Below are 144,179 nucleotides of genomic sequence, written 5' to 3' on the forward strand. Positions count from 1 at the left end.
TTCAAATATATACATATATAAGAAAGGTCTGAACCACATCACATCAAATGCATCATTTCATAATTATATATTAATATGTATCACAAAAATAATTATATTTACAAACCGGTTTGAGTAGAATAACTCGATCTAAATAGAAATCTTTATTTACAAATTAAGGCTTCGTTTAGTTCTTAAACACATTTCAATTCATCTCAACTCATCATTACAATTTTTTCAAATTTTAATATAAAATATAATAAACAATTCAACTTTTTTAAATATCAAAATAATAATAATATTAAAAAATAATATTTTAATAATATTTTATTATCTCAACTCAATTCAGTTTAATATCTAAACGCAACTTAAGTCTTATCATGTGACTGTATATAAGGTCTTATATCACTGCAGGATATTACAGTTAAAAATAAGTGACATAACATTTTCATTCAAAAATTAAAGAAGTAAATTTATAATTTTAGTAGGGCTCGTATGATAAAATTCCATTGGTGCTTGGATGTTCCAAACTTCTTCAATGTGAACAGATCTGTTGAATGAAGAATACAAGATCTGCAGAAACATAAAGATAAAACACTAGTGATCATGATTGTTATATAAACAACTACTATTCTTGTGGGGGCTGGACACAGTGCTGTCAAAGATTCTTAAATAAAAATCTTGGTGTAATTAATAGAGCAATCCCACAATAATTAGTTAAAATCTCCCCCTGCCTAGTACATGAGTTGAAATTGTATTATGCTTGGCCCACAACCTGTAACTAAACTCCTTAGTTGCTTAATTTATTCTCAGTAAAGTTCTTTAAAAATAAAAAAATGATTTCCCATCATAAGTTCCCATGATGAAATGGCCATTCTATTCATCATTCATTGACTTGCATTTGATTTTTATTGCAATCCCTCTCATGCCCAACTCAAGCCATCTTGGTCTCAACAATAATTTGTCAATTTCTTTTTCTTTTTTGAGAAGAAACAATTTAAGGATAACAACAACACTGACAATAATAAAACCATTTAATTACACATCAGCATCTAGTAAGACTCTAGACTGAATAAAATCTGGACATTGAAACCACCATTGAACAGTGTCATCTACTAGACGAGCATACCTCGCAAGTAGATGAGCTGCTTTGTTGCCTTGTCTCCCATGCAACATGAAGTACATTAGATTCCTCAAAAAATAAAAGAATTCTTTGGATCTCAAATATTATGTTCCCCTGCCTAGAATAGTTTGGTTCCTTTTTCCTGATAGCTTCAATCACAGACAAATAATCCCATTCCAACAATAATCTAGAGAAACCCAAATGCAAGATCATTTGTAAACCCCTCAAAGTAGCCAAAGCCTCAATGTCATCCACGTCAAACAACCCAAAGTCTTTCTGACACAAAGCAAATAAAACACCCCTTTACCATTCCTTAAAGTAGCCCCCACACCCCATACTTAGAAGAATTGAACAAAGCACCATCAAAATTACGATTAACTGTACCTTGCACGGAGGTTTTCAAGAAAGGATGATATCCTTATGTACAATCAATTGATGCAATTTAATAGTTAGTGTATCCCTCAACAAATGTCAAATAATTATCAACCACTCCATACAACATACAATTAGAATTCCAAAATAACTTCAAATTCCTATATTTCCAAACACCCCAATAGACAATAATAAAACATGAAACTGAAGTTAAGTCAGACTGCATCAAAATCCCAACCAAATCATAATAATTACCCACAGTCTCCATAAAAGGTAACACAAAAGGACATCGTACAACCAACAATTTCTTCACTTCTAGACAACCCCAAAAAATATGACAGCAATCTCCCACTCACACTAAGCAAAGAGAACAAACTGCATTAGAAAGAACTCCCTTTTATAGAAAATTTAGTTTTATAGAAAATTTAGTTTTGTAGAAAGATTATCCTTACAAGCTCGCCACAAAAAATTCTTAACTTTATTCAAAAGATTTAAATTCCAGAATTGGTGCCAAAAGGATGAAGAACTTTGAAGATCAGAAGTACCTGCATCAACAGTAGAATCAAATAATGCCATAGTAAGCTGATATCCAAACTTTATTGAATATAAACCATTTTTAGTGCCTAACCATACAAACTTATCATCCCGACCCTTTGGCAATAAAGGAAGCTAAATAATAGCATTAGCAACTATAGGAGGGAATATAGATTGAATTAGTTCCACATCCCAAGAACTACTAGGCTGAATCACAAGCATGTTAACTTTCATATCATCATGAAGGTGGAAGAAACTCAGGCAACCAGAAAATTGAGAGCCATTTATCTTGAGTTATTCGAACATCATCACCCTTCTCTATCCTTCAAATACCCCCAGCTTGCAGAAGAGATTTAGCAGTACAAATACTCCTCCATAAATATAAGGGCTTACTACCCAAAAGTGAATGAAACAAATCTGTAGCTTTATAGATCCTAGACAACAAGGAATTAGGATTTTGAATCAATCGCCAACCTTGCTTCGCTAACAAAGCCAAATTAAACAACTCAAGGTTCTTAAAACCCATACCACCTCACATATTTGAATAACACATCTTTGATCAATTAAGCCAATGTATCTTCTGTTCAGATTGACATTGTTCCCACTAGAATTTAGCAAATAGTCCTTCTAAATCTTTGCAAAAAGATTTCGGTAATAAAAAATAACTCATCTCTGTGTGGTCCTGTCCTTTATCACAAAATCAGAGTCATCAAACTGAATGGTGAGTGGGAAATCAGATGTTAATTTGCTAATAGATAACTGATCTTTCTTAATGTCAGGAAGCACAAGGACATCCTTTAGAATGGGTTTAGAATGACTAATGCTAACATGTGCTTGTCTTACATGAGTAATAGGTAGAACTTCCCCCTCCCAACCACGACACCTTCAGAACCATGATAAGGTGTTATAGAATGGAGATTACTTGCAGTGTTGGTCATGTGATTTGTTGCACTTATATCTGGATGCCAAGTTGTTTCTTAAGGTCCATCTAGCTTAATAGTTGCAAAGTTTTGAGGAATATTGTTACCTATATAGAAGTGATTGAAACGATTAAAACACTTGATAACTATGTGATGTCTCTTGTTACAAATCTAACATATAGCATGTTCATCTTTTCGTGCAGAATGAGTATAAGGTTGGACAGAGTTGGAGGATTGACCACAAGGTTGAGAGTTGGAAGATTTAGAGCCAGAGTTGTTACCTTGAACAAAACCATGATCCTTTGAATTAAAAGATGTAGAGTTACATTTCTTGTTTTTGTTTCCCTTCTGCCCATAAAAGACCATAGGTGAAGATACTGGTGCATCCAATTTGTATCTCTCAGTGTAGCTTTCCAGTAATGTAACAATTTTAGATTAGGGATGATTGGGGGTCGAAGCATGGTGGCAGTAAAGACTTCATAGTCCTTGCCAAGGCCATTGAGAAGCTACCAGAACTTCTTGTGATTTGGGGCAGGCTTCCCAATGGCAACCAATTCATCACAAATAGTTTTGAACTTCGCAGGTACACACTAAGTGTATCAGTTCCACGATTAATGGAGGTTAGCCTTTGTTTAAGGGCAAGGTTACGATTTAAAGAGATACGTGTAAAAGCATGCACCAGTGCATGCCACACTTTAGCAGCAGTGGTAAGCCCATCTACAATGCCAAGAACAAGGTGGCTCTGTAAGCCATCCCTTGACCAAGCGATATGTTTTGAGCCATTTTAAAAGGGCTGGGTTTTGCTAGGGCTTAGAGTCACCATCAATAATGAACTGAGGTGGTAGTTGAGTTTCCCCAATCACAAATTCTTGAAGGTCATAGCTTCTAAGAATATTGTTCATCTGTTTCTTCCAAAGATGGAAGTTTGTGGAGGAAAGTTCCAGTGACACAAAATTAGCTATGTTTTGTGACACTGGATAGGGTAGTCATCGGTGGAGAGGGTAGATGATGGGGTGCTAGAAGACATGTTTAATTAGTTGCAAAAAGAAGATCTTTCTATCTTCCTAGCAGCTCTATTACCATAAAGAATTTCAGTGAGAAACCTATCTCACGGAATGAGTGGATAGGAGCATTTCCATTCAATATATATATATATATATATATATATATATATATATATCTATATATATATATATTGTTACATGGTATATCTATCCTTACAATAATTGATACAAGAATCACTAAACTAATGGTAGCTACCAAAAATAAAGCAACTAATTTAAACATGTACAACTAGACTTTTCAAAACTAGGCAAATTATCTATTGGTGAGGAGGAATATGTTGCAGAATCTCATCATTGATTGTTGCTAATTCTTCGATTGAGTTGTGATTGCATGATTCACGAGCTGGTATCATGGGAGCATTGCTGTCATCTAGCTATGTAATTTATACAAGTTATTTTGATCTAAAAATCTTGCCCCACGACTTTTAATAGTGTTTCTTTTAGGCAAACCTATCTTGTTTTGACAGAACAGAATGGAGGTGCAAACTATAATTTCAGGGAACATAGTTAAATCTTGTGCTTCTTTTGTTTGTTTTTGGTTCAATTCAATTTATTGAATAAATAAATGTTTTAGATTAATATGACTATGACTCCAAATTACCAACCTTAATCTCCTCACACACATGTTGAGCATTGATTGTGACCCTTAGATTGTCTTGTATGTTTAAATAGGCATTGACATGAGTTTTAGGTGATTGGAGTTTAAGGCATTCCAAAGAGCAATTTATCAGATGATTCACATAGAAAGTTATGTCTGCAGAAGCATATTAAATATAAAGACATAATCACCATAATAGGTGGAGGTGGACATACCAAGATGAAATACAAGTATAATTAGCACTGTACTTGATGATAAGAGTAGATGAATGCGGATGCCATCAAATAAATAAACTAATGAATCTCTCACTCCTATGGTCGAAATCAAATGCAACGGCAAGCAAATGACACCATCTATGTTTATAATAATAATAAAATGTTGCATCTTATTTTCTAGTTATAATTCAAGTTAGCTATATATTTATGATTTAATGCATTGGAAAAATTATTTGGCAATGTTACTTTAAGAATGATAGTGACCTATCAAAAAATTATTGCAAGGGCAAGGAGCTGAGCTAGCAGAGCTTTGTCTTATGTGGGCAGATTGCAATTAGTGAATTCTATTTATTATAGTGGGGGATGACTCGATAAAATATCAAATAAGAAAAATCTTGGCTCTCCAATTGGAGGAATAAGTGCATTGAAGAAAGAAAACATCTTAATAACTATTTCATTGTCCATCATATACTACTTACAATAACATAGTCCGCAAAATATTTCAAAATACTCTACAGCTATTACAAGTACTTCAATCCAACTCATGGTTTTCCTACACTTCTTCAGAATGGGCGCCAGTGGGAAGAATCTTGATCATTTCTTTTCTTCTCCTGTGGAATACAAGAAGTGAAAAGAACATTAAAGAACGTTCTTGAATCGGCAGAAAATCTTAAATACAAAAGAAGCATAAAAGGAACTTACTTGTCTTGGCAATTATCCAAATGTTCCACAAACTAAGCATTATTTCGAAATTTGTTGTCGCATGCACATGAGATCTTGAACTTCCTATGAACTTGTTTTGAATGGGATGACAAGTATTTTGCTTTCATGTATGATTTTGCGCAGTTGAAGCAATGAAAATTCATTTTTGAAAGTTTTTTTAGAATTGCTTTTGAGGATATTTGAAAAAGAGATAGTAAAAAGAGGTTCCCGTTGCTGATATCATATAGAAAACTTTGGCACCGAGCGATTAGTTGGAATGCTGAAGTTCACAAAACTGGAATAATGAAGCCGAGAAGTGGAGTAAACGGAGAGATGCATTGCACATATATATATATATATATATATATATATATATATATATATTTATATATATATATACAACCAGTAAACTTATCACGTGGTGTTTATCACATGCCATTTTTTAAAAAATAATAATAAGAAAAAAAAAACTAGTTTTCAAAGCCCGAAAGAAAAAAAATGCACCATCAGTAAATAGAGAGAAATGAGATGGTAATTGTTGAGTATCGAACTATCTAATGAGGTTTTTTGGACTTCAATTATTCCTATAATTTTGTGAAAAAATTTCATTACAATCTAGATTTTTTTAATATATATATATAATTGTAATTACTTTGATTGACAGAAAATTTTATTTGCAAGTTAATGGTACTATTGGCATGTAAAATTAAAAAACTCAAAATTAGAGATTTTTCTACTCTTCTTTTATGATCATTACCATGCAAGATCATTTATTGTAATTTTGGATTTCTTGCAAGATCCTCACAAAGTAACAACCTTTAAATCCAAAAGGAATGATTTAAAAGGAAAAAAAAAAAAAAAAAAAAGATGAGCTGACATTTTGCGGTCTAAAAGGAATAAGATGTGCAATTCATAGCAAATCCAATATCAAACATCTAAAGTTTTTGTCTTGCGAAAGAGATTTTTTTTCAAGATAGATTGTTGATTTGTTTGTAGGGATAAGTGTTGATCCCCTTGGTTTAGTGTTGTCCTAATTCTGCCGGTTGAACGAACATGATTGGTTGATGGAATCTGATCACCGACCACCCCTTATAGCCAAATTGGGCAGAACAAACTTAAGTTTGTCAATTTTTATTTGGTCGATCCATTGGACATAGTATAAGTCAGTAATTTTTGCACAACTGCCTTTATTAATACTTCTCTTCCTGTTTATGAAAGCAGTTGTTCCTTCCAATCTTGTAACTTGGTCCAGACCTTATCTTTTAAATCCTTAAAAGTATTATGCCGTTGTTTCACTGATGGGGCTGATGGAGAGGACGTTCAGTTTGTTTTGATGCAGTTGTCCAAATTTTTTTACTTTTACGTCAAGATAGATGATTCATTCTTTTTTTGAAACTTTAGTTGCAATATTTTGGAGATATGGTAGATGATCTTGTATGAAATAATGAAACGATATAGATCTATGAATATAAACATTTTTTAATTTTACATTTTTTTGTTATTTTAAGTGTTTAGACACTTTATATAGTATAGTTCAAATATTAAGTATATAGTCTATAATCTGTTTAAATTGTGTATTTTATTATAAATGTAAATATATGTTATTTTCATGAAAATAACAATTCATTCATAAGTTGTATGGTTCATATGAATGCATTTATTATTTAATGAATATTGTTGTTATGGAATGATTTTTTTATTATACTTACCTATTAATCATATATATATCTTAAGGTTTTCTAGTACATTAATTAAGAAGAAGCATGAATTATTTACTGCTTTGTTTTCATATAATTTGTTCATTTTAAATTAATATGCATTTATGTAATATTTTATATGGTTGTTGAAGAGAATGTATGTATTGTTAAATGGTTATATTATAATATAACTAATGTAAGGTTTTATTGAACAATTGGTTTATCTCGCCTGTATGTTCCATGAGATCAATGGTTGTAGAACTCATTATTTCTTTTGCTATTGATAAAAAAATAACGACTGCTATATGTCCGCTACCATCATCTACTTTCACACAAGCTCGGTAACTAAAATTAATAAAATGATTGTTATTGGTTAGTATGTTTCAATTATATTGTGAGAGTTTATAATTTAAAATTACAAACTAATATATTTACCGTGGTTGTGAAGTACTCATGTTCTTGCAATTATAGTACAAGAATTTCTCGTTGTGTTCATATCAAGTTCCTTTATTGCAGTTGACACATGACATGTAGTAAAAAATCTGATGTAAATCAATTATGAAAAATTTTGCTCTAACCCAAAATCTTGGTTTCTGCATTAAGAAGAAAAAAATAAATGTATAATATGGTTGTTAAAAGTAGATATTTATGAAATTCAATATTATTTGAACGTAGGAGTAAAAGAAATTTAAATATAAAACAAACAATTTGGGGTGGCAAGGATTTGAGAATGTTTGTAATATAAAAAAATCTTTGTTATTACTTGATGTTACCGCTTGAAGTTGATCTTGTTAATGTATTTAAATTCTTTACAATTATTTCTTCTAGTAACACATCATTTAGCGTCACCCTAAAAAGTTGGATCAACAATTAAAGCAACGGAATTATTATTGTGAAAATAATATGAATATTTGCTTAAAAAGTATGATATATGAGTTTTTATGTTTGACATGTATGGTAGTATATGATAACAAATCAAACAATCTATAATTCATATTGTATAGAGATCGTGAATGTAAGAAAATGTTTGAAAGAAATCATTTACTATGTGCTTAATGAAATCGTAGCAAGAAGAAGAAGATTAATGATGAATACACTTGTTGGTTTTTATTATAGAGAGAGACCTACATTATAAGTATGTATGAGAAAATATATAAGAGCTATTCTATGTTCAAGCGGATTTACGGACCAATCTATGTACTAATGTTGACATGGATTATTTTGTCTGATCTTAAATAAATAAATAAATAAAAAAGAGACCGCTTCATTAAAGTCTACCTTTCCACCTCAATATTGGTGTGCGTATTGGTGTGCAAATTCGCTTAGAACTAGATTTTTCCAATATATAAATATATGAGAGATAACTAATAAGAATATTACTATTAATGAGAAATACTATTATAAGAACCAACTTTTATCCGGGCTCTAAGAATTATTGGTTTGGTTCCAATAATGTTTGAAATTTGTTTACACTCATCGTGGACAAAGCAACGGCACATTGTTAAACATACAAGCTTGAGACTATAAATTTAAAAATAAAATCAACTTTCAATATCAAGAATATCATAAGACATTATGTAACAAAAACACTAAAAATCTCATAAACATAATTGGAGATGTATTCAAACATTTTATCAACAACATATATATCTTGAACTGTGTTCTTCCATGCATGCTGCTAACTTCCTTTGATGGTTTCATGTGAATTGAAATAGTTAAAATATCTAATTGATTAAGTTATTTTTTATTAGTTTATATGAAACTAAAAGCATGTAAAGAATATAAAATATTCATATAATGGTTACCTATCTCAGAATTAGTGTCCTTATAAGCATCTAGTTCATTGAAAGAGATAATATTATCTTCTGGAGGTTTTAGTGCTGCTTCATCATCTTCGATGTCTTCAATAATTGTTCTAGAATTTAGTATCCACAGATATTGATGTGTTTCGATTTTGGGCCTTGAATATAATGGTCTCGCGTATTCATTGCTTATGAAATAAGATCGATACACGTAGATCAACATCTCTATCAGAGATTTTTGTCTGCAGACAATTTCCCTACAAAAAAATAAATATGAAAAAATATTGATCTAAATTTAAATAATTAAATAATTAAATTGAATAATAAATACTTATATGATATATACTCCTTCACAATGAAATAAATTTAATTATTGCATTTGTTTGTGGAAAAAACCTTTTCATAGAAGAGAATTTATAGAAAATAATAAATATAATGTGTGTAATATCTGAGGGTCTATTAACATCAAATTTTGATATTTCGCCCATGAATTTTGTGATGTCCACTTCGGTGATTTGTCTGCAACTATCATCTTAATTTTTCAATTCTTTTTAGCCAGTGAATTTTGTGATATTTTTTCGATGAATTTTGTAATGTTCGCTTTGATTGATGTGCAAATGGTTCGGATTTTTAGTCTATTCACAAATGAGAAGAGAAAAAATGTTAGTTCATTTATTTTAAACTTTATGCTACTATTATAAGAAACAATACATTAAACAAATAATAACAACATTAAAACAAAATTAATTGATTAGACAAAAAAATTATTGAGTTGAGTTACTTCCATAAAATTATAATGAGTTTGTTAATGTCAACAACTCCCTATACAAAATGTTCTTTGTGTAGTTTTTTTCACAATCTCCAGTTGTTGTCAATCTTATAAGAACTTTCACTGAAGCAGCAGTTTTGGCTTTTGATAATGCAACATATAACTGCCCTAAAGAAAATACTAGTTGAGGCATATATATTCCAACATAATCTAATGTATGCCCTTGTGATTTATTTATTATTATTGCAAATGTTAATCTAATAGGAAATTGTATTCTTTTAAATGAAAATCCATTCTTTCATTTGTATCTGGTAAGAATGAAATTTTAGGTATAAAAACATTTTTCCCACTGTAATGACCAACTAAAATTTTTGCATCAAGGATATTATGACTAAAGTTTGCAACAAATCAACTGTGTTTCATTGCATAAACCTTCTAAAAGAGTTTCATTGCATAAACCTTCTAAAGGAGTTATATTTCTCCAATATTTTTGTAGTATAATCAAGAAATGAGCACGTGAGAGGCCCATTTTCTGATGCTCAATTGCATAGACACATGCTGCAACTTTACCAAAAATTTCTCATTTGAACAAGTCATCTTTTAGATCTTCTAATTTTGCCTTAAAGGTGCGTGCAATTAGATAAGGAAGATTTTGAACTTCTTCTTGTAGATTCAATTAATCTAATATCTCTTTCCAACTTGGATTGCACGTCATGGTTAAAATCTCCCACACATGATTTCTTTTACTAAGTGGCCTATTTTGCAAACAACAACAAGATTATGCATAGATGGATAAAAGAATACAAACCCAGTGCAAAGCCAACAATTTTCACTAGAGAAGAAATATCAGCTTTTTTTGTCCTTTGCAAATTGATTGAACTTTACATCAAGCTTATAAATCTTCAAGTATGATTCATAGATCTCTTCTCATTATCATAGAGATATATCAAAGATCATATTATCTTCCAATTTGATCATAACATCACATTGTGTTTTATGATTGTCATCTAACTTAAATAAAGCATATAACATCAAATACAATCAAATCACACCAAATTTTCTATTAAGAAACTATCTTGAGAAGTAGCTCATCTAATCATACATAACATGAGAAGTTGGCCCATAAATGAAATACTCATTTGTAACCAAAATAAAAATCCACGTAATAAATTCAAAGCTCTATGTCGATTGTGTTGGACTAAAATGATCTCTCTTGCAAAGTTTGTAGAATTACAAGTAAATCACTGAAATCAACATCGAAAGGTGTCTTTGTCATAGTTACATCATGCAGCTAATCTACCATAAAAATAACAGTCAAACTTATGAAACCACAGTATTTTTCAAGATTAACTTACCATAGTGTTGATCAAGATAAGACTTAGCGACATACTCCAATTTATATAATTTTGTCCCATTACGCAATTCTTGGTGACGTTCCATTTGTCTTCTATGATATATTTGAGGGAGAAAGGATTCATACTCCTTTTCATCGTAGGGTCTTTTAAGAATCTCCATAAGCCTCTTCCAAAACTGAAAATTGGTATAACTACCCGAACTTCCATTTGATGTCTTGGTGTCTAAATCGATCTTTTCATTTGAAAAGTGCAAACAACCAAAACAAGACAGATTTCAAAAGTTGTAGTATACAAACATTTTATAGACCATACCAGAAAATTGAACAAAAGGGCTTAAAGTTGCAAAAGGAAAGAAATATATACAATTGAATCCAATCTTGAAGATACAAATGGAGTGAAATATCCATCATAAAATGGATCTTTGTCTACAACAACTATTCCTGAATTATCTTATTAGAAGACTCTGCATCTCCCTCATATTTCAATGGTATGCCACTTCCCATCTTTTCGTTATATTCAATGCAAAAAAATCCACGTCCAAGGGTATTAAAGTTTTCTTCATGGGATTTCTAGAAGACTGTTTGTTAGTAATTTTCTTCCTTCTCAACCATCTTTCTAATCTCATGTCAAAATCCATGGAATGCTAAGTAGTAAACAGAAGGGAAAATAGTTCGGAGGGGAGATAAAGCTTGAGGAGAGAGATAGCGAGTGAGGGGAGAGAGAGAGCTTGAGGGGAGAAAGTGCTTCGGGGGAGAGAGAGAGAAAGAGCTGCTTATGGGAGACAAAGAGCTTGAGACTTGAGAGTCAGAGAGTGCTTGAGGAGAGAGGGAGCACTAGCTACTAAGGAGGGCTTCCATGTATTTGGAGGGGAGAGAGAGCTTAAGGAGAGAGAGGACCCTGAGAGCGGCTGAGCTTAAGGAGAGAGCACGAGAGCAACTACCGAGGGGTGGGAGGGAACATGAGACAAATACTTTTCATTCTCAATATTTATATATAATTGGTGCTTAGGGCAACCAAGTGACAAATATATATAATATAATATTATATATATATTTATATATAATATAATATTATATATATATTTATATATAATATTCAGGTTTGTTAATTTACAATCAAGAACTTTATATATACAATCAAAACAATAGCGAGCTAAATTAATTAAACCACTATGGTTATTATGTAAGCTAATTATTAAGCTAATTATTTAATTAATCAACAGTACTATGGAATGTTGTAGTTGTATATATAGATTCACTTGCTATGTTTGGGTAGTGAAGTGATCTGAGATCACTACACTACTATTCAATATTTTATAATTACTATTTCATTACTATGTAATATTTATCATTACTTTTCACTACTTTTTCACTCGTATTCATAGATAATCTGAGATCATCTCATTTGGGGTCGGTGCACAACCTCACACACAGGGTTAAGTGTGTTGGCCAGTCAGATCAATCAGTTAAATCAGATAAATCAGTCAGATCAGTCAGTTAATTCAGATAAATCAGTCATGCATAACATAAGCATTCGTATGAACAATCCTGAATTTAAACTCTCAGCATGAAAACTTTTATGAAAACCTTATGTTTATTATGTTTACATTGTGATGGATTTCTTGCTGAGTCTTCGACTCATTTTAATTTGTTTTCATGTTTTTAACCACCCAGGTGAGGATGGTGAATACGAGTAGGCAAACCAGGATTAGAAGGAGCAGTTGATTTAGTTTCAGACTTTCTAGAATAAAATTTACTTTTATGACATAAATTTATTCAGTTTATTCATTTAATATTTTTGGAATACATTTTATTAGATATTTTTCTACAAAGTAAATCCTAAAGTTCATTTATTAAATATGAGATCTCTTGCCGAGTTTATTTTATGAAAAACACGTAACACTCTTAGCCTATGGGAAGGGGGTGTTACATACAATCTTCTGGGTGTTCATCTTATTCACTAGTGAGTCAGCGTGTTGTAAATTCTCTCTCTCTCTCTCTCTGGCATGTTTTTTTTTGCAGGCTATAGGATGGAGTGGTTAATGGTTTGAGCTAGATTTTTAGTTCATTTTGGAGTTTGAGTTTCCATGTGGGTATGGTTGCTAAGAAAATGTGGGACAACAACAGTGGTAAAGAGTAGACTTTTGATATCAAAGCACGCAATAAGACCTAGGTTGCTTTATTTTTCTCAAATTTCTGAGTGACGGAAGAGACCCTGTGTTATGTGGCAGAGTATTTGCTTTGTCTCAACATATGTTTGCAATTTCAGGTGTACAACTAACTGTGGTTTAATTACTGGACATAGCTATGTCACTTATGGACCATTGCTAAATGGCGCGTCTGTTGTTGTTTATGAAGAAGGTGTATGAATTGAGAACTTGTAGATAAGTGGACCAATAGAGGTCAAGACAGTATTATTGGTAATGAAATAACATTTGAGATTGGGAAATAGATTAATAATTTATAAAGTATATGAAATGGATGAAATGGCGCGTCTGTTGTTGTTTATAAAGTATATGCTTCAAGGCTCTAAAATAATCAACTGTGGGAGCATGAATATATTGACATATAGAGTTAACACTGTGTAGCATCTGAATAGGAAGTACCATAATCAGTTAGATGAGATCCCACCAAAAAAGGAGTTGAGATAGGCTTGCAATCCACCATATCTGCTTGAGTCAATAGATCAAGCGCATATTTAGCTTGGCTAAGAAAAAGAACCTTGATATTTCTAACAACCTGAATCCCCAAAAAATAGTGGAGATCACCGAGGTCCTTCATGAAAAATTCTTTGGCCAGCCAATCAATGAGAGAAAACAGCAAAGAAGAATTGCTCCAGACATGAGTTGGGAATTGTGGATCAATGTAGCCCGGGGATTGCTCCATATAGACTTCCTCAGAGAGAAACCCTTGAAAGAAGGCTTTTTTATATCAAGTTGACCTAATGACCAATTATTCATAGCAGCAAGGGACAAAATAAGTCGAACAGAAGCAGGTCGAGCAACGGGACTAAAAGTTTCTTCAACATCAATGTTATGCTTTTGAGAAAATTCTTACGCCACTAGACGAGCTTTGTGATGCTCAATGGATCCGTTGGCATGAAGCTTGGTCTTAAAAATCCATCTACAACCTATAACACTATGATCAGCTAGACGAGGAACTAATCGCCATGTGTTATTGTGCTTGAGAGCGGCAATTTCATTATCCATTGTCGAGAGCCATGTTGGATGCTTGACAGCTGACTTAAAGCCACGAGGCTCTTTAACCGCAAGATGTACTTGAAACCGCGGAGGAGTAGTGAAAGCACATAACGAATGAATAATGTGAGACTTAACAATACCATCCCGAGCATGGGTGATCATGGGGTGAGTAGAGGTAGACGGTTGGATAGCGGAAGAAGAGGCAGGTGGAGGGACGTCCAAGGCTAGTTCATGCAAAGAAGGTTGAGAGGGCATGATAGGAGGCATGAGAAGGGGACTTGAATCATCACAAGGAACACAAGGAGTGGAGGCCGAACTAGAAGCTGGAGTCACACCTATGGGGGAAGAACTATCATTAGGATGAAAACTGTCATAAGTGTCTGTAAAAGTGACATAATCAGTGCCAACCGAAGAAGGAATAGTGGAGGTAGTGTAACGATCCGATCCTATATTATTAGAGATAAATTATAGATAATTTTATTAGGTTCAATAAATGAGTTAAAGCTCATAAGAGAGTTTATCATATAAGTTATATTTATTTGAACCTAGAGTTGCTCCATTTTTTAAAAAAAAAACTCCAAGCTCATGAGTGTTAGAGTCCAAACACTATTACCATTCTACTTTCCTTTTCATAATAAAACTCCTAGCTACCGGATTTCCTTCTATGAATTTCAACCACGCACGAAAGCTAGTTCCACTCCAATGCACGTACGTCTCTTTTTCTTCTTCACTAGGGTTTTCCATTGGTCTATATATAGAGGCTCATTACATCCAACTCGAGCCAATATTCCAGTGCACCCACCATCCCCTCCTCCCTCATAGCTCATGACCTCCACTCAGTGGTTGCCACCAAATTCCCTCAAACCAACAAACGCTCAAGCTACTCCCTCTGTTGTGAACTACCACGGCAACCAGACCCAAGCACCCACACCGCACCAACCACCACCCCCTTCACATCGCTGCCGTGCAGCTGCACCAAGAACCACCAAGACGAAGCCCAGCCTTGACCCAACTCACCGACACGCAAACAGGCCTTGTTTTCATACCTAAAAATAGAGCAAAGCACGTCCACCAACTCATCCACGCCTCCTTCCTCAGTCGCAGATAATAGAAACCACCACCATGTCGAGACTACCCCGTAAGCCTCTCACTCCATGTTATCTCTCTACCCCTGTTAGTTTCTTTTCCTCCTAACGTCAACCACTAGTCTTACCTAGACTCTCTTTCAAGCTTTCAGTTTCTCTCTTTGTCTCTCTAGCCAGCACCAAGCTCTCCAGTCTTGAGCCACCGACAAACCACTTAGAGCCCATCGTAAGCCACGGACATCCAAATCTCCTCTGTAAGTGATCTATCTCTCTCTGTGATAAAGTGCAGTACGCCCCTCCCTTGTGTGACCAACATATTAAGTCTCATGGCTTTAATATATAGGTTGGAGTAATTACGTAATGTACTGAATAGGTAATATAGACTCTTATGTGTTGGGCATATGGGATATATATATATATATATATATATATATATATATGTGCATATTGATTTAAGAGAGTTACACACGAAAGGTTGGACTATATTAGGAAAATTGACGAAACGTTGAGAAATTTAAGTGGGACATATAAACTCTAGATATACAGAATTGATGTCAATATTATGGAGCCAATGTGATTTTAGAGTTATGAAGGATCAAGATTTATGGAAATATAGGTTAATTTAGAAATTCAAGTTTTGATTACGAAGTAAGTGTTAAGTTAGAAATTTACGCCAGTTACGTGTATTTTATAGGTAATTAGTCGGGCCCCAAAAATATTGGATTAGCGCTACGAGGTAAATATCATGATTATACCCTTACACGTATGTATGGTAAACAACATGTCTTTTATAAAAGTATTATGCATGTACGCCCTCCATTGAAAGCCCATTTTTATGTACTCAAGTCATGATAAAATTATGAAAATCTATGATTTCTTGTGAAGAATTATGCATTAAATTATTTATGAAAATTTATGATTTTATAAAATGAGTTATGATTCAAAAGATTTATGAAAAGACATGATAGTATGTGAGAGTTATGCATTAAAATATTTATAAAAAGCCATGCATGATTTTATGTGAAGATTTATGTATTAAAATATTTATGAAAAATCATGATTTTTTGTGAGGAAACATGTATCACGGAAATTTATGAAAGAATACGATTTCATTTGAAATTTATGATATGATATGACAAGTATGCATGCGATTTTTTTTGAAATCTATGATATGGCAAGTATGCAAGTATGATTATGATGAAGTATGAATGATAAGATATGTAACGGCCTATGTTATGATATGAAGACGGTACCTATGTTATGAGCATATTGCATTGCCAGGTCATACATGCTGGTAGTGCACCCGGTATGGATTCCACAACCTGCGGCTACGAGCGGAATTAGAATCTACTTAGATTTGCTTACCCTAACTCACGGGAATCAACAGTGGGTATCGGCCTATGATAAATGAAAGATAAGTTCATATTTATGTTATTTACATATGTATTTATGAGTATGCACGTTTTTCAAGAAACCTTATGTTTATTATGTTTATTGTATGATGTGTTGCTTATTGAGTATTCGACTTATTTTTGTATATTTTTATATTTTTAAACCTACCTTAGGTGATGACATTTATGAGAATAAGGCTGCAAAACAGGACTTGACCCAGGGAGGCAAGGCAAAGGCCTAGATAGTTTATGTCATGTTCAGTTTATGATTTAAGGTTTAAATAAATTATTTTGATAAGCACATGAGATTTTAGTATTTTTTTTAAACAATTGCTTCCGCAGACTCTATTTTAGATTTTAAGTATTTAATAAAATCTGTTTTATTTATGGAATCTTTCGCATCTGGGGCGTCATTAAAAGAAAAGTTTTTAGCCAAGTTTAGTAGCACACTAGCTCCCCGAAAATTCTAAAAATGTATTTATTGGGAAGCTGGATGTCACATGTAGCATAAAGAAAATAATCCTCAAGAAACAGAACATGGCAAGACACATAGACCGGGTTAGTTTTCTTATCCAAGCAACGAAAACCCTTATGAAGAGGACGATAGCCAAAAAAAACACAAGGAATAGAGCGAGGTGATAATTTATTGGGCATATAATTATGCAGAAAGGGAAAACAAAGACAACCAAATGTACGAATCAAAGAATAAGAAGGGATTTTACCATATAGAATTTCATGAGGAGTCTTGCCATAAAAAATGGGTGATGGGAGACGGTTGATGAGATAGTATGCCGTGGAGAAGGACTCAACCCAAAGATGAAGACATGCGAATGAAACATGAGAGTGAGACTGGTTTATGTGATTTGGTGATGTTTTCTCTTCGCAATACCATTCTGATTAGGGGTATAAGGACAAGCTATGCGTTGCACAATACCACACTTAAGAAGAAAAGAAGTAAAACGATGGTTGGTGAATTCCTTTCCTCCATCACATTGAAAAGATTTGATTTTACAGTCATGACATATTGTTGAAATTGAACAAAAGGATCAAAAAAATCTGACTTGAGCTTTAAAGGGAAGAACCAATTAAAGCGAGAGAAATCATCTATCAAGACACAATAGAATCTATAACCGGATGGAGAGGGAATTGGCGAGGGACCCCATAAATCGCAGTGAATCCGTTCAAATAAAAAAGAGCAACGTTGATTCAAATTGGAAAAAGGCAAGCGGTGACTTTTTCCTAATTGACAACCAAAATACGATTTTGAATCAAAATTGCTTTTATCAGAAAATGTGATAATACTATGCTTATTCAAAGAAGGAAACAATGCAAAACGAAGGGTGTCCTAATCGTGCATGCAAAATGACAGAAGGTGCACGAGAATTACATAAGAGAAAGATTGGACAAAAAACTTGCATGGCCACAATCAAGAATATAGAGCCCTTTCTAACAGCGCCCAATATGTTGTGAGGAGATTATCATTTATAGACAGAAGATACATAGTATTTGTACAATTACAAATATGGAAACATATATACAGGGAAAATAAACTGCTACAATTGTCCTCTAATATTTCTAATAAATAAAACTATCATATAAGCAGCTCAATATTGACTTGACTCAATTTTTTTTATTAAATAAATTATTTGTGAATACGATCGATTATTAGTCGATATAAGTTATATACGCTTAACTAATTTCCGTTCTTTACTTTTTATAATATTATTATTTTTAATTGAATAATGAGAATATCTTAATATTTAAAAAGATTTAAGTATAATCATGTTATTCATATTATGCATGTTTTGTTTTAATCCTTAGAATATAATCATCATGATGTCTCTCTATAGATAGATTTGATAAAACACAGTCTATTTGTCAAATTGTAGATAAAATTATTGGATATAATATGAATAATCTATTTTATCAAAGTAAAGTGTTCGAACTCACTCAAAAAAGTGGTTCAAAAACATAAAATTGAACTCGATGATAAGCTCAAACCAACTCGTGCAAATTAAAATTAAAGGAACAGAGCTTGAGACACTCAATACTCACTCAAACTGGACTCGTCTGCACCTATAATTCCATTAATCAGTTTACTTAGCTCCCTCTCCTGCTAAATAAGCTAATAGTGGATACATGTTAGAAATTACCTAGCCTAAATTCATATTAAAATGAAAAATAATTTGTACAGCCCTGTACAGGCTCTTTAAGAAAAAAGATATACTAAATACAGCTTTTCACCATGGTATTCACATCCTATCGAAAGGTTGACCCATGATCACTCTAGGATTATTTGCATAAACTAAAGCTCTAAGCTCAAGATAAGAACACAAATACTACACCATGATTTATTGAAGGGGTAAACACAGCTTGTACCTTCTAACCAATACATGTTCTGTAGCATGCACCATAAACTATCAAAATCGATACATTGTATCATAATGTGATACAATCTTAACCGTCAAACCTTAAAGGAGAGTGGTGTTTAACAGGTGGCAATAGATATAGAATTGAATATGCAAGTTTTGACTAAAGGGTGAAGTGTAATTTATTCTTTGTCAAACCAATGCATGAAAGCCAGCTGAAATTCATATTCTTCCGACACTTTTTAAAGATGATAATCAGTGTAGAGAGGCATCAGATACTACAGAATCATATTAACAGAAATACTAGGATTAAGAAGCTCGCTAATTCTACGTGTAATATAAAGAAATAAATCATTAGGATCAAGTCTGGTGCATTTTACATATTTTATATCCGTACCAATTATATTTTCATCTTCTGTAGGCGGTATAGAGTTCCACAGTATCTTTTCCAACAAGCCAGCACACAAAAAGAATCACTGACGAGAACAATATCCTTTGAATATCTTTTGCAGTAAAACAGTTGCAGGAACTCCCTTGTCAGCTATTATGGTGCCTTTCTGATTCTTTCAGAAAGAAATTCAAGGCCAGCAAAGCTGCCCCAACGGCAGGCTCTACCTGATGGGTCAAATTGTTTTGTTAAAGAAAATCTTAGAAGAAAAAGAAACAGCATGTAGCAATTACTTAGTTTTAAGCATCCACAAGATAAAAATACGTCTCTTACTTTTAGGTATGTACAGTTTTTCTTTTTGTGAAAACTACTATGGACCAAGTAAGATCATAAATCTACTCCAGATTTTCAGTGTCAACAACAAACTAGCAGTTTATTCTGTTCTAAAGCTCCTCAAACTTTATAGAGAAATTACAAACTTAGTAAGTGAAATGCTACCTCAAACTGGTGTGATACCACCAAAACTGCGATAGGCTCTTAGCAAGGAATGATGACAATGATGTTGAAAAACAGTGGGGTGGAAACCCCTCCCCATCCTGCAGCCTCTTGCCTGTTCACCAGGGTGGAGGAAGAAACCCCTCCTTCCTCCAGTACAAATACCTTGGGACATCCGTAGAGTGGGGGCAGGGGCCCACCCTGCTGCAGCACATCTGTCGGGGGGGGGGGGGGGGGGGGGGGGGGGGAATATCCTGAAGGTTTGCCCCATCTTGCGTTGTGTTTTCTTTTTTGGGACAAATCTAACCCCATGAGTTGTTCACTACCATAGTGGCACGCATGCCAGCGCTTTGACTAGGATACTAGACAGAAATATGACGAAATGACCATTTTTAAAAATGCATAAGAGCGAGGGTGTGTGATTTTCAAAAACACATATACCTTTCGGAGAGAACCTTTGTGAGACCCAAAAAATTAGTGTTTTATTTTTTATTTATTTTTATTCTCTTCTTTAAGGGAATTTTGAGCCCAATTGGATGATTGTGGATAAATTTCATGTTGTGGGTGTTGCGGGCCGAGTTTAGGCCTGAAAGAGAGGAGAAATTGGGCCCAGCCCTTGGTCTAGAGGATCCCAGCCCCTCCTCCAAAATGATGTCGTTTAGTGGTCTGGGAAGTAAAATTTTTCCCTCCACTAGAACGACGCCGTTTTGGAGCTAAGGGTAAAAACCTTAATTTCCTTCTCCCTCCCTAGCGCCACACCCTCTTCTTCTTTCTTTCCTTTCTTTTTTTATTTCTTCTTCTTCCTTCCTCCTCCCACGGCCCGTGACCTACTATGCCGTCCCCGTCACCAGCCAGCCTTTGCCACGCGTACATCGAGCACGAGCCACGACCACTGTCGTCTACACCACCTCTTTTTCCCCCAATTCGAGCGGGGCCTTCTCTGGTCTTCTCCAACTCCCTCTGCTCCCGAGCTTGCATCAGCCATGGAGAAGCCTTGTCGCCACTGCAAGCCTCTCGTCGCATGCCAACGTGTTGCTCGCAAAGTCCGTGCCGTCCTGCACCCCCAATCGTAGCCACGGCTGCGTTTGCCAAGACCCACCCCACGACTCATAAATAGGCCGAGCTTCTCCTCCCTCAAATCATCCCTCAAACGATCTCTCCTTCCATCAAATCAAGTTCTAGCATCTCCCTCACCCTCAGATCTACTTCCCGAAGCCTCTAGGATTAGTTTTGCCCTAGCGCTGCCGTGAACTGCCCTCCTAGCCGTGTTTTGGTGGCTGCGCGACCACCTCTAGGTGCTCCACTTCCCTTTCCCGCCATCCCCTTCCCTAGGTTCTAGCTCAACCCATAAGTTAGAGCCACCACAGTCATTGCTCCGCCGTGCTCCGCCACACCTCGCCGTGGAAACCCTCTCCTCCAGCCACTAGCACTTCAGGTCTGCCACCCCTTTGAGAGAAATCCCACTTGTAGACCTTTGTCCTGCCAAATCTGCCTCTACCACCTTACTCCATCGTTGTCATGTCGCTCCGCCACTCTTGGCGCCACCTCAGTAAGCCTTCTGCCCCTTGTTTTGTGTTTTAATTTTCAGACTGCGTTCAGATTTAGGTGGGGTTTGGATAGTGAGATGAAATGAGATGAGATGGTTCTAGATAAAAGTTGAAAGTTGAATAAAATATTTTTAGAATATTTTTTTTAATATTATTATTGTTTTGAGATTTAAAAAAGTTGAATTATTTATTATATTTTATGTGGAAATTTGTGAAAATTGTAATGATGAAATGAGGTGAGATGGGTTGAAATGGTTTTGGTATCCAAACTGAGCCTTATTCTAATCGTCTTTATCCATCCGCGCAACGGTGCGCGCACTCGTTCAATTGTGAGACACCGTAAAACATCACGCGCGATCATCCAGAATATTTACCTTCTGCATAGTAACTCTCCAGCGCGACCCTTGTATTTCTATCATGAAATAATCGCTAACTTTGTTGTAGTCTGGCTATATTTGAGAAGGGCCTTGGGCCTAGGGAAGTGTTGGGAATACTTGACATAGTTGTCTCGGAATTTGGGTCGAGGGCCAGATGGAGGATGGGAAACGCATGTAGTTGGGGTTTGTGAAACTGTGGATTTGTGACTGTTGTGTTGTGGTGTGTGACTGCTGTGTGCTATGCCATGCCATCCAATAAACTGCCTGTCATGCATCTGCATATTAACATTATTGATATCTACTATGATTTATTCAACTATGCCATGTTATATGCTATGTTGATAAAATTGAAAACTGGGTTTTCGTGTCTTGGTAATATTTTTGTGGGTGCGTATGTATCACGACCCAAGCAGAGATGGGGTATTATCTTGGTGGAGCTCCTCTGATCACTCGGGAGCATAATAAACTAATTGACGTCCCCTGGGTTGTCATCAGGCAACAACGGGCTCGGACGAGATGGTTAACGCTCTCATGCCGACTTCGTAACCTCTCCGCTGGCGAGGGCTACAAGATGCTTGGTACGTATGAGCCGGGTGAGAAGCTGAGTATCGCTCGTTACGAAGTCACATGCATGGTCGTTACCCGTGGTGTGACGAAGGGAGCTAGAGTGTGCGCATGGTCCATAGGGGAGACCATGGTGCATGCATAATAAATTGATGTGTTTTTGGGGACAAATGGGTTTTGGCGTGAGTGGTTCTAATAAATGCATTTTGGGGATGGTTGTAAAAATGGATATTTTTGGGATTTTTTTGCTTCAATGGCTGTTGTGCATTGTTTGTTTGTATAATTTCATACTTGAATCTCTTGGTGGTCACTCTGCTGATTTATTTCCTGAGATTGCGAAATCTCATTGTGGTATTTCTATCTACTTCACGGAATCGTAGACTTTGATGCAGAAGAGGGGTATAAGCAGGAGGAACCAGCTCCACCTGAGGAGTGATGGCTTGGGACTTTACCCGTTATTTGTTGTTGGACCTTTGTATTAATTTTCTCTATTTCAGCCGGATGATTGTATTAACCTCTTGGAGGACTTTGTTTCGGGTTGTATTGTTTTAAAACTTTCTAGTACTTAGTTTTTTGACTGCCCTATATTTTTTTTCCGTTGCGTTATCTATGCTATACACATTTTGCATGGTTGCACACACTTGCACATGGCGATGGGGTGTATGATCCATGTGGTCATCATCCCGGTGTCACGACTTCCACCAAATCACACGTGGGGGTTGAGGGCGCCACAACCTTATGATTTTAAATGCCAAGTCTTTCATCAAGCATCTAACCCCTAAGAGTTGGTTCAAGTGGTAAAGGCATTGGGCTCGCAAGTATGCTCCTCTCAGGTCTAAGGTTCAAATCTCATGCAAACAATCTCTAGAGGCCATCCAACTAGGGGATTTTCCCCTTGAATTACCCGAGGTGCACTTGCAGGAAACTCTTTGCCAAGGTCCTCTGCACCCCCGAGATTAGTTGGGACGTAGTTCCCGGACACCCGCTACCAATAAATAAATAATAAAAAAAAAAAAAAGTTCCATCAAGCACTTGGGAATTCTATCCTCCTCTAATCCCAAGTGACTGGAGACTTGTTTATGATCACCGGATCTATTATTTTAAACATACAATATAAGCTTCTTCTAAGTTTTGGAAAGTTTGTACTCTTATTAATAAAACATCTAGTTTGCAAAGTACTTTTTAGTGTCTGTGTGTATGTGTAGAGAGAGAGACTTTGACCAGATTACCAATTAGCAATGATTTCATGAGTCGATAAAAAGGAGGAATGCTAACCTTTGGTCTAATTGGATAAGCCTCCGGGTATTGTTTACGAATGCAATTAATAACTTCTTTTCCTATATCCCAACTTTTGTTAGCTTCAAGCACGCCACCAACCATCACAACAGGGAAAGAACCATTTCCGTCTGCACCCAAAAATCAACATACATCTTAAAATGGTTAGGGACCAAGGAAGAAGTGGGAAAATTTTAAATATAGGTATAAATAGAAAAGTATTTATAAAGCATGCGTATCTTTTTCCTTTCTTTTTTTTTTTTTTTTTTTTTTGGGGGGGGGGGGGGGGGGTTCATGTGCTTTTTTTTTTTTATAGGCAATCAAGAAGTTTTATTCATAAGAGAAGGCAAAGCCCAAGTACACAGGAACGATAAAAATTTAATTGCCTTTTTCATGTGCTTTTATACTCATATATACATACATCAATGCATAAGTATGCATAGATTAAACTGCATGTAATTATATACCATAGCATCCCAGTAATTAAAAGAAAATTTAAACCTGATGGGACTCAGGTAATTTAATTATCAGATAAATCATTTGATCTGACAATTAAACCTTTTTTAACAGATAGATAAGTTGAGCACCTTCACCACACAAGCCAAGTCTTTGAGCAACAGCTTTCACACACACAGCCAGTTCCTGGACCGCTTCAACCAATATCTTATTTGCAATTTGATCACCTGCTTCGGCACAAGACACCACTTCTGGAACAAGTGCTGCAATGCGTGCCCAAGATGGATCGGCATAAGTCCACCTAAATCCAATGAAAAAAAAAAAAAAAACATTAAATCAATGGCAAAACTTCATATGCTGAATGAATCCATCCTGTGATATTCGATGAGCTATAAAACAAACCAGTTAGCCCATGTGCCTATCATTTCCTAAAGAGAGCTAAAGTCCTTCGCTTCGGATGAAATAAGGCTTCATATTTTTTTGATAAATCAATTGAGCTAAATGATGAAGCATTGTGATACTTTGGACACACTGATAAAAGACGTTAACAACTATTCAGCAGACTACCTGGCCTTCTTTCATTTTTTAACTGTTAGATTGAGAACAAAATTTGTATCCAATTAAAGTAATACAGAAAATAACTACATTGAGTAGCAAAATCCTCCTCTCGCCAGAGAAACCCCTATCAAGGAAACGTAGGGCATATCTACAGAAGAAAGAAATGATAAGCCTAGTGTAGTGACAATTTCTTCATATCAAGGCAATCCCACTTTCTAAAAAAAAAGAGAAAATCCTCGCAATAATAAATTTCAATACATGATACAACACAACAATGGGTCTCTCTCCATTCTCTTCCAAGCTGAAGCCCCCAAAAGACAACCCATCTCCTTTTCTCTTTTTTTTTTTTTTTTTTCCCACCAGAGAGGGGAGGAGTCTCAGTTTCCTCTTCCCCGTCCTCATGTTTATAAGTTTTCTTCCCCCTGTTCTTCGCATTTTTTTCTCCTCTAGGTCAGTTCCAGCCCGATCTATTGCCTTCTAGTGATCTACTCGTGTGCTGCTCCATTCAACCCCCAACCACCGATCACTCAATTCCTCCAAGATGCACTGCAAAACAACCAATGCATGAGGCTCGTGTTGGCTTCACATGCACTACCATTGAAACCACTGAAACTAGGTCTCTCAAATCTGACCCACCTCACCCCAACACTGCCAACGGATTGTCCACCTGCATGGCATGACAGTAGTGAGAGAGTATCTTTTACGACCAACAACTCGTATTGACCGAAGCTAGCTGTCCATCTATGTTAATTAATGTTTTTTTCCTAAACAAAGATTCTGAGAAAGAGGAACTAGGTCTCTCCAAAGACCAGTCCAGAGCAACGAAATAAAACCCTTAGGTTGATGAACCCTAAACCCAAGCAAGTGAGAACCATGTGATTTGAAAATTTAATTAGCAATTATGAGCACATATGACAACCATTGCAAAGAGTTTCAAGAGAGATACCCTATCAGTTCATCAGGAGAAGAAAGGCCAAGAGCCTTCAAAATACTATCTGTAAGCATCGTCTGTTGACCACGACCATCATGAGCCTTCACTACTGCTGTTAATGCCTGTGCAGCAATCCCATAGCCACTACAAGTTATCACATATCATCATCCATCAAATTTGTGAAAATATCAATATATGAAAATTTGAATAGAATCTGCAACAACAATAATGCTTCAGCAGAATCTTTATCCAATGTATGGGGCTCCTTAAACGCAAAATTTTGACAATTTAAGTTTTTTTTATAGAGTAATGAGCACTCAATGATTGCCTATAGGCTTATTGAAAACCATTCAAAATGAAAACAACATTATTGTTTTCCAGAACTTAGTTTCTTCAGATCATTTTCAAATCGTGGTATTAATACACTGCCAAAACTTCCAGTTACTTATGAAAATGATGTGTACAGATTAAATAAATAACACATCCTCGTCATGGACAGCAATGAACTAAAGCAGACGAAGATTATTTAAACACATACCTTCCCCAATCACCTAAAACAGGTCCTGCACCTGCAGCTCGTGCTTCTCTACCATCTTTAGAAAAACCATAAGAAATGCATCCTGTACCGGCAATTAAAACACATCCATGAAGCTTTCCCATGGTCCCACTTGCTAGAGCTGCTAGGGCATCATTGTGAACATATAGCTTTACATGGCTAGGGAATATATCCCTGAGTGTACAAGATTCAAAACCAGTTTCCCAGTCATCAGGTACCAATACAAGTAATAAGAAGAAAATATACAAGACTCACCCATATAAAATGGGACAAAATTTAGGTGCATTTAACAGTGCAGGCAAGAATGCATGAGTGTCTCAAAGCAACAATATAGTGGAAGAAAGGGCAAAAGAACACTAAGCATCAAGGAATAGCAAAATCTGGGGACCCTTCTACTGGCCAGATCTCAAAGAGCATTGGTCATCAAGGCATTGCAACAGCATTATTCTCACATAGGTAAAAACTTGTCTTCTTCATCTGTTTAGAAGATGTCCTATCTTATCCTATATACCTCAATATTTGATATGTACAATAAAACATAAAACAGAAAGAAACATAAGCAAAACAGCTATTCAGCATTTTTCATTGTCAAAATAGAGCTCCATATATTTATGATGTTGAAAGAAATACTATTAATGACTATTCAGGCATTTCCCAAATTTAGCCAAAACTTTCATAGAAATCTTTTAAACTACTTTTTCATTTATGATATACCTCATTGCTCCATCTGCTGATACCATTGTAAACATCAGACAAACTATAACCTTTGTTTCTGAACCCAGTAAGACGAAACTTTAGAGAAACTACAAAGGTTTTTTTGTGACGCAAATAAGGAGTATCTGTACGCATCTATAAAGGACAGGTTGAATCAACTGAGTTGAAATAAATATTTGATATCCTTCTGTGAAATATTTTTAATACTAGATGTTACATTTGCATGGACTTCGGGTTCCTCGTCATTAAAAAAAAATCTTTAATGCTCCACCTTTCAAAGTGAGCATGGGAAAGACAGGCAGCTCTTAAGAAAACCATACCCTTGGTCTCGAATATAAGACACCATCTCAAGCAACCAATGGGAAAGGTATACAGGAATGCCAAAACCCTAAAAACCCACTTTCACTTTGAATTAAATCTTCTGTTCCCTACATTCAGATTACAAATTTCTTTGATGTCATCTATACAAGGAATTTGTTCTCTCTTTTACATTTGTTTATATCTATACATATAGTCTCTTTGTTTGATAAGTATCTTTGAAAGGAACGATGAGCTTCGCTCTTTCTATAAGTCACTCACTGTAATACCCTGATCCTTCCTTCTTACGTACGCTTCTCTCTTTCTGACGTACGTTCCATCTTTATAACGTAAGCAAATCCCGAGGGCAGAGATTATGTGAATTGCTACCCTTCTCACTAGCGACTGCGAGCCTCGTCATGCATGCCGAACCACGATGACATGTCTCTCAAGATATTAGGTGATTTCTAAGGCACGCCCAGTGTTTTAAATATACTGAAAATATTTATAAGAAATATTTCCAGTGTTATTGAACTAAGCTTGATTTTAAATACGACAATTATAATATTCTTGAAGAGCTCCAAAAATATTATAATTGTTGGAAATCATTTCAATATTAATTATTAAAATGATTTCAATTATTTAAAATATTATGGGATTTAAATTATGTTGAAAGCTTTAATTAAATTAAATGGTTTTATCCTTTTAAATATATTAAATAAGACTTCATCATTTTATTAATGATAAAGAAATATTATTTTATAAACTAAAGTTAGTTTAAAATAATATTTACCTTAATTCCTCTAAGTGATTTTAATTAAGTTAATGTTTACGCATTTTCAAATCAGTATTTTAATATCTCAACGTTAGATCGTTTTGAGAATCCCCAGACGAAGGGACTGGATTAAATACCCAGACACCTCCCTCTTTCTCTCACTTTTCCCCAGCTCTCTCTTTCTCCTCCCTCTCTCCTTCGGCATACGTTGTACGTAGCCCCTTCACGCCGAAGCCTCCACTGCTCAGCCTCGGGCTGCCGTGCATAGCCAGACCTCACCGCCGGCACCACCAGCTCCGCCTCACTCCGGCGAGCTCAACCAGCCCAGCCCCAACCTCTCTCTCCCTCATGGCAGTGCACAGCCCGAATGGACTTGATGCACGTAGCACCGCCTTGCGCCGCTCAATGGCGCCACCACTTCCACGGCAGCTTCCTCTGCCACTGGTCATCACCCTCCAATGAACTCAGCCCCTCCCATGCAGCCACCTTCCCTGTAGCATGCACGCACAAGAGACCCACGCACGGCTTCACCGTGCGAGACCTCTAGCGCCGCCGTGCGCAGCACCCACAGCCACCAAGTGCCTCCCCTGGCCACCATAACTCCTCCTCTTCCTCCTCCATGTGACCCGAGGCCCATAGCCTCTCCTCCACGCACGACTTCTCCCTCTCTCCAATGCACGGGTTTCACACCCTCCACCGCCGTGCACTGCCACCCACGGCAGATGACCACCATCTCCAGCCTCCTTAGGCCACCACCGAGCTATCCCAACCGCCCATATCCCCGATCTGCCACCCATGCACGCACTCTCTCTCACTCTCCCACGGCCTCTCATCCACTTCACGGCCTTGAACCGCTGCCGTGAGCCACCGTGTTGCTACCTCGACGCCACCATGAGTTCCACCGCACCTCCCTTAGCTGAACCCAAGGTCCCAAACCACCACTTTATGTAGTGGGTAACCACTGCATGTGATGGACAGTCACTGTGCGTGACTGACCGCCACTGTACACGGCTAGATCCGCCGTGTTACGCTCCTTTCCACCATCACAAGGCCATCACGAGCTCTTCCAAGACCACACTTAGCTATTCAAACGCTCAAACAGTCAACGTACGTGGGTTAGCCACCACGTACGACCTTTCCAACGTCATTGGCTGTGACGATCAGTGAGCAACGCATGGGTTATCTCATTGATGGTATAACCCTCTATCTCTCGTTATTATGTTAGGTATTGATTAGTTGATTAGGTTGTGGACTGTGCTGTTAATATTAGTGGAATTGTTTTGTAGTATGGAGATGTGTTGTGCTGTGAAGTGTTGGGCATTCTGTGTAGTGAAGTGTTGGGCTTATCTGTGTAGTGCGTTGTGAAGTGTGGAGCGTAGTTGGAAATTATGTTGTGCAGTGTTGTGGACTGTGCGGTGTAGTGTGGTTGCAGAGTATGTGTTTTATTGGTGACGTAGCATGTGGAGTGGGAACAGTACACGGTGAGTGTACTATGTGTGGCGTAGTGTGGAATAAGGAGAGTATCTAGAATATACTCTCCTGGCGTATTGTGGAATGGGAAGAGTATACGTAGAGTGTACTCTGTGTGGCGTAACGTGTGTGAGGAGAGTACACGTGGAGTGTACTCTATGTGGTGGAGTGACACACCATATGGCAGGTATGCCATAATGGTGACGTGGCGTAGTGTGGAATAAGGAGAGTATATGTAGAATATACTCTCTTGGCGTATTGTGGAATGAGAAGAGTATATGTAGAGTGTACTCTGTGTCGCGTAACGTGTGAGGAGAGTACACATGGAGTGTATTCTATGTGGTGGAGTGACGCACCATATGGCGGGTATGCCATAATAGTGAAGTGGTGTAGTGTGGAATAAGGAGAGTACATGTAGAATATACTCTCCTGGCGTATTGTGGAATGGGAAGAGTATATGTAGAGTATTCTGTGTGGCGTAACGTGTGTGAGGAGAGTACACGTGGAGTGTACTCTATGTGGTAGAGTGACGCACCATATGACGGGTATGTCATAATGGTGACGTGGCGTATTGTGGAATAAGAAGAGTATATGTAGAATATACTCTCCTGGCGTATTGTGGAATCGGAAGAGTATACGTAGAGTGTACTCTGTGTGGCGTAACGTGTGTGAAGGGAGTACGAGCGGAATGTACTCCATGTGGTGGATTAATGCACCATATGGCAAGTATGCCATAATGGTGATGTGGCGTGTATGAAGGGAGTACGCGATAAGTGTATTTTATGTGATGGAGTGCTACACCATGTGGCGCTTATGCCATAATAGTGATAGGTTGTAGCGTGTGAAAGGGAGTACACGTAGAGTGTACTCTATGTGGTGGAGTGATGCACCATATGGCGGGTATGCCATAATGGTGATATGGCGTAATGGTGAATGGTGTACTCCATGTGGTGGAGTGACGCACCATATGGCAGGTATGTCATAATGGTGATGTGTCGTAGTGTGGAATAAGGAGAGTATATGTAGAATATACTCTCCTAGCATATTGTGGAATGGGAAGAGTACACGTGGAGTGTACTCTGTATGGCGTGGTGTGTGAATGGAGTACACATGAAGTGTACTCCATGTGGTGGAGAGACGGACCATATGGCGAGTATACCATAATGGTGACGTGGCGTAGTGTGGAATAAGGAGAGTATATGTAAAATATACCCTCCTAGAGTATTGTGGAATGAGAAGAGTACAAGTGGAGTGTACTTTATGTGGTGGAGAGATGCACCATATGGCAAGTATGTCATAATGGTGATGGGTCGTAGTGTGTATGAAGGGAGTACACGAGAAGTGTACTCCATGTGGTGGAGTGATGCATCGTATGACGGGTATGCCATATTGATGATAGATTGTAGCATGTGAAAAGGGAGTATACGTGGAGTGTACTCCACGAGGCAGCGACACTTCATGTGGCGTGTTGCAGAGATAAAGATGGTTGTGTGATTAATAAGCGTGGAACGTGGTGAATAGTGTCGGGAACTGTGAAACAATGTCCCGAAGTAGTTATGGCGTAGCGTGTAGTCTGAAGTGACAAGTGTCACCGTGATGGACTTATGGCTAGGAGTATGCGTGAAGTAGCAGAATAAGTGTAAGAGTACGCAGCGGAAGTATGACTGGGTAATGTCACGAAGTGACGTGGTTATTGACAGCCGTGCTTATAATGAGTGAAGAGTTATTGTAGAAATGGCGTAGCAAAAAACGTGACGAGATGTCACGATGTGACAGGAGTACGTGGGGAACCGTACTCGTAATGAGTTAAGGGTTGATGTAAGAAATGACGTATCGGGATGTCAGGTGACGTGACAAGGTCATGGTATAGCTTGGTTATAGTCTCGAGCTATATGACTTGACATAAGGCGTAATGGTGAATGGAGTCTAGTCATGTTAAGTGTTGGGATGAACTGTCAAAAGGGACGGATAGTATAAAAAGTCATGCTAGCCGGATTAAGAGAAGGTTGGTATCGGAGTATGGCCCTTATCCCTACGAGCAGGTGATCAACATATTATATGTTGATCTTAAGTGATAAAGGGGTAAAGTACATGTGTAATCTGGTTAGACATGTGCCGGACGGATTCACCATATGTAATGGGTAATCTGTCCTGAGCACAGTTACACAATGCTTAAGCCTCAGAATTGGCTTAGAGCTGTGTGGCTTGTATGGATGGGAATGAAGATTTAGTATGGGCTAGGATGCATGGAGGTAGTGACGGGTGTATTGTCTAGGATTGAGATGTGTGACTTAGTTGGTCTGAGTCATGCATCAAGATGAGTTCAATAAGGAGGATAAGACGAATGTCTTAGTGTCTTAATCCTAAGGTGAATCATGGGTTCACTTAAGTGGATGAGCACTCGAGGCAAGATGTTGAGTTGGAAGACGTGGTGATCGTAAGTAGTCCCCAAAAGTTTTAACATAATAAAGGGCACGTAAGTATACGGGATAGAAGGGGAGTGTTCCAAGTATAGCGTAATTCTATTTATAGTTTAAGTTGCTTATGCATTAGATAGAGAATGATGCTAAGGTATGTGTATGCATGTAGGTTGCCATCTGACAAGCACATGAATGGACTGCATGATATGCAAGTAGCATAGAGTCCAGGTAAGTGTTACGTTCATGCCCTTCTAGAGTCTTCTTAAAATATAAAGAAACGAAACGAAACATTTTTCCTCACGATGCCTTACGAAAAGACACGAAAGACGTTTTACAAAAGAAAATGCTAATGGTTCAATGGTATAAGTATGTACGGCCCGCCTTGGCAGCTCCTTTTTACGCAACGAAAGTATTAATTGTACGCATGTGAATGGATGACTATACGATGTATCTATTGTATGTATTTTCTAAGAAAATCCACGAACGGATGAAATGCACAAAAGACGAGCTGAGACTGACGCTTTTATGGATCCTACGAACCGACGCTTTCGTGAGTGCCACGAGGTGATGTTCGTGGATGTCGCGAAAGACGACGTTTAAGGTGATACTTACGAATGCCATGAAAGACGACGTTTAAGCCCGTGCTTTTATGTTTTATGGATGCTACGAACTGATACTTTTATGAATGCCATGAGGTGATGCTTATGGATGTCATGAAAGAGGATGTTTAAGCCCATGCTCATGAAATGATGTTTTCTCATGAAAAGAAATGTTTTCCCATGAACTGAATCTTAAATGAATGTTTTCTCATGAAATGACTGTTAAATGAAAGAAAGAACTGAATAAAAGCTCCAGCTCTTCAGAGCTGGCATGAGCGAATGAAAAGCCATGAATGAATGAAAGCATGAAATGTATGAACACACGTAACGGCTACATGAATGAATGAAAGGGTACCAATGAATGGGCAGATTGCAATGCCGGGTAAGTAGTACTGGAAGTGCACCCAGTGCTACCCCCTATGAAAGGGATTCCCAACCCGTGGCCACGGACGGAGTCCAGGTCAAAAGGAAGACCGCTAACCCCAACACACGGGGTGTAACAGTGTGTACTGGCCTATGAAAGTGATAATAAAGAATGTATGTATGTATGTATGTATGTATGAACACATGTATGCATGAATGCACGAACGCACATATGTAAGAATGCACCGCATTCTTGAAGAAATGAAGGCACTGACGTGGGACACGTTTTACGAAAAGAAAGTCCATTTTTAAAAGGAAAATCCTGTCCAGTGACGTTTTCAAAAAGAACGCACGTATGTATGTAAGCATGCACGTATAGTATGTATGAATGATGAATGCATAAATGAAAACCTATGTTGTTATATTTTAACCGTATGAAGTAATGCTTACGAGTCTTCGACTCATTTTAGTTTTTATGCATGTCCCTCCCCCCCCTCACAGGGACAGAATGAGAAGTACGCATCAGGACAGACAAGGCCTATGAGGAAGAGCACGGAAGTCTAGGCATGAGTTTTAATCGTACGAGGGACCCTTTTATTGTAAGATTAATGTTTTCTGCTGTAAACCTCTTTGATTCTAAAAGGACATTTTATGATATAAACGTATAGTCTTGCACTCTGGGTATGCAAGTAAAAAGTTTTAAATCGAATAGTAATTCCCGTCGTCCTTTATCAAAATATTTTATAAAAAGTCTCACCATAAGGACGGGCATTACACTCACACAATTGCAAAACAATCACTTTCCATGGAGAAGATTCTAGAGAAAACAAGGCACCCCCCAAAAAGCGGGGTTCTTTGCTTGGATAGCTTCTCTGGGTAAGATTTTGACGATGGATAATTTACGGAAATGTAGGGTGATTATAGTGGATTGGTGTTGTATGTGCAAAAAAAGTTGGGAGACTGTGAATCATCTTCTACTACATTGTGAGGTTGATAGAGTGTTATGGGAAGATGTATTCAGATGATTAGAGCTAGCCTAGGTTATGCCTACCACTGTGGTTGAGCTTCTAGCCAGTTGGACAAATCTAGGCAGTATTCCACAAATCACAGCTATGTGGAAGATGGTTCCTATCTATATTCTGTGGTGCATATGGCAGAAGCGTAATGACTGGAGGTTTAAGACAATGAGCGCTCATTGGAAGAGCTTAGATTACTTTTTGTTAGAACCTTGTTTTTATGGGTCACAGTTGTTGATTTCAAATGTCTTGATTTTCATGATTTTCTTGTTTCTATTTCTTCTTTCTAGATAGGTGTCACCTCTTGTATACCATCTTGTTTACTTTTTTTTTTTTTTTTCTTTTTTAATGTCAGGGAACCTCTCAAAGGCAAGGCCCTTTGGACCCACCCTTGTAGAGTAAACCTCAGTCCTGTGCACCGCACCCTCGAAAGTTTCCCTGGTTAAGTCACTGGTTTTTCATCTAGAGTGTGGCTCCAAAGGATTGTTTGCACCCATGAGGTGTTGAACCTTGGACCTTGAAGGGAATGATATCCAAGACCAAGGCCTTCACCACTTAGGCCAACCCCTGCAGAGTACTTGGGCTATGCCTATTCTTATTAATACAATCGTTTACTTATTTAAAAAAAAAAAAAATAGAGGAACAACGAGGTGCAGAAGCAGTGGAAGTAGAAGGCTAAAAAGCATACAGAAAGGCTGTTATCCTATGAGTCTATAGGTTTAGGAACGCATTTTCCTAGCCTATGGCCCTATGTAATTCATACTAGAATCATGGAAGCATAGCCATTGGTTGAAAAAAGCAACAGCTTCCTTGTTAAAAATGGAATTCAAGAAATTTTAAATTTGCAATAAAATATCAATTAGGGATCAAATCTCAACTTTGCACACATAGCAGAATTCTTTTTTTCTTTTGGATATGTAACATATAGCAGAGAGTTAAAATATAACTTTACAGAATAAAAAAAGACCAAAATAATATTCAGAACAATATACCTTAGCCACTTTAGTATTCTTTCCTGATCCCTTGGATGGTTAACACCAGAAACACCTAAACAAACAGCACGAACAGCAGACCAAGTTGAACCCGATTTACAGAGGGTTTCAGCCATAACCCGTTCCAATGTATTTTTGGAAGCAGTCTCTGTAAAATCAGTAGACGGAGAAAAATTAAAAACTGTCAAACATGAGAATGAGAACAATTATCGATTTCTTCTCCATCATTTGAGAACAATAAAGATGAATGGGTCTCCATTGTTGAGTGCTTTTTTTGTTTGTTTGCATTTCCATAGTTATAGCATGACCTGAAGAATTTAGTGAACACTACTGAAGAAATTTACTGACTTTATTATATTGTTGACTCATACATTCTGCTACAAACGCCATGCTGATGAAATCGGATTTCTTAACTTGGACCTTGGACCTTGCATAACATGATTACCACATGTACTCATCTAATTTAAGTAAACCAGGATTACTGATAAAGAAAAGAACTTATAATCAAGACAAGGAACAGAAAAGTGGTTCTGGAGCTTATATGGCCAAGATTTTTTTGATAGGTAATCAAGAAAATTTTATTCATAGAAGTAGGCTAAGCCCAAGTACAGCTTATATGGCCAAGATATGATTACAACAACAATGAGATTGACCAAGCTGCATAAAACAAGCTTAGTTGAAATGACAAAGGCAAATTTGATAACCAGTAAAGAGAGGAAGAAAAGCTTATCATTTTTTTTTTCTTTTTATAAGTAAGATGGAATTTTATTCAACAAATGTAATAGGCGAAGCCCATGTACACAGGAAGTCTACAAAAGAAAACACATAATTACATTCTAAAAAGAGGAAAACAGAAAACAGAAAATCATGAGCTGAAGCTCCATTAAGCACTATTGCAAAAAACCATTGAAATAAAGAAAATACAAAGAAGATCCAGATTTCCCCCATAGTGTGCAGCTTATTATTAAAGCATCACTCGTTCCTTTCCCACCAAATACACCACATGAGACACAAAGGAACCATCTTCCACACAGCAGCCACTTGAAGAGAACTTTGAGACCCCAGCCAGCACGCAACTAAATCCACTACTTTCAGAGGCATCGCCCAAAACAGCCCAACTCTACTGAAAACACCATCCCACAATGCCTTTGTCACCTCGCAGTGCAGAAGTAAATGGTCCACAGATTTGCTATGTTTCTTACACATGAAACACCACTCCATAACAACAAAACCACGCTCTCTCAAATTATCGATCATCAAAATGTTTCCAAGTGATGTTGTCCATATGAAAAAAAGCGACTTTGGAAGGCACATGAGACGTCCAAATACGCTTCCAAGGAAAAGGAGAACAATGTTGAACAGTCAACACCTTATAATAAGACTGTACCGAAAACTTTTTACCACCCGTATGCTTCCATAACATTCTGTCCCTCTCATTACCCTCAAACCTCAGGGAATATAAGAACTGAAATTTTGAGACCAAGATGAGATTGCACATGGAGATGGCTATTCATCCACACAAAAAAAGCCAAGACCTATAATGAGACTCATGATAAGGAGGATGTGGTAATGGCTGAGAGCATTACTAGACTAGTTACAGCAAAAGAAAATGGGCTTAGACTATGAGAAAAGACATGGAAGCCTATTGAATTTGGTTAAAACAGACAACCTGATATCTAGTCTCTAAATTTCCAAGAATCAGAAAAACAAGTTGTAGGACTTTTTTCGATGAGATTCTTGAGGATATTTAAAAAATGTTTGGGAAATCAAACATTAATGGGTAATTTGAACAGGGCCACTATCAGGCAAACAAAAAGAAATTAACTCTTTTCTTGAACAGAAACCAGTGCTTTAGGTTTACACAGGGAAACATCAACACTTTGGCTAGATCCATAGGCTCAGAACTCGCCAACTATTTATAAAGATAAAAATTTTGGGTAGACCATGATTTTTTTTAATGCCCTGAAACCTCACCAAGGCAGGATCCATCGGATCCATCCCAAAGAATAAAGCTCTAATACACGACCCCCTATAATCCAGGAGAACTCCTAATGCATAATTGAAGCAGGACTGTGTGAGTCAACACCTCATCCAAGCCCGCTATTTGACTCTAGGCTGCACCCTAATGGGTCTAAACTGAGAAATATATTGGGACGATTACGGAGGCATAAATCAGGGAAAGCAAATCTACGTGAAAAATAAAAAGGGGTTAAGAAACGTGGCCAAATTAGCAAATTATTAATATATTAAACAATTCACTTGACTACGCGAATGAAATAGTACATCAGTGCAGATTTGATCGAATTCTGTTCGAGATTAAAAGGCTTAAAAAAATTCAGGTACTCCAAAGTCACACAACAATTGGAAATTTTAAAACACTTCACGTTTGGGCTTCAAATATAAGACACAAGTACAGAAGCTAAACACTAAGGAGAGAAGTAAAGATTTCCAGAAGAACAAACCCGAAAAGCAGTTCCAAAAGAGAGAGAGTTCCATAACAAGTCAAACTTTTCAAAAATACAGATAGAAGACATTCTGTTTGGCTCTCAAGAAAGACAAGGAAAACAATTTTTTTATTCTGTAGAAAAAAAAAAAGAAGAAGAAGAAGTTAAAAGCAGGTACCTCCGACGCTATTGTGGTTGGAGCAACCAGCGACGGCCCGTGCGAGAACGGGGGGAGGGTCTGCGAGGTCGTGGTCAGAAAAGGGAAGGAATGGAATGCACACACAGACAGTGGAAGTGGTTCCACCGTCCAAACCCAATACGACTTCTGAGACACGTCCGTTTTCATGTGCTACTTCTGCTTCTGCTTCTTCCTTTTCGAAGGCCTCTACTTCTCCGTTTCTCTGTCTACTGTTCTTCATGGAAACCAACGCTCAAGAAGACAGAGACCTTACTTTAACGTGGAAACTATAAAAAAGACGGCTTCTTCCGAGTATTTATAGTATTAATATGGGATTTACTATGAATGATATTCATTTTCACATTTATAATTTTTTTATAAAGTGTGATGTATTTTTTATAGGATATGAAATATTTTTTATAGGGTATGAAGTATGAGAGGTGAATAATGACTGATAAAAAGAATTTTTTTATTAATATAGCATAAAAAATACTTTTTAGTTGAATTTTGAACTGTTGTACTTGTGATCTCTTAAACAATAGGTTTTTTGTATTGGTACCGGATGTCTAAGAATAACGTCCCGATTAATTTTGGGGTACACAGGTTTTCAGTATGAAGTTTTCAACAAGTGCATATTGAATAATTTAAAGAGAAAATTCCTCAATCTGATGGCCCTTAAAAATTATTTACACCTAAGAAATTTTGAACATTAGACATGGGAGCATACCCCAAGTCGAAAGCCTTTACTACTTGCCAACCGAATTTCTTAAACAACGTTAGTTTATGAATTTTCGTTTTGCTTCTTTTATATTTTATCTTTCGAAATAATTATGTATTTTAATTTTAGTTTATTGTTTAATATTTGTAATTTTTCAGATTTGTTTTATAATTTATAATATTTAGTATTTTGTGCTGATTGTGTATATATGATAGGTGCCATTTTATGATTGGTGGTGAGATGACATGTATTTACCATGTCAGCGTATTCTGTTATTGGTTTAACAACTTAAATAGAGGGACCTTTTCATATATAAAAAAGAATAGAGGGGCCTTTTTGAAAGGCACCTAACCGATCAATTTAAAATTTCCCAAACCAAAATATCAGGAAAAAAACAAAAAATCAAATTTCAAGGACCCGAACAATAATTTTTCCTTAAAAAAAATTGATAGTCAAAGAAACTAGGGCTATAAATTTGTTTTTGTGTTGGATTCGAGTTTTTAATGGAACTTGTAGAATATATGAATCAATTTTAATTCATCCCATTTAATTAATCGAGTCGAATTCTTCAATTCTTATTTGCTAAGTTTGTGCTGAATTTCATATCGTGTTAGTTAATTGTAATGAAATATGTTAACCCTAAATGTCGTTTATGAAGAAATTGTAATCCGATCAATTCACTTAAACAAGTTATATCACTCAATCCTAACACACTAATTTCACTTCAAATTACCAATTCTCTTATATTGAGAGTTTAATTGTTTTTATTCTTTGATGGATAATGCTAGGTTGCCTACCAAATGTACACACTAGTACAAATGAATTTTTTTTTTTTTTTTTGTTTCTTTTTCTTTAAGTATTTTTTAAACATCCTTAACCATTAAGAAAAAATAAAAAATATATAAATTCATTAATAGCCACTTACATAATTATTAAGGAAAAAAAATATGAGTGGACACATTTGATGGGTATATTTGGTAGTCACACTATTATTTTCCTTTTAGCTAAAGCCCAAAACCTCACTATTTTTTTTTTTAAATAAACATCACTTTCATTAATCAAACTCAGCCATTACATGACTTATCTTTTAACAATAGACTGGAAATAAATTTTGGACCACTTTCAACCCATACTTGCTCAGCTTCCATCTTCACAACAGCTTTTGCTAAGGCATGTGCCACAGAATTACCTTCCCTACGAGTGAATTGAACTTTTCAATGTTCTCTGCATAACAATGATCTTTTGATAGCTTCAATGATGTGTCCAAACTATGCCATATTTTCCTCCTTGCTGTTAACAACTTGCACAATTGATAGTGCATCTCCTTCTAGAATGACATGGTTAAATCCCAAATCACAACAATATTTCAGAGCTTTCCATAAAGCTAAACATTATACCAAGTCTGGATAACACTAGCCTTTTGATCACATATTACTACCAACACCTCTCCCTCCCCATTTCCGATAATAATCCCTACTCCCATTTTTGTGCCTTCTTTATCTATAGATGCATCCCAATTTGCTTTCACATAGTTTTTAGGTGGCTTCTTCCATATTACCTCACTTTCTGCTATACTAGTATTTGTTTTCTGCAATTGCATACATTCCTGAGCTAGCCTAAACTCTCCCAGCATATCTTTTGCTGACTAAATAAAATTTGCAGGGCTACTGAATTTGTTTTAAAAAACAAATTCATTTCTTCTGAATCATATCCTCCTCATTGTTGTGGCTATCCATTCCAATTTTGTAGTAGCTAATCTCTTTATCGATTTTCCCCCTACATCAACTTTCCCCACAGCTTCAAAAATCAGTTTCTTCAATACCCCATTTCTGAATTGGACTAGCTACATCAGCCCATATATTATTAGCAGCAGGACAATTCCACAGTACATGAACCACATTTTCTTCCTCACTTTGGCATATAGTACAATACGGGTTATCTACAATTCTCTGGCAAAACAGATTTTTTTTTTTTTTGTGTAGCTAGTAACTCATTTCCTACTTTCCACATAAACATCTTAACCTTGCCAAGTATATTCAACTCCCAAGTATTATTCCATCTGTTATCCTTTTCATTCTCCCTAGAAGATTCTCCAAACAGTCTCTTCTTCCTCTTAGTTTCAACATAATAAGCACTTTTAACTGAAAAAATCCCATGTGGAGTATACACTCATATTAACTTGTCTTCAGAAGCTACTCTACTAAGTGGAATGATACAAATTATGTCAGCCTCTTCTTCACTGAAAATAGCTTGTACCAGTTCTGACTTCCACTCCCCATTGTGATAATTAACTAATTCCTTCACTCTTGCATCTGCATCAAGAATTTTATCAGGAGATTGGATGGAAAAAGTTGATGGAGAAGGTATCCATCTACTCCCCCATATCTTTATGTTATTTCCATTCCTACCCTCCATCTAAGTCCCTCTTTGAGCAGTCCAACTGATCCCCATTTACTCCTCCATATCATTGAAGGTTGCTGACCCAAAACAAATTCTAAAATAGATGAGTCTTTAAAGTATTTTTCTTTGAAGATCTTTGATGCCATCGAATCAGGGAATGGAAGAAACCTCCATCCTTGTTTTGCTAACAAGGCTGAATTAAAACTATCTAAGTCTCTGAACCCCATTCCACCCCTTGACTTATGCATCCCCATTATTTCTCAACTTCTCCATTGCACTCTATTTTCTTTCTGTTGATTACCCCACCAGAATTTTGATAGCATAATATTTATGTCTTTGCATAGACCTTTGGGTAGCTTAAGCACACTCATTGTGTAAGTAGGTATAGCTTGCAACACAACCTTTATCAAGATTTCTTTACCTACTTAAGATAAAAAAGAATTCTTCCAGTTGTTAATCTTGATCCACACTCTTTGTAACACCCCATATTTTAGTGTATTTTTAATTGAAAGATTATTTGTTATTAATTTAAAAATTTATTCTCTTGTTTTAAAATTGTTGGATTTTTAGTGGGTTTATTTTTTATGATTTTGATTTTGTGAAATTTATTTTTGAAGTGCTTTCTTTAAATTAATTATTGTTATGTGTTTAAATTTCTTCTTGAATTAAATTAACTTGTTGTTGGGTTTAATTATTTATTTTCATTTTAATCACTGCATTTGAATTATTTTATTTCACTTGCTGTTTTAAAACCGTTTCCGTTGAATCATTTTTGTGACCCAAAATGTGAGGATTGGACCTCATTTCTTTCCCTACATTTTTCTCTTTCCTCTTTTGCTTTTCTTCCTTTTTCTTTTTCTTCTTTTCTTCCCTTTCTTTTCTTTTTTTTTTTCTTCTCCCCTGGTTTCCCTTCCCGCGCGGACGGCTCTCTCTCTTTCTCGCCGTGCAACCGTTCCTCACCTAGCACGCCGCCGTCGCGCCGCCATGCGCGACACCGCCCACCCCATTGTACTCCCCACCGGCCGGCGACCTCACCCCTTCAATTTCAGCCCTCCTCGCGCCGCCGTTAGCCCCCACGCACCACACCAAGCCGCGGCACTCCTTGCGCTGTTGCGCCGCCTTCGCGCCACCTCCGGCCACCATCTTCTCACCACATCATCCTCGACCTCTTGCCAACCCATTGGACCCAACCCCACCTCCGATCCGTCACCGGTGAAGCACATTCATCAACATTTCTAATTTGGGTATTTTGGTCTTCTACCGCCTATTGCGCCGCCACCCACGGCCAACCACCACCACCATTAGCTTCACCAACATCCCTAAGCCCTACCCTATCAATCTCGGGTCTTCGTTTGCACTTGTTCAAAAGTGGGTTTTTGTGACCCACGGCCACAGTGCATTTGGCACTGTTTTGTTGTTGCGTTGCCGCTTCTAGCACCTCCTTGATCTTTCAAAAATTATATAATAGCATTGTAAGTATTTTTCTCGAAGAACTTTTGAGATTTAAATGTATTTTTGCGCTAATTTATATTTACTGTGAATTTGCTGTTTGTGCCGGACTGAGTCCGAGGAGTAAAGGGGTCGGTTGAATTGGATGATGGAGTTGTTTGTGTGATTGGTTTATGCTATGAAATTTGTTGGCTGTTTCGGATTTAAATATTGGTGTTTTGAATTTGACGTTGGTCATGGTGGATATTGGTGATTTTTTTAGGAAGTGGTGATATATTTTGGGATTATGAGGGTTTTAAGTTTTGAGAAATTAAGATAGATTATTTTAGAAACTTAGGCTTAAATATAGAAATCCGTGATTGATTGAAAACTTACGAAAATTGTGTGATTATTTTTATAGGTGACGATTTATAGTCGACTCGACATTTTTGAGGAAATTTCTGAAAAGCTAAGTTGCCCAGGTAAGCGGGGTTCATATACTAGTTTTGCATAAAACAAATAAAATGAGGTTGACTTTGAGAATAAATGTGTTTATTTTTTTTTAAAAGAGATAATCTGAAAACAACCTCAGATGTTTATTCTGCATATGCATAAATTCTACATAAGAGAAAGTGTTTTTCTGTCATGACTGGTGTAGACATGAGCTAGTTTTGTGCACTTTATTTCTGAACTATGTAAAAGAGCGAATAAGGAATTCTAAAAGTTTTGATATGAACAAATGAGAATGTTTTGTTTATGTTTATCTCGAACATGTGAAATGATCTGAAGCTTTTCAGTGTTTTGTTTTGATGTGATGTGTCATCTGAAAACATTGGCATGAAGTTCTGATTCTGTATATGGTTGTAATCGGATTTTCGATGAAATCCGTTCTGTTTCTGTTAAGGCCCAGCCACGGGTATAATGGTGGTTTATAACCCTACCACGGGGGTGAAACATGGTATACGGCCCAGCCACGGGTATAATGGTGGTTTATAACCCTACCACGGGGGTGAAACATGGAAAATGGCCCAGCCACGGGTATAATGGTGGTTTATAACCCTACCATGGGGGTTAAACATGGTATTGTCCCGATGTGATATTAAACAATGATAAGATTATAATGTTTCACTTTAGAAATGCCAACGGATTCTCTTTTTGGAATAAGTATATTTTTCTGAAAAATTTCGCTCTAATGTTTTTGTACAAGTTTTGTTTCTGCATTCTGAAAGTAAATGTTTTGTTCGGCTTATCAAATGTTATAAATGCTCATGTTTACATGCTAGTATATGTTCTCTGCTTGCTGAGTTGTTGATAACTCACCCCGTTAATCTTCATAATATTTCAGATGACATCGATGGCTCAGCTGAAGATCAGTATTAGAGTCTATGGAGAAGATTAGCATTGATTTGTTGTTGGGTATCTCATAATATTAGTGTTGGTGTTGGAGGTTAATTATCTTTCTTAAGTTTGCTTCAATGGATTTAGACGGTTTATGGAAACTATGTTAATGTTTTATTATTTCTAGTTATTATTTGAGACATGAAGAAGAGTTGATTTTATTTGGGTTATTGGATTGAATATTGGATAAATGAGTTTATTTGATTTATTTAATTAAAGTATTTACGTTCGATTTGAGGTTTGAAAAATGGATATATTCTTGAATTTGGAAGTACTCTAGCCTTGTTAGAGCTGATTATCAGGTTTTATGAGTTAACTCTCCGGACCCTGGGGGTCGGGGCGTTACACTCTTTCTTTTATACTTCTAAGAGTATGATATTTTGATTTCCCTACCACAGTTGGGAGGCCTAGGTATTTTTCATATCTATCACTCATTGTTGCTCTTGCCACTTCCATAAAAATTTGCTTTGTCTCCTCTCTTGTATATAGAGGCTTTATTCTTATTTAGAAACTACCCAGAGGCCTTTTCATATTTTTTAAGAATACCCAGTAGCTTATACCACTCATCAATTCTCGATCTTCCAAACAAAGCACAGTTATCAACAAAAAGTAAGTGATTAATTCTGGTTCCTCCTCTACACACAGTAACTCCTCTTGTATTCCCAACCATATCTGAAGCATTAAGTAGTGCACTTAGCCCTTCTGTACACAAAATAAAAAGGTAGGGAGAAAGTGAATCTCCCTGCCTTAAGCCTCTAAAAGGATAAAATCTCTCTCCAGGTCTTCCATTTAATAGGACAGAATAGGAAACTGAAGTAACACAACTCATAATCAGCTTGATCCATTTACCACAGAAATCCAATTTCTTCATCATAACTTCCAAAAAAGACTATTCAATATGATTATAGGCCTTTGACATATCAAGTTTCAGAGCCAAACTACCTGATGATCCTTTCTGCCTTGTTTTCTTGGAGTGCAAAACTTCAAAAGCCACTATTATATTGTCGGTCATAAGTCTTCTTGGTATGAATACACTTTGTGTAGGAGATATGATCACTGACAACACCTGTTTAAGTCTATTTGCTAGCACTTTTGAAATGATTTTGTATAACATATTATATAAACTAATAGGCCTAAACTCACTCACTAGCCTTTTTGTTTTCACCTTAGGTATAAGTACAATATAAGTGTAGTTTATAGAGGAATTCATTACATTTCCATTTAAAAAGACAAGACAACTTTGCTAACCTCATCACCAACTAAACTCCAATGGTTTTGATAAAAACAAGCTCCAAATCCATCTGGTCCAGGTGCTTTCAAAGGGGTCATCTGCTATATAGCTGCTTCCACTTCATCTCTAGTAAATTCCTTTGAAATGGTATTATTCATTGCATCCATGACCCTTGGCTCCACTGTCCTGATGCATTCTTCAATATCCTCCGGAAGAGGATTTGTTGATGAGTATATGCCTTCAAAGTAACTCTTATAGGCCTGCCTAACCTCAACTGGGTTAGAAGTTATTTTGTTTTGGTTATCATAGATCTGCTTGATTGTGTTCTTCTTCCTTCTCTGATTAGCACAAACATGAAAATATTTTGTATTTTTATCCCCTTGCTGAAACCATTTTTTTTTTTTTTTTTTGCTCTTTGTCTCCACTTTAAATCTTCTTGTTCAAGCATAACTCCCACCTCTTTTTGTAATTTACTGATCTCTTTAGTATTTTGGCTATCTCCTTCGATTGCATTTGTTGTAATTGTCTTGTCTTTTCCTAAATCTGCTTTCCTCTATCAACTGCTGTCATTTTGCACCACTTGATTAAAGCTCCCTTACATTTACTCATTATACTTTGAACCTTTGCTATTGGCTCCCTTTCAATTATTCTTTTCTTCCATTCCATCCCAATCACTTTCTCACAATCCTCTTCCAATGCCCAACTTGCTTCATATTTAAAACTTTTACTATTCCTTTGACTACTTACATCTGAGTTGTTGAAGTAAAGAATAATTGGTTTATGATCTGATGTTCTTGCTGCCATAACTTCCATCCACCTTTCTCTATATGTATCAAACCATAATGGATTTGCAACCACCCTATCAAGCCTTTCTTCTGTAAAAGTGTTGTCACCATGATTATTACTCCATGTATACTTATCTCCCCTCCATCCCAAATCGTGTCTCTAATGTTGTTATGAAATTATCCATCAATTGCTCTGGTCTCTGCCTTCCTCCAAACTTTTCATCATTAGACACAATCTCATTGTAGTCTCCCATTACACACCAAGCCTTCTGCTTTGTTGGTGCTAGATAATCCATAAGATTCCAAGCTTCCATTCTTTTGCTCATCTCAGGTTGCCCATAGAATCCACTAGTCTATCCTCATGCATTAATGTGTCTCTGAGAGTAATTGTGAATATCTACATTCAAGTCAGACTTCCATAGAAGGGCCAAACCACCCACTTTTCCTATTGGGTCTACTATTAAACATCCATCTTAACATAACTTTCTCTTCAAATGTTCTAACTTAGCTGTTGTAATTTTATTCTCCATGACAAAGACTAAAGAGGGTTTCTTCTCCTTTACTAGCAAGTAAAGGTCATGAACTATCCGGATGTTTCCAAGCCATTAAGAAAAAATAAAAAAATAAAAAATAAAAAATAAAAATATATGAGTGGACACATTTGATGGACATATTTGATAGTCATACTATTATTTTTCTTTTAGCTAAAGCCCAAAACCTCACCAATTGATCTTTACTTAGATACTCGTCAAGTTTAATAAGAAAAAAAGGATGTGCTCTTTATAATCAATATATATATATATATATATGAGGATTTTTCATTATAAATTTTGAATGAAAAATAATCCTTAAATCTTGATATGGTCATTTCATCATGAGTAGTGCTACGTATATTTATAATTTTACTTAAAATTTTACGTATAAGTCCTATTTTATCAGTTTTCTTTTTAAAATTCAAATTTCATAATCTTCAGTATATTAATATCTGACACGTCTGCACATATTTTTTTGTAAATAAAAATTGTAAGTACAAATAGTATTTTCCTTTCACATCATTCATTTTTAGGAAAAAATACACTTTTCAAGAAAAATTCTTCCTTCCTTCCCTTAGATACTAACAAAAGGCTACTCCACTAAAATCTTTAGAGAAAGTCACTTTTTTATTGAAATTTAATATTCGGTGATCAAACTTCAGATTGGAGAAGAATATGGCTCTTTTAGCTAATATATGTGTGAACCCCGAACCCAGCTCATTTAATTAAAAAAAAAATGGAGGGTTGAATGGACTATCGCCCAGGAGGGTTGAGTCATACTCCTAGAAGCCTCTAAATGAAAAAAACTTCAGCTGGTAGTTAGGAATTAAGAAGGCCAAGGCATGAGAAAGGGTCCTTGGCCCTATCTCCAAAAGAAGCCCAAAAGGCCATTTCAGGGACAATCTTACCCCGATAAAGCATCAAAGATCGAGATCGACTTGGGAAATCGGGACGACGCATGAACATACATGCCCTTGCCTAGATAATCTACGAGAAGCCATGCCGCATTAAATAACCATTACCAAAGTCAGTGTGGCAGGTACATCATTGACAAGGACGACAGTAAGAGATTAGCCTCATTAAATGATCAAATACGAGATCACGAGTAGGATAATTTGACTAGAGATCCTATCCCTGACAGGATCCTAGATAGAGGCCACACATCACCACCTGCCTCAGACGAACACAATCGAAGGCATTGGGGGAGACAATTGAATTAAATGCACACCTGAAAGGAGGACGAATGCCCTAGGCATGGGTGGAACATAGACCCTGTCTTGAGAGGAAGATATAAAGCTTGAGCGCAGGTAAAACTAGAACAGAGACTCAAATGCTTTTCCCTCTTAAGCTCCCTGTAAACTATACAAACTTTATCATCGGAGATGCCTCGGGATTCTCAGCCCCACCCCAGCTTTTGATGGCAAGTTCTAGGTAGGCGTAGCTAGGGTTACGAAAAATGTCCCTAACATTTTGGTGCCGTCTTTGGGATCGTTAATTTCCTATATTTTGACGTGAGTTTCATATGCCATGCCTACGACAACATGCTCTTGCGCAGTCCGCTATCGAGAAGTTGACTGGTGTTCGCACAGAAATCATGATGGAAGTGAGATTTGCAAGAATGGATGAAAGGATCAATTGCATGACTTTAGAAAACAAAGCTTTTAGGTGGAAGGAGGAAGGAGCCATTGTGCCAAGCTAGGCAAAAAGGAACAAAGCAGAATCACAAAACACGACTGGGGACAACCTCGGTGACGAGGAAAAAGGAAAGATGTACTAGGACCTACGTCACCTCATGGATAAGTATGAGGAGATGGCTAGGAAAATCAGCACACCTTCCTCAGCGATACCGACTTGCCATATAGTGTCAAAATAATGACGGTACCCCTGCCGTTGAAGTTCAAAGTTTTGTAGATAGAGCTATACGATGGGTCTAAAGACCCCATCGAACACCTGAAAACTTTCAAAACTCACATGACTCTCCATGGATTTTCTAGGTTTTCCCATAACCTTGAGGGGATGGCGAGGGGATGGTTCGGAGCCTTGCACCCAGGCTCGATCGATACTTTTGAAGAACTCACTAGGCTACCCTTAATGTAGCTTATGGCAAGCAAGAGCAGGCGGCCAACGGCGTACCTCCTAACTGTCAAATAGCAGGAGGACAAGAGTTTGAAGACAAGCTTAGCGCCTTTATGTGATCTGTTAGTGACATGACTTCATATAATCTATTAGATCAACTTTATAATATAAGTAACTTTACAATCTAACGTATTACATCAAGTCATGTCACTTTGTGGGTTTACTTATTTTGTGTCTAAAGTATTTCTCTTAATTAAATAAGTTAGACCGCTCAATCATACCCGAGACACAAATTGTGTAAAATATTAGTGCAAACATACAAATCGTTGAAAGAGAGTGGCATTAGGCACAAACAGCTGTTTTCCAAGAAACTGCCTCTTAACTTAAACACACTGATTTTGACACAATGGACTCTTTCTTCCCCCATCAATGCCATCATCATCATCTCGCCCTTATAATCTCATCAAAATTTTATACATTATCTTTTAATTATCCTGACTCATGACAAATAGTAAATATTTAATCTCCAGTAAAATAAAATATCACGTCGACATGCCCTTAGGTCTCCCCGGCTCTGAGGCTCTTCTTTGTAAATTTAAACTACGTAAGGTCAAAGAGAGGGTCAGTCCATTGCCTTTGTGTTCTCCTTGTGACAGTGACCCACTCCCTCGTGGTTATTCATCCTGAAATGAGCTGGGCTTATCTCCACATCACATCATTGAAGGCAGTTTTTCCTGATCAAGATAAAATATTAAATATCATTGAGAGTGTTGAGACAATGGATCTTAAAGCAATTTGACATGTACTAGGTATTGAATTCAAATCTGAATAGGGATTCAATCTTCTTAGATTATTAGTATTGACACAATACTATAAGGAAGTGCTCATGCGCCGTTTGAAAACTGAAAACTGATGTGGATATATTAGGTAGGAGACTTTTGATGCTGGGATGCGTGGTCATCAATGATGGCTGGATGCCAACAGATTTGGCAATCAATCACTGTAAACTAGAAGGAAAAGTGCGTGAGGAAAAATGTGAGAGGAGTGGAGAAAAAAGGAGATAAGTGAAGGGAGGCGGAGAGGAGGAAAAAGGTCGGCCGGCATGGTTACCGTTGAAGCTTGATACTAGGGAGTCGGGCGAGAGAGAGGCAGTCAATGGTTTTGGATGTATGGATTTGTGGATAATAATTTAGACTTGGTCTTTAAATTTTAAATATCTTGTTTAGATCATATATTAAAATTTGAGCTAGATTTACACTAAAACCAAACAAATCATGTTGGTATAAAATTCAAATTCAAATCCAAATCCAAATCCTAGCTTGTATCCAAACGCAGTGCTAGGATATTCTGCACTAAAAACACTTGCCTTCGTTTTCATGATCCCCATCCAAGTAATGCAACGTACAATTATGAAGTACGCAAACGTCACGCAATTGTTTTGAAAATGAAAAAGATCTACTATTAAAAAATTAATTTTTTTTCATCTGAATCCCGTATTTACTCACTTTTTTTAAAAGAATTATGCGGCGCTTGCACACTCCACGTCTGCAAATATCATTTATATAGTAAAAATTGGACAATTATAACCAAATTAGTTGTTTTCATATAACGATAAACAAAATTATCAAAGTTCCGCATCAAATCACTCGGAATCACAAAACAAACCAGGCAAGACACCCCTAATAACGCAGGTTATAAACCATGCAAGACCAAGCAGATCATCTTTGCCGGAACATCACAACTATGCATGAGATATCATCATAGCTCTTCCCGCATAAAGGTTTTTGAGCATCATTCAACTCTCCTATGCAATCAAAAGCCTCTTCGTTTGACATCACATACAACAAACATGAATTAATCTCTTTTGACATCAAACGCTATATCCTACAACTTCAATGCATTATGGTTGATAGTATGTTATCCATTAGATTAGTATATGATGTGCTGCCATTGAAAACAGGGTTGTGGATGATGGTTTCAAATTCTCAAAAAGATACTCATTTTGACTGTTTTGAAGTTCTTAGCAGTCATTTCCAGCTTTTGACAAAGGCCATGGAAAATAAAAGCTTTAGGTTCCCCGCTAAAATGAAGAATTTATGATAGTTTTGAATTAATCAACATGCAAATCGAATAGTATTGATATTGATGGGGGATCGGATGGTGAAAGGGAGGAGACAAATTACTTGGTTAGCATTTCAGATAAGCAACTTTAACTATGTTTGGTTTTTCCAAAAATAAACCCGAGTGTTAAAGGTGATGCTTTATTTTCAGAATCATAATTATTTCAGCTCATAAGATAATAAATTTTGTTCATGCTAAAGTTTGTCGAAAGCTATGTTGAAAAATAAGAAGCATGATGTTGTGTAGTTAAACTCGAACAAATAAAATTTTTATGGCAACATGATTATAGTATTATTTCCGGAAAACTTCTCGTGCAAACAATAATTTTCTTACACACATGTAACTTCAAGTCTTAACAATCGAGCCTAGAAATGGTAATTGGAGAGTGCAATGCATCAACTTGTGTAATCCGGGTGAAAGATACCTTTTTTTTTTTTTTTTTATGCCAGGGAACCTCTCCAAGGCAGAGTGGGTCCCACCCTTGCAGAGTAAACCTCAGTCCCATGCACCGCACCCTCGGAAGTTTCCCTACACGGAACTGGTTAAATCGCTAGCTTTTCACCAGTAGGTGTAGCCCTAAAGGATTGTTTGCATCCATGAGGTATTGAACCTTAGACTTTGAAGGGAGTGATACCTTAAGACTAGGGCTATCATCACTTGGGCCAACCCTTGGGGGTTCGGGTGAAAGATACCTTCCAATCAGCACAGCTAAAAGTGCTTATCCAGAAACTTTTTTTCAAGTGCAAACCTAGATCTTACCTTCCACAGGCCATCACTTGCCAAAATAATGGATTCAGTATCCTTATCAATCTTCTCAACCTTTACATCTGGTTCTGAAGTGATGTGCTCCTTCAGTTTCCCATCTCCAAAAGCCCTGGTCATTGATAGTTGCCCATCCACACGTGCAACATTCCCTACAATTATCTTGGAATATTAAACTCAAAAAGAAAAACTTTTGAAAACAAACTGAGAATTAACAATGATTTTTACATTCACGCATGCAGGTTGGAAACATGATGGGTGATATTTTGTCGTGAAACCTCTCATACTGCATATAAGAAACACTTGCAAGCAATTTAAGTGAAATGGATCCTATGCATTGAGACACGCTTAAAAAAAGTCAGATGTATGGCTGAAGCTAAGAATCTAAAGCCAGTCCAAATTCAAGCGGCAGATAACACACCAGCTCAAGCAGATCAGAACAAAGGAGATTATAACAATGATATGCCATGAGAGAAACTTATATTTGGATGTATCTGTTAAAGCTTTTGCAACCAATTTTATTGCAAATACAATCCCAGCTCCCAAAGAATTTGCAAAACCACCTACATCCCAAAACATGTCTACCTCAGCAGCTTCTCTCTATCATCTACCATCTCCTCTAGCTTCTCTACCTCTTCCATGTCTACTGCCCTTGCTCTTACTCTCCCCCCAGCTCAAACCTCATAACTTCAGTTATTCCTACGCATTGTGCGTATATGACAAATAGAAGATAACGTTGGAAAAAGCAAGATTGTAATGTTGGTTTTACTTTAGTGACACTGATTAAACAAGTAGGATATTCACCGTGGTTGACACTGGATTTTATTTTGTATATGATTCATATAATTGAAGTGGTCCTGAACGGTTGTCAAAAAGATCATAGAAGATAAGAAGCTTTACAGACTTTCAATTATTTGTAAATATAAATGATCCAAATAATCAAATTATTGTGCTTATAAAAAAAAGTATCCAAATAATTGTATTTTAAACAGATATTCACTGTAGTTCTGAATAATTCAAACAGAGTGGAGTCAACTTTGATGAAGCGTGGCAGCCCTGTTTTAAATAAAGAACATTGGTTGACCCAGACTCCTGAGGAGAAGCCTTCGTTCTGAACACATCCAAAGCCTGTATTCATGATGCAAATGGACCTTTTGACTGAAGAAAAAAAAAAAAAAAAAAAAATACCATATACGATATGCAGCATCAATCAATGGAAAAACAATATGTTCAAGGTCTAATCAGTGATCCTAACTTAAATATGCTATAGTTTAACAAAACACATAAACCTGAAAGGTTTTGAAATCTCACAACAATATCATCAAAATAATGTGCTTTCAACTGCACATTTAAATCTACCAACACTATGAACTTAGATTACTATAAGTACCGGGCTTTTCAGAAACAAATCCACCTCTGCTCTCAACAAGCTGCTTCTCCTTTGTTGGCTCATGATCTCTTGTAATTTGTTTTACCACACCATTTCTGCATAAAATTGCCCGAGAGTCACCCACATTAGCTACAATCAGGGTCTCTCTATCAATTAGTATTTCTGTAACAGCTGTCGAGCCTCCTCGTGAACCAACTCTCCCCAGAATTTCATCATCTGTAACTTCATATGCAGCCTTGATCGAGTGTTTAGGGTTTGTCCAGAAATTAGGCTATTCATAACATTATTAACACTATCAAAATTTCCTCTAAAAAGTGTCCTCTCTACAGAGATGTGAAATAGACAAAGTCAAAATTTAAGGTCCATACGTCACTTAGTATCTTATCAAATAAATGGCTTTGCAAGTACTTGGCAACATAACGACCTGAGTGACCATTAAAAATTGCATATAGTCCTAATTCATGGCCATTAACCTCTCTTGTTTCTGCCATGAGATAATCTTCCATTTGGTGGTCCATTTTTCCTTTGATCAAATAGAATCCGTGACTGAGATGTTGACTTATAGGATCCCCATCATCATTGTCTTCTGTCTCTTCTATAGAAGTACCATGCCCAGCTTCGAATTCCTCCTCATTGTCATAGTCCGCATCATCTATGGACCCGCAATGTCCAGCTTCGAATTCCTCCTCATTGTCATCATCTGCATCATCTATGGACCCGCCATGTCCACCTTCCTCCTTCAATCATATGCCACAGTTAGATAACTGCTTAGACGTATATTCTATTGAATGGGAAAATTAACATACAATATGTGGGAAAGTTTCAAAAAAGAGCAATATATGGTGTGCTTTTATCAAAGCCTCACAAGATCATGGAGATAAACATTCACCCCATTATTTGGCCAAGGAAACATGCATCTAAAATATTATAAAGCTTGAATGTTCACTCTTGTTCTGCTACCAACATGCTTGTACATGACAGATTGTTCTTTGAGAAATATCATTCTTGAATGGCTTTTTGAGCAATGCTAGCAACTCAATGTGCAAGTTCCTCTATACAAATTGACAGAAGTTTCACCCAATAACTACACTCATTATGATCTTTCCCTTACTAATTTCCCCTTCAAACTCTGGGTTTGCAATTCCAACAGAATGATATAAAAAAGATCATATTGGTATCACCAAGAAAACCCTGGATTTGAAAAGAAAGAGCCAAACCCAAGGTTGGACTATTGGAAGCTACGAAAAAAAATTTGTGGTAAAATGTTGTCAGACTAGGAAATAGTTGTAGGCTTAAGTAGAATCATATAAACTTAATCTAAGTTCAGAAACTACAATAACTAGATCTCCTGAATGACCTAAAATCTTGAACCAAGCTTTTTCAGCATTGAAAGGAATCATACATCTTGTTGAGACTAGCAAAAGAAATGTCATTGACATAAAACTACAAGTACAACAATCGAATGTCAGGTTATCAAGCAGCAGAGGCATGCATTGGGAACTAGAAAAAAAGTCTCCAAGAAAAACCGCCCCTCACTTTAAGCTTCTCTTGCAGTTTCTTCTTCAGGAAAATATTTTGTCTTCTGCAATCTTTCCAAATAAACAGGCATGGGCAAAACTTAGCATGTCTTTGGGCGAGATACAGATACCATAAGTATGATGATACACTATACACTTTACGGAAGCGAAACATAGAGAACCAAAAAATTTCAGTAATAGCAGAGGAAGAGGTCAACTAAATCATATAATCTCTGTGCAGGTTTTTCAGAACAGCACCAAGTCAAGTGAATGGTAAATATTTTTTATGGCTGCCTGACTGGATAAAAAAATGGAAAAAGTATTGCATGTTTTATTCAATGATCATTGGTCTTAAACCTGCAAAAGAATATTTTGCAGGGTTAAACACCATATTCACTAATTTTAACTAAAAAGATATCTACTAAAATATTAAGTCATATGTTGACACAAGATGATAGCACATAACTGCATGGACAATGCTATGGATTGAAAGATACTGTAGGGTAGGCAATTTACTATTTTTACACCGCATTTATCATTAGTTTTGTAGATTATGAGCAAAGATTTTACGATGAAATGGATGTAAGGTTCACTCTGCTGTTAGAAGTTATCAATAAATGAACATCGAAGAAATGTCCATTTGAAGTACTAGTCCAAGTGCCGCTCTCTGATATTCAATTTCAAAATGCATTATAGAAGCACAACAACTAAGCAAATTAACAACGTGCACACAGAGAGGAATCAACTTAGAAGTGTACATAAAAGTGCAGTGGTAAAGATAGAAAAATCTCATACCTCTGTTTCTTGTCCATCCAACTTGTTATTTGAACTTAATCTCCTCTTCTAATAAAGGTAGAATAGAGTTTAGGCAACCAAGGAAAATATGACAAAGTAAGATTGTATAACAAAAATTTAGGAGACAGGTAGAAATTATATAAAAAATGGACAAATGTGGTGCTAATTTTAAAATTTCCCCCCACTAGAAGAGAAACAATGATTTAGAAGGGAAGATATACATTACCTGCCAAGTTTTTCTAACATATTTCGGTTTGAAAAATAATTGCTCAGGTTAAGGATAAATTACACGGAAATCAAGCTTGGATGAAAAAAAAAATATTACAGCTCCACTACCGACAAATTGAAGGTAGAATAAGCATGCAAGAAGAAGGAACATACCTTCAGTTTATTTGCTAATATTTCTTCTGGAAAGTGTTTTGTTTTACTCTAGCAAAATCATACCAAGTAAACTAGTCATGAGAGAGAATTATTGCAAAAATTGTAATAACACAAACACATCATTCAATTACAGTGAATGTTTTTGAGTAAAAGAATTACACGTAAATGCTTTCAGATTCTCTACATTTCTAAAAATCAAACTATGTTCAAATTTGTTTTGAAGAACAAAATACTATTCTTTCAGACAGAGAGCCTCACGTTATGATTTATGACAAGAGTCAAAGAGCACATAAGAAGGAATTGGTGTTAAAATTGTGGAATTTATTTTGCTAAATAATTAGATAGTCATATCCAATTGCTAGGATTCCCCAATCAACAAGAGGAAGAGATGCACACTGAATAAGCAAAGCCCTGTGGAGTGTCACAGGAGTTCAACTGTCTACTTGACATTTGGGCAGAACTCTAGTATCAACACCTTGAAAACACAAGTACAAATCGACATATAATACTAAAAGCTGATACATATACGGCCATCTCTTTTCAAGATGGATTCACTTTTTGTGTAGGCAGGACAACCCATGTTCATATATTTAATTAGCAAACATATAGCTCAGACTTAAAAGAGTTTCCTATGCATACTACTACATATTATGAGACATTTGTAAGGCAGAGACATTAACTGAAAATCTTCAAACCCACCAAATGAGTCATTATTGAAAATCTTTATAAATCAGTAACAGTTCAAACATTCAATTTATCAACTTCTACCTGTTTTTATTCCGATAATCCAAATGATGACATAGTTTTAGAATGTCTGAGTAACAATTTCCATGAGACAGGCCCAAGTGAATTGACACATGAGGAATTTGCTTGGGTTAAATGTTGACCCTCGAACTAATAGTGACATTTATTGTGGACAATCAGAATCAGCTAACATTCTTGTTCTAGGTATTCATCACAAGATATTCACGAACACAAAAAACCTGATACACTGGGAAGTTTATGAGACAAATGCATCACCTCTATGCTCAACTCCAAGCGGCAGTTTAACCATTTACAGCAACGATTGATTTTAGATCCAGTCATCATCATCCCTGATTAGACATATCATAAAGCTTGCCATAAGTCTAATTGGGACCAATTATGCAGAATGGAATAAGTCTCTCCCCATCCATATAGCAATTATGAACCTTGATTTGGCTTTAAAGGGTTGAGGCACCTCCTAAGCCCCTGATAAGATTCCTGCTAAGGATAAGTCTCATTATGAGACTTGGGAGCATTCAAGTAGGACTTGTCTTATGATTATGAAGTATCCAATTACTAAGTCCATTAAGCAGGCTACCCTGACACTGATAAAGCTAAGAATTTTCTAGAGGCTGAATCCTACCAAGAAAATCCTTACGTTTATCAATGTCAGGTTTACTTTGGCTAATGGACTGGTAAATTGTATACTTCATAGTCATAAGACGAGTCCTACTTAGTTGCTCCCAAAGCTCATAATGAGAACCATCCTTGTCAGGAGTAGCATCAGTGGGCTTTGGAGGTGCATCAACCCTTAAAGCCAAATCAAGGTTCATAATTTAAATTTATGGTGAGAGATTTATACCAATCTTCATAATTGATCCCAGTCAGTTGAGACCTATTTAATCTTAAAAATGTCAGCTCCCTATAGTCTTAGGCTATGTTTGAATGTTGAGTTGAGATGGAGGTGAGTTTTTTTATGAATAGTTATGAGTTGAGATGGTGGAATGAGTTTTGTGGGGCCTACCTAATATGAGTTTAAATATGTTTGGATATTAAGACGAGTTTAGATGTGCTTGGATGTTAAGATGAGTTTAGATGTATTTATGGGAAGTTGAAAAAGGTTGTAGGTCCTGCATTTAAAAATGTATTGAGTTGGAAAAAATTGTGGGTTCCACGCGTAAAGAGGTTTTGAGTTGAGATGAGTTTTGTGATTTCAGAGTTGGGTGTTTGAATGTTAGATTCAACTTAAAATTAGATTAAACTGAGTTGATCTCAATTCAATCCAAACTCCAAACGGGGCCTTAATCAATAAATTATGATCCAATTAGTTAGCTACATGTGTGCTTCCTTTGTTTTAGTAGGCATGGTTCGCCTTCACCCGCCTAAAGAAGGAATTTGATCAGCAAGTTTTCCAAAACCAAACTGAATAGAATTGTAAGTTTCCAAAAATCCTTGCAGAAACTCAAAGAAAGAAGGTCCATTTTCCCACATAGTAACCAATGTTGGGAATAAGTGTAGCTGGGACTAACACGAAGTATAGTAGCGGAACTAAACGAAAGAAATAGATGACAATCACACAGAAAGAACACCAAGAATTAAGTGGTTCGACTCAAAACGAGCCTACGTCCACTGGTGGGGTCGGTATCGAAGATTTCACTATCAACAAAGATGGAGTACAAATCAATACAACAAAACTTCACAAGGAAGTTATCTCTCAAACTCTCTCTAGACTTCTCTCTCAAGAAAACACTAAACAAGAGCAAAATGTGAATTCTGAAGTCCTTAACAATGAGAGAGGCGCCGTTTGATATTTATAGCAAAAAGTGAGAATTCACTTTTGTGAACATTGGCTCGAGCGAACGTCGAGCGAGTGTCGAGCGAACGTAGATATTCTGTACTTCGCTCAAACAAACAGTTGTGCGAGAGTCGAGCGAAGCTCTCTGCCTGAACTCGCTCGAGCTGTGTGTCGAGCGAGGGTCGAGCGAAGCTCTCTGACTTGGATATTGCTCGAGCTGAATGTCGAGCAATACTTGAGCGAAGCTCTCTGTCTGAATTCGCTCGAGCTGAACGTCGAGCGAATGTCGAGCGAAGCTCTCTGTCTGAATTCGCTCGAGCTGAACGTCGAGCGAATGTTGAGCGAAGCTCTCTGTTTGACTTCGCTCGAGCTGAGTGAACCTCCGCTCGAGCGAACGTACGACACTTGCACTGTTCAATCAGAATTCAAGCCACCTCATAACAAATCTCCACCTTGGCTTGAACTCTGCCAAAACACCAAAAAACCTCCGACCACAAAACCAATCCCACCACCACCAAATCCCTTACGGGAATAACAAAATGCGAACACCAATCAAGTCCAAACAAAGTTTGAACTTGTATACTGCAACTGGCTTAGTCATCATATCTGCTGGATTCTCTGTAGTAGCAATCTTCAGAATCTGTATAGCACCCTTTATAACAATCTCTCTGAGAAAATGGTACCTGACATCAATGTCCTTCGTTCTTTCATGATACATTTGATTTTTGGTCAAATGTATTGCACTCTGACTGTCACAGAATACTGAGATCCTATCTTGTTGTAAACCCAAGTCATTGACCAAGCCTTTCAACCAAATGGCCTCCTTAACAGCCTCTGCTGCTGCCATGTACTCTGCTTCGGTAGTTGATAAAGCAACAGTGGATTGCAGTGTTGCTTTCCAACTAATAGCTGACCCACACAGAGTGAAAACATAACCTGTCAATGATCTTCTTTTATCTAAGTCTCCAGCATAATCTGAATCAACAAAACCAGTAACTTTGGGACTGAGATCGACATCTCTATCAAATATTAACCCAAAGTTCAGGGTTCCCCTCAAATACCTGAGTATCCATTTCACAGCCTGCCAATGAGTCTTACCTGGGTTAGCCATATACCTGCTAACTACGCTCACTGCCTGTGAAATGTCTGGGCGGGTGCAAACCATTGCATACATGATGCTGCCAACTGCATTTGAATAAGGAACACTAGCCATGGACTGTTCCTCTTCATCTGTCTGAGGAGATAGGCAAGCTGAAAGCTTAAAGTGCGTAGCAAGTGGTGTATTTACTGGTTTGGAATCAAACATCCCAAATCTCTGAAGCACTTTCTCAATATACTTTCCCTGGGACAAGTACAACTTTCCAGCTTTCCTATCTCTGAAGATTTCCATTCCCAAAATCTTCTTTGCAGCACCTAAGTCTTTCATTTCAAACTCATTTCTGAGTTGGGTCTTTAACAAACCTATGTCAAATATGCTTCTAGCAGCAATAAGCATATCATCAACATATAATAGCAAATAAATGAAAGACTTATCAGATAATTCCTTATGATAAACACAACTATCATAGTTACTTCTCAAATAACCATGATCAATCATAAAGGAATCAAACCGCTTATACCATTGCCTTGGCGACTGCTTCAAACCATATAAAGACTTCTTCAATCTGCACACATGATCTTCCTTGTTTTCAACAATGAATCCCTCTGGCTGATGCATGTAAATGGTCTCTTCAAGTTCACCATGTAGGAACGCTGTTTTAACATCAAGTTGCTGTAGCTCTAAGTCATACAATGCTACTAAAGCTAGTAGCAATCTGATCGAACTGTGTTTCACCACTGGAGAGAAGACTTCAGTGAAGTCAATGCCTTCTCTCTGACTGAAGCCCTTAGCAACTAAGCGTGCCTTGTACCTTGCATCTGTATCACCCTGGATTCCCTCTTTTCTTTTGAAAACCCATTTGCAGCCAACAGTCTTTACCTTCTTTGGCAACAGAACCAAATCCCATGTTTGGTTTTTGTGAAGAGACTCAATCTCTTCAGTCATAGCTGCGCACCACTGTGCAGATTCTACGCTCTTGACAGCTTCTGAATAACTGGAAGGTTCCTGACCAACAAAATTCTCTGCCGTAGTAAGAGCATACATAACCATATCTGCATGAGCATATCTCTGAGGTGGTCTAATCTGCCTCCTCTGTCTACCAGTCGCTATACTGTAGTCTTGCTCACCTTGTGCGCCGCTACTTGAATCAGAATCATGCTCATCTTCAATCGCATGATCTTGGGCACCGTTGGGCAGCCCTTGTGATGCTTCCACCTGAAACTCCACCTGCTTTCTAACATCCTGTTCTTGTCCTGTAGACTCAAAATTCTCCTTCCTCGGTCTAAGCATGGATTTTTCATCAAAAGTGACATCCCTACTGATTACAAACTTGGGTGATTTAGGATCAGTACACCACAACCTGAATCCCTTCACCCCACTGGCATACCCAATGAATATGCCCTTCTTTGCCCTTGGCTCAAGTTTTCCATCATTAACATGAAAATATGCAGGACAACCAAAAATTTTCAAATTTGAATAATCAGCAGGAGTATCAGACCATACCTCATTTGGAGTCTTCAAACCAATCGCTGTGGCTGGAGAGCGATTGACCAAGTAACAGGCCGTGTTGATTGCTTCAGCCCAGAAATCCTTAGCCAAGCCTGCATTAGAAAGCATGCTGCGAGCTCTCTCCAAGAGGGTCCTGTTCATCCGTTCAGCTACCCCATTTTGCTGTGGAGTATGTCTAACTGTACGATGTCTGGCAATACCCTCATTTCTGCAAAATTCATCAAACTCACCTCCGCAGAACTCCATACCGTTGTCAGTGCGAAGTCGCTTGATTTTCTTGCCCGTCTGATTTTCAATCAAAGCTTTCCACTGTTTGAAGTTGACAAACACATCACTTTTCTGCTTCAAAAAGTAGACCCAAACCTTCCGAGAGAAATCATCAATGAACGTAAGCAAATATTGAGCTCCACCTTTTGACGGGACGGAAGATGGGCCCCAAAGATCAGAATGAATGTAGTCCACAGAACTTTTGGTTCTGTGAACCCCTGTAGAGAACTGAACTTTGCACTGTTTGCCAAACACGCAGTGCTCACAGAAATCCAGTTTCCCTATCTTCTGATCACATAACAAACCCTGCTTACTCAGAATTGACATTCCCTTTTCACTCATATGACCCAACCGCATATGCCACAAACGAGTGACATCTGAATCTGGATCATCAGAAACTGACACTGCAGCTGCACCTATCACGGTAGAGCCCTGAAGGAAATAAAGACCATTTGTCTTATCTCCTTTCATCACAACCATAGAGCCCTTACTGACTCTGATAGCTCCACCTTCACCAGTGTACTTGTAGTCCAGAGAATCAAGAGTACCCAAAGAAATAAGATTCTTTTTCAAATCTGGAATATGTCGAACATTAGACAAAGTCCGGACAATTCCATCAAACATCTTGATTCTGACTGAACCAATTCCAGCAATTTTACAACCCATATCATTCCCTAACAAAACAGAACCTCCGTTGACCGATTCATAGTTAGTGAACCAGTCCCTCTTGGGACACATATGGAAAGTGCAAGCTGAGTCCAAAACCCACTTGTCACTAAAGCGACTATTGGAGTCGCTTATTGCTAGAACAAGATCTAGGTCGTTAGACCTATCATCAGCAACACTAACGGCATTAGATGAACTAGTGCCGTCCTCTTTGTTTTTCAATTTTGGACACTCGTTCTTGTAGTGACCAAACTTATGGCAGTAATGACATTTGACGTTTTTCTTACTGAACGTTGTTTGTGAACTGCCCCTGGATTTCCCCTTATTCTTCTCTGAACCCCTGTCATTCGATCTACCCCTGCTTGAGGACCCCTTAACAAACAAACCACTAGCTTGTTCATTAGTGTTCTTCACACTCAATTTATTCCTCAACTCCTTAGAATTCAAAGCAGACTTTACATCTACCAAGGAAATTGTATTTCTACCATACAACATGGAATTCACAAAGTTCTCAAAAGATGTGGGTAATGAACATAAAATAATTAACGCTTGATCTTCTTCTTCAAGCTTAATATCTATATTCCTCATATCCATAATGAGTTTATTAAACTCATCTAGGTGTTCAGAAATAAGAGTACCTTCCTTCATTTTTAGAGTGTATAGCCGTTGTTTCAAATACAACCGGTTAGTGAGAGATCTCTTCATGTACAGATTCTCAAGTGCAGACCAGAGACCAATTGCTGTTTCCTCATCAGCAACCTCTCTTAAAACTCCATCAGATAGTGACAAAAGAATAGTACTGTGTACCTTTTCTTCTTCTTCTTTCGAAGGAGTCGGAGAATCTTCAGATACTGATGCTTCTAATACTTTTGACAAGCCCTGTTGTCGCAGTAAAGCCTTCATCTTGATGCGCCATAGACTGAAACTGTTCTGACCGTCAAATTTCTCCACTTCGAACTTAGCCATAGCCATCCCTCCAGATCCTGAGCAAAGCTCTGATACCAGTTTGTTGGGAATAAGTGTAGCTGGGACTAACACGAAGTATAGTAGCGGAACTAAACGAAAGAAATAGATGACAATCACACAGAAAGAACACCAGTGGACGTAGGCTCGTTTTGAGTCGAACCACTTAATTCTTGGTGTTCTTTCTGTGTGATTGTCATCTATTTCTTTCGTTTAGTTCCGCTACTATACTTCGTGTTAGTCCCAGCTACACTTATTCCCAACAACCAACGTATCTCTTCTCAAAGCCAACAAACATAAACATGCTCTTAGAAATAAAACCAAACATTAACCCAGCTACCACAGCATAGATTATAAAGTTAAGAGCATTCTTCATGGTAACAACATAAAAGCGATGTAAATGTAACAGTACCGAGGAAATAAATGGTGTACCTTCATTACAATGAGAAAGTAATGGAGGGAGGCAAATCTCTAGTCAAATATAAAATATAATGAATTTTATTAAAATAGAGCTGCATTAGATTAGTCAAAGAGATAAGTATGAAACTTTGAGCTATAGTAAATGGATGGGTTTTTTCAAATTTGAAGGGCTACTATTCACTCATCAAATCTATTTTTTATTCACTTTTAATCTCTAAAGGTTTTTTTTATTCTTGTTTAATCTCCAACCTTCTTGTAATAATAATATAAGAATCAAATTAAATTATTAATTAACATATGATTAGTGTAATTGTAAAATATAAAAAAAAATAAATATTTTTATTAAAAAATAATATTATATTATTATTTTAATGAATTCAATGGCTAATTCAATGTATGGTTATGGTTAGAGAGGTTTTGCATTTATAGAAATTATGTACTTTTCATCAAGTTTTAGAAATAATTTTGATAAAACCAATGTCAATGCTTATATTGTCCAATCTTTTCTAAAAATGTAAGCTCGTTCAAATAAAATAAAAAATGTTACTGATAGAGAAAATTTATCGATAAACTGTTAATTATATATATTTTTTATTTAATAATTAAAGAATTAATTATAAGTGAATTGATATTTTTTTAATAAAATATTTAAAAATATTTAAAAAATAATTGAAAGAAAAAAAACTATAAAAAATACATTTACACTTATCGATACAATGCGGGACACCATTTTCAATCTCCTAGCATTGTCCAATAAAATAATTCTTTTATAATTTTTACGATAGGATCATTTTTCTTTTACAATAGATCTATGTGAAGATTGTATATTTAAAACTCGCACAAATTATTACTAAATGTGTATAGGTTTTTTGAAATTATTAGAACCGATCCGGAACAAAAATTATAACTTGGAGATACACGTACAACTTTTGTTACAATTTTTTTATATAATTATATTTTATATTAAAGATAATTCTATAAAAAGATGTTATTTAGATATAAATTATCTTATAAAAATATTTCTCATTTAAAAAAATAAGATTGAATAAAAGCTAGCATACGTATCATTTTTCCTCGGAAGTAATATGTATACTCCTTAATTTCTCTCTCGCAATGGAGCATATGTTGGATTCTGGAGTGGTTTTAATTAAAGGGGAGATTATTGTGCAACTGGAGTTTCTTCACTTTGTTTAGAAATTTGCAGGCCCTCCATATCCAATAAACCACAACGATAGGAAAACAGAGCTACTCTGTAACAGAAATTCCAAGACGATTCTTCAAGAGTATCCTTTTTAAGCCCTGGATAGAAATTAGAATAGTTACTCGGCTCAACATATCATGCACATGTAAAAGTGCAGCTCTCGGTTTTCTGATTTTTGTTAGCTGTATCAATTGGCAAAACCATCTACAATTTGCTGACAAAGCATTTCCGACAGTCTTTGATCCAGAATCCATGCATGGGTCGGGAACAAATAAACTTTTTTTTTTTTTTTTTTTTAACTAAGGGTGTCTGGACCAGTTTATGCGCACCTCGACTAATCCCACGGGGCTCTAAAGTTAACGACCAGGTAAACCTCTAGTGACCCTAAGGAGACTCAAATTGATGACCAGTAATAACAAACTCAAGTCCGGACCAGCTAAGTTATCCTTTAGGATTGAATAAACCTAACACTACAAATTAACTCTAGAAAGGAATTTTGTTTGGAATAAAAACTAAGGGCTAGTTTTATTCTATAAAATTAAAATATCTCATCTTATCTCATATAATCATTATAATTTTTTTAAACTTCCACACAAAATATAATAAACAATTCAACTTTTTTAGATTCTAAAATAAGAATAATATTATAATAATATTTTATTTAACTTTTAACAAAACATTTCATCTGAACTGCGTAACTAAATCAGCCCTAAAAATAGAAAAAGTAATCCAACCGAGTTGGGAAATATGAATTCTTATTTTACAATAATGACGACTTTCACCTAACGGGCAACTAGAACAAGTCTACAACAATGCACCATGATGCTTGTCTGATGTTGGGTTTTCTTTCAAAGCAAAGATTGTAAAAGGAATTGTTCATTGGGAAACAATATCAAACATTGGCGGTTCCTTTAAGAAACGACAGGCAACTTATCTTTTGCTTTGTATCTCTCACGACAAACAATCAGTCATCAGAGGAACCAAATGCAAAAAGTCATGCCCAAAGAAGAGAAATACTGCTCTTTATTTGTTTTCAATTCTGCTTTTTTTTTTTTTTTACAACAAAGAATTTGCCACTAACCTTTCAACAGCACACGCCTCCTTTGTAAATCCTTCAAAACAGACATCACCTCGACAAAAAATCTTCTCTTACAACATTATATATAAATATATAAATAAATATGTATATGAGGAAAGAATATTTGGTGTGTGACTATAATCGCAGCAGCTTATATTACAATGTTTCTTAAGTGCACAATTGCTTACCAAACTTTACCAAAACCATTTTTCGTTAAAAAAAAAAAAAAAAAAAAAAAAAAAACTTTACCAAAACCATGCCCAATTTGTGAAATTCTTTCTAATCATCACTTAGCTCATCTTCAATGCCGGAAACGCTCAACCTCGCAGAGGCCTGCTTAGCCCATTTGACAATTTTTTCGGCCTCCCGGCTAATCTTCTCTTCCTCTTTCATTGCCTTCTTTAGCATCTTTAGCTGCTGTTTTGTCGAAAAACTGCTCGAAGCAGATAAGTACTCATCGTTCTTGCCCCATTGGAGATCGATACCTGTACCATGATTTTCCTTACTATTATTGTGAGTAGCCTTCTTTGGAGAACACCAGAAGCAACCAATTTTCTTAGGCGGAGAAGGTGAGTCCCTCAACGAAAACGAATTAGAAGAACCCACAGGAGAAGAAAACAACCCTGGTTGCGGTTTTAATTTCGTGCGCCTTTTCTCATCTGGGCCCTGCTTGGAAGTCGAAGAAATCAAATTTTCCAGCGACGAATCGGAAGAATTGGAAGGAGATGAAATCGACCCACGTTTCGTATTTGTCGCCGAACCCCTTTTCCCATTTGGGTTCTCTTTGGAAGGTGAGAAAGCCTCATTTTCCTTCGAAAAATCAGAGGACCCACGAGACAAAGAGTCGTACCCGGATGGTGATATTGGCCTTGAACCTAATTTCTCATCTCGGCCCCGTTTGGAATGGGAGAAAACTGCAGCATCCTCCTGTTTACCATTACCAGACAGTCCGTCCGCCTTAGCCGAGTTGTCATGGTTGTTGTTGTTGTTGATGAAGTCGATCTTCGTGTACGGAGGAGGGGTTGAGTGTTTTGGTCTGGAGTCAGTGAGCGGGAAGGACTTGAGTTTGCGGAAACGAGACTCGAGATCAGTGGGGAGGAGGGAAGAGTCGGAGAAAGAAGCGCAGTTGATGGCAGAGACTTGCTCGAGAACGCAGAGATCTTGAGCTTGGGAGATGAGCTCTTCGACAGCCGATTCATCGGTGTCCGATAGGTAGGAGAAATCGGCCATTCGAAAGGGCAGATAGTTTAGGAGGAAGCTCTCACAGACTCACACACCTAGTGGAATGAAGTGCGGATTGGGGAAGTGAAGAAGTTGCGCGGATGTACGTCTAACGGCTAAATTGGAATTATTATTCTACGCTCACGCTCACGCTCACGCTCTCAGGCTTGAAGTTTCAACGGGTTGGGACCCACACTCTCTCGCTTTCTGGTTCTCAGCCCACTGTCATTTTCAAGACGGAACAGTATTCACACTTTTGATGGCGAATCAAAGGAGCAGCCGGGAATCAATTCTATATCCTTTTTTTTTAAAATAATTTCTTCCAGATTTCTCAACAATCAAACAAAGATCCAGTAGAATTATAAAATTCTCACAAATACTATGCAAATAAAAAGATAAAAAATTAATATTCATATCGTGTTTTGCGGGGCCTGAGTAACTTTTTACTCTCGATATACAAGCGCAATCCTGCACAATCAAAACGGAGAGGAGACATTGAGATCCGTTAATCTTCTAAAGCTTAAGTCAGTATCTAGAGGGAAAAGGTTCAGAAGAGAAGCAAGAATCATGAAGAAAGAGACAGTACTTTTTCATTACCTTATTTGTCGTTGGGTTGACTGTTATTTATAGTTATCGTTTAGGATCCTCCATGGCGAGGCATCGTGTTGCGTAGGGGTGTAAATTCAAATCGAAAAACCGGTCCGGACCAGATTGGTTTTACCGGTTTTGAATTAGCCCGGTTCGGGACTGGTTCTTAGAATGTGAAAACCGGCCGGTTCCGGTTTTATGATTTTTCGGACCGGACTGGACCGGTTGATAAAAAATATATATAAAAAATAATATTTGTATTATTGTATATATAAGTTTTATACAAAATATTATATATATATATTAATATATATAAGTTTTATATATTATGTATAATTATAAATTTTTATGTGAAATTTTCATATATAATATATATAATTATATATATTCATATATGAAATAATTTCTTATTATAATTTATAAATTATTACATAAAATGTTAATACTAAATCACTAAAAGTTTATAATTAATACTAATAGTCTAATATAGACTAATGACTATAGTTATACTTATAATTAATACTAAAAGTTTTTACTAAAAGTTTATAACTAATACTAATATTAAATATATAGTTTATAACTAATACTAATATATAACTTATAACTATACCAATAGTTTAATATTAATACTATTTTATAGTCTAATATATTAATAAAAGTATAAAATAGATTTTTTTAAATTAGTTTTTTTTTTTATAAACAAATTTTTAATGACAAATTGTGAAATTTACATTTTAAAAAAACTGAAAAACCGGACCAAAAATCGGTAAAACCGGAAGTACCGGTTTAAGAGGGTAACCGGTGCGTAATCGGTTTTGAAAAATACAAAACCAGTACATACAGGTTCGGTTCTAGATTTTGTCCAAAACATGATCGGACCAGTTACACCCTTAGTGTTGCGTGGGGCAATTCGCCCCGCATACTGCATTACCGAGCAGCTTACGCGTTATCACCTCACCGAATAGCGATGGCCCCAGGCCTTCTCTGTGCATTGCTCTGGTCTTGGGATGTATTCAATGCCGCACACCCTGTGCCCTGGGAGGCATTTAATGCGACGTGGCATCTGTTCTGGGCCGTGTTAAATGTGACGTGGCCTCTGTTCTGGGCTGCATTAAATGCAACGTGGCCTCTGTTCCGCGTCCCCTCCATCTGGCGACGCATGTCACAATCTTCTTTTCCTCGTTCCTTAGTCTTCCTTTGGATATCCTGCCCCGACCTGAACTCCTTGTCCAGGTGTTGGTCTGGGTCTTGTCTTTCCTTGTCCTGGCTCAGGTGACCGGGCTGGGCCCCATTGCCAACCCAACTCCTGCAATAAGCCCTTCTTGCTCTCTTGGGCCTAAGGTAATGATTTTTTCCCCATCACAGTACCCCGCGAATTTTTAGCACACTTGTCGGCTGGAAATTCAAAAATCCTTTCTTTTATCCTAGTGTCGGTTTGTTCTTCATGCACGTGTTGTGATAACGCCGCGCCGTCTTTCTGCTATCGAGGCGCCTCTTCGAATTCCGTGATGTTGCTTTAATTTGAAGACCGTTTATTACGCCGCCCCTCCCCCTTTTGTTTTTACGTTTTGCCTCTTACCTTTCTCCTTCTCTGGTATCTTTATCCTGTATTCCCGACTACCCTTCCGATTTCTCTTCTTCTCCCTTCACCATGACCAAGCAGGTTGTTGACGAATCTCGATTCAACTACTTCGCTGGGCATTGATGGGTTTCGTCCATGACCAAGACCGAGCTCCGCACTTTCTGCAGGGAGTTCCCAGTCCTTGACGGGACCTTGGTCAAGGTCCCATCGTCTCGCGTTACTATGGTAGACCGCCAAGGTCTGCTACCGGCAGTGACGCTTTACCCTCACATGTTCTCCACCAGTCTTCGTTTTCCTTTCTGCCGCCCTGTCCCCAACGTCCTGGACTATCTGATGCTTGCCCCTGCACAACTTAATCCCAACGCCTGGCATCTTCTCTTGGCTAGTTGTGTGGCCTTCCGACTTGTTCTATCTGGTTTGGAAGATTACTTGGACCTAACCGCTTCTGAATTCCTGAGCGTGTACCGAATCAACAGACTTGATGGGAACTGCTGCAGTTTCTAGTCTTATACCGTCGAGAGGTGTTTTACGACCTTGGAGAGGTGCCATTCTTCAATAAAAGAGTGGCACCGACGATTCTTCTTTGTGAGGGGCACTGGTTGGGAGTGCCCCGAGGGGGAGAGGGACTATGGTGAATTCCCCGTTCGGTCAGTGTGGAGCAAGGTCTCGACCACCAAATCTCTGGCCATCACCTTATCAGAGAGGGAGGAACTTTGAGTCACCTCCGTCGTGTCCTGGGTTTTGGCCCATCCCGACCTGTCTGAGATGGACGCGCTTCTGAACGACGACTACATCCGTCGCTACCTCATCCTCCCACCCCGTAACCATGTGTTGGGCCAGGACTTCCTGTCGGGCCCACTTTCCCAGACCAGGGAGAAACGTCCCGCGCCTTCCTTCCCCGAAGGGGAATGTCCCAAACGGCAGCGCACTGAACCGAAGGCGCCCACTCCTACTCGACCTATTCCTACTGAAGAACCCACCATGGCTCTGGCCCCTCCTTCTAAACCCGAAGCTGCCAGGCAAAAGGGGAGAAGCTCTCAGTGAGTGGCACCCGGGGGAGAGTCTGGTCGGGCTGCTCGCAAGGACGGCTTGGCTAGAATTGTGGAGAGTGCCAACCGACCCACCCAAGATGTCGGCCCTTTTGGAGGTAGATCATTGTAAATTTCTAAACATATACATGTGTACATATTTTTTGTTCAAGCTGTGAATAATCACATTTGCACTTCCCGGACGGGCCCTTCAGAAGAAGAAGATGCCGGAGCCGCTGTTGCCTCTCTCTTCACTTCGGCCTTTGAGGGCCTCGAACCTAGTGGGTCAACGCAGGTGCTGGGCGCCTTCATCTCCTTCGAGGAGGCTCTCCTCGAAGAGGAAGAACTTTTGTGCAAGCAGCCAACCTCTTTCGAGGAGATGCTTGCGGAATTCGACGCATCCTTTGAGGGAGGTCTGCCTCATTCTCCTACCCCCATCCCTGGGCACATTGGCTCGGGTCCTTTTGGAGGCTCCCTGACCCCCATCTCGACCGTCCTTCTCTCTGATGAAGGAGTTTTGCCTGTCGGGGAGCCCGAACTCCCTGAAGTTATGGAGTTAGACCCCAAGGGGACTATTCCCAGATCGGAGGTAGAGGAGCCAAGCTGTTCGGGAATTGTGGCTCCCGACTAATCTGGGGTTCCATTGTCTGTTCTGGTACCGGCCCCGCTTACCGAGCTAGGCCCTTTGATGATTTCAGAACAGACTCTCCTTTCGGAGGAGATCACTCAGGTACTGGCTCTTCCTTCTTTGTTCTTATTGATGTTCATTGATTGTTTGTTCCGCCTATTTCCCTTTATTACCATTCCTCACGCCGGATTGTTTGTTTCACCCAGGAGTCCCAGGTTCCAATAGTCGTGCTCCCCGCCCCGCAGCAAGATGTCGACCAGGTGGGGGTGGAGGATGATCCCTCCCCGAGTGGCATTCCCCTTCGCACGGGCGAGGTACTGGGTGAGAGCTAGGTTCGAGTTGGAGGCTCTCCAAGCTCTCACTCCGCTCCCTTGCAAGTTCCAGAAGTTGCGCCCTTCGCTCCGCAACAAGACGTTGACTAGGTGGAGGTAGAGGATGATCCCTCCCCGAGCGGTATCCCCTTTCGCGCGGTGAGGTGCAGGTCGAGGGCTCGGCCCCCTCGCAGGATCCTCCCATAGAGGCCTCCCTTTCGAGCGAGCAAGAAACAAGTCCATCTCCAGCGCATTGAGAGGTCATTCTGCCTCGGGTGCTCGTCGAGCCCCCTTCTTCTTCCGAGCTAGGGGCATCGCAGGGTTCTAGGTTCGGCCATGTTAGGGCTCGGACAACGTTTTTTGAATCATACCTCAAGAAATTCCAGCCGCTCTTTGCCCATGTGAGTGTCCTTCCGCACGGCTGCTTTTCTTCTCATTCTGTTTCTTTCCTTCTCCCTTTTTAACAAGAAGGATTAATCTTGACCTCTCAGGCTGCCAAGGAGTTTGCTGACTTGGTCTCTTAAGAACAAGAGGCTCTGGAGGAGAATCTAAGGACCTAGAGGGTGCTAAACAAACTGCTAAATCTCCGCGGGGAGAAGATGCTAAGTGAGAAGCAGTCCGTGGAGGTGGAGAACGAGTCCCTACGGGAGAGCAACGCGTTCCGTCTCTAGAAGATCCGCGAGTAGAGGAAGCTGAACAAGGATATGGTCGAGCTCATGAAGATGATGGGTCTGGAGCTCGACCTCAAGCGCAAGGAACTCCAGCTGAAGAGCATTGAAATGGACAAACTCCAAGTTAGGCTGACCTCCGCGGTTGCTGACTTGAAGTCTACGCAGAAGGAGCTGGAAGTTCTTCGTGCCCAGTCCAGCCTTCTCTCAGTCGAAGGGGAGAATGCTCATGCAGAAATCCAAAGGCTGGGGAGTGAGTTGGAGTCTGCGCGGGTAGCTTTGGAGAGGAGCATCGATGCCGCGGGTAGCTGAGGAGGGCCCCCGCCCTCCTCAACAGGCCTGGATCAATGGGTACGGGACGGCCTTGAGCACCTCTGAGGGCTGCTCCTCCAGAACCTCGGAATCGACCTCCACACTCTGAACCTGCGGGAAGTCACGTCGGATGTGAAGACTTATGAGAAGATGTTAACTTGGGGCATGAAGGAGATGCCTCTGGCTTTCAAAAGTCCTCCTCCTTAGGCATCTTTTGTTGTATTCTTATACATGTTTCTTTTACATACTTTCTATTTCGTTGTACGCTCCTTTGGTGAACACCACTGTATAGACCTTCCTGGAATAATAGCTTTGATTCTTGTATTCTGTCTCGTACTCTCCCTTTTGTTTTTGTAGTGCGCCCTGTAGTCCCTTGACGTTAAGTTCTATCGGACCGAGGAGTGCGTTAGGCTCCCTTGCTCGGGTAAGTACCCCGCTAGGCAATTACGGTGTAGCGTGCCTTAGTAGAGGTCTTCAACGGGGCTTTGTCTACTGAGTGTAGAGTGAAGCACTCCAGAGATCTTTTATTTTAGCTCGCCCTTCGTTGGGCGGCGCACCGCAGGGGTATCATGGTGTAGTGACTTGCTTAGTGAGCATATTCTTATTTCGACTCAATTTTCCATGGAGTGCCCACGCGAGTTTAGCTGGTCGACACTACTTCGTATTTGATGGTTCTTTAATTTCGAACCCTACCCGTGACTCTGTCGTGTAGCTATTACCTTCCTTCAAGCGTCCACCGAGCCGTACACGGCGCTCTTTACGCGCGTGGGCAGCTGAACTCACTATCGACCTTGTGACTGTCCTGGGGTTGCTTTTCACCGACAGCCCCCTTTTTTGTCTGGCCCAAGTGTCGTCCAGCTTCGGTCAATTGCACCAGGTGTGTTTATCACACTCGTGACCCAAGTTTCGTACTTAACTTCTTCATTTGTCACCCTCTTTATACCGCTTTCGTGTCGGCTAAGATTTTCCACACTTAATTCTCCTCAACAATCGCTCCTTGGGATTTGAGTTCCACAGGGGATGCGTGGGCGAACCTTGGAATTCCCGTGGACACGTGGGAGCCGGAGAAGGCTCTTAGGTGTCGTGGGGCCCCGGGTGTACCCCGAATCGTTTCTGGCTATAAAAAGGGGATGCATTCATCTTCTACTAGGGTATAATCGGCCCTATTTTCTCTTTCCTTTATTAGCTTTGTTGATCTACTGCAGCCCCTTTTTCCCCCCTTCCTGCAGTTTAAGGGAGGCAGACGCGTTTGTTTCTGGTGTTCGGGATGCTGTCGGTAGGAGTTCAGTTGTTGGAAACACGGCAAACTCCATACATCTCTTGCTCTTGCCCTCTTGCTTATTACGCCTCATTTGTTCTTGCCCTCTTGCTTACGGGGGTCGACCTTCGTGAGCATTTGAACCAGAATATGCATCTCACAAGTTCTGGACGGTGTTCGATCAAGGTGGTGGCGTAGCTGCCGTGGCTGAGGAGGGTGGGAACAGACGTCCCCGGGGGGGGGGGGAGGGGGCTACGCCTTGGTCTTTGCCTGCCCTTCGATCAATTGTTACCCGCGTTGCTGCCGTCTCCCGGTTTCAACCTTGAATCCAAGTTCGTCACCGGGAGACTCTTGGTCGTATGCCACTCAGCTTCTCGCCCGCAGAAGAAGGGACGTACTTTGCTGAATCTACCAGGAGTCCATCTTCTTAGAGCTGTTGTGTTTGTTTTTGTAGCAACTTTGTAGTTGGGCCCTTTTTTGTTTTCTCTTTCCACTTTTTTTTATGATGTAAGAATTCAACTTTTAACTCTGTTCGGGATGTATATATATAAAGAACCTTTTCTATCTCCTTCTCTGTGGGCTCTCTATATCTTGTTTCGCTTTTGCTTTTTCCTTGGTGATTGTTGTCAAAAGGTCGAAGCCCACAGCTCGGTCCTGATGCTTCCCTCACCAACACGTTTCTTCCTTTTTTTTTTGCGCGAAGCTCGGCAAGTCATTTAGACTACGTTGAGTATAGCTGTTAGCAAGTTAGAGCTCGTGGTTCGGTTCCTGTGCTTTATACTTCGTGGGTTGGCATGTCTAGGTTAGCAAAGCCCGAGGGCCCTGCTCTCTCACCAACGCGTTTCTTCCTTTCTTTTTGCACGAAGTTCGGTAAGTCATTTAGACTGCATTGAGTATAGCTGTTAGCAAGTCAGAGCTCGTGGCTCGGTTCCTGTGCTTTATACTTCGTGGGTTGGCACTTAGAGGTTAGCAGAGCCCGAGGGCCCTGCTCTCTCACCAACGCATTTCTTCCTTTCTTTTTACACGAAGCTCGGCAAGCATTTAGACTGCGTTGAGAATAGCTGTTAGTAGGTCAGAGCTCGTGGCTCGGTTCCTGTGTTTTATACTTCGTGGGTTGGCACTTATAGGTTAGTAGAGCCCAAGGGCCCTTCTCCCTCACCAACGCGTTTCTTCCTTTCTTTTTGCACGAAGCTCGGCAAGTCATTTTGACTGCGTTGAGAATAGTTGTTAGCAGGTTAGAGCTCGTGGCTCGGTTCCTGTCTTTATACTTCGTGGGTTGGCACTTATAGGTTAGCAGAGCCCGAGTGCCCTGCCCCCTCACCAACGAGTTTCTTCCTTTCTTTTTGCACGAAACTCTGCAAGTCATTTAGACTACGTTGAGAATAGCTATTAGCAGGTCAGAGCTCGTGGCTCGGTTCCTGTGCTTTATACTTCGTGGCCGATCTCAAGATCGAGCTTAAATGAGTTGGACTGTTTTAGGGGGACACAGTAACACAACATTTCACAATTAGTTCATCAAACCTTTAACTAGTAACAGTTTTACATCTGTTTGAGCTTAGCTTGGATCATTTTTATACAAAATACTTCCTCAAGTGCTCCGTATTCCATGGGTGTGGTAGCTCTTTCCCTTCATGGTCCTTTAGCCGGTATGATCCTTCCCACTTGGGACCCAGTTTGCCCCCATCTTGGGTTGTAACTCTCGTCTGCTTTAAGACCATATCCACTACTTTGAAGTTACGAGGTCGGACTCGTCTATTGAAATACGACTAAACTCTTCGTTTGTTGGTTGCCGCTCGGCTTACAGTATCCTCCCTTCTTTCTTCCAGGAAATCTAGACTCTCCCTCAGCCGCTCGCTGTTCAGATCCGGGTCATATTGTTGCACCTAGTACGTGGGTACGGCCACTTCCGCCTGTATCACAACCTCCGCTCCATAGACCAGGGAGAAAGGTGTTTCTCTGGTTGGGGTCCTTACTGACGTCCGATAGGCCCACAATGTGCTTGGGAGCTTTTCAGCTCATTCCCCTTTCTGTGCTCCCAGTTTCTTCTTTAAGATGTTGAGCAGCGTGTTATTGGTTGCTTTTACCTGACTGTTGGCCTGTGGGTGTCCTGGGGAGGAGTACTTGGCCTTGATCTTGAGCTCCGAGCACCATTCTCGATAGTGTGAACAATCAAATTGTCGCCCGTTGTCAGAGATGAGGCTTTGAGGGATACAGAAACGACAGATTATGGACTTCCAGAGGAAATTCATTATTGCCCGAGCCGTGATCGTCGCTAAAGCTTCCGCCTCTACCCACTTGGTAAAATAGTCCAATGCCACTACGGCAAATTTCACCCCTCCTTTGCCCGTTGGGAGGGGCCTGATAAGATCCAATCCCCATTGGGCGAAGGGCCATGGGGCAGTGATAGAAGTAAGCTCTGCAGGAGGACAATGAGGTATGGGGGCATTTTCCTGGCATTTAAGGCATTTCTGGGCGAACTCGTCGGCATCCTTGTGGGCATTAGGCCAATAGTATCCCGCCCGAGCTATTCGCAATGCCAATGCCCTTCCGCTCGCGTGACTGCCGCAAACCCCTTCGTGGATTTCAGCCAACACGTATTGAGCCTGCTCGGGGGAGATGCACCTTAATAGAGGCTCGGCGTAGCCTCTTTTATATTGTTCCCTCTACCAGTGTGAATTGGGCTGCTCGGTTTCTAACCTTTCGGGCAGAATTCCCTCTTGAAGAAACCTCAAGATGTCCGCGGCCCATTCTGGGGGCTGTTGGACCTCAATAGCTGACACCACATCTATATCAACAATTCGGGTGACCACATGGTCTGGGAGTGAGACTTCTTTTTACCCTGAAGCTGCCTTAGCTAATCGATCCACTTCCTGGATCTCTCCTCTAGGGATCTGATGGATGGCAGAATACTGGAAGTGATCCCGCATCTCTCCAACTCGTTGTAGATATCTCTTCAGATTTTCTCCCTTCGTGAGGAACTGTCCTGTCACCTGCCCCACCACTATCTGTGAGTCGGCTTTCACTTCAACTTCTGTGGCGCCAAGGGACCTGGCAATCGTCAGTCCTGACAGGAGCGCCTCATATTTCGCTTTGTTGTTGGTGACCTCGAATCCGAGTTTGAGAGCGTAATCGAATCTCTCACCCGAGTCTGTTACTATGTGCACTCCCGCTCCGCCACCAGTTCAACAAGACGAACCATCGACATAGACCTACCACGGCTTACCCCGGGGAGTAACGACCACTTCTTCAGGGAAATTCGAGTATTCGGCTGCAAAGTCCGCCAGTACCTGTCCCTTTATCGACGTCCGGGGGAGGTATTCAATTTCGAATTCACTTAGCTCGATCCCCCAGCTAGTCATTCGGCCTAAGACATTGGGTTTATGCAATATCTTCCTCAGGGGGACGGTTTGGACCTTCATTGGGTGAGCTTGGAAGTAGGCCTCAACCACCTGGCGGTGATCACTAACGCGAAAGCAAGCATTTTTGTTCGGGGAAACTTGGCTTCTGCACCTCGGAAAGCTCTGCTAATGTAATAAACTGGGCATTGAACCCCTGCCTTTGTTCGAGTTAACATAGAGGATACCGCATTGGGCGTCACCGCCAGGTACACTGTCAGGCTTTCTCCTGGGTGGTTTGGCTGAGCAGCGGCGAATGAGCCAGGTACTCATTCAATTCGTCAAAGGCTCTACTGCAGTCTTCATCCCATTCTTGCGCTTTCTGGAGGACATTAAAGAAAAGAAGGCACTGGTCGGTCAATCTGGAGATGAAATGGCCCAGGGCGGCTACCCTCCTTATTAGCTTTTGAACTTCGTCGATGCTTCTCGGCAGAGGCATGTCCATGATGGCCTTGATCTTTTTGGGATTAGCCTCGATTCCTCGGTCCGAAACCATGAAGCCCAGGAACTTCCCTAATTCCACCCCAAAGGCACATTTATGCTGGTTGAGTTTCATTTTGTACTTTCTCAACACCGCAAAGGTTTCGCGGAGATCTTCGAGATGCTGTTCGGCCTTCTTGCTCTTAACCAAAAGATCGTCTACATAGACTTCCATATTCCTCCCTATCTGGTTCTTGAACATCCTGTTGACTAGACGTTGGTATGTTGCTCCTGCATTTTTGAGACCGAATGGCATTGCGGTATAGCAATAGAGTCCTCTATCGGTGATAAATTCTGTTTTCTCTTCGTCACCAGGGTTCATTCTTATCTGATTGTAACCAGAGTATGCATCCATAAAGTTGAGTAGCGAGTGCCCTGCCGTTGAATCTACTATCAGGTCAATCCTTGGAAGAGGAAAACTGTCCTTCGGGCATGCTTTGTTCAGGTGGGTGAAATCAACACACATCCTCCATTTCCCACTCACCTTCTTGACCAGTACAACATTAGAGAGCCATTCGGGATAGTAAACTTCTCGAATGAAACCCACAGCGAGGAGGCGTTCCACTTCCTCAACTATGGCCGCGTACTTCTCTGCACTGAAACTGTGGTGCTTCTGCTTGACTCTCTTTGCGTCAGGGTTTACGCTCAGCCGGTGCTCTATCACTGACCCATCAATACCCGACATCTCTTCATGGCACCAAGCAAAGACATCGCAATGTTCCAGCAGCAGTTGTTTCATGGACCGGCTCAAGTCTTCGGAAATTCTAGATCCCATTCATACAGTCTGCTCTGGGTCTCCAGAATCCATCGGCACCAAGACTAAGGGTTCGTCAGGCTCTGCTTGTCTTAGCACTTCTTCATCCCTCATTTCGCCGTCTAGCTCGGTCACTGCCGAAGATGGCGGTTGTGCTACCTCTTCCAGACTTGTCCGTATTCATGTCTCTCGGTGTTCCTCCTTTTGCTCTTGTCCTGCCTGAGCGGGTGGCATTGATTCTGCAGCCTGCTCGAGCTCGATTCTAGAGTCTGTATGATTACTGCCTTTAACTCTATCTCCTTGGTGTAGCAGTCCCTCGCAGTCTGCTGTTCACCTCGCATCTCCCCTACCCCGTATTCGGTCGGAAATTTCGCTTTTAAGTGGTACGTGGAAGTGACAGCCTTCATTTGGTTCAACGACAATCTCCCAAGTATCACATTTTATAAGGAAGGGGTTTTGACCACCAGGAAGTCTACCATGAGAGATGTGGTTTTGGGAGCCGTGCCTACTAGTATCGACAGAGCAATCGCACCAGCTGGCTGGATGGTATCCCCTGTGAAGCCTTTAAGGGGAGTTGGCGCCGGCTTAACCGGTCGGGAGAAATTCCCATTTTGCTGAAGGGCTCCCAAAAGAGGATGTCTGCGGAACTGCCATTGTCGATCAATATCCTTTTGGTTCGGTAGTTGGCTATTTGCGCTGTCACTACCAGCACGTTGTCATGAGGTCAAAATAACCCCTCCCCGTCCTTGTCACTGAACGTTATCAAATGTTCCCTGGAAGGGTCTCTACGGTGTGGCCATTGGGTGGAGAACACTTCTCTGTACTTTGCCTTTCTTGTGTGGGCCTTCTGAGCTGAGGAAGTCGCTCCTCCAGCATATCCCTTGGCTATGGTATTGATCTCCCCTATGGGGGGTTCTTCCCTCCTCGAATTCCCCTGATGCGGGCCCCCTTTATGAGGGTTCGTAGTTCTTCTCATTACGAGACTCACACTATCCCTCTGGGCATAGCCCTGACTTTCACGAACTGGGCTGCAGCTCCTGTGGACTGGATCTCATCTTCCTCGTATGGGACTTCGGTCCCGGCTTCCCCGCACGGGGCTCTGGTCTCGGTTTCTCCAAGAGTAAGGGCGGTATTCTTGTTGTGAATCACTTCTTTTATTGCCGCGTCGTTCGGTTCGGGTCCTCGGATCGTCAGATCTTCCCCATTTAGTATAACAATCTTGAGTGTTCTACCCATTGCTCCGGTGAAAGGAACAATATTTGGGTCGTGCTGAGCCTAACCCCCGTTCCTCCTGTCGACTCAGGTTTTCCTCAACTTCTACTGCCAAGCTGGAGTGCAAACGTGGGCCATGCTTTCGCTTGGCTTTGACCTCGTGAGCTCCTTTTTGGCGGGCTCCTTGGTTGAGCTCTCGATGCCTTTCTATCGCTTTCTTGTCTGCTCTCTCCAGGTCCAACTTCCTCGGCGCTGTCAATGCTTGGAGTGTGTCTTCCCCGTTTATGTAACCGTTTGCCCGGTCCATAAACTCCCTCAAAGTTGACGGCGTCTTGCTAGCGATTTCCACCATGAACGGATTGCGAGGCCAGATCCCCCCTAATAATGCTGCCAACGTGATCTTTTCATCTTGATCGTCCGTTGTCATTCGTTCCCTGTTAAAGCGAGAGAGGTATGACTTAAGGCTCTCGTCATCCCTCTGCTTAACGGTTAGCAGATAGGCGGCCGGCCTCCTCCTCGTCCGACTGGCCATAAACTACGTTAAGAACCGACGGGCTAGTTCGTTGAAGCTATCCACGGTTCCGGGTTGCAAGGAGACAAACCACATTCGCGCTGCCCCCTTCAAGGTGAGAGGGAATGCCCTGCACGCTATCTCACTGGGGAAACCGTGAAGAGTCATGTGGACTTTGTAGGTCTCCAAATGCTCCAACGGGTCCTTGGTCCCGTCATATGCTTCCATTTGAGGGACCTTAAACCTTGGCGGTATCGGTACTGCCAGGATCTCGGTGTTGTATGGTAGTTCAGCATTAGTAGGCAGCTGATCCACCGTGGTGGGATGGCCTATCTGCTTTGCCACTTCCATTTGGATTTGTAAGTTTATCTTGCGTCGTTCTTCCTCTGCAGTGACTGAGTTAGGTTGGGGGTGGTCCCCTGAATGATGGCTCTGTTGAGCTGCTTCTGTTTCTTCAACATTTCTTCTTAACTCAACGTTCTCCTGCCGGAGAGTCTCCATATCTGCCATGAGTTTCCGTATTGCCTCGTTCTACTGGTGAAACCTCGCTTCGACCGCTTTGGACTGCATTCTTTCGCGCTGTGAATGCTGGGAGTGGGTTGTTGCTGGCATACAAAAGACACGCTAGTTATGGGACGACCAAAATCCCACAGACGGCACCACTGTTAATGTCGTGTTTTGCGGGCCTGGGCAACTTCTCACCCTCGGTATACAAGCGCCATCCTGCACAGTCAAAATAGAGAGGGGACCTCGAGGTCCGTTAATCATCCGAAGCTTAAGTCAGTATCTAGAGGGGAAATGTTCAGGAGAGAAGCAATAATCAGGGACAAAGAGATAGTACTTTTTCATTACCTTATTTGTCGTTGGGTTGACCTTTATTTATAGTTACCATTTAGGATCCCCCATGGTGGGGCATCGTGTTGCGCGGGGCAATTCGCCCCGCATACTGTGTTACCAAGAAGCTTACGCATTATCACTTCACCGAGCAGCGATGGCCCCAGGCCTTCTCTGTACACTGCTCTAGTCTTGGGCTGTATTCAATGCCGCACACCCTGTGCCGTGGGAGGCATTTAATACGACGTGGCCTCTGTTCTGGGCCGCATTAAATACGACGTGGCCTCTGTTCTGGGCTGCATTAAATGCAACGTGACCTCTGTTTCGCATCCCCTCCATCCGGCGACGCATGTCACAATCTTCTTTTCCTCGTTCCCTAGTCTTCCTTTGGATATCCTGCCCTGACCCGAACTCCCTGTCCAGGTGTTGGTCCGGGCCTTGTCTTTCCTTGTTCGGGCTCAGGTGACCGGGCTGGGCTCCATTATCAGCCCAACTCCTGCAACAAGCCCTTCCTGCTCTCTTGGGCTTAGGGTAATATTTTTTCCCCATCACAACCAAATCCAAATCAAATTCTCACAAAACCGAGTAAAGTTTCAAAACACAAAATCAAATTCTCACAAACACTATGCAAATAAAAATAAAAAACCAAATCCAAATCCCAAATCCCAAATCCCAAAAATGACGTATGGATATTAGAGAGGTGGAAGGAGGGAATGGTTGCTTTCTCTAGCCATATGTTGAAAAGGGCAAAAGAGATATACGAACATCAGGGAGATACGTACAAGCATGCGTGCACAAGGTCGACGAGCATACTTGAGAGATGGCCAGATGAAGGGGAGACGCAGCGAGCGTACTCGAATGGTAGCGACGGGGCATGGTGAGAAATGGAGATATAGAGAGAGCAATTGAGGGAGGGGGAGAGACTTTAATACAAGTTTGGAGAGTGAGACAGATGAAAATTTTGTAAATAATAATAAAATAATTTATGAACAGTATTAAGATAATTTGAGTTGAGTATTTTTGGAGTTTTGGAAACGAAAAAAAGATTGAATAAAAAATATTATAAAGTTAAAATATTATTAAATCTGACAATGTTATAAAACTATATTCTAGAATATAGTTTTATAATATTATTTTTGTTTAAAAATTTGAAAAAGTTGAATTATTTTTTATTTTTTGTTTGAAAGTTTGAAAATGTTATAATGATTAGTTTAAAAATTTTCTATTTAAATTATGTTTAGGAAGAAGACGAGATAAGATAAGATGAGATGAAAGAAGATGAGATAAGATGAGATGAGATGAAAATGATATCTTTCCAAAGAGTAGTGCTACATGTACTTACAATTTTACTTATACATTTACTTACAAGACTCATTTTGTTAATTTTCTTTTGAAAATCAAATTTTATGAATTTTAACATATCAAGAACTGACATGTAAAGAAGTAATTTTTTTGTAAATTTTTCTTAAGTACATTTAGCATTTTCATTTCCAAATAAGCCCTAAGGGCTTGTTTAAAAAAAGTTTTGATCCTAAAATTCTCATCTCATTTCCTTTCAAAACATCATTCAAATACAAATAATTTCAAACTAATTATTACAGCTTTTTCAAACTAATCATTACAATTTTTTCAAACTTTCAAACAAAAATAAAAAATAATTCAATTTTTTCAAATATCCAAACTAAAATAATATTAAAAAATAATATTATAACAATATTTTAACTTTATGATATTTTTTATTAAATTTTTTTCCTCTCATTTCCCAAAACCCTATAAAATATTAACTTAAACTATCTTACTATTATTCATAAATTATTTTACTACTATTCACAAACTATTTTATTACTATTCACAAAATTCTCATATCATTTCACTCTCCAAACTTGTCTATAAAGACCCCGTTTGGATATGCAGTTGGTCTCATCTTATTCTATTTCATCTCGTCCATATCATTCTCAATATCTAAATACTATTTAAATACAAATACTTTTTAATTTCTCTTTCATATTTTTTCATTTAATTATTACTAAACATTACAACTTTTTCAAACTTTTATATAAAACACAAAAATAATTCTAACTTTTTCAGATCCAAAAACAAAAATTATATTAAAAAATTATATTCTAAAAATATTTTAATTTTGAAAAATTCTACTCATTATTCTCACACTACACACTGCATATAATTTTTTTTTACCAAATATGTGATATATGGATGATTTGTAGAATAAATAAATTAGTTTAGAAAGAATAAAACGAAAAATAAATAAAAATAAATAAAAATTAGTGTGACGTGCAGTATGTGAGGATGATGAGTAGCAAGACCCTTTAATTTTATAATATTTTTATTCAATTTTTTTTTCTCTCTTCTTAAAACTCAATAAAAATCTCAACTCAAACTATTTAACTATTATTCACAAACCATCTTACTACATCTTATTACTATTTATAGATTTCTCATTTCATTCCATCTCATCTGACTATTCAAATGAAGCATAATTGAGAGATTTATTAATTTCTATGAGTAAGATTTGGTTAAATAAAAAAGAGAAATACAAAAATCACCAAAGGAGAAAACTACTATGGCGCACAAATGTTACCGCTCCATTTGACAGCTCAGTGATTTTTTTTTACTTAATAATTAAGAAAATAATTTTTAGGATATTGATGTATGTTTTTTATATTTTTTAAAATATTTAAAAATGATAAAAAAAGATGAATAAAAAAATTAAATTAACAAAAAAAAATCTATTTTACTAGCGATCACTTGCAGCGGTATAGTGGCACCATAATGCTACTCAATCACCAAGAGATGTGGTTTTTGATACAATACCATAAAAGGATTGGGATACTATGGCTAAAAGCCACAATGGGTAATGATCTGTTACACTTTGACTATTTTAGAGAATTCGGTTCAACTTCCAAGACTCGTTTTTTCATATTTCTAAAAAGAAAAATAAGGGTAATTAGGGATGGTATCTGCATTCTTGGAGCAGGGGAGACAACATCCTGCACCCCACCCCTGCCCTATCGGGGGATGGGGTTCTCCTTGGGATCCAGCCTCGCACCCTGCGTAACAGGAGGCGGATTTGGAGACCCTGGTCCATTTGCCCCTATTCGAGGCTAATGGGCTCATAATCTCTTTTTGGACCATTTTGGACACAAATTTTAAGAAAAATATTTAAAAAAATTATATTTTACAATTTACATTTAATATAAAATTAAACAAAGGTCGTTTAAAGTATAAAATATAAAAATCTTAGTATTCTAAGTTATTACAATAATACAAATTAATCTAAAACTAGTATAAATTAATCTAAAAATATTACAAATTGTCAAATTATTGAAATGAATAATATTACAATATTAGAAATTGTATTTGACAGACTAGCAAGATGACTTTGAGTCTTGAGATTGGAATTTGGGGTGGTGGGTAAGTGAAACTGTGAGATTATAAAACCTGAAATATTAATAGAAAAACAAATTAGCATTACAAACAATATAATGATATAAACATAACTTCAAACCAAGTGAGACTATCAAAGATTGCAAATTAGATCATTGAGAATTTGGGATAAGGGTTGGAACTTGGGCAAGTTAGCGTGTGAGACTATAAAACCTGAAAAATAAAATAAGAAAAAAAATCATAAATATAAACATTATATAGATATGTGATAAAGTTACAAAATTAAAATTACAAATCTAGATGAGATTGAAATTGAAGATCAGATCATTGGTATTGGGCATGTGACAATGAAACTATAAAAGCTAAAAAAAAAAAAATATAAGAAAACCAATTAGAATTACAAACAATAAACATTATATACATATTACAAATAAATAAGAGAATCATTATACAAACCAATGATAATAGTTGATCGAACGGAGAAGTCATATTGCAGCCGATGTAAACGTATGAGCAATTGCCGAAGTTGTCCCTACAACAATTAAATTTGAATATAAGTAATAACACAATAATGAAACCCTAAAATAGTTTTGGGGCTTTCAATATTGAAACCACAAAACAAATTGCTAAATTAGGGGTTTCAAATTTGGGGTTTCAATTTTGAAATCCCAAATTCAATTTAGGATTTTGGATTGAAATCATAGATTTACAATTTTAAATCACAAATTCACACAAATATCTTCACAGAACACAATTCATAATCACATCCTCCAAATCCTTTCATGAATCCCATCCTCTATAGTCATATCCAAAAACTAAAAATTAATTTAGGGGATACTTACAAGATGAGGATGTAGGAGAGAGAAGCTTGACTCGGCGAGGGTGACAGTGTGAGGCGATGACGATGAGTGAGAGAGGCCAGTGTGTGGGTCAGGTGAGAGAGAGAGAGAGGTTAGAGGTGAGAGAGAGAGAGCTAAAGGAGTCTGAGAAAGGGTAGAATCAATTTACACATTAAACACCGTTTTGGGGATGCCAAAACGACGTCGTTTTCTTTAATGTATAAGTTATATATATATATATATATATAGTAGGGTAAATCCGGATCGGGGCCAAGCTCGATCTGTCACCCGCACCTACAAGGGTGCCTGGATGTGGGTGGATTGCCCTGCCACCTGTATTCGGCCACCGCCCCTCCTAGGCGTGGGTGGAACAGGGGTTGGGGCCCCGCTGCCCTCCCCTAAGGGCAATTGTCTGCATCTGGCAAAACAAATATAGAGGATTGTCCCTTATGGATGTATGGAAAACCAAAAAGATGTTTCAAAAAGGGAGGCACATGTACCTCATGCCCTTTCACATAGGCGGCGTATGGACCACATGCACACGCACACGCACACGCACACGCATGTCAAAATCCTAATCCGTCAATCGAGAGTAATAGATGAGTGGTTGGGTGACCAAATTAAAGGAGGGGTACGTGATGGCTATATGCTGGCACATAGGGAGAGATATGGAAATTTAGAGTGAAAATAGCGCATGCATCCGTTCACATTGATAAGAATACGTGGTAGCCAAGCACCAATGGTTTACTATGGTTGATGACTAGTGATGTGTCAAGAAAGGACATCAATTTTCATAGTAGGGGAGCATGTGGTTGTTTGGTGGGTGGAAATCAGTATATCTATCTTATGAGTGTCAAAGGGAAAGAAAGAAGATCTAGAGAAAAATGGAGAAAGGCAAGGGATGTGGAAAAGGGGAAGGTAGATCAATATGTGCAATCTAATCCAGAGAGGGAGTGGGACCTTCTCCCTTCTTCTGTCGGCTTTTCTTGTGGGTGGAACTTTCAAAAAATGGAGGATGAGCTCTTGGTATAGAGAAAGAAGTGTCACACCGTATATTTATTGAATGACTTATTTAATTATATATAAACATATTTGAGATAATGTGCATATAAACAAGTAAATTTTTAATTGATTTGTCCCTTGTACACCCATGTTGTACTTTTTAAAGTGCCCTTCTGATCAAGATAATGGATGAGAAATCCGTCCATTATACTTATGAGTAGGAGAATTTTAGGTGCACTACAACAAATATGTCGATTTTTCACCAGTTTTATTTCCAAGACTTAAGCTTGACAAAATTACTTAGTTGATGCTAAATAGTGTGCTGAAAATAACCTCACCCATTTCCACCCAAACCTCTTGTTGCAAGTTAAAAGCGACGGGCAATATTGTCAAATGCGATGATATCACACGCGTGGGTAAATAGGATGTGTAATTTTACTAGCTGAACAACAAAAACCCATGGTTTCGGGCAAAATCAGATGTGGTGATATTGCAAAATCCTAGACGCAATTCAAGATGAGTGTAGCAACCCGGTGATGTAGTGACTACAGTGTAGCAACTCGAAAGTTGGAATTGAGAGGTCTTGATGGTGCCATAGTGACTACTGTGTACGCCCTCAGAATCCCTCCGACAGTACCTTGTACCTTCCCTTGATTTCAGCCTATTCGAGAAATTAGGGTTTTGTTTACCAAATCTTCTCACCACTCAGTCATCGACAATGTAGCTTCAGACCCAGTTGATGACTATGACAAGACTGCTATGACAAGACTGCTAATGAGAGATAATGCTACTGAAGATGTTATGAAAACATTTCTTGTAAATACTAGAAGTATACGTATATGCGTGGAGAAGAATCACCCACACTCTTGCAGCTACGTGCAAATTCAAAATCTGACGAGGAATCACCCTCTAGGGACATTGCCTTCTCTTTATGCAAAATAGATAAAAACACATCAGTAATATTAATGCGAAGAGTTACCCATCTCCATATAAGTAGAAAACCTATAAAAATCAGTATTTGACCTATTTTAGTCAAGTTTCATTCTTTCACCACATGGTTGCTTGTCACACAAATATTTGTTCATAGGCTTTGGACAAGCATTCATTCGCCACACAAGCTCTCATTTGCTCATAGGCGCACGCGCGCGCGCGCACACACACACACTGAAACTTGTTGCTCGAGAGATGTTGCTCTATTTGGCCATAACCAACTCGAAGATACCAGCACGTAATACTTCGGGAGATCCCATATCCCAACTATCAAAAGCCAAATACTACTTCGTTCCACCCCCACTCCCCACTAGGCATTCTCCTTCTCATGTGATGTACCAACGCTTCGCGAAATGATCCCAGAGAATTCTTTGTTTCTTACCATAAATAAAGACACATGCTTACTACTCACACACACACACACACACACACTCTGATATCTAGGGTTCCCAAATAGGATCTCATCATTAGGTATAGAAAATTGTTAAAACTTCGAAAACATTGAAAGCATCCAAAATTAGTGAGTAAATCTAGCTAGAATCAATGCTTGAAATATTTATTTATGCTTGTAGAAGGTAGAGAAGTTAAAGAAATAATGCAATGCCTCTTACACAACATTCACCCCACATTATCTAACATTATCTTAGAAGCTAACCTACCATCCTACGTTAGAAGTTCTCTTACTGCCTCTTCTCCTTGCTTTCTGCAGTAGTCGTCTTCTCAAGCTCCTTAGCAAATAAAGTCTCAAAAGTTAGATCTTGTCTCATGTCTAGGTCTTGTAGATAGTGTGAGACTGTCATATGTCATTTTTGATGTATCTCTGACTCCATGTATGCTTGGATAGGAGTCCATCATCATTGTGTTGTAATACTGTAGGATGACAGAGACAGATGATCAAGGTATGGTCTGCACACCATGGGGTGTAACGGGTTCGGTTTTGTACATTTGTTAGACTCAAAAGGGTATAAACCGGTTTTGAAAATCTAAGAACCGATACTGGACTGATTCACTACCGAAATTGGTACTTTCTTTTTTTTGGTTTCAGTTCCGTCTAGTCTGGTTTTTTCAAGTTTACGGATAAACAAAATCATACTCCAACAAAACTTTAGCAAGTGATTGACCTGTATCCCTTATTTTATGTTATATTAATGTTATATTAATTTTATGTCATAAAATTAAAATTTATATGTTATATTAAAAATCATAAGATTAATTTATGTTATATCAAAATCAAATGTTATATTAAAATTTATAGGATTAATTATATGTTATATTAAATGTTATATTAATTTTATATTATAAAATTAATCTATATGAACAATCATATTAAAAATATAATATATATAATATAAAAAATCATATAAAAATATTTTATTTATAATATAAAAAATTATATATATATCTATCTACCAGTCTAGTTCAGTTCGAACCATTGTTCTAAATATCAAAACTAGAACTGGATTGATTTCTAACCAACCGGCTTTGATTATTAGGAATCGGAACCGGACCGGACCCGTTTCGAGCTGGACCAAACACATTGGTTCGGTCGATTTTAAAGGTTCACTAGTTTTTTACAGCCTTACGCACACCTTACGGTCTGCCAACTCCTTAGTCCTTCTTTAACAAGGGTTCTCCACGTTGCGTCGGGCTATCCTTTTGAGTTCTGACGGCATGACTTGTCGTGGCTTCACCTCTCATTATAGAGCCACTCTGGATGTTGCATTTTGGATGGAGTGTGAGTTTCTGCGTATGGTGTTGGCACTTTTTTGAGCCCTTCTATGTTATCTAGGAAAGTTCTCATGTCTACTTGTATTAGTCCTTGACCGTTGCTCCTTTTTGGCGAGTGATCCTATCTCGCCTTGGGCTAGTAGCTCGTATCTTGCCTGAGCTCATCAGTCCATTGAGCTCCTCCTTCTCGTCCTTGTCCTCAAGGTAGGTGACTTTTCTAGCTTGCCTGCCATGGTCGAGGCACACATCTCCACCTTACTCTAGGACATGTCGGCCGGATTCCTACAAGGTGCTTGCTCATCCAGATGTTAGACAAACTGCACTCTGCGTCTCTCGCTACTGATTCCTTAGACCATTTGAGTGTTTTCCATCTTTTCCTTTCCTTCAACTCCATGAATGATTTATCCCCTTTTGCATTAAGTGAGGCCCTCGTAGTTGGGGCACTCAATTATTCTCGAACCATCTCCTTCAATTATAAAGAATAAGTTTTGGTACGTCTAGCCGAGGAGAATGAAAAGAACAAGACAAATGCCAAAATCTACAAGACTCAATTAGAGGCAATAATGTCTGATATGGTAGTTATTAGGAATGGTTTTTCAAATTATGAAAAACAACTAAACATGAGAATGTTAGAGTTAGAGTCCCAAAGGGATTCTCAGAGAGAGACTTAGGGAGATGTTTAGGCATCATTGTTGAAAATATATTTTGGGAATTTTGGGTTTTTTGTGTGAAATATCAACTCAGGGCATTGTTCGATGAAAATGGATCATTTTGCTGGGGGCTATGTTAGTACTGATTTTAGGGGTTGATATAATGCAAAAGTAATGGATTTTGGTTAGTATCTTGATGGTTGTTACGATGTGAACTATTGTACGAGGTTTGATGGAAGTGGGAGGTGAAGTTCATATTTTATTGGTATATCATTATGTGCACGTACGTAATATCTTCACTCCACTTGTTTAAATAAAGGCCCTTTGTTACCTCATTCTTTTGACACCTAATATATGATTTAATGTAAAATCTTCAAAATGAAGATGTAGTACTACAAGAGAAGATAATACAATAGGGGTTGATATTGTGATAGAGCAAATGTCAACAATATTCATGGCCAGACTAGTATTGGTGCTAAGAAAAATCTCTCCATTTTGGTAAAAAGCAGGCTAATTGGTGTTAAACATGGTAAACTAGTCCTTTTACATTTAGGTTGATGTAAACATGAGTGGCTCATTAGTGTATTTGATTATCAGGCTGAAGTACTGTTTGATGGTAAATTTGGTTTTTGAATTAGGTAAGTATCACGTAAGCTGGATCCCTCACATAATTAGAGTGATGTATATATGGCACTAAAAGTTTCCACAGATTGTGTCTTGTGCTGAATGGTTATGGAATCAAGTGCTTGTTACAGAGCTAATTTTGCAAACTTCATGTTGTAAATCACCATCAGTGGGATGTTTTAGAAATATATTATAGGATAGTTAACACGGGATTGTATGATAACATCTTGAGGAATGGTGTAAAAAGAGGACATGGATTAAGCTGAGTAATTTTTAAGCCCCATAATGTGAAGAAATATAGTGTTTAGATCAATCTGGTTTATAAATATGGTGTGGTATACAGTTATTGGTTAAGAACTTATAAGGTTTGTTTTTTTGTGCAGTTAGTCATTAGCCTCATGATGGTTTGAACTAAATGATCTTACAACATGATGGGGGGCCACAATTTGAGCTCTCAGAATCATGGAATGCTTCAAGCAAGATACGTGTGTCTAACCATAAATATATGTAGGATATTAGTTAGGCGCATACATATGCTATCAACAAGAAAATGGATACTGTATTTGACCCTGCTGCATGTACTTTCCACTTTTACATATGATGTATGTCTATATATTTCATGAACTTTGTAAGTGTGTTGTGTTTAAGTACTGTCTTCTTGGATCTGGAATGCCAAAAGATGGTTATATTTTCATGATTGAGAAAGTTTGATATTCTTAGTAAGCTAATCTTTAGCATGATAATTACTATCAACAATACATTGTAAATATGGACATGATCCTAGCTAGCTATCATTTGGACATCTAATCAGGATTACTATGGGGATTAAATTCTTATATTCTTATGTGAATATTTAAACATCCTAGCTAGCTATGTTTTCCAAATCAGAATTACTATCGTGATAGTAGTTGATCAGTCCTAAATTTTAATATTCTTATGTGGCTATTTGGAGCCCATCCTAGTTAGTTGGCGGTTCATGTATTGCACTCATTATCATGGTAAAGGCTCCAAAGAATGTGCTATATTTTCACAAAACACCTGTGTTAGATTGGTGAATACAAATATACTACTAAATTTGACAAAATAATTCCTAGTGTGGATGATATATATGCATGTGTTTTGTTGGTGTAAAATGGTTCAAGATATGTTTAAATGGATGTACTCATGTTGGATTGAGTGCACCTGTTATATTATCTTTGGACAAAATGAATGACTTTAAGAACAAATGTAGAAATAATAAAAAAAGAACAACATTGGTTTTCAGGCGATAAACCCCTAGTAATTGCAACAAATTAAAGAGATTATTATCTATGTTATTAGTTACTAATGTAGTACTTATAAGATGTGGGAAAATGCATAAAAGTAATATAATTTGAACAATTAGAAGTTTCTAGAAAACAATATCATTGCTGACAAGTTTTTATTTGTAGAATAGAAGATTAGACCATTGCTACTTGACCATACAATTTGTTATTTCTTGCGGGTTGAATCCATGTACAATATGTAATGCCCAATGGAAGGTCTAAACCATGCCCTTGTCAAGAAGGGATTTTATTGTGATATCTTATATGATAATGATAATAGTAGGTAGTGTAGGGGATCTCACATTGCTTGAGAATGAGAAGTTCTTGTTTTTTTATAATATTTCCATAGGGCTCCAATTGTATCATTGACTAATCCTTTTGGAGTATAGGCCAAGTGGCTTGGGCCATCCATTGGGGCATTATAAAGGGTATCAGAGCCTATCCCAACCATAAATGTGGGATTTGAGCCATGCCACCTACGATGGATTGACTTGACTAGGACGTTGAGAATTTAGGGGAGAGATTATGATACCCCATATGATAAGAATAAGGATATGAGGTGCATGAGATCCCATAGTATTTAGAAATGAGAAGTTCTTACTCTTTATAGGGTTCCAATAGGACTCCAGTTTTCTCACTGACTAGTCATTTTGGAGTATAGGACATGTAGTTTGAGCCTTCTATTAAGGCGTTACAAATGGTGTCAGAGCCTATCTCAATTAAAAATGTGAAACTTGAGCCGTGTCACTTATGATGGACTAGCTTGATGAGGATGTTGAGAATTTAAGTAGGGAGATTATAATACTCCATATGATAAGGATAAGGGTAGGTGGTATATGAGATCCCACATTGTTTGGAAAGAAGAAGTTTTTACTTTTTATAATGTTCCAATGAGGCTCCAATTGTATTATTGACTAGTCATTTTGAAGTATAAATCAAGTGGCTTGAACCTTCTATTGAGGTGTTACACAATACCACTAATCATATAACATTTGGTCAGAAAAAGGTGTACATTTACTATTATGGCCAAAACAAATTGCAGCAAAAGCTTATTTCCCACCAACGGATTGTATCATAAATAATAAATCGACGAGTACATGGTCGTTGAAATTAATCATCTTTACCCATGAATCGGAAGCAACTCGAAGTACTATTTTTCATGATCTACATACTTTTTACCACGAACACAACCGCTAGTACTAGACACTTTTATGATAATACGTTTGAGTTGTGAGAAATATTACCTTCTATGGCGAGATTTTCGGTAGTCAACCGACGAGTTGATTTGGTCAAAACTAGCTTTTTCCCACCGAACTTGAGTTTTTGCCACCAACACTGTTCGTGGCAAAAGGCAATTTTTGTTGTAGTGAATTTCTACTGACTCTAGTATTCTTTGTGACAAAGTTACTTTCTCATTCATAATGCAAATTATGCTAGCTCACAAAATAGTAATTAAGTTTTTAATTGAGTTGGCAAAGCATCCATCAATAAAAGAATGTCGTTCCCACTTGAGTCTAATATATATCGTGCTACTAATTGGGACGTCCTTTAACAAATAAAAATGATTAGATAATTAAAGTGACAACATTCGATACAAAAAAAAAAGTAAAATCTAAAATAAAACTATTGTGTAAGACTATCCAGGTCATCCTAGATCGTAGTAATGCGTCCCTCAATCTCTTGCAATCGAACTATGATGGACATAGTGATCCTCTCCACGATCCTCTCCATGTCCTGGACCAAAAGTGTGCGATACTCCTCAAGCGGGGATCGCATGTCCTGGGTAGTAGCCCCTGCTGCCTCTGTATCAGCACTAACACCCTAAGAAGTTGGATCATGCTCCGTGCCACTACCTTGTGCTGCTGCAATATTAATGTGAGTCTTCCGCAAGTGGCCCTCATTCTTGCTAAAAGTGATCTTGACACCGGTGACTGTGACCCAACTAGCAGGGCTAAACACACTTGGCATCTCCATTGCCCGCATTGATTACCACCCCTGGGGTATTAACCCTCCTCACACACACCCTCGATTTGGCCTCTGAAATTTAACAATCTTGGAAGGTAATCTTCAAGTTGGTTTTGTCACGTCAAACCCAGAAAACCATCTCATCACAAAGGTGCTACAAAAAGGTGATGTCTTCTTCTTTCCCATTGGTCTCATCCACTACCAAAGAAATGTAGGTTCGACTAATGTTGTTGCCATTGCTGCTCTGAGCAGTCAGAATCCTGGAGTCATCATCACAGTTGGGAATGCGGTGTTTGGGTCTAAACCAGAAATCGGAAGTGACATTCTTGTCAAGGCTTTCCAAGTACTTGATAAGAACGTTGTCGATTACATCAAATCCAAGTTCTAGACTAGCAACGATATATGGAACAGGTCTTCCAACCAGTCTTAGCATTGTAGTTTGCATGCATGTGTATTTTGTGTGTTTTGAGGCTTAATTTCTATGTTCTTTTATACACGATTCTTTTCTTTACAACTAGTGTTTACATGATTGGATTTTCCAAAATGGGTGTAATTTTTGGTATTTACTATTAAGTAATAAAATAAAATTTTAGCTTAAACTTAAAACAGCATTTTAGTGCAAATTTAGCAAGGATGCATGGTGGCTGTCCCATGCATATAATATATACATGGAAATTGTCAATGTGACTCATGATATTAATAGCGATGTTAATGACTTTATCTGGCAAGCAAATTCAACTGATCGTGTTTTGTTGGCCGGCTTGTCGTCATGAATTCCTGCATGAGATTTTTGTTTTGGACGCAAAGAGCAAAAGCTTAGCAAAAAAGAAAAACCCTAAAACAAATTAAATACAACTTATAAGTTTTTATATATATATATATATTTATGGTGGGCTCAAAGGCCATATAACTTTGAGAAGATTCACATTTCATGTACATGTACAGGTACTACATACAGCTGACACCTGATCAGATTAAAAGAACCAACAGTCGATTAAAAAAACCAAAGAAAATATTGACGTAAAATGAAATAATTAAATGAAAGCATCATAGTTAAAGCCTTTTATTATATATATATATTCTAAAAATATTTTCAATTAATGAATACTAAATTTGCCATCATAATTTGAGAGCGCAAACGTTGTGGATTCTAATATGTGCATGAGAATTACGTACTTACACAACACCAATAAAACTTGAATTTGCAGGTTCCTCTCTCTCTCACAATCTCCTATGTGCCCTAACCTTCTCCATTTTCAGAAAATCCATGCCCTAACCCCAAAGCTTGAGCCACCGTTCCACCGCCACCTTTTCGCACCAGCTATCACTTTTCTTCACACTTTCTCTTTGTCTGAAACCTTCTCTCCCAACTCTCGGTCATCCCAGCACCAAAAACCACCTCTACGCTTAGGCATGGGTGAGGGATTTCGGCATAGAGGGCGAGTGAAAATGGGTGAGAGGTGGTGTTCGATGCAATATCATTTAGAACTAACAACGAAATGAAAGGAAAATTATAAGGATGTCAATCGTTTGTTAAAAGTCTAGGATCGAGACAAAATGGAAGATAGATGATTCTATTCTCTTTGCTCCATTTCTTTACACAGCTAGGAAAACCATATATATATGTATGTGCTGAAAAGGAAAAGTACGCTAGAGCCTATCAAATAAAAGAATAAAGTTGAGTCTGCCAGCTAATACTAAATGCCTATACAAAAGAAGACAAAACTATAACAAAATTCATCAGAGTGCAGCAGCTATGTAGTGCAGTAGCCATGCAGTGCAGCATCCATATAGTATAACATGAGCCATGTAGTGGGGCAAATACACTCTGCTATTAGGAATGGAAAGAGCTCTCATTGTAATGTGTGGTTGTAGGGAACACATTGTACCGTTTGTCACATGGCAATACAAAAACAAAATTCCTTTCAATTAAGTGAATCTTCAACTTCATCTATCTTTGAATTAATGCATTATGATGTTTGGGGACCATATTCACAAGCTTCTCTACAAGGACATCATTATTTTTTGACTATTGTCGATGATTACAATTGGGTTACATGGGTTGAAGTTCAAATCTGAAGCTAAACATCTTCTACAATCATTCATTCACATGATAAAAATCCAATGGAACTCCAAAGTCAAGCAAATTAGGACCGACAATGGTTTAGAATTCCATATGCCAGATTTCTTCCACTCTCATGGAATCATCCATAAAAAACCTTGTGTCTATACACCACAACAAAATGGAGTGGTAGAACGGAAACACCAACACTTGCTCAATGTAGCTCGGTCACTTCTTTTTCAAGCATCCCTTCCAATAAAATTTTGTGGGGATGCTATTTTAACAACCACATATTTGATTAACAAAATACCAACTCCAATTCTCCACAACAAATCACCATATGAGATCCTCTTTTCTTCTTTCCCTACTTACTCACGTTTGAGAGTCTTTGGGTGCCTATGTTATGTCTCTACTCTTAAGCCTAACAGATTGAAATTTGACTCTAGGGCATGAAAATGCATCTTTCTGGGTTATCCTTCAGGGACTATAGGATATAAAGTGTTTGATTTAAACATTCAAACTACTCTTGTCTCTAAGGATGTCATTTTTATGGAATCAGTTTTTCCATTTTAGGATTCAAACTCAACCTCTTCCGTTAATCCTCAACTTGACTCCTTTTAAATTAATCCAACTATTTTTTTTTCTGACTTTTGCACCTCATCTACTCCCACTGACATCAATTCCCCTCTCGTTCCTACTTCCAATTCAGATTCTTCTTCTACTGCATGTCATTCATCTCCTTCTCCTTTGCTCGGATCAGATTGTACTCCTCCCCTAGAGGCATCTGCTACTGATATAAATGAGGAAATACACACTGAGTTGTCTTCTCCTACTGCACCACCACCACAAATTGACCTTAGGCGATCTGAGAGAATAGACACACCCCCTCATACTTGAATGATTATCATTGTGCACTTGTTGCACCCTCATCTGCTAGTAATCTGTTTTCTACCTCCAGCACTCATCCTCTTTCACATTATCTTACTTATGATCAATTATCTCCCTCTCATAAATCATATGCCCTCTCTCTTTCCCTCACACACTAACCTAAAACTTATGAAGAGGCCGTAGTTTCTCTTCATTGGTATGCTGCCTGTAATCTGAACTTAATGTTCTTGAGGCAAATGGAACTTGGTCCATTAATTCTCTACCCCTAGCAAGAAGACCATTGGGTGTAAGTATGTTTTTAAGAAGAAACTAAAATCAGATGGGTTCATTGATAAGCACAAGGCTCCCTTGGTAGCTAAAGGTTACACTCAACGAGAAGGGTTTGACTACCAAGAAACCTTCAGCCCAATAGCAAAGCTCACTGCTATCAGGTTGTTCTTAGCTTTGGCATCCATATTCAACTAGCATTTAGACCAGTTGGATGTCCATAATGCTTTTCTTCATGGAGATCTATCTGAAAATATTATATGGAGCTTCCCCTAGGATTTTAGGTTAAGGGGGAGTCTCAAGCCGAGAGTAGTAAACTTGTTTGCAAGTTACAAAAATCTCTTTATGGCTGGAAACAAGCCTCTAGACAATAGAATTCCAAATTTACTTCTTCTCTTCTGGCTATTGGGTTTTGGCAATCAAAATCAGACTATTCTTTTTGTTTACAAGGATTGATGAGAATGGTTTTATGGCTCTTGTCGCATATGTCAATGGCATTATAGTGGGGAGTAACAATTTAGCAGCTATAGAAGCAATCAAAGTTTATTTGCACACTCAATTCAAGATTAGAGATCTAGGAGCTCTCAAATACTTTTTGGGTTTGGAAGTTGTGAGATCATCAACTGGTATTCATATTTTTTAGAGGAAATACACTCTAGAAATTCTTGAAGATGCCGGATTATTAGGGTGCAAATCTGTCAGCACTCCCATAGAGCAAAATCATAAGTTGTCACATGCTTCCAAGGATCCTTTATTTGATATAACTGACTATAGAAGGCTCCTTGGTAGGCTGATTTATTTGACAATCACAAGGCCCGGCATCACCTAGGCAGTAAGTGTTCTTAGTCAATTTATGGACAAGCCGAGGCAAGAACACTTGCACACAACTCATGGGATACTCATATATTTAAAAGGGTCGATTGGACAAGGTATTTTCTTTGCCTCCAGTTTATCTCTACATTTAAAAGCCTATAGTGACTCGGATTAGGCAGCATGTCCCGATACAAGGAGGTCAGTCATGGGTTTTTGTATGTTTCTTGGAAACTCTTTGATTAGTTGGAAGTCAAAGAAGCAAGTGACTGTGTCTTGACTGTGTCTCGGTCCTCTGTTGAGGCAGAATACCGAGCTTTAACAGATACTAGTTGTGAGATAGTATGGTTAATCACATTGCTCAAGGATTTCAATACAAGTCATGAACAACCTGCACTTCTTTTCTGTGATAGTCAATCAACCATTCACCTCACCAAAAATCTTGTTTTCCATGAAATAACTAAGCATGTGGAGTTGGATTGTCATTTCGTTTGGGTAAAGGTATTGGCTAGAACTATCACACCAGTCCATGTGGGATCAAAATTTCAATTGACGGATATATTTGCTAAGGCGTTATCAGCTCCTGTCTTGAATTTCTTATTGTCCTTGATAGGCATCTTGAACATATATGCCCATCTTGAGGGGAAGTCTCAAGAAATACAAAAGTAAGGAGAGAAGGGCACTAACTTCACTACAACCACACGCCAGAATGAGAGCTCTTTCCATTCCTAATAGCAGAGTGTATTTGTCCCACTACATGGCTGCTGTACTATATAGCTGCTGCACTACATGGCTGTTGCACTACATAGCTGCTGCACTACATGGCTACTGCAGTATGATGAATTCTGTTATAGGTTTGTATTCTTTTGTATAGGCATTTAGCATTAGCTTGCAGACTCAACTTTATTCTTTTTGTTCTTTTATTTGATAGGCTCTAGCGTATTTTTCCTTTCTTTTGAACTAAGTAGCAAGAGCCAAAGATTCAGTGGCTGGCAAGACTAAGCTCCTGGTTTGCCTTTGCCTTTCTTCTTGTATAACCATAGAAAAAGTCTTACCTAATGAAGGGATTGGGCTCATGAGGATTATTTGTCCTCTGATTGTTCATAGGAATCGTTCAATCCCATGAGGAATTTGAACACATAATCTGATTGTTGTATATCCCCAACCGAATTAAGTGCTTTACAAGTACGAAGCCCACAAGAACAACAAGGTAATGACCTATAGTTGTGCAATTCCTCCCATATACCATTTAATTGAGTGAAGTATTCACTTACCATCTGTGTCCCTTGCACAAATTGGCACATTATTTGGTTGAGCAAAATGAGTCTTGAGCTTTTCCCATACCTCCTTTGCAGAGTTGATGTAGAAGACGTTGGAGGCTATTTCATTCGAAATAGAGTTGAGTATCCATAAGAGAATCAGGTTGTTGTAGCCTAGCCAAAGAATGTAGAGAGAATCAGCCAAATCTGGGGTTGAGATACTCCCATCTAGAAACCCCATTTTGTTCTTAATCGAAATGGACCCCCTGTCACCCCGAAGTTAGAAGTGTCCAAGTTCTCCTACTACTCGCGATAAAGACAAGCGCCCAAAGGTGCTGCACGATGAAGAAAGGGAAGCTTAGTGGAGCAGGCCCTCCTGAGAAGCTACTAAGAAGGTCTAGGAACATAGAAGGTTCATCTCTAGGCAGGACCCGTGAAGCTAGGCCACCCTCCCCTCGTAAAGCCCGTCAAGTCGCCCCGACTCCTCTTGTTCGTGGGTCTTTCGAGGCCTGGGGGTTATAGGGAGTGCCCCCAACTCGCCCAGAGGCCCCTACTACTTCTACGTGGGGAACCGTCTCTTCTCCACCGCCAAAGCCCGCCAAAGCCCACTTCAACATCAATTCCGTTGGGTGCCACCGCCCCTGCATTCATTGCCGAAGATTAGGAGGGAAAGGGTGAGGTCTTCCCAAGCTAGTCTGGAGTCCAGTCAGTCCCCTGGCTTGGGCTTTGTTCAAGCTCGGACAGAGGCGGTCGAACGTGAGGCTAAAAAGTTGAGGCCTCTCTTTGCACAGGTATCCCTATTTTCCTCACTTAACATTTTCCGTGAGGAGATTTACACTTTTGTTTAAATCCCTAACGTCTTCCCTTTTCGCAGGTAGAGGATTAGTTGGTGAGCATCATCGTTGATGAATGCGGGGAGCTTGAGGAGGAGGCCTGGGTGCTCCGATCCCTTTCCATCCTAGCCCGCCATGAGGTCTAGAAGGCCCAGAGGGAGACGGAGGTCATCTCGGTAGAGTGTGAGGTACTCTCGGAGAAAATGGACAAGTTGAAGTAGCGCGCCATTAGAAGTTATGGGACAAGGTCCAGCAAGTGAAGAGGAAGAAGTTCGGGCTAAAGGAGGAGTTGGCTAGCCTCAAGGTTGACTATGTCTATGCTTCCAGGGAGGCCCAACGCCTTCGAGATGAGTTGAGTGAGTTGGAGAGGAGGGAGGATGAACTTCAAAGGGGGGGTGGGGTGGGGGGGTTCTTACGCTTCTGGGGGAGAGGAGTCAATTGGATTGGGAGCTGGTTGTAGCCATCAAACGTCGCTCCCAACTTGCATTCAGGCACTTTTCCTTGGTTCGGGAGGTTTAGCGCTAGAACGGTGAAGTGCAGGGAGGGAGCTCCAGATCCACGACCTCAAGGTCAAGCTGCAGCATGCCAAGGATATGATGTTTGGCCTTTGAAGCAGCGTCGAGCGCATCGAGGAAGTCAGGGCTCAGATTCGGCGTGCTTAAGCTGTCCGTGATGCTACTTGGGTGTACGGCTACAAGGAGGGCCTCAAGTAGTTTCAGGACCTCATGCGTCTGAACCCCAACATGGACCTCGATACCTTGGATCTGAAGTCCTTGGATCCGGACCTTTTAGCCTTTACGTTTATTAAGGACCTTAGGAAATCAAGAAAACCCCCGTTCCTGTTGGGAGATCCGCCTCTGTCTTCTTAGGCTTTCCTTTTCCTTTTACAAGCCTTTGTAACCTGAACTTTTGTAACTTGGGTTTGCTTATATAAACAAAGCTAGTTTTCTTTTTATCTTTACGTTTGTGCTTGTATCTTCTTTTCATTTTCTTTCTTTGCTATTTTTGTGGCGCCCCCAACCCCCATGTACGGAAACTCGGGAATCAAGATGCCTGGATGATGACAACATAGTCATGCATCCCAACAATAGTGCTAAGTGTGTGTACATACAATAATGTACAATGAACAACACAGCGGATAATTTAAGTAAGTCAACAAAGTACCAGAACTTTTTTATACAAATTTATATAAGTAAAACGTTTAAAAAAAAGAGTTATACAATTATCCCAAAAAATGTAATATAAGTCCAAATACATGAACGAGTGATTCCAAATCACTCTTCTAGCGGAGCCGAATCCTCATGCTTACCCTCAGCATCATCTGCATCAAAATCTGTATTACCATAAAACGGTACCGTAAGTAAGTATAATTCAAACAACCTTCGAGAATAAAAATGCATTAATACAACCAACAATAATGCATGCATATGATGAAATATGCATTAGACCCAAAACTTCATTTTTTCCGAAAATGAATATTTTCCAATGCACGCCAAAATCCCATTTGGCCCAAAATTTTTTCCTAAAAATATTTTTCCGCCATTTTCCCAGAAAATGGCACAAATCAATAATCCATCATTTTTCCAGAAAATGATTCACATAAAATCCTTTTATCCAACACATGCCATTTTTCCAAAAAACGGCCCATTAATCTATTTTTACCGTATGCACCATGATCTCCCCTAGAGATCATCCACACACCCTGGCTCCCTTCGTCACACCACGAGTAACGACCATGCGAGTGACTTCGTAACGAGCGATACCCAGCTCTGCACCTGACACGTACGTGACCAGGTATCCTTTAGCCCCCGCCAGTAGAGGGGCCACGGAGTCGGCACGAGAGCATTACCATCCCATCCGATCCCGTTGTCGCCCAGCGACAACCAAGAGAATGTCACTCAGTATATTCCGCTCCTGAGTGACCAGATGAGCTCCACTGAGATAATGCCCCATCTCGGCTTGGGGTCGTGATACACACGCACCAAAAAACTATTTCTCACATGAAAACTCAGTTTTCATAAAATACACATAAACATGTATGCAATCATGCGAAAACCTAATTTTTATTTACAAACATGAACATGCGTGCAAATATGCAATGTACATGAAATGACACAATATCCAAGAACCAACAAATCACAACACACACCAACTCCATTCTCCAATCCATCTGACCCCCTTACTCCTCGGATTTAGTCTAGCACAACCAACCAGACCACAATAAAAATGGGTTAGTGTAAAAATATATTTAAATCATGAAAGTTCTTTAGGAAAATACTTACAGTGCTATAATATAATTTTCGAATGATCACGGAGCTGCTAGAAGTGGCAACACAGCAACGTAACAGTGCAAAATGCACTATGGCCATGAGTCTCAAAGTGCAAGTTTTTGAACGGGAACAAACGAATACTTGAGATTACAAGAGAAGGGCTTAGGGATGTCGGTGAAACTAATGGTGGTGGTGGTTGGCCGTGGGTGGCGGCGTGAGAGGTGTTTGGAGGCCAAAATGCTCAAATCAGAAAAGTAGATGGTGGAGCTTCACCGGTGGCAGATCGGAGTTGGGGATGGGTGGTTTAGGTTGTTAGGAGGTCGAGGGTGATGTGGTGAAAGGATGGTGGCTGGTGGTGGTGCGACGGCGGAGTGGGAACACAAAGAAGGCCACGACATAGAGTGGGGGGTGGGGATAAACGCCGGCAAGAGAGGAGATGAAATTGGAGTGGGGTGGTCGCCGGCCTAATGGGAAGAGAAGGAAAGGGGCGGTGACGGCAATGGGTGGCGCACGGCAGCGCTGAGGGAGGAAGAAGAAAACGCACAGGGAGAGGGAGAGAGGGGCTCGTGCGCGAGGGAGGAAGCAGGGGAGGAAGGAAGAAATAGAAGAAAAAGAGGAAAGAGAAAAAGAAAAGAGGAAAAAGAAAAATAGAGGAAAAGAAATGAGGTCCTATTTTCACATCTTGGGTCACAAAAATGATCTAACGAAAAAGATTTCAAAACAGCAAGTCAAATAAAATAATTTAAACATAGTGATTAAATTATCGGAAGATAATTAAATCCAACAATAAATTGATTTAAAATGAAGAGCAATTTAAATGCATAACAATAATTAATATTAAGAAAGTATATCAAAATAATTTTCACAAATTAAAAATCATAAAAAAAAAACTAAAATTTCGATAAAATTAAAACAAGAGAACCAATATTTAAATTAATAAAAATAATCATTCAATTAAAAATACACTAAAATACGGGGTGTTACAATTTTGGTCAGAACCTTATTTTCAGCACAATGAGCCTGACCTCGTGTACCGACTAAAGGGATTGGGCTTGTGGTGTGCGAAGGTCGGCAAGTTAAGGGACTCATGTTCAACTAGCTATGAAGGGGGCAGAGCTCAGGTGGCTCTGGCACTTCGCCAATGCATTGCGACCATTCAAGGGACTAGGCTTGTGGTGCACAAATGTTGGCAAGTCAAGGGACTCGGGTCCGTCTGGCTGTGAAGGGGAAAGTTCAGGAGGCTTTGGCCCTTAGCCAATGCATCGCGACCATGCGTTGAGTGAAGGTCGGCCAGCCAAATGACTCGTGCCCGACTGGCTGTGAAGGGGTCGAGCTCGAGAGGCTCTGGCCCTTAGCCAATGCTTCGCGACTAGGCAAGGGACTGGGCTTGTGGTGTGTGAAGGTCAGCAAGTTAAGGGACTCAGGTCTGGGGCTGTGAAGGGTAACGCTCGAGAGGCTATGGCCTTTAGCCAATGCATCGCGTCCATGAGTTGTGCGAAGGTCGGTGAGCCAAGTGACTCGTGCCCGACTAGCTGTGAAGGGGCAGAGCTTGGGAGGCTCTGGCCCTTAGCTAGTGCATCGCGACCAGTCAAGGGATTGAGCTTGTGGTGTGCGATGGTCTGCAAGTCAAGGGACTCTTGTCCGACTGGCTGTGAAGGGAAAAGCTCGAGAGGCTTTTGTAATACCCGAACCCTATTATGTAGGTCCTTACGTCATTTATTAATTCCTTAAGTTAAATATTTTGAGATAAATATTTTCATTATTTTATTATTTTTAATTTAAGATGAGTGTGCTTTTTTTTTTGTGGGTAATTAAATAATTCAAAGGTATGATTTTTTTTGTTTTATGACCTTACAATATTTTCTTTCAACCTCTTTAATTTTTATTTACTCAAGAAATGACCCAAACTCTTTTAACCATCGGATGAGTAGGTAAAGGAAATATCTCCTCACAGTTAATCTCCACCATTTATCTCCCCACCTTATGGGATAAGTTTTGATTTAAATCCATTGACTTTTCTCCCTTGAACCCGTAGCTTCCTCAATAAGCCAATTAAATCTCATTTCCTTCTCCTCCACGTCGGCTTTCAAGGCAAGTAAGTAGTTTCCTTTCTCATTTCCCCTACACCCGTCGGTACTAAGGCAAACAAAAAGAGAAAACTTCTCAAGAGTTCCTTCCTTCACATGAGAAACCTCTAGGTTTCCTCTAGCCACACGATTTATCTCTTCTCTCCAAGCTGATTCCTTTAACTTCCTAAGCTTAAGATTCCAACCGAAGTTCTTCAAGGAAAACAACTTTGCAAGTGAGTTTCTATAATTCTAGCTTCTAGTTTGGGATCTTGAAGCTGTGGGTTAACCTAGGTTTGTTTTTTTTAGGAAATTTCCTGCTTGTGTTCCAGCCTTGAGTCTTCGGATTTCCTCTTCCTCTTCTCGTCTGCTGGTTGTTTCTGTAGCTTGAAAAGCGAGCCAAGTCAGGTGATGCTCTTTCCTAAAGATTTCTTGTGTTTGAGATCATGCTAAGAAAACTTGTAACATGTATTTGGGGGTTTTTGAATTTTCTGTGTTAGCCGATTATTATATGGTAGTCTCTAGACAAATTTCTCATTTGTTTCCTCTAATAGTTGTTCTAGTTGGGTGGTAACCGAAAGCTCTTTTTTTGGCCAAACCGAGTATGTTGAAACTGTTTTGCGGTGTACTTCCTATCATTCAAAAATGGTATGTTTTCCTATTTAACTTGGTTAGTCACAAGTGATGATTAATTGATCTATTGATCTATATATATATATATATATATATATATATGAAGAAGTTGTGGGTCATGCTCTGTTTTGTGTTCTAGCAGTGTGTTTTGCAAGGTAGATTTTTGTAGTCCTTTCTTGTGTTTTCTTGAGTCTAAGCCATGTTTTAAATTATGCCTTTATGTGTTAAATTAATGGAGTTGAGGTTTATAATTTTAGATATACTTTCCTCAAGTTTATGGCCTAAGTAAGCCACTAAGAATTTCTAGTTTAAACTAGCAAACTTGTTTTAGGAATTTTAAGTTGCCGAGTGTTGTACCCTTTTTATTATGCTATGTTTTCAGAAAAATATATGAGGCTTTTCTTAAGTTTTCGACAACTCTAATATTGTTCAATTATATGGTTGGGATTTTGGTTAAATGAGGGATGTTTAAGACCATGAATGTACTAAGACTTGCTAGCTGCCCATGCACTGCAGAATTTCTGAAATATGTTCTGTTTTGAAGCCTAAACCAGCCCATTCATCCCTTGTTAGATTTCACCCTTTTTGTTTAACCAAAGATAAATTTTAGTATAAAAATCATTGAAGAACAAGTGACAAAAATCAACCCTCTTGTGGGCATTGGCCCTTTTGTTGGACTTACCTTCCATATGATGTTACAAAGCTATCAAATGTCCTCTTTAAATGAAAAATTCTAGACTTATAACACTTCCTTGTGATTTCTACCTATCCTTCATATTGAAAACGATGGCTTTTAAAAGGGGATAGCAAGCAAGTTATGTACTTTCATGAGTCTCTTTAAAATCGGAATGTGGATATTAATGTTTGAGTTAGTGCCATGTATGTAGCTAAAGGGGTTAAGGAACAAACTTTAATTCCAATTTGGAATTTAAGTGAGCGTGTAGGGGTGTCAGATAGTAAGCTTAATGTGTGATGAATATTAATATGTTTATCCCATTTCATTGAATATGAGTTTATTTTCAATATTCAAGGAATCTATTTGTAAAGCATCGATGTAAGTAGCTATGACCATGCTCCTTACACAAAGCTCTCTTGTGAAAGAATGTCTCTCTCTCTCTCTCTCTCTCTCTCTCTCTCTCTCTTCAAATGTTCTTCTAAAGAAAGAAAATGTATAAGCACCCTATTGATTATAATTGTGTGTATGTGTATAAGGTAATGCATCATGAAGTTTTTATACATGCTCTCTTAAATAACTACACCTTATCTATATGTAGCATGACATGAAACACTTTTTCAAAGAAACACATATGCATTTGGACTAAAGAAAGATAATGAAAACGTTTGACTGCAAAGAAAGGAAAGAAAATGAATGAAATCATGAAAGTACGTAACAGCCATATGAATGAAAGGGTACCAAAGGAATGAGCAAATTGCAATGCCAGGTAAGTAGTACTGGTAGTGCACCCAGTACTGCCCCTTATGAAAGGGATTCCCAACCTGTGGCCATGGGAGGAATTCAGGTCTAAAAGACTGTTAACTCTAACATACGGGGCGTGATAGTGTGTACTGGCCAAAGAAAGTGAAATATAAAGTAAATTCATATCTTAGATATGTTTATGCATGAAAGTATAGTTATTTTTTAAGCCGTTTATGCATGAAAGTATAGTTATGCCTTAAATCATTTATGCATGAAAGTATAGTTTTTCCTTAAACTGTTTATGCATGAAAGCATTGTCAATAACTAGCAAATGTTTATGTATGCATGTTTTCAAAGAAAGATTATGTGATTAATAAGTTAATAGCATGGTGTACTGCTTACTGAGTATTAGACTCATTTTGTGTTTATGTTTTAAACGTCCAGATATGAATGAAGAGGCTGTGGAGCTAGGCATTGCTGAGGAGGGAGGGGCTGATGCTTAGAGTTCCCTGTCAGTTCGACTTTTGATAATAATGGTTTATGTTTTTATGTTTTTATGATGGGTCCCATGTTGGGATGTTTTGTTGGCTTAACTTAAGACAATATGTCTATGGGCATGATGTAAATTCTATGGTAGGGTGATGGTAATGGTGAAACTTCTACGGTAGGGTGATGGTAACCCCACATACGATGGTTTAACACCTTCTGTATGTGTTGCAGGGATTGAGTCCCCTCTTATTTAGGACTAGTTATGTAGATGAATGGATGATGGACTCTGAGAGTCCTTTATTTAGAATATTAAGCAGATCGTCTATCAGGTGTTTTCTTTTAAACTAAAGATGGAGAGTACATGCATGACATGTTCACGCCTATCCCTTATCACCCTCATAGAAAAAAAATACATAGTACTAATAATAATAATAATAAGGAAAGAACAGGTCATGGGTCACGACCTCGTCCTAAGTTAGGGCGGAGTGGTGACAACTTTGGCCTTTAACCAATGCATCACGACCATGCGTTGCATGAAGGTCGGGGAGCCAAGTGACTCGTGCCTGACTGGCTGTGAAGGGGTAGAGCTCGGGAGGCTTTGGCCCTTAGCCAATGCATCGCGACTGATCAAGGGGTTGGGCTTATGGTGCGCAGGTCGGCAAGTTGAGGGACTTGTGTCCGATTGGCTGTGAAGGGGAAAGCTTCAAAGGCTTTGGCCCATAGCCAATGCATTGCGACCATGCGTTGAGTGAAGGTCGGTGAGTCAAGTGACTCATGCTCGACTGGCTGTGAAGGGGCAGAGCTTAGGAGGCTTTGGCCCTTAGCCAATGCATCGCGACCATGCATTGCACGAAGGTCGGCGAGGCAAGTGGCTCGTGCCCGACTGGCTCTTAAGAGGCAATGCTCGGGAGGCTCTGGCCCCTAGCCAATGCATCGTGGCCAGCCAAGCGACTGGGCTTGTGGTGCGTGAAGGTCGGCAAGTCAAGAGACTTGTGTTTGACTAGCTGTGAAGGGGAAAGTTCGGGAGGCTTTGGCCCTTAGCCAATGCATTGTGACCATGCCTTGCGCGAAGTTTGGCGAGTCAAGTGGCTCGTGCTTGACTGGCTGTGAAGGGGCAGAGTTCGGGAGGCCTTGGCCCTTAGCCAATGCATCGTGGCCAGTCAAGGGACTGGGCTTGTGGTGTCGGTACTTTCAGGCAAAAGTGAATAGAGGTGAAATCATGCTTTCATTTAAATGGTAATTGATTACATGATTAGGCTGACCCATGTGTTTCAAACAAAATGTTCTCTCACATGTTTGGCATTCCCTAGATGGGGTTACCTATGGTCTTCGTGGTCTTTCATTCTGCAGGGCCTGGGGTGGGCTTGCTGCTCTGTGTGTCCCTTTGAGGATCTAAACTTTGATAGCCTCGAGCTTCAGCTCCCAAGCGTAGCACTCCCTTGCAAGCTTTTGTTCACCAAGCATTACTCCCACTCCTATGGGAGTTGCGAACTTCATTTTCAAGTGATAGGTGGACGTCACTACCCTGAGACGGTTCAAGGTTGGTCGCCCCAGGATCGGGTTGTAGGAGGAGGAAATCCACCATGGTTGTCGACGTTCTCGAGGCTGTTCCTGCCAGAATGGATAAAGTGATGGCTCCAACCGGTTGGATCATGTCCCCGATGAAACCTTTGAAGGGGAATGGAGCCAGGCACAACTGGTCGGGGGTAATCCCCATCTGGATGAATGCCTCCCAATATAGAATGTCCGCTGAGCTGCCGTTGTATATTAGGACCCTCATTGTCAAGTAGTTGGAGATTTACACGGTTATAACTAGGGTGTCATCATGGGCATAGAACTCTTCTTCGTCCTTCTCGCTAAAAGTTATGATAGGTTCCTTTGCGTGGCTCCTTGCGGTCGAGGCTACCCTGTAGGTAGTGAATACTTCCTCGTACCTAGCCCTTTTGGCGTGGGCCCTCCTTGCTGACAAGGTGGTGCCTCCCTCTACGTATCCTCCTACCATCGTGCATATCTTGCCATTGGGCCTTCTTCTCTGACCAAGCTTATTCGTCGCGGGCTTGTCCTGTTACGCTCATCAGGGCTTATCCTATTGGGGCTTTCACTTCTTCGTGGTTGTACACGGTCGTTATATCGTCGGCCGCTGATCTATTAGGGCTTCCATCTCTTCCAACTTCTGCTTCCTTGTGGCGCAATCCTCTGTCTGGTGGCTGTTGGTTTTGTGATAGGTACAATATTTGGGGTGGGTGGAGTCTCGCTGTCTCTCGTCCGGCGAGCTCTGATCTTTTTTAGTCTTTACAGCCAAGTTGGTGTGGATGCGCTATCCAGCCTTCCCACATGCGGACCGCTCTTCTTTGCGGTTTGTGTCACTTGCCTTCTTCTTACCATCTTCCCGACTCCCCTAGCCATTTTGGCCGGCCACCTTCCTATCTGCTCAGTCCAACTCGATTCGTTGCGGGGCCGTCAAGGCATAGAGCGTGTCCTCAGCATTGATGAAGTCGTCAGCACAGTCCATGAACTCTCTTAACGAGGTTGGGGTCCTTCGGGCAATCTCTACCATGAAGGGGTTGTAGGGCCAGATTCACCCCAGTAGTGCTGTTAGGGTGATTTTTTCATCCTGGTCATCTGTTGTCATGTGTTCTTTGTTGAAACGAGAGGGATAAGACTTCAGGCTCTCATCATCTCTTTGCTTCATGTTTAGGAGATAGGCAGCGGGTTGTCTTCTCTTCTTGCTTGCCATGAACTGTGTCAAGAAGAGCCGAGCCAACTTGGTGAAGCTAGTGATGATCCCGGGCAACAGGGCCCCAAACCATGCTCTCTTTACCCCTTCAACGTGAGGGGGAATGCCTTGCATGCAACCTCGCTTGGGAATCCATGCAGGGTCATGAGTAACTTGAAGGTTTCCAAGTGCTCTAGGGGATCCCTCAACCCATCATACTCGTCTATCAGTAGGACCTTGAACCTCAAGGGTAGGGGAACTGCCATGATGTCGGCACTATATGGTAACTCGACGCTAGTGAGCAACTGGTCCACCATGGAAGGCGGGCCTACTCATTTGACCACCTCATCATACTTGTTTTGCAGTTTTTGGAAATAAAGGTCTGCCTTATGTCGCTCTTCTTCGACTGCTTCCGTCTCAGGGGACGACGGGTCTCGGGGTTATGGCTTTGTTGGTCTCACTCTGGCTTTCCATCCCCCCCCCCCCCGGCCCCCGGAGCAAGGCGACATTTTCCCCGTGAAGGGCCGCCATCTCTTCCATGAGTTTCTGTATCGTTGCAGCTTGCTCGTTGATTCTTCCTTCTATCGTCTTAGGCTGTTCTTCTTCTTGCCGCGAGGCTTGACAGCGCGTCGTTGCCAACATACAAAAGACACGTTACTTGTAGGAAAATAGATCCCACAGATGGCGCCAATGTTGATGTATTGTTTTGCGGGCTTGGACAAATCCATGCTAATAACACCCAGGCTTTTCCTTGCAAGGAGGAGGAGAGTGGGGGCGTTCAGGGGTCGTGGTACCTCCGACGCTCAAGTCGGTCCAAGGTTAAAGATGAAGAGAGAAAATGAGAGCTAGAATGAGGTAGCAGAGAAAATGTTCAAGAACGTAAGTGTGAGTAACCCCCTCTCCTCCCTCTCGGCAAAGAGGGGGATATTTATACCTGGTCGGGGTGGGTCCCGAGGTGATGGTGACCTATGTGCGACTCCGTACTGGGATCTTATGTCCCTGCGAATCTCTTACTTTCCATCAGTCCTGCCAGGCCTGGCCAGGACCATTGCTGACACCTAGGAGGGCATGCTCGTTGTGTGCCGACCCTGGGATGCATTGAATGCTGCGTGGCCCTGCCATGCACACTCAGTCCTGTGTCATTAATGCGGCGTGGCTCTGGATGGGCTCCTTGCTCCCCTATATCGTCTGGACAGTAGTGTTAGGGATGGGGACGCCCCTGACTGTTGGCCAGTTTGGGGTGTCAGGTTATTCTACTGTGTCAGGATCACGAGTACCTTTGTCAATGGTGCCAGGTTACACGGTCCCCCGTCCTCTTGTCAGGACTCTTGCCCTGCGTCTTCCCTCCTGGGCCTTATCCTGGGCCCGACCCTTGGGATTTCTCTCCTCATAGGTACTTGCATTAGGATAAACACAACAACACTATGTTTTGTATCTCTGCTTCTTTAAAACCTTGGCATCCTTAAGAAATTCCAGAAAAGATAGCATAATCCACAACCTGCTCCACTGTCAGAGTTTTGTTCTTATAAAATTTTCTCATTCTCCACTGTCAGAGATATATATATATATATATTTACTTATATATGAGTACTAATGTTAGATACAGTATGTGCAAGTCTCGTATATTTTTTTTGAAGAAGAGTAGGGTCCATTATTCAAAAAATAATTTTTTATGTGAGTCTCGTATTTATTTATTTTTTTCAAATAGAGTACGCAAAATTTACATATTTTAAAACTGTAAATATTATATATTATACACATAATTTCACACCGATGAATATTTATATATATGGACATACGAATTAAGTATATATTTCAGGTTTCCCGATCGATTTACACCAACATGAACTGGAAAATGTACGAACCATTTACTGAAAATTAATCATAATTAATTAACAAATTAAAGAGCTTTGATCATATATATGGGTTTCAAAAGTACTCCTCCTTCATGGTTTCCGGGTTTCAAAGTGATCTAGGCCATACTGGCCGAGTACATCTTGCATCCAGGTATAAAATTTCAAAGCGGCGAAGCAGTTTGCACACTCAAGTTGTCAACTTAACTATATACAGCACTATTTTATTTGGATCAACTTAAATTATTTACTTCATCTATAGCATGACAAGCTTCATTCGATCGGTACGTTATGATAAAAAACATTTAATTAGATTAATATGGAAAATTATATGCCTTTATTTTTCAAAGTTATAAACGGATCATATATATATATATATATATGCATGTATGTATGTATATTTATACTAAGTTCATGATTTAATGGTTAATATGACCATGGGTACTAATTGTAATATGACACCACGCAAGAAGCGAATCTAGTAATTTTACCTGATCTTAATTTGGGTAAATAAAATAATACCGCAAATGAAACACGCGCGTCCAACGTACAAGTATTGCCACCAAAAACCTTGGTACCATTCTCCGTTGAAACATGTATGAATAACCTTACCAGTCTCCGTTGAAACATTTGAATCTTGAGCTACAATTTGATGTTCCCTGAACGCTTTGTTGACACCAGAAACCGGATGAGCATCCAGTGGGCAGCCTATCCTCACAACTGAATCCTCTTGTCTTTGTCTATGTTTCCGAGAAAAACGATATTGGCTTCGTCTCTGTTTCAGGAATTTTAATTCTTACATTCAGAACATAAAAGAGTTGGAAGGAATACCTTTGACCTTATTTCCGCCCCCACAAATGTCTTAGAACATTCCCCAATTCAGTACGTCATGCCGTAAAAGAAACTTCATATTAGATACTTTTGGAAGTCTTTTTCAAAGTATTTTATGTCGTGTAAAAGGATTATCCCACAAACTAAGACCATATAGACATTAGACACATTATTCAAGATATCTATCTTATAAGTAAGCGTGTTTCCACGTACCAAAACAAAATGCGCGTGCTTCCACCATGTTATGTCAGTTCAAAGTACCTCAAAGTCAAGACAATGGCGTACGGGGAATGTCCGCAGCATGCCATGGTCAAGCTGGGGCGCCCTCCAGTCAAGATCAGCAAGGGTTGGTCCACATTGTTTTCTTGAGCTACCTTTTGAACCATTTCGATCTTCTCTCTGGGAAATATATGCCCGAAGAGAAAGCAAAGTTTCTCGAGTCGAAAGTCCTAGCTTCCTCCCTGGGAAAGATACAGACCTAGCTAATTGCTGGGAATTATCCAGGAGATTCCTAGCTAAATGATGGTTGAACTAAAAGTTTAGGACTCTATTTAAGTACCCTGCCTCTTTATCAATTTTGCATTTGAGTACTTAAGCTAAATCTAAATGCATGCATTGACTAGAAGGTGGCCTGGGGATTTCAATACAAATGCTAATGAGTTTATTGGACTTACCAAATTAACCCATGTAAGGTTTACATATATGAAATACAAGAAAACGAATTAACATATATATGAAAACAATTCAAAATTTGAATAATATATCTAATCCTTAATGATACCCTAAAATTAAGGTTCTCTTGAGGATCGAAGCTCCCTCGTTAATCTACAAACAAATTCTTTTATTTTGGCTGGTTTGAAGAGTGAGATGAGATGAAAATTTTGTGAATCGTAGTAAGATAGTTTGTGAATAGTAGTGAGATAGTTTATTGAGTTGAGTATTTTTTGAGTCTTTGGAAAGGAGAAGGAAAAAGTTGAATAAAAAATATTATAAAGTTAAAATATTGTAAGAATATAGTTTTATGTAATATTATTTTTGTTTAGAGATTTGGAAAAGTTGAAATTATTTTTTATTTTTTATTTGAAAGTTTGAAAAAATTATTAGTTTGAAAATTTTGTATTTGAGTTATATTTGGGAATAAGATGAGATGAAATAAAATAAAATGAAATCAGATAAGAATTTTGTATTGCATTTTAGGCTCCAAACAAGCCACAGGGGTCCTACTGACGAAATGTTTTGAATTTTGCAAAACGGTACTACTACTGCCTCATCGAGATTGACATTATTTGCCCGTCGAAAATGCATTGCCTTCTTCACAAAACTGTTCATTGCATGACTTTTTTCGAGCACATGAAAAACAAACTACTTTAGGATTCAAATCAAACCCCGCCCGTTTTGTCACGTAAGAACCTGCATTCAACCTTTTAATCTATTACCATTAATAGTCAAGAGTAGAACGATTCCAACATACTAAAAGTTGAAAAATTCAAGTCATATATATAAGTTCATGGATACACATTATATATATATATATATATATACCTCCATATCCTTCACAAATACTTGCATCAAGTTGGTTATATCCATATATTTTGGCTTATAGAACAAGTGAGAGTTTTAAAAATGCTTCTTGTAGTCACAACAATGCTTTTTCTAATGAGCATGAATGCAAATCAAGCTTGCCGAATCTTGCATGGTGAGGAAAAAAAAATATTGATGAACAAAAACCATTTGTTAGGGTCGCTGCATAAAGCTCCAATCCCTCCATCTTCATTTAATTCAAGCACCAACATCCCACTATTAGCTTCAACAATCAGCCAAAAGGCCTTTATGAATCATTCCATGGCTCATTTATTGTTGGAATCATTGCAAAATGGTGCTCCCATTAGTCCATCTGTGCCCAATCCGACAATTCCACCTAGCCTTTCAATCAGTCAGAGGGCATTCACAAGTCACCCAAGGGCTCATTTGCTAGAGACAGTACTACAAAAGGGTCACATTCCTCCATCTGTGCCCAATCCGCCAATTCCACCTCGCCTTTCAACAATCAGTCAGAGGGCATTCGCAAGTCACCCAATGGCTCATTTGCTAGCGATAGTACTACAAAAGGGTCATATTCCTCCATCTGCGCCCAATCCGCCAATACCACCTCGCCTTTCAACAATCAGTCAGAGGGCATTCGCAAGTCACCCAAGGGCTCATTTGCTAGGGACAATACTACAAAAGGGTCATATTCCTCCATCTGCACCCAATCCCCCAATTCCACCTCGCCTTTCAACAATCAGTCAGAGGGCATTCGCAACTCACCCAAGGGCTCATTTGCTAGGGGCAGTACTACAAAAGGGTCATATTCCTCCATCTGCGCCCAATCCGCCAATTCCACCTCGCCTTTCAACAATCAGCCAGAGGGCATTCGCAAGTCACCCAAGGGCTCATTTGCTAGGGACAGTACTACAAAAGGGTCATATTCCTCCATCTGCACCCAATTCGCCAATTCCACCTCGCCTTTCAACAATCAGTCAGAGGGCATTCGCAAGTCTCGCAAGGGCTCATTTGCTAGGGGCAGTACTACAAAAGGGTCATATTCCTCCATCTGCGCCCAATCCGCTAATTCCACCTCGCCTTTCAACAATCAGCCAGAGGGCATTCGCAAGTCACCCAAGGGCTCATTTGCTAGGGACAGTACTACAAAAGGGTCATATTCCTCCATCTGCACCCAATCCGCCAATTCCACCTCGCCTTTCAACAATCAGTCAGAGGGCATTCGCAAGTCTCGCAAGGGCTCATTTGCTAGGGGCAGTACTACAAAAGGGTCATATTCCTCCATCTGCGCCCACTCCGCCAGTTCCACGTCGCCTTTCAACAATCAGTCAGAGGGCATTCGCAAGTCACCCAAGGGCTCATATGCTAGGGACAGTACTACAAAAGGGTCATATTGCTCCATCTGCACCCAATCCGCCAATTCCACCTCGCCTTTCAACAATCAGTCAGAGGGCATTCGCAAGTCTCCCAAGGGCTCATTTGCTAGGGGCAGTACTACAAAAGGGTCATATTCCTCCATCTGCGCCCAATCCGCCAATTCCACCTCGCCTTTCAACAATCAGCCAGAGGGCATTCACAAGTCACCCAAGGGCTCATTTGCTAGGGCAGTACTACAAAAGGGTCATATTCCTCCATCTGCGCCCAATCCGCCAATTCCACCTCGCCTTTCAACAATCAGTCAGAGGGCATTCACAAATCACCCAAGGGCTCATTTGCTAGGGGTAGTACTACAAAAGGGTCATATTCCTCCATCTGCACCCAATCCAGCAATTCCACGTCACCTTTCAACAATCAGTCAGAGGGCATTTGCAAGTCACCCAAGGGCTCATTTGCTAGGGACAGTACTACAAAAGGGTCATATTTCTCCATCTGCGCCCAATCCGACAATTCCACGTCACATTTCAACATTAATTAGCCAAAACAATAACTAACATTAAATTACTGGGATGAAAATATAAAAACAAAATAAATAAATAAATAAAAGGAGGTGAATCCTGATGACCTATTAATCGAAAACGTTATGGTACGTTTAATAATTCAGTATTGTACTTATTGTGAGAATAATGACAACAAAACAGTATGCTAGCTTTTCTTTCTGGTTCATCTTTGTATTTCTGTTTGTTTGTATAATTAGTCATGCATACTAATTAATTACAACACACTCTGTACACATATCCAAAAGATTAATAAATGAAGTTGATGAGATGCTTTACTAGCTAGCTTCTCGATCCTTTCTTTTCTTTGTGCGGTATCCATGTGTCACTTTTGTCTTTTGAAGTGTAAATAATCTAATTAGTAAATTTATGTTATCCCCCTAATCATTTAGGAATTCAGCTGCTGCTTGCTTGTGCTTTAATTAAGAAAAATTCTATTCATAAATCTCATACATGACCACACACATCTTTTTTATGATTTTTATGATTTTTTTTCTTTTACCAAATGTGTGGTATATAGATCATGATGAGCAGAATAATTCAATTGTTTTAAGAATAATAAAACTAAAAAAAAAATTTTAAAAATTTTAAAAAACAAAATAAAAAATAAAAAAATTGTGGTGTGTGGTGTGTGGGGCTTATGAATAACAATGCTCTTTAATTAAAGCTAGCAAACTCTATCATACAATTATTATAAACTGCTAGATATAACGATCAACGTCCATGCATGCACGTACATCTGGTTCAAAATTAAAAGCCAAGCAGCTAGTGCGCAGTACGTTTATGCCAATTTTTAGTAGGTTTTGCAAGGGTTTATTATTATATATATTGCTATATATATATATATATATATATATATTATATATACCACAATGGATCGAGTCTCCTAAAGAAACACATGATGGCCCATAGGTACTCTAGCTAGCAATTGCATGCAATTAGGAGATGATCATTTCAAGTCATATATTATTGATGGTAGTTTGGGTTATATATAATTAGAGTAAGTGTTCAGTAACACTCGGTACTAAAACTAATAAGCATTCCCAAAGCAAAGACACCATGCATGCTTACTCGGGCTTAAAATTAAAGAGCTAGCCATTTTCAACTTACCATTTCATTTTATTAAATATACATGTTAAATACCACCAGCAATATTAAGATCGTCCATCTTGGAAAACATCATATAATTAACTACGTACTTGGTTGTAAATAAAGTGAATGCACAAAATAATTCATTTTATTAAATATATTAATATAAACGCTTTCTTATATATAATTACTTGCTTGTCTAGAACTTGGATTTGATATCATCGACAACATTCTCATCAACTTGGTAATTAGCCTTCGCAAGAATGTCACTTGCGATTTCTGGTTTAGAACCAAACAAAGCGTTTGAAATTGCGACGATACCAGGGCTTTGACTGTTCAGAGCAGCGATGACAACAGCATTCGTAGAACCTACATTTAGTTGGTAGTAGATGAGACCAATGGGGAAGACAAATACATCGCCCTTTCGTAGCACCTTTGTGATGAGACAGTTTTCGGGGTTGGTCGTGATGAAGCCAACTTCGATTTTACCTTTCAAGACTGTTAGAATTTCAGTGGCCCGAGGGTGCGTGTGAGGAGGGTTGAAACCACCGGGTGCGTAATCAATGCGGGCAATGGAGATGCCAAGTGTGTTTAGACCTCCTACCTTGGCTGCACTCACTGCTGTCACGTTTGCCGCAAATGGGTTCGATGTGTTGCCTGCTATGTGAAGTCCACTGAAGAAGAAGTCATTGGCTTTAACCAGCTTGGGATCCTTGCAGGCCAAACCATTCACTTGAACTGCCATTCATAAAAAAGAATCATGTAAATTAGGAATGCAAAAGACAACTTGGCCAAGTACTTCAAAATGCAATTTTTAGAGCCTCGCTTAAGAATTGGATAGGCATGAGAAGCATGCAAAAACTTGCGATGTTTGATGCTAATTATGGTTCGTTCGTACGTACCTGAACTTGTTTAATCTGCAACGCAGAAATCTTGAAGAGGGCTTGGGTCATATGCCAAGGCGACATAAAAGACATAGCTAGCTAGCAGTCCTAGCAAGAAGATCATGCGAGCAGCCATTTCAATTATCCAGCTGATCAGTTGTGAAACATGAGATACAAATTTTGATTATTTGATCACAGATCAGATCCTGTAGGAGAAAGGTTGAGATATATATATAGCAGTAAGATCTATATGTAGTACTGAAACAGAAGGAATCATTCAAACTTGCTATCAAATTAGTCTGGGAAAGCGCGTTTAGAGGCAGCAAAGTATGCTTATACAACATTAATGCAGTGCATTAATTATTAATTAATGATATATATCATCAACTGCTGGCTGATATAGGATATAGATTAAGGAGTTGACTTTTCTTGTATAGATAAAATTGCATCAACTTGTAACCAGAATTTGCGGGTGCATCTGAAATTTTAAATCCAGGTGGCCAGGCGTTCTGGAATAAGATCATATGCATGCCAACTTTCATCAAATATTATAAACACCAGCTTTTAGTTCCTTGACTTTCTGTCTTTGCCAGAATGACTTTCATCTAAACTCAAAACCATGCACCGATATTACGTAACATCCCGTATTTTAATATTGAAGGATTATTTTTAATAATTCAAAATTTTATTCTCTTGTTTTAAAATTATCGGATTTTTAAATGATTATTTTTATGATCTTTAATTTGTGTAAATTAAATTTGATATGTTTCTTAATATTAATTATTGTTATGCTTTTAAATTGTTCTTTATTTTTCTTTATTGTGAGATTTAATTATTTTATCTTCATTTTATCATTATGTTTAAATTATTTTAATTGACTTGCTATTTTGAAATCTTTTTCGTTGGATCATTTTTGTGACCCAAGATGTGAGAATTGGACCTCATTTCTTTCCCTCCATTTTTTTCCTTTTCTTTTTTCTTTTCTTCTTTTCTTTTCTTTCTTCTTCATTTCTTCTTCTCTCTCTCTCTCCTCTCCCGCGCGATGGCCGCTCTCCCTCTCTCCCCTAGAGTCGGAGTCGGAGTTGGGGTCGGAGCAAATTCGACACAGTTCAGAGTCGGAGTCGGAGGATGGGCCCTCTGACTTCGAAAGGGTCAGTGCTCAGCCCTAATTGTTGGATATGGCGTCGTTCATGTACATGGCATATTTGCAAGCATGATCATGTTTGTAAAGGAAATTGGGTTTTTGTGTAATTGCATTCATGTTCATGTGTTTATTGAAAATTGAGTTTTCATGTGTTAAAAGGATTTTTGGGTGTGTGTGTATCACTACCCCAAGCCGAAATGGGGCATTATCTCGATGGAGCTCTTCTGGTCGCTCGGGAGCGGACTATACTGAATGACGTCCCCTGGGTTGTCGCCCAGCGACAACGGGATTGGACGAGATGGTCTCGTGCCGACACCGTGGCCCCTCTGCTGGCGGGGGCTAGAGGATGCTTGGCCACGAAAGCGCTGGGCGCGGAACTGGGCATCGCTACGTAGCCAAGACGTGCGGATGGTCTCTAGGGGAGATCATGGTGCATATGGTAAAATAGATTAATGGGCTATTTTCTGGGAAAATAGCGTGTGTTGAATAAAATGATTTTTATGTGATTCATTTTCTGGGAAAATGGTGTTTTATTGATTTGGATCATTTTCTGGAAAAATGATGGATTATTATTTTTGGGCCAAAATGAGATTTTGGCTTGTGTTGCAAAATATCCATTTTTGGGAAAAATGATATTTTGGGACTGTTGCATATTTCTTCATATGCATGCATGTTAGTTGCATTAATATGTTTTTATCTCGTGGTTATTTGGTTTGAACTTACCTACGGTACCATTCTATGGTAATGCAGATTTTGATGTAGAGGAAGAGGAAGGTGAGCTTGAGGATTCGGCTCCGCCCGAAGAGTGATTGGGATCACTCGTATTTGGTTTGAGACATGTATTATATTTTATTTGGGATGACTGTATAACTCTTTAAATCATTTTACTGTTAGTTTGTATTAAAAAATTCTGGTACTTAGTTGACTTATTTATATTATCTGCTGCGTTGTTTGTTGTACACTGTTGTATGTACACACTCTTGGCACTATCGTTGGGATGCGTGACCGTGTTATCACCATCCTGGCGTCTCGATTCCCATGTTTCCCGACATGGGGGTCGGGGGCGCCACAATCGATCCCGCATTTCATGCCAAACCAGTCTTCCGAGGTATATATATAATATTATTATATGCATCCCTAATTAGTTTAGTAAAACTGAGATTGAAGTTGAAGGCTCACTAATCAACAATTCCACCCCCTCCCTCAAAGATTCAGACATAAAAAAAGGAAGAGGTTGAAGTATCGTACGTCATATGCTGTGATACGTGCGGCCAATGAGAGTTGCGTCCCTATGTTTACGCCGCGAGACGTGGATCGGCTAATATAAAAAGACCCGCTAGCTAGCTTCTCTGTCTTTGTTTCCAATTTTATTTTCAAGATTTATTGTACTTAATGTATTGAATATAATTTTCTGTAAAGAATTTTCACTAAATCTTGATCGAGTGTAAACGGGATTGAAGAGATTTTTGTGGTAAAGGAGCACTAATGTGAATTGTTTTCAGTCCTATACATACGTGCGTGTGTGATGGCTTTCTAAATCCGTCTTCAAGTACAAAAGCTATCAAAGTAGTTCATGGATGAGTTCCATGGTCATTTCCACAGGGACAATTGTATTCATGCTGAGCAAACGTATAATGAAGTGTATTTAGTGTGAATAAACTGTTTGTGAAAAGGGGTATTTACAAAACCAAGAAAAGAAACAAATAAAGTAAATTAATGTACTAATTTGAAATGAATTAATGAAGAATGGTTTGGATTATTTCTCTATTTTAATTTTTGAATAATGTTTTGAATGCTTGTAGACTTAAAAGAAATAAAAATTGAAAGAAATAAATGCTAGAGAAATGGTTGCAAGGAATTAGGAATTGCAGAAAAATAAATACCTAAGCTGCAGTTTTCATTCTCTCACAGATTGACAATAAAAATGCAAAAATCCCTCTTCTACTCAACCACTAACCCATACGAAAGGATCATGATCGAAAAATTTAACAAATCAAGCACAAGTTATCTCTTACCCCAAGATTCCCTACTAAGTTGTAAAGTCAGTTTAACAATAAAAGAAGACTATCAAAATCTTAAATCAGATCAAGCATCATTTGTGCCTAACGTCTACAACAGATCAAAATGTATGAGAAAGAATTCCAAGCTTCTCCAAATATAACAACATTACAACTCAATAAGATGTGAAATGAAAATCAATAGAAAATTAGCAAAGTCATGCCAATCTGTTTCTAGATTACTCCCCACAACCTAGCTTAGAACTTTAGCCTAGCATCTTTGAATCTAAATACTTCATCCACCTTCTTGAATCTATCCGATAGAAAATAAATAAAGAACACTAATCTCCCCAACACAGGGGTCTGAAACAGAAAATATCCAAAAAAAAAAAATGAAAATCGAAAAACCCGAAGAAATCAAGAAGAATGAGGCGCACGGCAAAAATCTTTCCTTTTATACTATGCGTGTGTTTTGTTCCCCTGCATTTCGCGTATCCCCGTCCTGTGTTTCGTCTCCATCCTAGGTTCATGCGTTGCATGTCTTTGCCCCTGCGTTTGGCATTGTTCCATTCTTTTCCTCTGTAGTGCACTGCTCTGCTGTGAGGCCACGATCCCTCTCTGCAACGCATTACCGCGTCCCTACAGTGCTTCTCCTACCATGGTTCGAAGCTACGCAGCGTTGAAGCTACTGCGTTGAAGCCACGCATCGTTGCGCATCTAGACGTTCTGCATTTTTGTGCGTGAACTCCTCTGCCCTTCATTTCATCTCCAGCCCAGGTGAGGCCGCCTCTCTCCACTCAGTCCCCGTGTGCGTGAGTTTCTGTGCCTTCTTTTGGATGTTGCCTGGCCAGCTGGATATTTCCAATAATACCCATGTGCTTTTAACATCTTTCCCATAATGCCCTGCAACATAAATAAGATATGAGAGGAGTAAAATTTTGGAGTATTAATTTTGGTGTGGACTAACTGCAATACAACTCTTTTCAAGTGCAAAATACCAAAATTTAACATTGAGTCAAGTACTAAAAATTACTACATAATTAAGTGCTTAATTCATTTTTTTGGTTAAACAATTCATTCACTTTAGCAATTTAATCATGTAGTTTTTGACACTTTATCACACCCTCAACTAGCTTTTATCTAGTCTCTAGCAAATAATGCGATAAAAATATTGTAGGATCCAAGAGTGAGCCACAAAACTCAAAAATCTCTACAAAGGATCAATCATATTGAAATCCTGGGCATTAGAATATAGACAGGTCAGGTTATAGCTTAACGCAAAAGCTTATAAAATTCTCAAGAGCTCAAACAAGGGAAATGTACTTAAGCTGAAGATCTTTGAGTGCATCAAGTGTGTGAACAGATTTCCATTTATTAGTTTCAAGATTTCTCACAATAGTTTTAGCCTTGCAACATTTTCAAGAAAAACCAAAAGGTCTTTACTCCAATTCAAAACCATTACATTGGTGGCTTTCACGCTATCACACTTTGAAAGACCCATTTTTTTTTAAAAAAAGATCCCGGTGATAGGCAGCCTTTTCCAATGTACTTGCACCTTTTTTTTTTTTTTTGTGTGTGTGTGCATGATCTCTAGCCTGCCCCTTTTCTCATGTATATATATATATATATTTTTTTTTTTTACAACCAGTTTTTTTTTTTTTTAATATCACACTTTTCCTAGGCCATTAAGATATGGTTCATTGTAGTTCTTGCTAGTTGCTTAGAAGAAACCACAGGTTGTCATCAAACAAACAACAAAAAGTATTTGCTTGTGTCAATTAAGGTCATCAATCAATAGCTTTGAAATAAATTTCCCAAGTTTGAGTTGCTAAGACTTATCATGAGGTCTAGTGTCGAACTTAAACCTAAACCAACGGGAATTAGTGTAGCCCAAGACTGCAACTATCTGATCTTAAGTAGAGAAGTGTGAAAATAGTAACTTGGCAGCAACAAAAACATCAGACCCCACAATTATAAATCCTGAGAGACTAATGGTAGAACACTCTCCTTACCCCCCAACTAAAAATAGGCAGTGTCCTCACTGCAAATCATGAATAAAACAAGGCAAGAAAAAAAATAGGGCCGAAGGAAAATACCTGAGATGGCTGAAGGGATCATGAACGTAAAAATGAAACCAGAAAGAAATAAACAGTGCTGAACCTGAAAAGATATACTGAAGAAAAAGAAAAAAGGAAAGAACAAAACATAGAAGTAAAACAAATAAAAGTAGAAAAAGAAAAGAAGAAAAATTAAAACAAAACAAAAATGAGCTAAGGACCATGAGAATAAGTGGGATCTTCCAAAGGAATGGAAGTATCCTCATCTGAAAGTTTTGCCAAAAAATATTTAAGTCATTGGCCATTGACTTTGAAAGTATTTCCATTTTGAAGATTAGTAATCTCAACAGTTCCATATGAAAACACAGCCTTAACTACATAAGGACCACTCCACCTCGATCTTAATTTGCCTGGAAATAGATGGAGGCGAGAATTGTAAAGTAAGACTTGTTTATTGGGCTCAAAATTCTTTCTCTGGATGTGCTTGTCATGTAACACCCTCATGCATTCCTTTGACAATTTAGAATTGTCATATGCATCTCGCCTAAGCTCATCCAATTTTGAAATATGAAATTTCCTCACAAAACCAGCATGGTCAATGGAAAAATTAAATTGTTTAACAGCTCAATATGCCTTATGTTCAAGTTCAACGGAAAGATGACATGCTTTTCCGTATGCCAAGCGATAAGGGGACATGTTAAGAGAGGTTTTAAAGGCTGTCCTATAAGCCCAAAGTGCATCAGTTAGTCTTAAAGACCAATCTTTTCTGTTGGGGTTGATTGTTTTTTCTAAGATGTGCTTAAGTTTCCTATTAGCTAATTCAGCTTGCCCATTCGTTTGAGGGTGATATGGAGTGGAAACCTTATGATGTATACCATATTTTTTCATGAGGGCAGCAAAGGGTTTGTTACAAAAATGGGTTCCATTATCACTAATAATAGCTTTAGGTATGCCAAATCTAGCAAAAATGTTTTCTTTCAAGAACTTAAGCACAACCTTATGGTCATTTGTTTTACATGGGATGGCTTCAACCCACTTAGAAACATAATCAACAGCCACGAGGATATACAAATAACCAAACGAAGATGGAAATGGCCCCATAAAATCAATCCCCCAACAATCAAAAATCTCAATGACCAAAATGGGTTGTAAAGGCATCATGTTTCTCTTAGTGACTGTGCCTAGTTTTTGGATGGTTCACAAGTTTTGCAAAAACTATACGCATCCTTAAACATATGCGGCAAATAAAACCCACTTTGTAAAATTTTTGCAACGGTTTTATGTGCAGAAAAATGTCTCCCACAAGCCTCATTATGACAAAAAGAAAGAACAACTTGTATTTCATGATCAGGCACACATTTCCTTATGATTTGGTCAGAACAATATTTAAACAAATAAGGATCATTATAGAAGAATGACTTTACCTCATGCTTGAATTTTCGTATGTCTTGAGCACTCCAATGGGGTGGAGTTTGTCCTGTCACCAAAAAATTAACTATGTCAGCAAACCAAGGTAAATTTTCAACTGACATTAATTGTTCATCAGGAAAAGAGTCAAAGATAGGAACAATGTGCTCCTTTTCAGCAAATGTAAACCGAGACAAGTGGTCGGCGACTACGTTTTCAGCACCCTTCTTGTATTTGATGATAAAGTCGAATTCTTGGAGAAGAAGAATCCATCGGATTAAACGTGGTTTAGCATCCTTCTTCAATAATAAGTACTTTAACACTGCATGGTCAGTGAAAACAACCACAGGAGAACCAAGAATATAAGTTCGAAACTTGTCTAATGCAAAAACTACAGCAAGCAATTCCTTTTCTGTGGTAGAATAATTTCTTTGGGCTCCATTTAGAGTTTTACTTGCATAAGAAATGACATGAGGGAACTTATTTCTATGTTGTCCAAGAACAGCTCCTATGGCTACATCGCTAGCATCACACATTATTTCAAAAGGAATAGACCAAACAAGGGGCTGCATGATAGGGGCTGTAGTGAGCAAAATTTTCAGCTTAACAAAATCATTTTGACAAGAAGAGGTCCAGTCAAAAGCAACATCATGCATAAGTAACTCACACAAGGGTTTAGAGATAGAACTAAAATTTTGGATGAATCTCCTATAAAACCCAGCATGCCCAAGAAATGATCTGATTTCTTTTACTGTTTTGGGTATAGGAAGCTTGGAGATAAGTTTGATCTTAGCTTTATTAACCTCAATACCTCGTGATGAGACTATGTGACCAAAAAAAATGCCTTGTTGAACTATGAAATGAAACTTTTCCCAATTGAGAAGCAATTGCTTCTCTTCACACCTGGCTAAAACAGCTTGTAAGTTAGTCAGACATGCATCAAAAGAACTACCAAACACTGAAAAATCATCCATGAATACTTCCAAAAAATTTTCAATCATGTCGTTGAAAATACTAAGCATACATCTTTGGAAAGTAGCTGGTGCATTACATAGTCCAAAAGACATTCTTCTAAATGCAAAAGTGCCAAACGGGCAAGTAAAAGTTGTTTTCTCTTGACCTTCAGGTGCTATTTCTATTTGGTAAAAATCAAAAAATCCATCAAGAAAGCAATAGAAATCATGGCCAGCAACTTTTTCTAACAATTGATCAAGAATGGCAAAGGGAAATGATCTTTCCTAGTGGCAGCATTCAACTTCCTATAATCTATACACATTCGCCAACCAGTAGAAATCCTAGTAGGAATCAGTTCATCTTTCTCATTTTTCACAATGGTAAGCCTAGATTTTTTTGGAATTACATGAATGAGACTTACCCACTTGCTGTCTGCAATAGGGTAGATGATTCCCACGTCAAGTAGTTTCAAAATCTCTATTTTTACTACCTCTTTCATGGTAGGATTTAGTCTTCTTTGCATCTCCCTAGAGACTTTAGCATTTTCTTCTAAATAAATCCTATGAGTGCACACAAGAGGGTTTATACCTTTTATATCTGCGATTGTCCACCCAATAGCATCTTCCTGCTGCTTTAAGACTTCCATTAGTCTCCCTTCTTGATCATGAGTGAGTTGGGTTGAAATCACCACTAGGAAGGTGCTGTCTGGACCCAAAAATGCATATTTCAGGTCATTCAGCAATGGCTTCAGCTCTAGTGTTGTGATTTCATTTGCTGAAGGCTTCAAACTTGCTGTCAATGGTGGGAGCTGCTCAATTTTTGGCCCCCATTTAGTCTCAAATTTATTTTCTGCATTAAAAACAGGAGAAACATCAAGGGGGTGTCATTATTGATGAGATCACAAATATTTTCTAACTCAAACTGCAGGTTAGTGGGTTGGTACGCCAAATAAGCCTATTCCTCAAGGATGCTTTCCAGCAAATTTACTTCTTGTACATCTTCCAAGTCTTGAGGTTGCCTACAAATATTAAAAATGTTTAGTTCAAGGGTCATGTTCCCAAAACTCAACTTTAAAACACCACTTTTACAATTTATTAATACATTTGAAGTAGCAAGAAAATGGTTCCCAGGAATCACAGGTGCTTGGAAAGAAGATTTTGGTGTCAGGTGAACATCCAACACAACAAAATCTATGGGGTAAAAAAATTTATCCACTTGAACTATGACATCCTCAACAACCCCTCTTGGCATTTTAATTGACCTGTTCGCTAGTTGTATAATGATAGGAGTTGGTTTTAATTCCCCCAAACCAAGTTGCTCATAAACATTATAAGACAGTAAATTCACACTTGAACCTAGATCTAACAATGCTTGACCAATTTTTGAACTTCCTATAACACAAGCAATTGTTGGTGAACTGGGATCTTTATATTTTGGTGGGGTATTACTCTGAATTATGGCACTGACCTGCTCAGTAAGAAAAGCTTTCTTTTGCACATTTAATTTCATTTTAACCGTACACAAATCTTTTAGAAACTTAGCATATGCAGGAATTTGTTGAATAGCATCCAACAAAGGGATGTTAATCCTAACTTGCTTGAATATTTCTAAAATTTCAGATTGGTGTTTGTCTTTGTGCAGAGGAACCAATATTTGAGGAAAAAGAGCAGGTACAGGACATGAAATCTTTTCAGTTTCATTTTCAGTTTCACTTTTTTCAAACTCAACCTTTTCAGCCTCATTTTGTACAGGGTTAGAGACCTTACCAGCCTTGTCTGAACCTTGAGCAGGAATGCTCACCACCCTACCATTTTGTAACACCCCGCATTTTTAGTGCATTTTTACTAAAGGATTATTTTTATTTATTTAAATTTTATTCTCGTATTTTAAAATTGGTTGGATTTTTAATGAGTTTATTTCTATGATTTTAATTTGGTGAAAATTATTTTTATGTGCTTTCTTAATATTTATTTATTGTTATGCATTTAAATTGCTTTTAATATTTATTTAATTACTGTGAGATTTAATTATTTCAATTTGACTTTACCATTACGTTTAAATTATTTTATTTAATTTGAGGTTTTGAAATCGTTTCCGTTGGATCATTTTTGTGACCCAAGTTATGAGGATTAGACCTCATTTCTTTCTCTGCATTTTCTCTTTCCTCTTTTCTTTTTCTTTCCTTTTTCTTTTCCTCCTTTCTTTTCTTTCTTTCCTGGCTTTCTCCCACGCGACGTCCAGCTCCCTCACTCTCTCTCCGTCCGTTCTTCCTCTCCCCCAGCCCGCCGCCGTGCGCCAGCGGTGGTCGACACCGCCCGGCTCCCCAGCTCCCCCAGCCACCGGCGACGCCACACCTCCGTTTCCGGCTCCATTCGCGCCGCCGTCGCACCACCATTGGCCACCATCTTCTTACCACATCATCCTCCACCTCTTGGCAACCCATTGGACCCAACCCCAGCTCCGATCCGCCACCGGTGAAGCTCCACCATCCACATTTCCGATTGGGTGTTTTTGGTCTTCTACCACCCATTTCGCCGCCAGCCACGGCAAACCACCACCACCACTAGCTTCACCGACCTCCCTAGGCCCTACCCTATCAATCTTGGGTCTTCGTTTGCCTCCGTTTCAAAGTTGGTATTTGTGACCCACGGCCACAGTGTATTTTACACTGTGGTGTTGCTCATACGTCGCATTTTTCAACTTCGTGATCCTTCAGAAATTGTTATATTGCACTGTAAGTATTTCTCCAAAGAACTTTCGTAATTTAAATGTATTTTTGCACTAACCCATTTCACTGTATTTTTTGACATGCCGGACTGAGTCCTAGGAGTTCGGGGGTTGGATGGATTTGTGATTGGAGTTGTTTGGTTGGATTTGATTGGATTGGTAATTGTTGGTTTGGATATTGTGTTGGTTCATGTGCATTTCATTATTTCATGCATGATCATGTTTGTAAAAGAAAACTGGGTTTTCGTATATTGCATTCATGTTCATGTGTTTATGAAAACTGGGTTTTCATGTGAGAATGGATTTTTGGTGCGTGTGTATCACGACCTCAAGCCGAGATGGGGCATTAACTCGATGGAGCTCCTCTGGTTACTCGGGAGCGGAATATACTGAGTAATGTCCCCTGGATTGTCGCCGGGCGACAATGGGATCGGACGAGATGGTCTCGTGCTGACTCCGTGGTCCTTCTGCTGGCGGGGACTAGAGGATGTCTGGCCACGTACGCGCTGGGCGCGGAACTGGGCATCGCTCGTTGCGTAGTGTGGGTGCTTGGCCATGTACGCGCTGGGCGCGGAACTGAGCACCGCTACGAAGCCAGGACGTGCGGATGGTCCATAGGGGAGGCCATGGTGCATATGGAAATAATGCATGGTGCATTTGGAATTAATGCACTATTTTCTGGGAAAATAGTGCGAGTTGGATTTTGGGTAAATCATTTTCTGGGAAAATGTTTTACGGATATTTTGGGCCAAAATGGGATTTTGGCGTGTTTTGAAAAATTATCATTTTCGGGGAGAATGATGTCTTGTGGAAAAATGCATATTTTTCATGTGCATGCATGTTAGTTGCATTTAATGCATTTTATATTACGTTGTTATTTTGGGTTATACTTACCTGCGATACCATTTTGTGGTAACACAGATTTTGATGCAGATGAGGAGGAGGAGGGCGAGCCTGAGGAGACGGCTCCGCCTGAGGAGTGATCTGGGATCACTCGTTTGTTTATTTGAAACTATTGTAATATATTTTATGGATGATTGTATAACTGCTTTTTAAATTTTTACTGATGTCTGTTTGTAAATAAATTCTGGTACTTAGTTGACTATCCGCTGCGTTATTTTATTTGTACACTGTTGCATGTACACACACTGGCACTTCGTTGGGATGTGTGACCGTGTTGTCACCATCCTGGTGCCTCAATCCCTGTGTATTTATATAAGGGGGATTGGGGGTGCCACAGGTGGTATCAGAGTAGTTCGGCTCTGGGTAAAACCACATGTCCCTTAGGATAGTACCAGAAAATTATTTTTATTGTTATTTTAAAATAATAAAATTTTTGTTTAAGTGGTGTAAGTTAAGTTATTTATTTTATATTATGAGTTTATTGCTATTTTATTTTATGTTAATTGATGTTATTTGATTTATTTTATTTTATTGCTTTAATTAGTGTTTACCTTTGGTTGGGTATGGTTTTATTGGCTTTATTTATTTTATTGTATAATAATTTTGTTGTTTATTTATTTTATTGTATAATAATTTTGTTGTTTATCTATTTTATTGTATGTCATTTTAATTTAATTGTTTTATTTTATGGCGGATTATTTTATTGTTTTATTTATTTTATTGTGAACTACTTCATTGGTTTTATGTATTTTGTCGTATGTTATTTTATTTATGGAATTTTATTTTATTTTGTTTTATTCGAAATTGAAAGGCAGGTTAAGGGTTATGTTATGACAGGAAGATGGTACGATTGAGAAGGCCATTGTTAGGCTTAAACATTGGTATAGTAGGCCTGAACTCTTGGTGATTGGTTGTTTTAATATCAAGGCTTGAACATCAGGGTTTGGGTGAACTCTTTGGATTAGGTACTCAAGTTGCTGCTAAGGAGGGGAATAGTTTTTTTTAATTGTTTAGAATAATTGAGGTTTTAGATTCTGTAGAATTTATGTAGTGAGTCTATGGGTAGGAGGTTGTAAGTTCAACGAATGTCAATGTTAGATTTATGAGAAGTTCATCTAAGGTTTGTGGCCCCATAGTTTTTAGAAAATAAGTTAATGGGATTTAAGCTGGTAGGTTCAACAAGCAATTAAGAGATTACTTAGATTAGAAGTTTTTGATCTTACCGACCTCGATAAGCAATTTGATAACATTTGGGGTTTTAGAATTTACAAGTTTTATAAGGCGAATGTTTTAGATTTGAGTTCATCGATCTTGAGGATTTCAGGAAATGAATTATATCTGGGTTAAGGTTTTAAAATTGCAGAGTCGAATGGCTGAATTAAAATAGGATTGATCTGAGTTAAGTTACTGATATGAGAATTTTTTTAGGGGAGAATTTCTTTGGAGATGGAAGATGTTGATCTAGTTCGGTTAATAATTGTTTTTAGCTTGAGGTTACAGTGACAGGTTAATGATTTAATCCATATCAATTTTAAGGATAATAGATGGTGATGATTTAAGAAATGATTCTTATTGATTTCGAGGATATAGGTTTAGTGATGGAAATGGTAATGATGATCACTTGCACATTTGGAGCATTTTGGGTTTTGGCTAAGGGTGCATGTGATCGATGCATGGTAGTGGTGAGTGTTTATGCATATTTCGGAGAGTTCAGGTCCTAGTCTCATTTTGGTTTGAAAGAAGTGGTTTTGGTAGGTGTGGAAGAGGAGTCGACACAATAGTAGTAATTTAAGAGACCTTGGCTTGGAGTTTTTGGTGAGTCGATCGAAGTGTGCAATTGAAGTGGGTTACTCAATGAATCATGGTTGGGAATAGTTATTGTGATTATCTTCAGGAATTAATTGTGACTTGAGGTCACCTAGGAATTTAAATTTTTGAGGCTATACTTTCTTTTGGAGTTTGAGCATCTAGTTGGTTGAATGAAGGACATTGTTATTTAACTTGAAGAGAGATTGATGGGATGTCATGTATGGTGTATGAAAAGATCTTCGAAGTTGAAGCTTAGGCATCAACAGTGGATAATATGATCAAGTATGTGGGGTAATAAAGCATTAGGATCCTTGGGTGCTTTGCAATGGCTTTTGGTAGATTGAAGATTTGATCAGTATGGTTTGCTCTAAGGTTTAATAGTGATGTGCTATTGAAGGAACTAGTTGTGTTAATACTAGCTTATTGGAGTAGAAATAGGTGGGCGAGTTACCAAGGAAGTTTTGTTAATGTTTTGGTGAAGTCAATGGTGGTTCGTTGTGAGTTTAGTCACCGTTAGATTAGATGTTGTTTAGAATGTAGATGGTGAGCTTTCGGGTTTAGGTTGTTAGGTAGAAGTCTCTAGGCACTCTTTTTGATTCGCTAGGTTGGAATTGAGTCTTTTAAAGTATGTTTCTTATCTTAGAGGAGATGAGTGTATTTTGGGTTGAGGTTGTTTATTTTCAATTTGGGATGCTGAGGTTGTTTGATATTGGGTTTCTGTATTTGATCATGGATGTATTTTATAGAATTTGATTTTGATCAAGGCAGCAGAAGTTAATTGAGGAATTTGAGTTATAACTCGTAGTTTTGGGAGAGAGTATTTTTCTACCAAATTGTGATAAGAGTTTTGGTTAGTAAGAATGGAGCCACCTTGTACTCGATGGTGTTAGTTTCATGAGGACGTAAGTTTTATGCATGTGGCGAATATCAGAGTGCGCAGCAGAAGCATGGTATTTTTGTTGTAGTCAGGAGTTCAAATTGTACTGATTTGAAGAATTAGTGGTGACTTGAATTTTGAGAAGATACTTGTAATTAGAGATTAATCATTTGGTTGTGCAATTTTTTATTGATGGTTAACATTGGAAGTGGCTATTAGGTTTCCAATAGTAGAATTCAATGAAGGTTTAGAAGTTGGAGCATAGGAGTTGATTGAGGTTGGCACATATTATTGTATGGATCTATTGATCATTGAAATTTATTGGATGTTGTATTAAGGTTCTCGAGGAAATGAGATTTTGGATAGCATAGTCACCCTGGGATTACTGGTCGTGATGTGTCATTGGGGGACTAAAATGAGTATGTTGGATAATGCCATGTTCATTGAGGAATGTGCCACGTGCCGTCTAGTTAAGGTTGAGCATCAAGGTAGACTTCAACCTCTCCCTATTCCAGAGAGGAAGTGGGATGATATTTCTATGGATTTTGTGGTAGGGTTGTCGAGGACTCCTAGTGGGAAGAACTCAATTTGGGCGATTGTTGATTGGTTGATCAAGAGTGCTCATTTCTTGCCCATTAATAATACTGACTCGTTGGGTAAGTTGACTCGGTTATATGTCAAGGAGATAGTGCGTTTGAATGGAATACCCAAGAGTATCGTGTCAGATCGGGACTCGCGATTCACGTCCCATTTCTGGAAGAGTTTGCAGGCAGCATTAAGCACTAAATTGAAGTTTAGTTCGGCGTATCACCCCCAAACGGACGGCCAATTAGAGCGTACTCTTTAGACTCTGGAGGATATGTTGCGGTCTTGTGTCATGGAATTCCAAGGAAGTTGGGAGAATCACTTACCGCTTATTGAGTTCTCTTATAATAACAGTTTTCATTCCTCCATTCAGATGGCCCCGTATGAAGCTTTATATGGACGGAAGTGCAGATCGCCTTTATGTTGGGATGAAGTTGGTGAGAACAAATTGCTTGGGCCTGAGATAATTCAAGAAATGAAGGATCAAGTTCAGTTATCAGGAAGAAGATGGCTGAAGCGCAAAGTCGCCAGAAAAGTTACGCAAATACAAGAAGAAGAGACTTATCCTTTGAAGTAGGTGATTGGGTTTATCTTAAAGTCTCTCCTATGAAAGGCGTTAAGCGCTTTGGTAAGAAAAGAAAGCTTAGTCCAAGATATGTTGGCCATTTTCAGATCGTAGGGAAGGTTTGGCTGGTTGCTTATAGAGTGGCCTTACCGGACTATTTTAGTGGTATGTTCTTAGTCTGCTCTTAGTTGAATCTTATTCCTGTCTTAGTCTTAATGTTGACCTTGCCAATTTCGAGGACAAAATTTTATTTAAGGGGGGAAGGATGTAACACCCCGCATTTTTAGTGTATTTTTACTAAAGGATTATTTTTATTTATTTAAATTTTATTCTCGTATTTTAAAATTGGTTGGATTTTTAATGAGTTTATTTCTATGATTTTAATTTGGTCAAAATTATTTCTACGTGCTTTCTTAATATTTATTTATTGTTATGCATTTAAATTACTTTTAATATTTATTTAATTACTGTGAGATTTAATTATTTCAATTTGACTTTACCATTACATTTAAATTATTTTATTTAATTTGAGGTTTTGAAATCGTTTCCGTTGGATCATTTTTGTGACCCAAGTTATGAGGATTAGACCTCATTTCTTTCTCTGCATTTTCTCTTTCCTCTTTTCTTTTTCTTTCCTTTTTCTTTTCCTCCTTTCTTTTCTTTCTTTCCTGGCTTTCTCCCACGCGACGTCCAGCTCCCTCACTCTCTCTCCGTCCGTTCTTCCTCTCCCCCAGCCCGCCGCCGTGCGCCAGCGGTGGTCGACACCGCCCGGCTCCCCAGCTCCCCCAGCCACCGGCGATGCCACACCTCCGTTGCGCCGCCGTCGCACCACCATTGGCCACCATCTTCTTACCACATCATCCTCCACCTCTTGGCAACCCATTGGACCCAACCCCAGCTCCGATCCGCCACCGGTGAAGCTCCACCATCCACATTTCCGATTGGGTGTTTTTGGTCTTCTACCGCCCATTTCGCCGCCACCCACGGCAAACCACCACCACCACTAGCTTCACCGACCTCCCTAGGCCCTACTCTATCAATCTTGGGTCTTCGTTTGCCTCCGTTTGAAAGTTGGTATTTGTGACCCACGGCCACAGTGTATTTTACACTGTGGTGTTGCTCATACGTCGCATTTTTCAACTTCGTGATCCTTCGGAAATTGTTATATTGCACTGTAAGTATTTCTCCAAAGAACTTTCGTAATTTAAATGTATTTTTGCACTAACCCATTTCACTGTATTTTTTGACATGCCGGACTGAGTCCGAGGAGTTCGGGGGTCGGATGGATTTGTGATTGGAGTTGTTTGGTTGGATTTGATTGGATTGATAATTGTTGGTTTGGATATTGTGTTGGTTCATGTGCATTTCATTATTTCATGCATGATCATGTTTGTAAAAGAAAACTGGGTTTTCGTGTATTGCATTCATGTTCATGTGTTTATGAAAACTGGGTTTTCATGTGAGAATGGATTTTTGGTGCGTGTGTATCACGACCCCAAGCCGAGATGGGGCATTAACTCGGTGGAGCTCCTCTGGTTACTCGGGAGCGGAATATACTGAGTAACATCCCCTGGATTGTCGCCGAGCGACAATGGGATCGGACGAGATGGTCTCGTGCCGACTCCGTGGTCCTTCTGCTGGCGGGGACTAGAGGATGTCTGGCCACGTACGCGCTGGGCGCGAAACTGGGCATCGCTCGTTGCGTAGTGTGGGTGCTTGGCCATGTACGCGCTGGGCGCGGAACTGAGCACCGCTAAGAAGCCAGGACGTGCGGATGGTCCATAGGGGAGGCCATGGTGCATATGGAAATAATGCATGGTGCATTTGGAATTAATGCACTATTTTCTGGGAAAATAGTCCGAGTTGGATTTTGGGTAAATCATTTTCTGGGAAAATGTTTTACGGATATTTTGGGCCAAAATGGGATTTTGGCATGTGTTGGAAAATTATCATTTTCGGGGAGAATGATGTCTTGTGGAAAAATGCATATTTTTCATGTGCATGCATGTTAGTTGCATTTAATGCATTTTATATTACGTTGTTATTTTGGGTTATACTTACCTGCGATACCATTTTGTAGTAACGCAGATTTTGATGCAGATGAGGAGGAGGAGGGCGAGCCTGAGGAGACGGCTCCACCTGAGGAGTGATCTGGGATCACTCGTTTGTTTATTTGAAACTATTGTAATATATTTTATGGATGACTGTATAACTGCTTTTTAAATTTTTACTGATGTCTGTTGTAAATAAATTCTGGTACTTAGTTGACTATCCGCTGCGTTATTTTATTTGTACACTGTTGCATGTACACACACTGGCACTTTGTTGGGATGTGTGACCGTGTTGTCACCATCCTGGTGCCTCAATCCCTGTGTATTTATATAAAGAGGATTGGGGGCGCCACACATTTCTCAAAATAGTGACTGCCTTCACTTGCCTTACATTTGAACTCTCGACCACTCCTTGAGGTGACTGAATTTGTTGATTGGGTTGAGGTTGTGCAGGAAATTTTCCTTTTTCTTGAGAGCTCAATGTCGTAGTCATCTTTATAAGTGTGCTCCGAATATCATTATCGCTTGAGAGTTTTGATTGTTGATTGTTGCTTGACCTTGCATAAACTGCTGCGAGGTGTTTGACAATTGCTGTACCGTCTCCTCAAGTCCTTTCTTTTGCATTGGAGGTGCTTGAATTGTGAGTTGAGAGGGTCCTAGAGCCAAGGCTACTGGAGTTACTTGCTGGTCATTCCTCCGCCCAAAATTTGGGTGGTTTCTCCATCCTGGATTGTAAGAATTAGATTAAGGACTAGAATACAGTTTATGTATCATATTTACAGCATTAGATTGGTCCAACAATACCTCTTTGAATGCGGGGATAGTGGGACACTCATTAGTTGAATGCCCATGATCCTCACATATGCCACACTTCTCAGAATTTTTATGGACAACATGCACTTCATTTACTTTTTTCAATTCCATGGCTTCCTTTTTTCTAGACAACAAGGTTAATTTAGCATGCAAATCATCAGCGTCCTTTAAAGTATATTTTCCACGACCAGACTCAACTTGCCTAGACCTATCATGCACATCAGTTGTGTCCCCAGATTAAGCATTTTCAGCAAGGTAATCAAAATATTCAAATGCTTCATCAGGCTCTTTGTCAAAAAATTATCCATTACACATGGTTTATACAAATTGACGCATTTTAGGTGTCAAACTTTTATAAAAAAAACTTATCACACGCCAATTTTCATAACCATGATGAGGACAAGATTCTTGAACCTTTCCCAGCTTTGATAAAAAAGTTTCAGAATCTTTTTGGGTAAAGTTCATGATTTGTCTTTTAAGTGCATTTGTCTTATGTATTGGAAAGAATTTCTTTAAAAATTCAGTTTGCATTTCCTACCATGTGCCTATGGTTCTAGGTCTCAATGAATTTAGCCACGTTTTAGCCTTATCTTTCAAAGAAAATGGAAACAACTTTAGTCTAATAACCTCCTCAGTGCATGTCCGGTCCATGAATGTAGAACAAACCTCTTAAAACTCTTTGATATGAAGGTAAGGGTTCTTGGATTTTATACCATGAAAATGTGGAATTAATGGAATCATTCCAGGTTTGAAATTAAAAGCATTCGCATTCAAAGGTTGGATTATGCATGAGGGTGTGCTAGTTCTAACAGGTTGTAAATAATCTCTAAGTGTCCTGTTCTGATTCACTACTTCCCTATCATAATTCTCATTTTCAGCCATGGCGCTATTAGTGTCAGAAGATGACTCAAAAGAAAGTGATGCTGAGGTAAAAGATGCTTGTGATTCTGTCCTAACCAACCGAGAAGTATGGTCCCTAGTCCAACTAGTCATACAAAAAAGAACATAAAATAAAAGAATATGCAAGACAAAAAGAAGAAAAAAAATAAAGTAAAATAAAATAAAGAAGAATGTCACCTAAGCTGTGAAGAGATTCACAGCACTACAAACGTCTTCTCAACAATATGAGAATGCTCTGATAAATACCAGTTGTCCCTGGCAATGGCGCCAAAAGCTTGATGGCTTTCTAAATCTGTCTTCCAAGTACAGAAGCTATCAAAGTAGTAGATGGATGAGTTCCATGGTCATTTCCACAGGGACAATAGTATTCATGCCGAGCAAACGTATAATGAAGTGTATTTAGTGTGAATAAACTGTTTGTCAAAAGGGGTATTTACAAAACCAAGAAAAGAAACAAATAAAGTAAATTAATGTACTGATTTGAAATGGAATAATGAAGAATGGTTTGGATCATTTCTCTATTTTAGTTTTTGAATAATTTTTTGAATGCTTGTAGACTTAAAACAAATAAAAATTGAAAGAAATAAATGCTAGAGAAATGGTTGCAAGGAATTAGGAATTGCAGAAAAATAAATACCTAAGCTGCAGTTTTCATCCTCTCATAGATTGACAATAAAAATGCTAAAATCCCTCTTCTACTCAACCACTAACCCATACGAAAGGATTATGATCGGGAAATGTAACAAATCAAGCACAAGTTATCTCTTACTCCCAAATTCCCTACTGAGTTGTAAAGTCAGTTTAACAATAAAAGAAGACTATCAGAATCTTAAATCAGATCAAGCATCAGTTGTGCCTAACGTCTACAACAGATCAAAATGCATGAGAAAGAATTCCAAGCTTCTCCAAATATAATAGCATTACAACTCAATAAGATGTGAAATGAAAATCAATAGAAAATTAGCAAAGTCATGCCAATCTGTTTCTAGATTACTCCCCACAACCTAGGCTTAGAAATTTAGACTAGCATCTTTGAATCTAAATACTTCATCCACCTTCTTGAATCTCTACGAAAGAAAATAAATAAAGAACACTAATCTCCCTAACACAGGGGTCTGAAACATAAAATATCCAAAAAAAAAAAATTGAAAATCAAAAAACCCGAAGAAATCAAGAAGAACGAGGTGCACGGCAAAAATCTTTCCTTTTATACTATGCGTGCGTTTCGTTCCTCTGCATTTTGCATCTCCCCGTCCTGCATTTCGTCTCCATCCCAGGTTCCTGCATTACACGTCTCTGCCCCTGCGTTTCGTGTCGTTCCATTCTTTTCCTCTGCAGTGCACTGCTCTGCTGTGAGGCCACGATCCCTCTCTCCAACGCATTACCGCGTCCCTGCAGTGCGTCTCCTGCCATGGTCTGAAGCTACGCAGCGTTGAAGCTACTGCATTGAAGCCATGCATCGTTGCGCGTCTACACGTTCTGCATTTCCATGCTTGAACTCCTCTGCCCTTCATTTCATCTCCAGCCCAGGTGAGGCCGCCTCTCTCCACTCAGTCCCGTGTGCGTGAGTTTCTAGTGCCTTGTTGTGGATGTTGCCTGGCCAGCTGGGTATTTCCAATAATACCCTTGTGCTTTTAACATCTTTCCCATAATCTCCTGCAACATAAATAAGATATGAGAGGAGTAAAATTTTGAGATATTAATTTTGTTGTGGACTAACTGCAATACAACTCTTTTCAAGTACAAAATACCAAAATTTAAGATTGAGTCAAGTACTAAAAATTACTACATAATTAAGTGCTTAATTCATTTTTTTGATTAAACAATTCATTCACTTTAGCAGCTTAATCATGTAGTTTTTGACACTTTATCAGTGTGTGTGTGTGTGTATATAAATATATGAGATCATATGCTTTAACCACAATGAGATCTCACAAAAGTAAATTAATAACCTGATAGAACTTAATCATGTGATAAGTTAGATTGTAAAGTTACTTTTTTTATAAAGTAGATCCAATGCATATATCAAATAAAACCATGTTAGTTTGATGTAGGCTTACTTTTACGAAATCTTAATGAACTTGTGATTAGTTATGACGTGTCAATTATATACCAAGTTAATTTTTTTCATAAGGAGAATAATGGAGTATACACTTTGGTAGAAGAATCTTTTTGAAATTGAATCCTAACCAAAGTGAGTAATGGCTCCATTTGGATGCTAAGAGTATCTCAGATCTCTGTTAATAGTAGTGGAATATTTTATGAATAATAATAAAAAATAATTTATTAATAATAGTGAGCTGTTTGTGAATATTAGTGAAGTAGTATGAGAATATTTAAGAACAATACTATGAAAATATCTTTGTCATTGTTCCGTCATTCATTTTACGTCATTTGTATAATCGACTATGGTACTTTTTTAATTTGTTAACATTTACAGATTCTTGTGTTTATTTAAGGTTAGGAGTTTGCCAAACGTTTGAAATGAGTTTGGGTGACAACCGTTTAATGTCAATCTTCTCAAAGATGGCCGCCTTTGAGCCCACACTATATATATATATATATATATAAATATATATATATAAAAGGTGTCGTCTATTATTTTTTTCGATTTTGTCCCTACTTTTCTATTCATTTTTCATTATTGTCCTTCAATTTCGATAGTCCAATATTTTTTTTACCAGGATTGCCCCTATTTTTATATTTGTTTTCCCATTCTATCATTGATTTTTGTTTTTCTTCTGTTCTCAGTTTTGTCCTTACTTTTATTCTTCTCGAATTCCTGTATTTTTTTTAGCTTCTAAATTTTTTCTCTTCTTTCGTGTTCCATAGCCTTCTAGAATTGCTTTTTTTTTTTTTTTTTTTCTTCTATATTCCTGTCCTTCAGTTGGTATTTGTGCCATTTCTGTCGGCCATTTTCAAATTCAAAATTTTTGTTCTCCCGTTTTCCACTGCCTTCTGAATTTAACTTTTTTCATCTTATCAGATTCTACATTTCCTTCTATCTGTTTCCCGTCGCCTCGAACGTTTCTCTTATTAAATTCTAATATTTTCAATTATGATTTTGTCCTTATCTCTACATTTGTTGTTCTCAAATTTATGTGCTCTCATTTTTCTCAGTTTTTAAATTTTTTTTCTATAGTTTTCTATTGGCTTCTGGATTTCTTTCTTTTTTCGCTTTTTTTCAGATTCTAGATTGTTTCACATCTATTTCCTACCGCCCCCACCGTCTCTCTTATCAGATTCTATTTTTTTTTTTTTTTGACATTTCTTCACCGTTTCCACCACCTGGTTATTTCTATAAGAATTATCTTCGTTTTAACAGTTCTACATTTATCAAAATCTTTTTTTTTTTTTTTGGTCTTTTCTACCGCTTAAGCTGCTGACTACCTTGTATAACAGTAGCTTCCCTCTCCTTTAATTTCTACTATTTGCTATCTCTCCTTTTAACTTCTTGAAATCTGTTTGTTTAGACTCTGAGTTCTAAATTTGTCTTCCACCTTTCGAATCTTGCAGGTCAGTTTTTTTTTTTTTTTTTTTTTTTTTTTTTATCTCCATTTCCTGACTATTTCCTTCCGTTATTTACATGTATGAAATGGTTGAGAAATAAAAAATTTACATCACCATTTGGATTTAAAAAATTAAATTTACTTCAGAAAGAGGACTTATTGTGCTGCTGTTCTTGCCACCGTTATTTTCTGAATCTCCATTTCTTTTTGCTCTCTTTGAATTCCATTCTCTGTTGGTATATATAGTATCTGAAAAATTCTTTTCTACTCCTTTTACTTTTGATTTTCTGTTTATGTATACAATATCTAGCAAAAAGAATACAAGTAAGAAATAATCTGAGAGAAGTAAAATTATAAACTTCAAAACATGTAGTTACATCTGTACATCTACAAATATACATTAAAGTGAAAGGAAAACTGATACTAAACAAAAAAAACTATCAGTATAGGTTGGGTAAAAAATTTGCCAACAAATATCAAACATTTCAAATTATGCTAAAAAAACACAAAAGCATATATAAAAAAATAAATCAGAAAATGCATCTACATATATTCATTAAACTCAAAATAAAATGATATTGACAAAAAACACTATCAATATAGGTCAGGAAAAAATAAATTTAGCAATGCATGAACTACACATGTTCAGATGACATGTAAACAAATACGAAACATAGTAAAGTATGCTAAAACAACACAAAAACGTATATAAGAAATAAATCAGAAGATAACAAATAAAAACTTCAAAAGATGTAGTACATATGTACATCTACAGATATTCACCAAGCTCAAAAGAAAACTGATGCTAAGAAAAAAAAAACAATTCCCTCACACATGTTTAGATCACATCTAATCAAATATCAGATACAGCAAAATATGCTAAAACAATATGAAATCATATATAATTAAATCAGAAGATGAGAAACAGAGAGGTAAAGATTTATAAATATTAAAAAAAACTTTCAGCCAATATATTCATCACAACAACCCAACGCATAAAATAAAATGACAAAACAAATAAATAATTCAGAATCTCATCGATGTAATCTTAGATTTGTAATGTTGCGAAGAATAATTTAGATATCAGCACAGATAGTAAAAAAATAGATCAGGAAGAGTAAACCTCAGAAGATGGTAACTCTTAGAATAAAATCAGAATATCATTAATGTAATCTTGAATCTCTTTGTGTTGTCAAAAATAATTTAGATATGAGCTCAGACATAAGAAGGAAATATATCAGGAACAATAAACTTCAGAAGATAGTAAGGTTGCGTTTGGATGTTGAGATGAGTTGAGTTTTTTATGAATAGTAATGAGTTGAGATTGTTGAATGAGTTTGGTGGGATCCACTTAAGATAAGTTTAAAATGTATTTGATGTTAAGGTGAGTTTAGATATATTTATAGAAAGTTGTAAAATAATGGATCCCACCATTATTTTATACTATTCACCTTACAGTAAAATCGGAAATGATTTTCTCATCTGGCGCCAAATGCTGCAAAGAAAAAAAAAAAGAAAAGATTTGGCACTGTAGCTAGCGCCCCAACGAGAACGTGCAAAATAAAAATAAGTTTGGATGCCATCGGATTTTTTTTTTTTGAATTTTCATAATAGTATTCACTATTCATAATTCCGTACTCTTTGAAGTTGTTATTTTTTTCAAAATTGAGTTTACGGATGAAATTCGGCTCATGGATTTAGGTGAGTGGGTTTGACAATTGTGGGGCCAACCAATGAATTTAAACTTAAGTTGCACTCACTGGACGACCCACATGTGTTTGGATGAGGAAAGCAGCCTAAAAGTGAAATGAATGGAGCTGCTCTATGCATCCAAACGAAGCCTAACTGTTAGCGTATAGAGTATCTGAAAAAAAACAATACAACTAAGATAGTCAGATAAGAAACAATATTGCACTGACATGCAAGAAACAATATTAGAGAGATTTCTTAAACTCAAAAGAAAAGTAAAAAACTACGACTTACAAATGTTCAAGCCACATCCAAAGGAATATCAAATATAGTAAAGTATGCTAGAACCAGAGGAAAGTATATATAGAAAATAAATCAGAAGATAACAAAGACAAAGATTTCTAGCCATTTGAAAGTTAAAAATTTCCAAAGAAAATATTCATTCGAACATCCCAACATATAAATAAAATGACAAAATAGAAAAACATGAAAAAAAATCAGAACTACCCCAAACTCGTCTCTTTTTTCATTCTTTTTACAAAAGAACATTTTTTTTCTGGACTTTAAAGAAATCTTTTTCTGCTTGTGTCAAGTTCCAATTTTTTTTCCCTTTCTTTTTTTCTTTATTTCAATGAAAAAATGACACGTACGTGAGAAAGAAATGTAGGACCTGAGGGAATCGGAAAGGTACAAGAACCGTCCGTTTTCTCTTCATTTTCATTTGGGTTTCCCTCAACAACTACAAAAACCTCACCAACACCAAACAATATGAACCAAAAAAGCTGAACTCTTGCATTGGATTTGGAATATATTCCTTCCTTTTAAAACCAAAACCGCGTTTCAAACTTTTACAACCTCACTCACCCTGATCCCCAATCCAAAAGCCTCTTGCTTTTAGATCTTTGTATAAAAAGTATCTCTCTCTCTCTCTCTCTCAACACATCCACCATGCCCAAACCAGCACTAAAGCTTGTTTTTCTCTTCGTTCTCCTTGCTTGTTTATTTTCCTTCAAAATAGCAGACACTGCCACCATTGTCAACAATACTACTACTACTCTCTCGCGGCAGTTCAAAGAAGCCCTGCAGTTCTACAACTCTCCTCACTGTCCTTCCATAACCAACGATGGAAGGAAAAAAAAAGTCAAAGAACAGAAAATCAAAGTGAAAAAAAAATTCAGAAATAAAACCATAGAGAAAAAAATTCAGAAATAAATGAAGATCTATTTCAGATCTATAGAGAAAAAAATTCAGAGATAGACCAACTTAAAAAAAAAAAAAGTTTCCATTGTCTCCGATCTGTATGTACAAAACACAAAAAAAAAAAAAAAATAGAAAAACCAAAGAAATAAAACCATTCACAAAAAACAACCTACAAATCAACGAAAAAATAAAGAAAAAAATAGCGAATTAAACTTCTGTTCTAGAGAGAGAGGGAGAGAGAGAGATGATAAAGATGAACTGAGGAGAGGCAAAACGGCAACGTCTTCTTAGTCTTGACGCAACTCAAAGAAGGACCAAGTAGCTCTTTGTAGTGTAATGGTGAGGCTACCATACAGAGGAGAGAAAACAAGAAAGAGAGAGGACGGAGAGGAAGACTCGAGAAGATAGATGCTAGGAGAGAGAGTTTCATGAGAAAGTGGTGAGGTTGTCAGTGCAGAGGGTAAGAAGGGGGGAGACAAAGAGACAAAGAGAGAGAGAAGTCGAGGGCTTGTGAGAATGCGATAGGGTTTGGTTGTGGGGGGGGGGGGGGGAAAGAATCTGGAATGAGGCAAAATGAGTTGCTGATTTCGTAAGGATGAATTTATAGTGCTTGTCGTAGAGTTAGGGTTTCTTTTTCTGAAAACGTCACTGTTTTGGTTTGAGGGTTTTTTTACACATATGAGCACAGGTGGGGTTGAAAAATATAAGAAAAGAAAACATAGTTTAAAGATAAAAAAAAATTTGAACGTTAGATCTTATTACAAACAAATTTGAAATTTCAACTTCAAATTGATAATAAATTATATTAAAATTATTAACAAAAATGAATTTGTAAAAAGATTAATTTCAATGTTCTACAAATTTTTTTTTCCAATCGTAAAAATTTTATTCTAAAGATATAGTCAATTTTGTTTAGATAATATGACAATTGTTCATAAAATTTTAATAAGTAAATATTAACAAATTATATTCTAATATGTCAGAATATAAGCTCACCCAAAACCTCCATCTTGGAACACCTTGAGACAATTGACAAAACTGTCATAGAGATACTCGACGATATTGAGAATTTCAAACGTCATCGCAATCGAGATAAAGATTGAAATCTAGAGAAAAGAGTGAAACCCAAAACCTAAGATATTTTGTCGCCCTTACTTTTTGAAGAATAATGTTTTGATAAATTCCGTGTTTGTGTTTTAGATTTTAGACTATGTATATACATAAATTTTATTACATCAACCATTTTATTACATGTCATGCAAAAATTATGACAAAACAACTGAATATGAAAAAAATGAGAATGTTTTATGTTATAGTGGCAAAAAAATAGAGACTTCACAATCAAGATAAACATTTTTTTTCATATTCTGGTGTTAAAATTTTTTACATTATAATTAGAATATATTAATTGCTAATATCAATAAATAATAATTTATTTACTATTTTTAGATATCAAGTTTATTTAGAAATGTATAGTGATAGCACATCAATTTCAATAGTTGCTTTTGAATCTACAGTAGAAAATTATATAGCTGTAACTGTGTTTGTGAAAATTCCTATGTTATAGTTATGGATATTCTGCAGATAATATATATGATATTTTTTATGATCAATGAGAAAATCTCAAAAGTAAATGGTAACTGTGTTTTGTTATTTTGATTGCTTTACACCTAATTTAGTTTATTTTTACTAAATATTTATGGTTTGCTTTAATAGATTTTTATAGAGTTATATTATCTAGTACTAAATTTTATAGTTAGACTTCAATAGTAAATAAGTTAGGATTTAACATTTTAGTCAGAGAAATTAAATGTATATTGATGAAATTTTGGGAAGTGATGAGATCTTAGAGTTATGAGAAGTTTAGGTTTTGATGAATTAAAATAGGATATTTCAACATTTCAGGTTTACATATTGAGAATACGTGTTCGATTGAAAATTTACGGGAGTTATGTGATTATTTTATAGGTGATGACTAACTTTTGTTCAGCATTGTTGAAAAAATTTTTGAAGGCTAAGAAGCCCAGGTAAGCGGAATTCATATACTAGTTTTGCACAAAAGAAATTAATTGAGGTTGACTTTGAAAATATGCATGTTTGCTTTTTAAAAGAAATCTGAAAATGACTGCTAATGTTTGTTCTGCATATGCATAAATTCTATATAAGAGAAAATATTTTCTGTCATGAATAGTATAGACAAGAGTTAATTTTGTGCATTCTGTTTCTAAACTATGCAAAAAAAAGCGAATATGAAAATCTGAAAGTTTTTACTTTGAATAAATGAAGATGTTTTGATTTTGTTTATTTCAAACATGTGAAATGATTTGAAACTGTTCAGTTTTCTGTTTTGATATGATGTGGCATCTGAAATGTTATGCTCCGGTCCCGCATGGGTTGGAGAGTTACTTTCTATCACTTAAATTCACATTTTACAATATAAATATAGACCGCAAATTCCCAATGTCATATAAAAATTTCGATACAAACTAATTTTCTCAGTATAATCAATTTTCTAAAATGCCAATTCATCATAACACAATAAAATTTCTTAATAAAAATCGCCAGTACTCATAAAAATTTTCTATGCTTAATCCACTATATTTAAATCATCTCATCCAATGCCGTATAATCTTAATCCTCAGCTGAACCATCAAAATATTTGAAAAATATTGTGGAGATAAGGGGTGAGTTACCAACAACTCAGTAAGTAGAGAGCATATACTAGCATGTAAATATGAACATTTATAAAGTTTGGTATGCAAGACAAAACATTTGCTTTCAGAATGCAGAAACAACATATTTACTTTCAAAATGCATAAACAAACTTGGTACAAAACATCAGAGCGAAATTTTTAGAAAAACAAACTTGTTCCCAAAATGAAAATCCTTTGGCATATCCAAACTGAAACACTGTATTCATATCATCTCATAGCATCACATCGGGACAAATACCATGTTTAACCCCTGTAGTAGGGTTATAAACTACCATTATAC

At 38.3% G+C, this 144,179-nt stretch overlaps 3 protein-coding genes and 1 pseudogene across 4 annotated transcripts; all 4 read right to left on the reverse strand.

The window, feature by feature from the left end:
* Positions 1 to 19,381: 19,381 nt before the first annotated feature.
* Positions 19,382 to 37,882, reverse strand: LOC121267565 (N-acetyl-D-glucosamine kinase-like). The gene is made up of 7 exons (XM_041171482.1): positions 37,590 to 37,882; positions 34,968 to 35,115; positions 26,304 to 26,495; positions 25,781 to 25,909; positions 24,408 to 24,577; positions 23,821 to 23,951; positions 19,382 to 19,789 (listed from the first exon to the last, which is right to left on the reverse strand). Exons 1-7 carry the CDS (start codon positions 37,828 to 37,830, stop codon positions 19,712 to 19,714), a joined length of 1,089 nt encoding a protein of 362 aa, XP_041027416.1. The 5' UTR covers positions 37,831 to 37,882; the 3' UTR covers positions 19,382 to 19,711.
* Positions 34,325 to 62,634, reverse strand: LOC121267566 (probable protein phosphatase 2C 28). Of its 2 annotated transcripts, XR_005941043.1 has the most exons (7): positions 62,600 to 62,634; positions 55,125 to 55,172; positions 54,744 to 54,791; positions 52,800 to 53,168; positions 52,432 to 52,702; positions 50,774 to 51,193; positions 34,325 to 34,379 (listed from the first exon to the last, which is right to left on the reverse strand). XR_005941043.1 is itself a non-coding variant. In XM_041171483.1 (6 exons), exons 1-6 carry the CDS (start codon positions 62,603 to 62,605, stop codon positions 50,988 to 50,990), a joined length of 948 nt encoding a protein of 315 aa, XP_041027417.1. In that variant the 5' UTR covers positions 62,606 to 62,634; the 3' UTR covers positions 50,521 to 50,987. The 2 variants fall into 2 exon arrangements, 1 of the variants encoding a protein (XP_041027417.1); XM_041171483.1 differs by lacking the exon at positions 34,325 to 34,379 and having other exon boundaries at positions 50,521 to 51,193.
* Positions 62,635 to 64,794: 2,160 nt separating this feature from the next.
* LOC121267567 (probable myosin light chain kinase DDB_G0279831) lies at positions 64,795 to 66,402 on the reverse strand. The gene has a single exon (XM_041171484.1). The coding sequence runs from the start codon at positions 66,094 to 66,096 to the stop codon at positions 65,146 to 65,148; it is 951 nt and encodes a 316-aa protein (XP_041027418.1). The 5' UTR covers positions 66,097 to 66,402; the 3' UTR covers positions 64,795 to 65,145.
* Positions 66,403 to 115,313: 48,911 nt separating this feature from the next.
* LOC121267568 lies at positions 115,314 to 116,134 on the reverse strand (annotated as a pseudogene).
* Positions 116,135 to 144,179: the final 28,045 nt, after the last annotated feature.

This window comes from Juglans microcarpa x Juglans regia, chromosome 5S, assembly GCF_004785595.1.
Source record: "Juglans microcarpa x Juglans regia isolate MS1-56 chromosome 5S, Jm3101_v1.0, whole genome shotgun sequence".
Classification (NCBI taxonomy): Eukaryota; Viridiplantae; Streptophyta; class Magnoliopsida; order Fagales; family Juglandaceae; genus Juglans; species Juglans microcarpa x Juglans regia.

Bases quoted from the DNA above. Each gene is read 5' to 3' on its own strand.
- LOC121267567 (XM_041171484.1), bottom strand. From the start codon at position 66,096: ATGGCCGATTTCTCCTACCTATCGGACACCGATGAATCGGCTGTCGAA.
- LOC121267566 (XM_041171483.1), bottom strand. The intron at 54,792-55,124 runs GTATGTTCCTTC...TACCTTTATTAG, and splicing joins TATTAGCAAATAAACTGAAG to AAGAGGAGATTAAGTTCAAA. The intron at 52,703-52,799 runs GTATGGACCTTA...TGTTATGAATAG, and splicing joins TTGATAAGATACTAAGTGAC to CCTAATTTCTGGACAAACCC.
- LOC121267565 (XM_041171482.1), bottom strand. From the start codon at position 37,830: ATGAAGAACAGTAGACAGAGAAACGGAGAAGTAGAGGCCTTCGAAAAG. The intron at 35,116-37,589 runs GTACCTGCTTTT...CTGATTTTACAG, and splicing joins CAACCACAATAGCGTCGGAG to AGACTGCTTCCAAAAATACA. The intron at 23,952-24,407 runs GTGCTCAACTTA...TTTTGGGTGCAG, and splicing joins ACTTGGCTTGTGTGGTGAAG to ACGGAAATGGTTCTTTCCCT.